Raw genomic sequence first — 144179 nt, 5'->3', positions numbered from 1 at the left:
ATATGTGCAGGAAAAAAAAAAACAATTGAATGACATGATGAGGCAAAGAGGAGCTCTGGGTGAATGGCTTCAGTTTTTCAGGAGAAAAATAAGACATGGTTCTCAGCATAGAAAAGGGAGAATGGTATACTTTGGGAGATCTGAGAAGGGATGAGAAGGTTAGAAAAGCCATTAGTGGTGAGTGGAAGAGTGCAACAGGGAGGTATAAAGGGGACAGTTGAGAATCTATGGTACATGAATATGTTCATATTGGATTAAGTCAAAAGAATTTTGTGATTCTTTTCTAGCTCCATTCAGTAGCATGGCAAGACAGAAGGAAGTGACAGTGGAAGCAATAACCAATGTTAGAATTTAGTATGGTATGATCAGTAAAAAAATTTTTTTTAATAACAAGAACAAAACAAATAAAATGTAATACTGCCAATTTATAACTTAACCCTAGCCCCAAAACATAAACTCTTTGCTGAAATGAGACAGTGGGTATGGAACACTATATATATGGTCAGACTTTTTAAATAAATTGGCTAATTTTACTTAACTTTTTTTTTTCCCTTAAAATTTTTTTATAAAGATAGCTTGAAAATTAAGACAACTCTGAAGTACTATTTCATACCTCTCAGACTGACTAAGATGACAAGAAAAAATAATGATTAATTTTGGACAGGATGTGGGAAAACAAACATTAATGCATTGTTGGTATAGAGTTGTGAACTGATCAACTATTTTGGAGAGCAATTTAAAATTATGCTCAAAAAGCTATCAAACTGTGCATACCTTTTGATCCAGCAGTGCCTCCATTGGATCTGTACCCCAAAGAGATCATAAAGGAGGGAAAGGGACTCACATGTGCAAAAACGTTTGTGGCAGCCCTTTTTGTAATGGCAAGGAACTGGAAATTGACTGGATGCCCATCAGTTGGGGAGTGGCTAAGTTATGGTATATGAATGTAATGGAAAATTATTGTTCTAAAAAATGATGAGCAGGCTGTTTTTAGAAAATCCTCAAAAAACTTGCATGAACTGATGCTAAATGAAGTGAGCATAACCAAGAGAACATTGTACACAGTAACAATAAGATTATGTGATAATCATCTGTGATTTGATTTGGCTTTTTTTTTTTTTTTAAACAATGAAGTGATTTAAGGCAATTCCAATAGATTTGTGATGGGTAGTCTTCCAAATCCAGAGAGAGAACTATAGAGACTATGGATCAAAGCATAGTATTTTCACTTTTGTTTGCTGTTTTTTGTAATGACCGCATATTTAAAATCAGCCAGAGTCAGGAATTCAGGTTAAGGGAAAAATCTTCAATCTTTATTGAAGTGAAGAAGTGAATAAGGATTATGATAGCAATATGGGCAGCTGCGACAGGAAGCAACAGAGGGGGATCTGAGCTGAAAAGCCGTCGCAATGGCAATGCAATCAGTCTCTCCTTCCCCTTCCTTTTCCACTCCCCTACCTCCACCCACCAAAATCGTCATTTCCTATACAACACATCAGTACTTGCACAAAGAGTGGGGGCCATTCTTTCTCCAAGCTTATATATTAATAGAGTATGGTCCAATTATTATTTAGCCTCATGTGCCTGGGACCTCAGTGCATCAACTCAAGCCTCAGCCCATTAGTTTTTTCCTGGTGATTTTTTTCTTTTACCTTTTGATCTCATTTTTCTTGGAATATGTAAATATATTTAGAGGAATTGCACATGTTTAACCTATACTGGATTGCTTACTGTCTTTGGGAGAGGGTGTAGCAAGAAAAATTGAAGGTTTTACCAAAAAGGTTTTACAAAAGTGAATTCAACTATCTTTGCATTTATTTGGAAAAATAAAAAGCTACTTTAAAAAAGATTATTTGGGGTAGGAAGGAAAAATAATATGTTGAGAAATGTGGATGATTAAAAAAATTCAATAAAATGTTTTTAAAAGAAAACTAGAAAGGCAACATTAAATTCTTTTTACTTTTCCTATTTCTAGAGTAAAAATTTTTTTATATTCAGTATTGAAAACGTATTTTACCTGCAAAAAATTACTCCTTTTAATGGTAATAAATTATATTACTCTATGCCATTCTATGACAAATACTATTAAAACAACTCCCTTCAATGGATTCTTATACTATATTACTCTATTCTATGACAAATACTGTTATATATGTATATATAGTATATTAGTTTTACTAACTAAAATGCTCAATTCTTCAAAAATAAAAATAGTACACTTTATTTCCTTCACACTCTTCTATCCTTACAACTAGCTAAGGATTTACTGAACATCTTCTATGCTTCCAACACTGCACTGCAGTTCTGTAGGAGATATAAAAATAAAATATTTGGTTGAATAAATTAAATAAGGAGATCTCAGAGAAATAATTAAAATAACTGTACAGCTCTGACCTGTAGGGAAGAAGGGAAATGCTTTAATTTTAAAATCATTCAATTTAATTCATTCAACAGAACACTATTCTATTAGAGATTCAAAATTCATAAAAGAATTTTTTTCTGTTACTGGTCAAGAGTGCCAGTAACAAGTGTGATTAGGAAAGGCCTTAGGAAGGCAACAGTATGAGCTTTGATAAAAGTTAAAGAATGAAGTGAAGATGAGGAAGATTATGTATTCCAGGTAGGAGAGAATAACCTACAAGAGTTAGAATGTCACATACAGAGAATAGCTAAGAGTATAGAAAAGGAAATAATATGAAATAAACCTGAAGAGATAGATGGATGCTAGTTGTAGAATTCTGTAAATGCCAAAGAGTATGTGTTTTATAGAGGCGATAGGGAACCATCAAAGATCTTTGAATAAGGGCTATGTGAAAAATGGATTAGAGAGAATATATCTGGAGGTACGGGTATTGATTAAGAAGCAATTAAGAGTCTATCAGAATATATAAGGTCTTGAACTAGGGCAGAACACAGTAAGGGAGTAAAGGAAATAGATGCAAGAAATGATATTAGTGTCTGGCCACAGGAAGCATTCAATGAATCCATTATTAATGATAGGGAGGAGATAGTGAAGAGAGAGAAGAGAATCAGCAAGACTTGACAAGTGATTTGATTCGTTCAGGGAAGTCAATTCATTTTTTCCAAAACTGAGAACCTAACTGACCATAAGGATGGATTTTGGTGGAAAGATAGTTGGATATGTTGATTTTGAGATGCCTACAGGACAACCAGGTGGAGAGGTCCAACAAGCAGTTAGCAAAGAGGACCAGAGTTCAGGAGACAATAAGGCTAGATATATAGATTTGAATCATCTGCTGAAAGATCATCATTAAGGAAATATGACTGAAAGATGATATATTTTCCTAATTAAGCAAAAATAAATTCTTACCTCTAGTTGAGCTAGTTTTTCCTGAACCTTACAAAACTGGTCGTCATCCACCTGAACAGCTTTCCTCATTACTTCTCCCATTTCACAGATTCTATCAATCTGACTTTCAATTTCCTGTTAAAATATTAAGTATATTAATTCTGTACTGTACTGAAGGAAGAATAACAAAACAAAAGTAAAGTGTGTAAGAATACTCAGGTAACATGATAGTAATCAATCAAAAAGCACTCTCCCTTACTCACACATATCTAATCAACTGCCAAACTTTCCCTTCTACATGTCCATCTCTCCTGTCTAACCTTATTTCCTGGTCTTGAATACTTCAAGAGTTTGTCTCTGTCTCGTACTATATTGTATTCCGTGACAAGTCTTAACAGTTCTACTGTATTAGCTTTGCCCAGCTAAAGGACAGATTTCTCAAGTAAATGAATAGAAACTGTATTTCTTTCACTCTCTCCTGCCCCCTCTATTAATTAAGGATTCACTGAATATCTTCCATATAGCCAAACATTGTATACTCTGCAGAAACTTAAAAAAAAAAAAAAAAAGCTTTTTGAATAACTAAACACTTGACATTATTCAGCATAAAGTAAATACACAGCTGTGACCTCCATAAATTGTCCACATATACTCAATATTGTTGCTATGGATTCTTCTCTTATATTCACTACTTTGTATTATAGTATCATAGCAAACAGAGACCTAAGATCAAAGCTATTATTAAAATATTAACAATACAGTGATAAACATGCAAAGAAAAAAAGTTAACTTTTCTTGAGGGAAAAAAAAATCTTACTATCTATTAATTCTTACCGTATATATCTCTCTTCTAAGCTAAACTCCTTAAGAAAGCTATCTAAAAAGAACAAGAAACTTATAAAATCATTTTCTAGATTCAATTCAACTTAACAAATATTGTGAAACTTCTTACTAAAGAATGAGACTGGTGTGCTTTCAAGACAGGTTCAGCATCCACTGCTTTTTTAGCAATCATTAATTGTAGCATCTGTTTCCTATACTTGCTCATGATGAGTTCCAAAGCATCCTGGTGTTCCTCCAAGGAAATCCACAATTCTATCAAAAAATAAATGAAATAAACTGGCAGTGATATCTAAGATAGTGTAGATCCCCCACCTCATCTGATACTCAAAACACCACCTGATAATATATTTACACTGACTAATGGTGCTTATAATTTTAGAAGCTGTGCTAGCCAATAGTCCATGCATTACAAATCAAAGCGTCGCAGATTGTTGTCCAACAAAAATTTATGATACTATATGGCATACGTATATTATATACATACATATTTAAGTTCAAGTAAATTTAAATAACCTTTTAAGATGTCACTAAAGACGGTTTGGAAGCCACTGCTTTAGAATATCAAACTGAACTCATCTTGAAAGTACTGTCCTTAGCAGAAACAGCTCATATCTGTTAATGTGATTGTATTAATTTACAATCATAGGTTAAAAACAAAACTCAACTGTACGTACTTAAATCCATTACCTAACAATATTTAAAAGGATCCTCTATTAATTAGTCCTAATTTCCCACGAAGATTTATTATTAGCAAGATACTTTCCTATTAAATTCAAGCCGAAGGAGCAGCATCCTAATCTAATTCACTCCTCGCACTGAGCACAAAGTAGCCTAAAGCGCAGATTTCGCAGAGCGGTGTTTTGGGGAGAAAAGGAGAGCGCGCCACGGCTGCGAACTGACCTCGGTTCTCCTGCTGCAGCTCCCGGATCTGCGTGTTCTCCTGGGACAGCAGGATGTGCGGCTTGTATTTGGACGCGTCTTTCAGTTCCGCCGCATCCTCCGGGTACTAATTCAACAGACACACCAACCGCCGCAAACGTGAGTCGACAGCCGAGTCCGGGCCCCAGGGAAAGAGAAGACCCCCACCCGGCCCCCAACTCCCGCCTCGCCCCGGGCCTAGGGCGCCCCGCACGGCCCCGCCTGACCTGGTCCGGCAGCGCGGCGCCCGCCTCCCTCATCGCGGCCACCCGCCGATGTAGGGCGGCCGACTGATCCACCAGAGACTCGGCGGCCGCGTCGTGCTCCCGTAGTCGCTCCAGAAGCGTCTTCGCGTCGGTCAAGATTTTCTCGATGGTGCAGCTCATAGCGGAGGCTCGGGCAGCGACGGTACTCACAGAATGCTACGCCGCCGGTTCCGGGTCTTCACCCACAGCGACTGACGTCACTTCCGTAAACGAAAAAACTAGCGCCACTTAGCTCCACAGACCGAGCGCATCAGTTTTGCGCCTGCGCATGGCGTTCTTGCCCGCGCGTTGACCAATGTTTCCTAGGAACCGACTTTCGCTTTCTAGGGAGGGGGCGGGGCTTGGAACATCGGTAGTGGGAGGAGAAAGGTTTTCTCTGTGTGACCCTGGGCCAGTCTTTTAACTTATTCTGCCTCAGGTTTTCATTGTAAAAGAGAAATCGTGCTTTCTACTGTGAATGTCAAAATCATTACTCGGAAACCTTACATTAAATGCAAATTTTTCTTAGTAGTATTACTATGACAACAGTATATTTATAGCCTATGCTACATTAGCCATATATGTATTGGGGGGGTGTGCACACTTTGGTTTTTTTTTACCGGCACTTGGGTTTAAGTGACTTGCCCGGGGTCACACAGCTAGGGAATGTTAGGTGTCTGGGGTCGCTTTTGAACTCAGATTCTCCTGACACCTGGCCTGTATTCTGTGCGCCGCGCCATCTTGCTGCCCTCCTATCTGTATTTTTGTGTGGCCACTTCTGTTGGCCTAAATTGCCTTTTATTTTGCTACACCACCCACTTCACAGGATAGTTATGGGAACCAAATGAGATAGCCTATGGAAAGCAATTTGCAAACCCTAAAGTTTTATGTAAAAGCAGGTTCCTGTTGTAGAATATTAATTCATAGTTTCTGGTCAGTAGAACCTGACTATGAATAGATTTTGAACTTGGATGGGAAAACAACCATACTTTAATTTCAACATAATTGGTTTTCTTTGTGATTATAAGTATGTTGTAAGGATGAGGTTCGGATCCCGGTTGGGGAATCAAATGATGAGGTTTGGCGCAGTGCAGAGAGTTGTGGGAACCCTTTCTGGTTGGCGCAAGTCCTTCATAAAAGAATTTATTTATGAACCTGAAAAGTGATACTGGCAAAAAGAAGTTGGCACTGAGAAGTCAGCCTTTGCTAGGAAGACTGACTTCCTCAGTAGTAAGGTCCTGACAGAGAGAGATAAAGTTTCTAGCAGAGAAATCTTGGCAGAGAGATAAACAAAGGGTGTAGAGAAATCCTGGCAGAGAGAAATCCATGCATTTGAAAACATTATTCAGAGAAAGAGGCTCTGACAAAGATGACAAAAGGGTTCCTGATACAAAATCGATTTAGAACTCCTGTTATAATTTTAGAAAATCTATTAGCCAATAGATCCATGTATTACAAATCAAAACATCTTAAATTCCTGGTTATTGAAAATTTATGATACTGATGTAAACTGTGTCCCCCTGATCTTTGGGGAGAGGGTGGACCCAAGTTGGAAAAACCCTAAAATCTCAACCTCTCCCGACCTTTAGAAGCAATTTCATCCTCCTATTCATAGGGGAATCTCCCATAATAATCTCCACCTACAATTCAATTGGAGATCTTGGTGTGGGGCATAATCACCACCCTTTAATGAACTGAAAATTAGCAAAATCACAATTAGTCCCAAACCATAGCAGGCTAATAAAGAATGACTGTACCCCAAACCTTTGCTAATTTCCTACCAGGATTGGCCCATAGGGAAATAGTTTCTCAGTGTAAACACATTTTTTGCCACAAACCTACTTTTGCTCATTCCTTTCTGGAACTAGCCCTCTGGAAGTTATGAGTTCCCTGAAAATGTGAGTTCCTTACATGCAATGATTGTCTTGCTTTTCTATTCGTATCTTCAGAGCTTAGGATAGAACTTTAAACATAGTAAGTGCTTTTTCATTTTATATAAATGCTTGTTTATTTGTTCATTCTGAAATTCATGGCTCAAAGGCTTTTCTCATTAGTGAAAATCAATTACTCTATGGTCTATGTCTGCATGAGGGGTGAAGTTCAAAAAGGAGAGATCCTGGTCTTGTGGCTTTCAGTTTTGTTCTAAATTCACTTCAGATCCTCAAAGGGAGGGAAAGACTCTGGGAAGCAGCCAACATAGAGAAGAGCTGGCAGTTTCTATCATTGTAATGCCGGAGAAACTGAGGCAAGATAGAGATCAGAGAATATTTAATAATTTATTTAAAAGGGAGAGATTTACTGGGACCAAATGGATCCATGGTTTGGTCCCAGGGCTGAATGAGACTATCTTTTCCAAGAATCCAGCAATTACAGTTCTCAATGACTTATATACACATGACTCAGACTCAGGAAATAGACTGATGCAGGGGCAGAATTGGGATACTGAGAGCAGGAACAGGACTCTGATAGGGTGGGGTGAGCCACCGGAGATGGGGAGAGGCAGCTTGGGATGGGGAGAGGCATTCTGTTATTCTAAAATATAAGATCTTTTATCTTTATCAAATATTCTGATAGAGAGGGGTGGTTTTGAAGAACAATTAGGAAAACTGAGTCAGGATAATTAGGGAAACTGAATCAAGACAATAAAAGAGAACTGTGGCATAATATCATGTTCCTATCCCTATATTAATACCCTAGAAATTCAAAGAATTTCCCTTGGGGTGAGACTTTAAATTGAGCTAAGATTTCTCTGTCCTCTTGAGAGAGCTCATTTACTCCATGAATTGTCTGGTACATTTATTTCTGTGCATACTTTTTCTGATTTCTCTTTTGTTAAAGATTTGGGTTAATGGGTTTATTTGCTCCCCTACAGTTCTCACTGTAGAACTGGTGTTTTTTGGGAAGGCTTTAGAGCTTAAGAGCACTCCTTCCCTATTAAGAGATAACAATTAGGACCTTGAACTTAATATATTTTTTCTCTAGACTAACAGTATTTAGTGAAGCAGATAGACAAAGTTTTTGCCCAGTATTCTCTCTCTCAAGAGACCAGAGTGGCCAGCCTCTGGGGCTAATCACCTCCTCCTCCTCCTGGCAGAATTCAGTCTTTCTTAGAGAAGAATGAGGGAGGGTGGGGTATGAGACATTAGAAACAGCTATTTTTGATTATCTATGAGGTACAGACTCCACTAGGCACATAATCTACATGTACAAAACAACAAACAAGGCATCACCCAAATTCTTATAAGTCACTTATTTATTCATTCAGTGTGAAGGGTGTGTTTGAGCCTTTTTATAACCCATCAAATTGGTCAGGAATTTCTTTGTACCTCCTAAAGGGGGAATTAAATGCAAACCCTTTTTTATATTTCTTTTGCAATCTGTGGATACAACTGCTGAGCTACCTTGTATAGCTGGAATTACCTCTTGGTGTTCTGTAAACCAGATTAAAATAAAACAAATAGCTTACTCTGCTCTAGAGTCTGTGGTGATTGATTGAAAGACCATGTTTTACTTTTGATTGTTGTAATGTAAGGAGAAACAAAGTTCCAAAAGGATGATAGAGAATAAAGGGAGAGAAGAAAAAGAGGGGGGAAAAGTAAATAGGTAAGATTAAAAAGAAAGTGGTTCTAGTACCTCTTTGAAATCCTTTCCTAGATGTTCCTCTATTCATGAAGCCTAACAGCACCCCCCTTCTCCCTCTCCTCCTCCCTCTCCTCCACCTTTAGTTATGAGCCTAAACTACAAAACTAAAGAGGATTGACTAATATGACTAATGAATGTTGATTAAAATTGTAAATTAGGGGCAGCTAGGTGGCCACAGTGGATAGAATATCAGCCCAGTAACCAAAAGGACCTGAGTTCAAATGTGACCTCAGAGACTTAACACCTCCCAGTTGTGTGATTCTGGTCAAGTCACTTAATCCCAATTGCCTTAGCAAAAAAAAAAAAAATTCGTAAGTTAAATCCTAGCCAAAAAATCATTTACCATAACACAATTGGCTTTATGCCAGGAATGCTAAAATGGTTCAAAATTAGGAAAAGATTATACATTAATTACATTAAAAACAGAGAGGCAGTATAATATAGTGGATAGAAAAGCAAGAAGACCTGGAATCAAGTCCTGCCTCTGACAGGTAGTAGACATACAAGCTGAGGCATGACACTTAATCTTTACTTCTCAGTAATCTAAGTTATAGACCAGGTAGTGATTTGAATTCAGAAGAGGACTTTCCTTATGGAGTCTTCCATATGCCAGTAAAATTGCACTTTTGATTGAAAATCTATCCCTATGAAAACTATATCATTAAATCCAATCTCAGACACTTACTAGCTATGTGACCCCAGCCAAATCACTTAACCACAGTTGCGTCAAAGAAAAACAATATTTTTAGAGCATTGGTCTTGAAGGGCCACTTTTTAATATGATTAAAAATAAGTATGTAAATCAGAAAACTAGCATTATTTGTCATGAGGAAACACTAGAAATTAACTTAGTAAATAAATATAGGACTCAAATGAACTTGTCTTCTATCCCTATCTGACATTCTAGAAAAGGCGAGAAAAGACAAAGTTAACTCTCTCTGCAGGTCAATCAATTAATCAATAAACATTTATGGGACTTGGAGTCAGGAAGACTCATCTTCCTAGATCAAATCTGGCCTCAGACACTTGTGTAACCTAAGCAAGTCACTTAACCCCTTTGCATCAGTTTCCTCATCTGTTGAATGAGCTGAAGAAAGAAATGGCAAACTACTCTAGTGTCTCTGCCAAGAAAATCCTGGATGGGGTCATGAAAAATTGGGCAGGATTGAAAAACAATTGAACAACAACTGTGTTAAGTGCAAATGTGTTAAGTCAAAAATGACACAATTGTTGCTTTCAAAGAATTTAAGTATCAAAAGTGAATTTTGGGGGAATTAACAGTGGTCTTTTGGGAACTGATATAACTAACTTCAATCTTTACCATTTTACTATATATTGTCTTGGCCCTTATTACAGATCAACTTCCTTGAAGGTCTCCCTTCTGCCTCTAATTTCTATAAAGGGTTTTTGTTTTGTTTGATAACCTTGTCTTTTCTGGCAGGTGAGGCGGGGTTCACTTTGATCTGGCTTGAGACTTTATGCTAAGGACACATTCCTTTTTTTTTTTTTCCCCAACCAGTGATTTTGTTACTACAAAATACATTTGTCTTTACAAATACATATTCCTTTTCTACACTCTGATCAACTTGTTCTGCGGTAAGCATGTCTCCTTTTTGCCTCACATATTACATGAATGATAGATTGGTATAAATATCTTTAGTTGAATTGCAACAAACACGTATCATTTATTAATGGAGAGAGTCTTACTTTGAGGGAATAAACTGAGTTTTTTCCTTGTCGTTGTCTTTGGTAGTGGCTAGTGAAAATCCTAAAAGAATTCATGCAACTGAAGAAAGAAGTACTTCTACAAGTATATATGATGGATATGAAATAGCACAAGGCAGTTTAGGGAGTGAGGCAATGACAGTTGGAAGGATCAGGAAAGATTTCACATAGAAGATAATACCTGAGTAAAGTTGTGAAGAAATAACAGATTCTATGAGATGAGAAACAATTCCAGACATGGGAATAAACAAGGAAACAGTGTCCTAGCTTGATATCCTTTTGTAAGGTACTTTTTTCAAAGGCCTGCCATTTTCTAAATGAAATCGAAGTCAAACTCAGGGAAGAGCTATGACCTCCCTGAAAATAGTTAGGGTGGTGAACAGACAAGGAAGGGCAACAGACAAGTTAAACCCCATTTAACTAACCCACTAACTAATAGAGCAGTCCTCCATTCCCCATATCCTTGTATAAAGAAATGACTCTTCTTTTGATAAGTCAGAGAAAGGCTATGTCATTTCTGAGCCCTTCCTCAACATGATGGTGGAATTTTGTCTTTGTTTCCAAATATAATGAAATATATGAAGACCTTACTAGGACAGAGAGAGGAGGCAACTCTTCCCTTTGAATCTTTTCCAAGCAGTATTATTTCTAAATATACACACATATGCATATAAGATATTATGTTATATATGTGTGTGTGTGTGTGTATCTGTTAGAAATAATATTCTGAACCCCCAAAAGGGTGTAGTGAATGAACAGACTTAGGATAAGTGAAACAGGTTAAGCTTTTTAATATGCTCCTATAAAAGTGGGTATGAAAACTCCCTAGGAGTTCACAGGTATCAGAGCCAACAATTGTGCCTTATAATCCCACCCAACTTCTCCTCTTCCTCCTCAGAATTTTCATTGAAGGAAACTCTTTAAAATTCTCCCACCTCATTTCTCTCCTACTACATACACTCTTTAATATGTCCTCTTTCCCTAATCATAGGTCCCATGTTCAAAGATGCAGCTAATCCCAACCTCGGGGTGTGTCAGTTAATATGCATGAGATTTATTAAGCATGCCTTTTTTGCTAAAAGCTTGTGTCCTGTTATTGACCCCAGACAGCTTTATCCAGTTTTAAGCCTGGGCCCCCTTATCAGAAATTCTATGATTTAGCTAGCTTCCTGACTCACAAGGTAACTGGTTGAAGATATCTTCACAGGATGTTTTTACCCTTTCCTTCATCCTGTTTTGACATCTGTGGAAACCTAACTTCTCACACTCCTCACATATCTATCCATCTGTTTATTAATATCAGATTTCTTCTATCTAATCAATTCTGAGTCTACTCATTGTCTATCTTTATTGTTTAACATAGATTTTTATATACATACATACACATATACATATTTACATACATACACATAATAAAAGTCAGATAAGTTGTTCTTTAGGATGTCCATTTAAATGCATAAACTGGTCAACAGACTTTCTTCATCTACTTGATCTTTTCTAGATCCCAAGTAGAAGCTCAGGATAAACGGCAGTCTTAAGAAGGCCATTTAGCAACCTGGTGAGATAGCTTTGGGAGAAATAAGGTGAATGCTCCAGTAGGGTGAATAAAAATTTGGGGCTTAGTGATTTAAGTGAAATTTAAAGCAAAGTTGACTTGTGATTTGCAGAGGGATTTAAGATTTTGTCAAATTTCCATTCATCAAAATGTAATATATTTTTAAAATGCCTACTACATTCCAGTTTGTTGTATGTATACCTCTACTGTCAGCATCCTTAATTTCATTTCCTTTTAGTTTAAATTAAATATTAGGATGAAATGAGGTACTCACAGGAAAATCTACTTTGTCCCAACACAGTAATAAGTTACAACAAGGATATAGTTAACACTTAGCATCTCTGGAGTTGGGGTTTCTCCTCCCTGTACCATCCTCCCCAGCCTTCATCTGGAAACATGATCTCTGGCACTGATAGATCCTTAGAAGCTCAGACTATATTTAGGTGAGAATTTTTTATGTGATCCCATCACGAAAAGGAGTTAGGAAAACTGGAGTCAATCAGGTATCACAAGAAAAAGAAACAATGTTAGGGAAACCATGTCTTCAACAAGGGAATTTCATTGAAAATCACTGCTCTAATCACAATGCTTCTGCATCTCAAAACAGAACTCCCAATACAACAAAGGGCAGACTCTTTCTAGTGGACACTAACTATATTGGTCTTTGAATCAGAACGTCCTGTATCAAAATTTTGCTTCTAGCACTTGTTAGCTTGGACACCATGGAAATATCACTTAAATTCTCTGACCTTCAGTTCTCTTTTCTAGACCTTCTGGACTCTAGCTTCTAAATGATCTGAACAGATACAACTCTTCTCTGTGCCTTCCTTTCAATTTTCTAAAAAAAAAAAAATGCTTTAAGTATGCAACAGGAGATATAATTTCGATGAAAAAATGATTGAAAGGAAAAAAATTCCCATCAAACTTCAACACTGAAAGTTAGTGGAATCCATCATAAATCAATGCTTAAAAAAAAAAAAAGCATTTCAAAGCTTTCTAATTTTAGAATAACAATGATAATGCCAATCTTCTATCCAAATGCTATTCATTTTGATAAATTTAAAGCAAAGCAGACATCCTTGACCTAAAGAGATTCTAGTTATCTATTCAAATAGTCCTTAAACAATCTGATAAATCCTGGTTTAGTAATCTGTTGATTCTTCATCTTATCAGTAATATTTCTATTTGTTCCCTTACACAGTAAACATCTCCTACTCAAGTTAGAGGAACAGAAGCTCAGTTATCCTGATCTAGTTCTTTGTTACACATTTGCCAAATGATATACTATTGTTGCCTTACCAAAAGAAAGAAAGAAAAAAGAACTCAACTCTAGCTTCTGAATATTAAATTTGTTAAAGAAGGATTTTTCAAAATAGTCAGGGTTTTTAAAGGAGCATTACTTCAAGGTTTTTGTTTGTTTTTCTCATTAAAGTATATTCTTTGGACTCTAAATAGTTGCCACTGGATAACATTAAAAATCAAACCTTGGGTGGCTTAAGAACAAGACTGTCTTTTTTTCTCTTACAGAGAGGCATTCTATTTTAAAAAAATAATAATAACTTTTAATTTTTCAAAAGAGGTACAAAAATAATTTTTAACATTCACACTTGCAAAACCTCATGTTCAAAATTTTTCTCCTTCCCTCTTCTCTACTCCCCTCCCCTCGAGGGCAAACAATGTAATATGGATTTAACATGGGCAATCTTTCTAAATATATTTCTACATTTGTCATGCTGTTTGAGAAAAATCAGATCAAAAGGGGAAAAAAATGAAAAAAAAGTGAACAATAATAACAACAACAAAGGTAAAAATACTATGCTTTTATTCACATTCATAGTTCTCTCTCTGCATTCAGATGGCTCTTTTCATCACAAGTCTATTGGAATTGCCTCGAATCACCTCATTGTTGAAAAGAATCAAATCAAATCAGTTGATCATCACAGAATCTTCTTATTGCTGTGTACAATGTTCTCTTGCTTCTGCTCACTTTACTTAGCTTAAATTCATGTAAGTCTTTCCAGGTTTTTCTGAAATCAGTCTGCTCATCATTTTATATGGAACAATAATATTCCATTACATTCATATGCCATAATTTATTTAGCCATTCCCCAGTTATTGAGCATCCACTCAGCTTCCAGTTCTTTGCCACTACAAAAAGAGCTCCTACAAACATGTAGGTCCTTTTCCCTTTTTTAATAATTTCTTTGGAATATAGATACACTCAAAATTGGGTATAGTTCCAAATTGCTCAGATAAGCATTCTAAAAACACAATAAATAAAACACAATAAAATAAAAATACATTTGAGACCAATGTTTGAAACACAATAGGAGTTTGGTATCTACATGCTGACAAATCTTGGATTGTCCAGGTAAAAAGAGAAAAAAGTTTGTTTCATTTTTGTCTGTATTTATCTTGGACAACTATATTCATTACAGTTTATGAGTCCTGAGGCTACTTTTTTAGACTCCAAACCACAATATTGCAGCTGTTAGATTTCCTTCTACTCTCTTTAAAGATGCAGCTTGATATGAACTGAATAGTCTTTATTAACCAAAATTTCAATTTCATTTATGTTTCCATTTATCTTGGATAACTATGCTCTTTACAATTGTCTTTACAATGACTCTTTTCTTGTTAAAGGATGTAATTGAGCTTATATGTTTCTGGCTCATCTTTGTGTGATCTCACTCCAACTAGCTTAGCAGTTTTCAAAGCCAGTGCTTCAAATGGACCTTTTTTTTTCCTTTTCTTTTCTTGACTTCCCATCTTTCCCCTGTTGAGCACGTATAACCCCAATACAAGGGCAGAAAGAGGCCCCAAGCAATATTTTTTACAAGCCTTTATTTAAATAAACAGTGTGATTAAAATATATGTTACAAAATTTAAGCAAAACAAATTCATACATTTGCCATGTCCAGAGCTGTATCTAATTTGGCACCTTGAATATAACCTCCTTCTTCCAGGAAGTGGACAGAATGCTTCCTATTCTGGAGTTGTAGTCTGTCACTGTATTGATCAGAATTCTTACAACTTTTTTTTCTTTACAATGTTGTCCCCATACATAGTTTTAGTTCTGCTCTGTTGGCTGTGTCAGTTCACATAAGTCTTCATTATCTTTCTCCAAAACTATTCATTTCCTTTTTTTCTTAAGATATAATACTATTCCATTATATTCATGTACTATAATTTGTTTTAAATTTTATTTTAAAAAATAAACAAGGTTTTTATTTTCTTCCCTTCTACTTGTTCTCACTCCCCCCCCTTTTTTTAATAAAAGGTTAAAACAAACTAGGTATAACAAATATGTGTAATAAAATTCAAACAAATTCCCACATTAACAATATGCAAGTATGTATATCTCATTATGTATATTGAGTCCATCAATTCAGGCAAGAAATTCCTCTAGAATAATGAGTGGTTATTGTATTGATTAGAGTTCTTAAATCTTTCAACAAGAATTGTCTTTATAATCTTGTTATTATATTGTTTTGTTTTCCTGGTTCTCCTTAATTCCCTCTATATCAAGTCTTCTCACATTTTTCTAACCCTTCACTCTTATTATTTATCAAGACAGTAATATTCCATAACATTAATATATCACATCCTGCTTAGCCTTTTGCCGGTTATTGTTGTTGCTCGGTCATTTCAATCATTTCTGCCTCTTTGTGACCCCATTTGGGATTTTCTTGACAAATTTTCAAGTCATTTGCCATTTCCTTCTCCAGCTCATTTTACAGAAGAAGAAAACAAGGTAAACAGGGTTAAGTGACTTGCCCAGGGTCACATAGTCAATATTCAAGGTCAGATTTGAATTCAATTCTTCCTGATTCCAGGTTGTGGTACTTTATCTGCTGTGCCACCTAGCTGCTCCTATTTAAACTGTTACCAGTTTACAGGTAACTATTTGGTTTCCAGTTCATAGCCACTTCAAAAAGAGCTGCTATAAATATTTTTGTACATATGGCTTTGGGGGTATAGACCTGGTAGTGGTATTGTGGTATATCAGACAAAATGCACAGTTTGAGTGATTTTCTGGACAAAGTTCCAAATCCTTTCCCAGAATTCACTCAGTTCATATATCTGCATTAATGTTGTTCTGTGGCCCAGATAGCATTTAATCATTTTCCTTTTGCTGACAACTCTGCCAATCTGATGTTTATGAGATGAATCCTTAGATCTGTTTTAATTTGCACTGGGTGCATTTTTTTTTATATGTCTCTTAATAGCATGAATGATATCAAGTAGATATTAACTTGATTAAATAGTCCTGGATAGATAACAGCCAATGATATTGGGACAGTCAATAATCATTGGCAATTGATTTTGGAGATAACATACTGGAATGCAGGCTCAAGATGATAATTTAGTAGCACCTGAAGAATATTCTTATTAGCAGGTCATTGCCTTATGGATTAGATACAATTTTGATTTTTTGGAGATCCTGATATTGTATGATTTACAAACATAGTATTTATCATTAGGAAAATATTGTTAAAAGATAAGATTTTTTTGGTATCAGATAATTGTATGACATTATTGAAATTTCTGTAATACTTAAGTGAGCCTCATGCCCTCTTCCTCTGCCTCTTTCCAATAATTTAATTTATGCTTGTATTGTACTTTATAAAGCATTTTATACAGTAAATAATAAAGATTATTGAAAGCTATTTATTATTTGTAAAGGATTGTTTTGTTTGTCCTCATAATAACCCTGTAAGGTGACTACTTCCAGGTATTATCTACATTTTACAATTGAAAAAACTGAAGCATACAGCATGATCTTGGTTACACAACTAGTAAATGAAATCCCAGTTCTAGTCTCACCTGGCTTCAGTTCTAGTTCAGTTCTTTCTCCTTTATCCTAATACTTATTTTATATTTATATATATGTGGGGTTGTATAAAAATTTCTTGGGTAAAAAGAGCTCATGAATGAAAAAAGTTTAAGAAGCCCTGATCTACAAGACCTCCATATATATATAAAATTTAAGACAATGTGTGATGCTTTGTTCTCTTAATATCTTGGCTTTTTTCATATCTATTCTTTTTAAACCGAAAAGAATAGGTAAGTGTTCTCACTCCAACATTTTAGTTCTTAACTTCAATTTTATTAAATACTCAAATACATGTATAAAGTGAAAAATGAGGTTGCTAAAGATTAATGCTTTAATGCTTTTAAATAACTACTATCTCTATAGCTGCATCTTATCAAAATATATATGATTCATTCTGGCAGGACTTGAGCAGGCTAGAACAGGGTGACCGCGCTTTTCTGAAAAGAAACAAAACATATGGAACTTTAGATAATTACGTTTTCAAAAAAGGGATGTGATTTTTAAAAAAACTGTTACAGGGAATTATCAATAAGACAAAAATGCTTTTTTAAAGGCCTTTTCAGTTTCCATGAACTTATACAAGCTCTTGACCTCTATGAGCCTCAGTTAATTTATCTATAAAGTAAGGATAATAATGCTTGCACTCCTTCCCTTTAAGGGATCTGCATGAATCAAATGAGGTAATAGATATGAAAGTAAAATTTAAATATGAAATAAATGTGAGCTATAAATATATCTCAACTGGAACTTAAGATGATGCATTTTAGAAAGGTCTGTCACTGTCCTTTATGCAATGATCATGACAATGCTCAGAAAAATCTACAAATGTCATCAGATATCATCAATAGGAGGCAAATATTCACTTCTTTTAGTCTCCTTAGCAATATACTTATAGTGTATAGCAACCATCAGCAAACTGAATTACACATCTTAATTCTAGATAGAAAATATTTGATTTATTTTAATAGCTCAAATATTTAGATGGATGATGGATCTACAAAAAATAGAGCCTCAAAAGCAAATCAGACTCTATGTATTTTGTTCTACTCAAAATATATATATTTTTTAATATTTCAAAAGATGTATGACTTCAACTATGAGAACACTCTTGTCCTCAATGCAGATAGCCATATCTCTGTTCCATAATAGAACATATCTATCTGTAAGAGCTATGGCCAAAAAACCTCCCAAAAACCAAATCAACCCTGGTGTCTCGTTTTCTGTTGATGAGCTTCTCTGCCTTTAGATAGCTGTTAAGCACACTATTCATTGCTGTTCACTTCACAAAACCTTTCTAGTTTGGGAGGATCTGCCAAATCTTGGGTTTACCTGGCAGAGCCTTTAAGAACTCCAGTTTACATCTCTGTTACAGTAAAGTGCTGGAGAAGAACTTTAATGGGAGTTTTAAATCTCTTATTGATTATATATAAAATTTTCTGAAGAGACCTGAATGATTATATTTATTTATTTTGCTGAAGCAATTGGGGTTAAGTGATTTGCCCAGGGTCATACAGCTTGGAAGTATCAAGTGTCTGAGGTTGGATTTGAACTCAGGTCCTCCTGACTTCCATTGTGCCATCTAGCTGCCCCTTCAATGATTATTTTCCAGGAATGTCTCATTATAGATAGTGGCGGGTCCACTTTTCCGCCTTATAGAACTATAGAAAATGATATTTAAAGGTTTTATTTTCACCATCTTTTGGGTACCAACCTCACAGCAGACTGATTTGAGAAGCAGATGCTGAATTTGCTACTCATGAAGATGCTTTGGCAGTTTTGGCAAAAGACAAAGCAAATATTCAGTCCATAGATACTTTTTTGAAAGTAGAAAATACTTTTATAAATTCAAGGGAATAAACCATATAGATTTTTTTCAGAAATTAGGAACAAGATAGTTATCTTTTTGTGTAAGTTTAATTTGAAATATGGTTAAACTCCACTTTGATATTTCATCATGGTGTGGAAGTAACCCTGAGTTCTTGCTGAACTAAGCCAGCAAAGCAGTCAAGGAGCACCTGTTAGGTGCCTAATCTGTGCCAGGTACCATGCTAGCCAAATTATAACAGAACCTCCAACAGAACCGATTTCCCTTCTCCTGAGGCAGGATGACTCTCATCATCACATCCTAGTAGGTTATACCAGTTTTAAAGTCCTGATCTTTCTTTACAGAATCTCTTTCTTCTCTCTTCGGAGCATTCATCAGCTATTGTATCTCCTCCCACCATGAAATGAGATTTCTCCCTTTCTTAATCCTTGCCTTTGTCTCCTCATGCATTCTCTTGGAAGCTCTTTTCTTACTAAGAGACCATAGGAGTTATTTTCTCTTCATTATTCGACTTTGACTTGTTTGGGTTACATCATATATTCCCCTCTATCTTTGTCCTTTCTTCTTTCCTTTTATGTGCTTTCATATTCTATAATTTAGCCCTGTAAAAAACCAAAACATTAATTCACCTGTAGGTGGTAGTAGTGTGAGATTTAGTCTATGATTCTTCAGATCTGTTTTTCTATCTTATATTTGACTTCTGTTTTATTTTTGCCTTTTTGTGTTCATTCAGAAAAAAAAATTCTTAATGGTATGTTATTTTGTTGTTGTTCTTGGTTGCTGCCTTTTGCTTTTTTTTACTTTTCTTTTTATATTTCTGTTATTTTGGGTGTTTGAGAAGAAAATAATTTCTTCAGATCTTTCTCTCTCTCTGTCTCTCTCTGTCTCTCTCTCTCTCTCTCTCTCTCTCTCTCTCTCTTTCTCTCTCTCTCTTATATGACCATTTATCTTTTTTTTTTTTTTAAATTAATGGTTAGACTCAGATTTACAGGAGAGATCATCTCAGGTTGCATCTTGATGTCTTTTTATTCTTTGGAATATATTATTCCATTCCCTTCTCTGGTTTCTGGTGGATGAAGAATTAGCTTGTTCAAATTTCCTTTCCTTTATATTTGAAGATCCTTTTTTTTTTTTTTGGAAGGTCCTTCTTATTGCTTGTGGAATTTGTCAGCAGAAAATTGTTAGATTTAACTACTATGTGATTTGGAGTTTGCCTCATCAATTTTTTTTTTTTTTCTGGAGTCAAACTGTGGAACCAAAGTTTCTGTATTCAGAGGTTCTTGGTATTTTCTTGTATTATTTCTTACATTGTGTTTTGTTTGGGGTTTTTCTTTTCTTTTCTTTCTTTTTTTTTTTTTTTGACTTGTGTTCTTCTGTGAGCCTTTTAATCCTTAGATTGACTGCACATACTCTGAGATCAATATATTTTGTTTGTATAGAGATCATGTTTTCTTTTCTTTCTTTTAAATGTTATTGCTTTTTGTTTCTTTTCTTCCACTTTGTCCTTTGTTTCCATGTATTTGCATCTCTAATCAATTATTCTTTCTTTTGCTTTTTTGATGAGACTCTCTACCATAGATTCAAGTTTTTTCATTCTGTTGATTGTTTCTCCTGTGCAGACGATGTCTATTTTTTTCTTGATCTTTTTTGTTTCTTGAATTTTTTAGAGACATTCATTCTACTGTTTTGTGTGTGTGTGTGTGTGTGTGTGGTGTGTGTGTGTGTGTGTGTGTGTGTTCTCTTGGGAATTTACCGGTCTTTTGCTGCAACAGATTTCATCATTCATTTTCCTTTGTCTTGAAATATTTGTTCATAAATCTTTGAACCCTTTTACCTTATCTGGAAGACATATTCCTTTATGTTATTAGAGGGAAAGGAAGAGAAGAGAAAGCAAAGGGAATAAGCTGTGCTAAGCAAATTTTTTTAAAAAACAAATATTATCTTTTCTATTGTTTTATCTGGTTTTTGCTCTAAGTCTTTAAGAGAATTTTCTTTCTTCTACCATGTTTGGTAATTTCAACCATTTTTCCTTATTGTCTACTTTCTGATCCGTCCCCTCTCCACCCCCACTCCCCTTTTTTTTGATGATGGTTTCCCTGGGGACTGGATCACAAAGCCACCTCAACCTCCTTATACCCTGGACAATCCATGGTTCACCAGCTTAGTCTTTGCTCCAAGTGACTTCTTGAGGAATAGAATTCGATGAAGCTGGATGCTAGACTTTCGCTCAGGATTAGTGGAGTGCTTCACAGCCATATATTTGTTCTTCCTGAATTCTCTGGCAGTTCTCTGTGGTGTCAGTGGCTGATGGATCTCTGGCTGCTATCACGGCTTGACCACACCTCTGCTATTTGAATCTCCTCAACAATGGGACAGGGTAGATTTGACATTTTTGTTGCAAGCTCATGAGTCAACTTGTGCATCATTGCTACCAGAGTGTGATGGGAGGAAGGAGAAAGGGGAAGCTGAGTGAATGAGTTAAAGAGTAGGACTTATTAGGCTTTTTTCTTGTCAGTTTACTAAGTTTTTGACCTCCTTTAGATTCCTGTTATCCTAATATATAGGGACATTTTAGTTGCTTTAACTCTTACACATATTGTGGAAGGTCATGAAAGCCCAGAGAAAATATCTAGTCCTCTACCTTATTCATTATGTGACTTGAAAGTCTGTACTTTTCTTTTAAAAATCTAAGTTGGGTTGTTGAGTCTCTTGTGTAGCCACATCGATCTCTTTAGAGAAATCACATTAAGATCTCTGCCATTTGAAATCTCAAGGATAAACTGAGTTTTATTATTGACTTTTTTTTTTTTTTTGCTCACATGTTCCATTAGTTGCCAAATATTGTCATTTCTACCTGTGGAACATCTTCTGTATCTGTCCTTTTCTCTCTACTCACACACTATGATGTGCTTGAGGTTCAGCATCAAATAATGAGATTGATGTAGGCACAAAATGATAATATTGAGGAGAGCAATTGGCACCAAATGTTGGGGTTCAGTCATGTGAAAAATTCACAATGGCTTTTCTCTTTGACACGAGGTAGTTTTATTTAGAAGAAGAGGTTACAGACAAAATGTTGAGATACAGTAGACATCAGGAATGATACATATAATTTTGGGAGAGCATATAAATAATAATGGAAAGAACAAATTCCCTAGTGGAACTCACAATTAACCCGAAGAAAGGAATGTGTCACACAGTAGGCCATTGACTGGCAGGCTAAATCCATAGAAAAAAGTCAGACATTTTATGCTGTGTTCCATAACAATGGTCCCCAAACTCCTGCAAAGAAGGGAAAGAAATGCCTAAGTGAAGGGGCAGGTCAATTCTCTGAGAACCTCCATAGCTGTGAATCATAGCACTTGGAGTTACAAAGCAGCCTTTGCTGATGCAGGTATTCCTTGTGGATTGGGAATGAAATAAATTGGAGGCAAGAGGGAAGAGGAGAGAGGTCAGACAATGCAACTGCCTCCCAGTTCCTTCCCCTTTCCCCCTTTCCCTCCCCCCCAGGAAGAGGTCTATTCTACAGGTCTGAGTTAGACCTCTAGCATCCACTGGCAGGAGGCTCCCAGATCACAACATGTAGCCATCATAATGTCATTGAATTTTTAGAAAATCCTTTGGTTCTTATTGTTCTTTCCATTTCCATTGTTGTAGGCATTGTGTATATTGGTTTCCTCATTCTGTTTACTTTCTTTAGCCTCATTACTTGTCTTCCCATACTCCTCCTTTTCATTATATTCATTCTTACAGCTCAGTACTCTGTCATTCCATCTGTGTTAGTTTAGCATTTCCTCAGTTGATGGGCATCTGCTTTGCCCATCTTTCATTTCGCTACTGCCACTCTTTTATTTTTTTCTAAGTATCCCCACCATTTAATACAATGCCTGGCACATTGTAAGTAAGCACTTACCAGATGCTTGTTGATTGAATGCCTTTTTTCTCCTAAAATCTTTCCGAGTTGCTTAAGTTTCTTAATGATTTGCTCAGAGTCATTCAGCAAGTAGACTTTAGTAATGAGTTGTGACCGCAGGTCTGATTCCAGCTCCATCACTCTGTTCTCTATGCTAAGCTGCCTAGGTGCCCTATGAACATTGATTCACAAGATAAACATTATTATTCCTCATATTTTTCTTTAACTTTCTACTCTTCTTTTTTGTCTCATTATTAATGCATTTAATATTATCTCTTCAGATCTACAAAACAGAACACTCATTACCTAAGAATTATGTGGTGAGAAGAAATATTATCTTATTAGACAGTTATATTAAATAATTATATACATTTCCTTTAAGCTTTTAGAATTTTATGGTAATATTGAACAGCTCATTTTATGAACTTAATTTATAAATTGTGAGATGACTTTTTTTCCTATTTACCAAAAAGTATGTTTAGATTTATTTATATGTACATATTTAACTCTGGCAGAAAGGAACAGTCTAAGGCAGTGGTTCTCAAAGTGTGGTCTAGAGAATCCTGGGGATCTCTGAAACCCTTTTAGAGGGTCTATAAATTCAAAAATAGTTTTTATTTCCAACATGGTAAATGTCTATAAATATAATCCAGATAAACAAAAGCTCTTTGGAGAGATCCTCAATAATTTTTAATAGGATGAAGATACTGAAAACAAAAGTTTGAGAACCACTGGTCTAGGGAAAGCCAAACAGAAACCAAGAGGGGAACTCCCTTCCTAGAGACAGACTTAACACCACATAAGTATGAATCCTGGCAAGGAGAGAGCTATAGAGAGAGTGCCAGTATCAGAATCAGGAAAACCTGAAGTCAAATTAAACTTCGGATACTTCTTGGCTGTTTGACCCTGGACAAGTCCCTTAACTTCTGCCAATTTCTTAAATTGTAAGATGAGAATACTTACCTTCCCAGGGTTGTTTTGAGTATTAAATGAGATAATATTTTAAAATATTAGTACAGTGCCTGGCATATAGTAATTATTTAATAAATGTGTTCCCTTCCCTTTTTCTCCAAAGCTAGATGTTTTATAAATTATTTTTCACAGTTTTACTTAAGTCAGCTGATAATATTGTAATTGAAATCATTTCCCATGCTGCTATCCCTTTCCCCCATTCAACAAAAATTTAAATAGAATGAACAATAATGTCTCTCAAGGTGGAATGAATACATGGCAGTCTGGTTTATATAATTTAGGAAGAAATAAGTATTTGGAAAAAACCAGCTTGTTACCTCAATAGCTTAGCATTACTGTACAAATATAATTATCATTGTATAAGAGGTTTCAAATAAGCACTTGAAGATTTATGCCAAGAACATTATTGTAAGTTTCTAGTTTTCTCTTTTAAAAAATTAAAAACAAGTAACCAAATTGACTCTTGTAATCCATTTCAGTAGCTTTTAAAAGGCTGTTAGTTTGCTGGGATTCTGTTCTTTGTTTAAATTTTGTTTGACAAGTGCTTTATAAATGATCGTAAGAGGTGGTTTATGTTTCATTAATGAGACTGATAATGGTTAATTACTAAAATGGAGTAAACAGTCCAATACCAGATCAAGCAGGATGGGTCAATTATGTAGAAAAGATCCAGCTGTGCTGAACATGATTTCCTTTAACCATTAGAAATTCCAAACATTTGAAAAAAAAAGAAATGCTTAATTGGTAGGAGGAAAGTGCTTCCACCTACCTCTTAGACATATTTCTCAGGTCTCTCTGCTTAAAGTATTATGTTTAGCTCCACTTTGCTCTGCCCCCTCCAAGGCGCAATAATACAGGTAAAAAAATTCTATTTGTCCTACACCAAATGCTAATATCTGTTCATCTTCCATTGTGCCAAACCCAGGCATTCCTAGCCCTTAACAAGGACTCCAGCTGCAGATACTTTTGGAAAAATACTTCAGAGTGAGAGAACGTTTTATTCTATTACAAAGTGTCATTTGAAGACCATTAGTTGTTTGTGAGGATATTTCAGGTAGACCATTTCTGCTCTCTGGCCTTAGTGTATAATATGGGACAATTTAGTTATGTAAATTCTCACTGGTATCTTATCAAAAGAAACGCCAATATTTTCAATGAGTCTGGTAAAGCTTTTGCTGTCATTTGTTATTGTTGTTTTGGCAAGGGGAGTGTGGAGATACTAGATGCTAGTAAACTGAAATATCCTCACAAACAACTAATGGTCTTCAAATGACACTTTGTAGTAGAAGAAAACATTCTCTCACTCTGAAGTATTTTTCCAAAAGTATCTGCAGCTGGAGTCCTTGTTAAGGGCTAGGAATGCCTGGGTTTGGCACAATGGAAGATGAACAGATATTAGCATTTGGTGTAGGACAAATAGAATTATTTTACCTGTATTATTGTGCCTTGGAGGGGGCAGAACAAGGTGGAGCTAAACATAATACTCTAAGCAGAGAGACCTGAGAAATATGTCTAAGAGGTAGGTGCTCCAAATCCAGTGCTTTTTCCACTGAACCTTATGACTTTAATGAGTTTCTGATTATTTTATCATTGCCTTTTGAAACTATGAATTCTTGATTCATAGCAAAAATATTCTAAACAGTTTTCTGCATTAAATATCATTATATGTCATAGGTTGCTGTGTGCCTGTAGAGATGAGAGTAACAAAAAATTTTTTAATCACATTCTATTTTTACTATTTAACAAAGTGACCTATTTTAGCTTTCTACAAATGTTTGTGTACCTCATGTTGGGTATGTAACTGAATCTCAAAGCATGTCCAAAGATTTATTAAAAATTAGGGAAGGGAAGGGAAGGGAAGTATGAAGACTATGTGCAAATGTAGAATGGATTTTGTTAAATTTGCTTTATAGTTCTGGATTAAATTTAATTTATAAAGTTAGGAAAGCTGACAGTACATTAGAATATTTTAGTAAAGGCTTGGTTAATATTATTGCTTCACAAAATAATTAAAAGAATAGGCTATATGTATAAAGATGTAAAGTGTCCTTAAGGGCCAAATTAAATTTTTTTAATAAAGTAAATAAAGAAATATTTAAATACAGTAATAAAAATAAGAGCTTTAAGGTTTCAAAGGTCTTGACAGGAAGTTTCTTGTTTTTTAAACCACTTTAATGTTTCATAAAAAGCTCAACATCGAACGTTGTTCAACTAATCAAACTTGGTTGTTTACTCTATTTAAATCAATCCATTTCAATTCATAAAGTATGAATAATTTTTTATTCATTCCAAGGTATCATAAGTTGGAATATAAGTAGGTGGAGAGAGGGGTTTTATTAGAAGGCTTTGGGTTTGGATAAAAATTTTGATTGCATCTTTAAGCATTGACATGCATTTTCTTGTTTGATTCTAACAACAAACTTCTGAATTAGAAGTTATAAAAATTCCATTTTGGAAATGAAGATGAAGAGATTGAGAGGCCAAAATAACTTAAATGACTTTAAAACTAATAAAGATCTGAGACTGGATTTGAAGCTACTTAGGTCTTCTCAACTCAAAGTCCAGTATTCTGTTTATAGAAGTCAAAATAAATCCCTTTTATGGGTCCTCATTTAGTACTCTTAGTCATGTGATAAAGCCTAATTAATTTAGTCTGATAGAGAAGGGAGGACAGTATGAATTCTTGAAAAGTTTGAATTATAGACTATTTAAAGAAATACATTTGCATACAGTAAAGAAATGGAAGTTGCTCCTGGCTTGCTTTAATAAATAGATATATCCAATTATGAACAACTAAGTATCTGAAATCCTCAATATCACTTAAATATGAGCCTTGAAGTCTTATTCATACTAATTTACTTAGTAAATACTTTCATCCTAGGTACTGTGAAGAATAGCAGAAATTCTGAATTCATAGAATCTGGATTAATGAGATTTTGCTGTGTATGTTGCCTATTAGTGAGTAGAGATACCAATGTTTTGCAACCAACATGGGAGAACGTCAAAGTCTATCAAGAAAACAAAATATTTATTAAGTAAATAATAGAGAACTCTGGGAAAGTGTGACGTGAAGGTCCCAAAGGCCTCTATCTCTGATGATCCAGTTATTATTTGATTTATGTCAGCTTGCCATTGCCCTTGTTTTGACCCTAAGGAGGACTGTGTGGGAAGTTTGTCTTTCAGATAGAGCAGAAACATTGCTCTGTAGAATGTCTGGAGCCTAAGTATATAAAAAAAAAAAAAAAGAAAGAAAGAAAAAGGAAGAAAAAAAAGAAACTCTAAACCCTGATAAATAAAGGAAAGGCCCCATTTGCTCCAGCTGGAAGTCAGGGAGTTGAAGTAATTGCTGAATCATAATATACTCTACTTACTCTGTGTGCAACAGGACACACAGTACTTTGGTCATCCTTCTGTGAGTATTTTATTTATCATTCAAAAGAACTATGGATTTATAATCCCAGGTTGTCTCAATTTAGATTGCACATTGTTTATCTATTTGCAATATAATGTATTTATTTGCTTTAAATTGTAAGTTAAGCTATAAAATCTACATGAAAAGCTAATACCTTTTTAGATTTGTAGTTTCCATTTTTATTAATTTAATTTTTGTTATAAAAACAAATGTTTTTAAATGTACTATTTGAAAGACTATATTTCTTCATAAAGATAAGAAATATTCTTAAACAAAGAAGATTATTAACAATTGTGTCCTCTGAGATTCCAAAATATTGTTGTTCTATGCTGGGATTTTAGATGACTTGAAATATGATAGAATTTTGGAATTAGAGGAGACAATGCAACATTCAAAATGCTAGTGAACTACTTAAAACAGTTTTTTACTGTCATGAGTGATTATGCAGAAATCCTTAATTAAAATCTTAACAAATTCCAAAAAGCCCATGGTTTTCTTTTTTTTTGAAGCAATTGCCAAAATCTTTATACATATAATCAAACATTTTGAAATATATTTTTTAAAAAAAGTTTTTAAGAGAATCAAGTCTGTTGTGAGATTATGAACCCAAATAAGATAGAAATAGAGGGGGAAATTTGCTTATAGTCTATTTCTATATATTTAACTTAAAGTAACTTATTTTTCATTTTAAAAATAATTTTCAAATTAGTTTTAACTTTATTTCTTTTAAGCCTTGAAAATTATTTGCTAATTAGAACTACCCTTTATATATTTTTAAAGTATTTGACAGGTATTTAAAAGCAGAAAACAATAGAAATCTTTTCATATAATTGAAGGTTGTAAAAATTAGATAGAATTAATTAAAAATTATTATTTCACATTCTCAAAAGAAATCCTTTTTAATTCTTATGAGTCTAATAAATTATTTTAAAAGGATTTGAGCTTTAAAAACTTTAGCACAGCAAAAGTAAAATTTAAAACTAAATTTTCATTCAGGATTGTCATTAGTTACAAGTAGCTAAAGTAAAAACAAATTGTTTTCTAGTGAAATGCTTTCATTTTGACAACTTTTTTGTTTTGTTGATTTTTTTAATAAGCTTCAGAAATATTAATTTGGGCATTCACGTTTTGCTTTATGATTTATAATAAAATTAATATATCAGTTAAAAACCCACTAATCATTATATAATGACTCCTCCTTTAAACAAATGATCTAGAAAACTTTAAGAAAACTGAATGTAGTGTTAGCCAAGCAAAATTCAGATATTTTTAAAATGTAACAATTGAAAATATACTCAAATTAAGAAGTACATATATATATATACATATCTCCAGTTTTAAAAAATTATCAAAGGAAAAATATAGACTTTGTCCATGCCAAATTGATCCTACTGATAAAAACACTCTTCTTAACTAAGTGACTTCTGTTTTAAGTAAATATTTACTGGGAAAGATAATAAAACAGTAGCATTCCAGGTCCATTGTAACTTTTCATTTTACATGCCAAGTTAGAAAGTTTTTAATTACATTGCTTTATCCACATTATTAATCATTTTCCAAAATATTTTCAAACTTTAACTTGGGGATGTAATCATTTATTCCTGTTTTTATGTGCTACAGTTAAATGTAAACATATATACATATAATATGATTAATCTCCTTATAATATACAATAAAGATTTGAAGAAAAAGTTGGAGTAAAAAATTTATCAAAAAACAATGCATGTGAACATTATTTTGAATACCAGTCACTCTAGTAGACCTGTCATATTAGTGAAGGATTTTGTATAACAAAGGTCTATTGTGGACATTGTCTAAGGATATTGAATTTTTGGAGGTACTAGAAATATCTTATTATAATGGCACCTGTTATAACCCCATGACTTACTTAATAGTTATTGAAAGATTCTTGTGTAAATTTGTATAAATATACATTATTTAAATTGCTAGTCAAGAAAAAGCAAGCTATCATTAATTCTTAATATTACTTCATGAGATTTCATTTGCAGTATTTCTAAAATAAATTCTCACTCAGGCAATGCTATTTATGCAGCATCATTCAGTAAATTTCAATATTATTTCAATGGCTGAAATTGTGTAGACACAATCTGGGTGAACACTAATGAAATTTTGTTTCCAAAAATACAAATAGATAATAGATATATAGTTTTAGATAATTTAAAAGTAAGACCCTTTTTGTTTTCATCTCTAATTTTAGTTGTTGAAATATTTTAATTTTTCACCCCATATCTGAAATCATATTAAGATTCAACTGATGGTAGCTAAAAAGCAGTCTAACAGTGTGATTGTCAAAAATCACACACATATATCCAAGTTCCTTTAATATAGGAATCTAAAAGCCTTGTTGAGATTAATGGGTGACTGAACAAAGTATATGGAGACTGATTCCGCTACTGACAATGACTGAGTTATTGGTTTCTGAGATTATCATCATATGAAAGGTATGGAGAAAAAAGTTGACATTTTGTTTAGGGCATCACTTTCAGGTTTTGTATTTTTGCCACATCTGAAGTATTCTATAAAAGCTGCTACTGTGTTTACATCCATTAAATCATAACTTACTCTAAGTAGGGTTGGGAGTTTCAACTGTTTTAACAAAGATTTAGGATTTGATGCATGATGACAGAACTGACAATCAGGATGCCTTATTACCTGAATAATCTTAATAAAAACATATTTTAATTTTTGTACATGCTGAATGAGTAACAACACAAAATAAATGATTATGCTGTAATCATTTCTTTATGGAAATTAATGTGTTTGTGGAAATTAATTTGTTAGAGTAACCTAATGACAGAATTTTAAAAAATAATTTCATTTTGTCCTGTACTTTATGCATGTAGATAAGTCATTATCTTTAAGTGTTGAAATTAATGAAATGTTTTTATAACTAACTTTAACAGTTGAAACATATATAACTTTGAATAAAGATGACTGACAATAGAAATGTGCTTTATTATTAAAAAATCCTACCACTCAACATGTTCATATAGGATATAAGATCTAAGGATTTTGAGGTGATCAGGACCTTCTGAATTATTTATTATTCATAATTATTTATCATTTATAGGCGGGAGCATGGAAACAATGAGGCAGTCATATTTGCTAGTATTGTATTCTTTCAAGGAACCCTAGAAATAGTTCCCAGAGATATCTTGGTTGGATTATAGTTTGAAATAAGTCTAAGGTACTACAATGTAATGGGTACTATACCTCTTATTTCTCAAATTTCATACCACTAAATCACATGATTATTCCAACTCTCAGTTACTTCTTGTCAGAATGTAATTTAAAGTTTTGTCTTGCTCTCATGATTGAATGTTCTGAAAGTTACTTCATTGTTCTTAGAATTCCCTTTTTGGTAATCAAGTGCTCTTAAGAGCATCCTTAATAACCCTCCTCCCACTGTGCCATTTTATTCATATTTTTGTCTTTATAAAGTCATTTCCCATCTCCAGACTGAAGTTCTCCTTATGACAAAAAACAACAACAACAAAAAAAAAAAACCCATGTGTTATAGTCTGACCATATATAACATTCTAATCTAGCAATTCCCTGCTTCTTTGTCAGGAGGGAGCCAGTATATTTCATTATCTCTTCTCTAGGACTTTTACTGGTTTGTCCAGTACTCAGAATTCAGCTTCCTTTTAATGATCTTTTCATTTACACTGTTGCTGTTATTGTACATTATCCTCTTGGTTCACTTCACTCAGCATCAATTCATATAAGTCTATCCAAGCCTTTCTGAAATTATCTTGCTGATCATTTCTTATAGAACAATAATATTCCATAACAGTCATATACCACAGTTTACTCAGCCATTCTCCAACTGATGGGCATCCATTCATTTTCCAGTTCCTTGCCACTGCAAACAAGGCTGCTACAAACATTTTTGAACATGTGGATCTTTTCCCTTTTTTATGATCTCTTTGGGATATAGATCCCATAGAGACACTGATGGATCAAAGGGCATGCACAGTTCGATAGCCCTTTGGGCATGGTTCCAAATTGCTCCTCCAGAATGATTGTATCAGTTCACAAGTTCATCAATACTGCATTAGTATCCCAGTTTTCCCACATCTCCAACATTTATCATTATCCTTTTCTGTCATCTTAAACCAATCTGATAGGTGAGAAGTAGTATTTCAGAGTTGTCTTAATCTGCATTTGTCTAATCAATAGTGATTTAGAGCATTTTTTCATACAACTAGAAATGGTTTTAATTTCTTTATCTGAAAATTGTTCCAATCCTTTGACCATTTCTCAGTTGGAGAATTGCTTGTATTTTTATAAATTTGAATCAACTATATATTTTAGAAATGAAGCCTTTATCAGAACCCTTGGATGTAAAAATTTTCTGCTTTCCTTCTAATCTTGGTTGCATTGATAATTGTTTGTACAAACCCTTTTAAATTTAATATAATCAAAATCATCCATTTTACATTTCATATTGCACTCCAGTTCTCCTTTGGCCATAAATTCCTTCCTTCTCCATAGATCCTAATTTGCTTATAGTTTCACTTTTATGTCTAAATCATGAACCCATTTTGATCTTATCTTGGTATAGGGTGTTTGGTCTTGGTCGGTACCTAGTTTCTACCACACTATTCCCAATTTTCCCAGCAATTTTTGTCAAATAATGAGTTCTTATCCCAGAATCTGAAGTCTTTGGGTTTATCAAACATTAGATTAGTATCATCATTGGCCATTGTGTCTTGCGAGCCTTATTTATTCCACTAATGAACTATTCCATTTCTTAGCCAGTACCAAATGGTTTTGATAACTACTGCTTTATAATATATTTTTAGGTCTAGTTCAAGTAGGGCACCTTTATTTCCATTTTTTTCATTAATTCTTTTGAAATTCTTGACCTTTTGTTCTTCCAAATAAATTTTGTTATTATTTATTATAGCTCTGTAGTTTGGCAGTTTGATTGGTATGGCACTGAACAAGTAAATTATTTTAGGTAGGATTGTCATTTTTATTATATTATCTCGGCTTACCCATGAGCACTTGATATTCTTCCAATTGTTTAGATCTAACTTTGTATGGAAAGTGTTTTATAATTGTGTGCATACAGTTCCTGGCTTTGTCTTGGCAGATAAGAATCTCCAATATTTTATATTATCTACAATTATTTTAAATGGAATTTCTCTTTATATCTCTTGCTGGTGGACTTTGTTGATAACAGTAATGCTGATGATTTATGTGGATTTATCTTGTAACCTGCAACTTGGCTAAAATTGTGAATTGTTTCTAGTAGTTTTTTAGTTGATTCTCTAAGTATATCATTATATGATCTGCATAGAGTGATAATTTTATTTTCCCATTACCTACTCTAATTAATTTAAGATATGAATTCTTAAGCTACAGCAAGTCATGAGATGTGGAAAGTTTGTAATAAGAAATTTTGGAGCTAAAAGGGAACTTAATGACCATGTGATCCAATAACCTTATTACATGTTTTATATATATATAATATATATGTGTGTGTGTGTGTGTGTGTGTGTGTGTATCTATATCTATTGGGAATTCACCACATCATCCCTGATAAAATCAGAGATATTTCAAAGCATTAAAATATAAATTATAAAACACTTGAAAATAAGGACTGCTGCCCAAAATTAATTTTTTCTAATTGTCTTCCCTGAATTATCTTTCTTTCTTTCTTTTTTGCTGAGACAATTGGGGTTAAGTGACTTGCCCAAGGTCACTCAGCTAGGACCTGTGAAGTATCCGAGTCAAATTTGAACTCAGGTCTTCCTGACTTCAGGGCTGGTGCTTTATCCATTTCATCACCTAGCTGCCCCTTAGCTGAATTCTCTTAAGTCAGAATTATATACTAAAACTATCAGAAAAGATCATCAATATCAATATTTATATAATTCAGTTCAAAGAGCAGAATGTTAAGAAACTGATAGAATTCATTTTCAACTGACTTGGTTTATGTAATTATTGATAAGACCTTTCTATCACAAATATATATAACTATTTCTTAAATGACTCAATATTATTTCCTCTTAAGCTAAATTCTTCAATCTCTTCTAAGGACTATCTTTCTTTTATAAATTATTACTGGATTTCAAAATCGTATTTTAAAATAACATACAAAGAATTTGTTTCCCTTAGGCCTTATTCTTAAAAGCCCATCATTTACTGAAGTGAATGAAGCAGTGGGAGTTGGACCAGAATATGGCAAATACTTACATGACAGTATCTGATGGGTACTGTCTTGCTGAACCTATACAGTATTATGGTATGTAACAAAAGCTCCCAAGAATAAAAATTAAATAAAACTTTTATCCCCTATAGAAAATTCACATAAACTTCTTTAGAAATTCACATATAAATCCAAAGCATCAAATTCTTGACTTATAAGTATGCCAAAATGATTAATCAAGTCTGATAAGGAAAATACATGATATTTAGACTGTATTGTAAATAAATATGAAGATGAGAATCATAAACCACAGCTCATGAAAATACAACTAATATAAGAAAAAGGAATATAGAGACTGAATTATTTCTTACTGTGACACAATTGTCACAATGGCCTATAATATTACCTATACATTCACCTGTCAAATCCTACCAGAAGAATACAGATAATTTTTTAGTCAGAATATCAAATCTGATTTACACAATCCCAAATCTAAATACTAATCTGACGTTTGTGTGAGGGCAACATAAGCTTCTAAAGGAAATAAAAAGTCAGACTTTTGTCATTCAAAAGGGTTTATCCTTATCACTTACATGGGGTATAGGTATCATCAGCTGAGCATCTTTTGCACATGTAGCACTTTACCAATTCTTTATCTTTCCCCATCCCCAACATTATCTTCTCCTAAACTTCCCTATTATACCATCCTTTCAGGCCCTAGGTTCTCAATCTTAGTTCATCTATGACTTCTCAGTCTCTCCCTCTCCCATCATATTCACTCAGTTGTTTCAAAGTCTCATCATTTCTATCTGGATAAGATTTCTTTCTTGTATCCTTTTCACTCACACAACTCTGTCCTGATACAAATCCTCATCATTTCACTTCTGAACTATTGCAATAGTTTCCTAGTTGGTTTCCTTGCCTTAATCCCAAGTGCCAAAGTGATCTACCTAAAACTCAAATCTGATCATGTCACTCTCTTTGACTTTCAATAAACACCACTAGTTCCCTATTAAATGCCTGCTTTTTATAAAGCATTGCAGTAGGCCCTGGGGCTATAAAGGCAGAAATAGGCTTGATATTAAAGAAGTTTATTTGTGTTCTACTGTGGGACAGTAAGTAATAGATAGATAAATAAAGATAATTTGAGGAGAGAGAGGGCACTAGCTGGGTGAAATCAAATTCAAAAATCTCACTTTGAAGTATCTAGGAAACTTAGACAAAAAGTGTTATTTAAAAGACAAATTACAATATTTTTGATTCTATTCTCCTGGCCATAGTGTACTAAAAAAACTTCAATGGACTATAAAAGGAAATGCCAAAGAGAGGAAAGGGGAAAATGTATTCTTGGTTTGGGGGCCAACTGAGTTGAATGAGAATTTACTCTAGAAATGGATAAAATATTTACAATAAACGATAACCTTTGTCAAACACTTTAGAATTTAAAAGCAGCTTGATTTTTAAAAATTCTTATACATAATTGTTCTTTTTCTTGTCGTTTTTATGAAACAGATGTATTGCCAGAACAGATTAATTATCAGCTGCAAGACCCTGATTACCAAGTGGCACCTTATTGTCAGTATTCAACTGTCCAGTTTTCTCCAGCCTTACAGTCTCCATCTTCTCACAGTCACTATAATACATACAGTCAGGATTCACAGTATAATGATGGGCAATATATACTCAGCACCAGTGAATTAAATAAGCCCACTTGTATGGTTACTCATGACACTGAGGACAGATATCCAATAATAAAAAGATCTAAACTAAATCATTCTTCTGTGAGAATTAAAGGACAAGAAGAACTTTGTGTAGTCTGCGGTGATAAAGCTTCAGGATATCATTACAATGCACTTACCTGTGAAGGTTGCAAAGGTAAGGAAAACTGAAATTTTATACATATAGACTAACATGACCATTTTCCTTTATAAGTGGGCATTAGTCATTAAAAGTGATGTTAATAGGTGACAGTTATAGGAAAACAGTGGTGATCAGAATCTAAGGCATGGAAAGAAATCAAATGTGAGGAAGAGAGATCCAATTACATTTTTTTTTGAATCAGAAATTTAACATTTAAATAAACTATTCAGTATTTAGATAGTACTTAATTGAATCTGAAGTTATATCATTTTTTTATGTAAACTTTTTTTATGTCATTTAACATTGGGTTTAGCTAGTATATCTCTTCATGTTGGATTGAATGATTCTTATATTTGGAGGAAGTTTGAGCTAACTGAATTGTACAATCCTTTCCAAAACGAAGTTTCTATGAAAACTAAGAGGTGGGAAAATAAATACAATAAATTGAAATAAGCATTTTGAAAGCATAAAAAAAATTACCTGGGTAAGATTTTTGAGATTGTAAAATCTCTCTTTATTGCTTTGTTTCTATTTTCAAATGAACAAAACCTAGAATTGATGCAGTAGGTACTAAATAAATATTTACCATCCTGGGAGGTGATGTGGTATTAATAGAGTGCTGCAGGGGGAATCAGGAAAAACTACATTCAGCCCTTGTCTCTGACCCAACCAGCCCTCTGTGAGTTCTGTCACTTAGGTGCTCCAACCCTCAGTACAATTGAGCTATAAAGGCCTTGATTTGATGCACTGACCATTCCTGGAAATGCCTTATGCAAAATGGATACTTTAAGGAACCTTATAAGAAAACAACAACATATCACAACACTTAATCAGCGTTGCTTAATCAATAAATTAATATTAATATGCTATCTCTTAAATATTAATATTAAATAAGATATTAATGGGTCATAAATACTCAGTGGTGAAATAAAAACAAGGCTCTTTTGAAATATCCTTTAGGTTTTTTTCGTCGCAGCATCACCAAAAATGCAGTATATAGATGCAAGAATGGTGGGCATTGTGAAATGGACATGTATATGCGTAGAAAATGTCAAGAGTGCCGTTTGAAAAAGTGTAAGGCAATGGGAATGTTAGCAGAATGTAAGTGGCCTATTTTCAGTTTCTGTTTTGGTCATTTCTCTTTGAATGTAACCTTTGTGGTTGTTATTGTCTTTCTCCTCCTCCTTCTCTTTCCCCTCTTCTTTTCCTCTTCCCTTCCTCTTCTTCCTTCTTCATAAATGACTTGCCCTGGGATACACATCTTAGTAAATGTCTAAGGCCAGACTTGAAATCAGTCCTCCTTATGCTAGGACAGGTGCTCTATCCTCCCTATCTTGACGTAATTTTCTATGATTTTTTTCCCCTTATATTGAGAACTAAATGCCATTGTCCAAGTTGTAATTTCTTTATTTTTGTGCTGGCAGAACTTTTTAGCAACTACTAAAATTAGTGTTATTTCCAAAATTTACAGAATTAATGCATTTTGCTGTCTATAATAACTGGCTTTTAAATAAATACCCTAAATCCATGTAGATTTTGTTTCTGATCTTAATTCTTTTTTTTTTTTATTCAATAATACCTGCACTGATTTCAGTTTCTATAATGTTAAATCAATCTTTCCAGAATTAGTGGTTTAAAGATAATAATAATTTTTTTTTTAGTTCTGTATGTATAGACCTTAAAAGGACAACTATATTTAAACATTTTGCTGATACATAAAACTTAGTGTATAAAAAACTAAACTAAACAACTTCCCTAGTATGATCATAGTCTTGGAGCATAATTTCCAACTCATGTCATTCTTTTGCCTCTTGTCACATCTTGTCAATTCATTTTAGGTAACATCTCCCATAACTGTCCATTCCTTTTTTTATTTCCACAATGGTCTGAACTCCCAGGATTCAACCTCCTCAATGTTCTTATTGCTTTCTTTTGCTTTTCTTTTAATTTGTGCAAGTTATAGCTGCTAAAAATATCTTCCACAGACTGTTTTCATCATGTCACTCTCCTATTCTGCTAAGGAAAGCATAATATGTCTCTGCTGCCCATTATGTGGAATTCTGACTTTCAAAGTTTCCTTTAAATTCTATTAGGCTTCCTGATTTACCAATCTAATTGCTCTCCACCACTTCCATACAATTTACTTACCCTTCCTTTTGATCTGACATATTTCCCTCATTTGTAAAGCTTTCAGTTTCTTCACTTGTAAACTTCATACTATTAAGAACCTGGTTCTAAACTCACTTTTTCCAACAAGCCTGCCCTGATTAACTTTACTTGACCAGAATGAGTCTCTCTGTATATTCTTTTAGAACTTATATACTCATTTGGAAAATGTTTCATTTTTTTCAATGTCAGGTCTTTTGATTCCAAATTCTGGGCCTTTTTCATTGTTGCACACTGTCTCCCCCAACACTCAAGAAGTCTTCAATTCCCCCACTAATAAAACCCTTATACAAATTTAATAGTTGTCACAGCTGAGAAATTAATGACTGTGTCCAATTTAGGGATGAAACTGTCTGCAAATAGTTAGACTGGTCTTCAAATAACTTTTAGTCTATCATCCAGCCATTATTCAAAGCTCTTCCAGCATGATGAGATCTGTCATACCTTGTTCTGAGTTCAGTCTTACAGAATTGAGGGCAACCCCTAGGCCATGATTAAGAACAAAAGGAGCTGAGTATACAGAATCACAAGATAGCACCTAGAAAATATCTCTCTATGTGATAAGTATATATAAAATGTTTTTGAATGACTTTATGCCTAAAAGTAAATATTAGCAACAGGATAATTCCTTTCCTTGTTTGTGTTAGATTAGTCCAGTTCAAGCAGATGTTCTATTTAGGTTTAAAAAAATTAAGCTTAACCAATGAAATATCAAAATTTCCTATTTAACAAAAGACTATTTGATGCCCTTTCCTGTTTGTAAAGTCAGGAAGAGACTTTGCTTATTTTCATCTTCATGAGACACCCTCATGATACTGTGATATAAAGCCAAGTTTCACCTTCACACATAGATAAGATTGTTTAACTGTTGTACACATTGTCTATCCTTAAAAATCAATTGGTAGTATGTCAGTACCAACCTACCATTAATCTGATAGTGTGTCTGAGAGTAGTTAGAATAGTTACAATTTCTAGTTTGCAGAAAAATTTTTTATGAGCCACTGGAATCAACATGATTAGATGAATCATGATAAAGGAGAGAAAGAACAGGAAAATAAACTCTAATGGATGTATATATTACTGATATATAAGAAAAAAATTTTTAAATGATGATTCATAGAAATGCCTGTGTGTGTGTATAGAGCTGTTGTATTATTGCTTGAATTTCTAGAAATAATTTTATATGTAATCTGCAGCCTCTATCTTAAGGTCTATGCCTATTTAGACAAAGTTCAATTTTGGGCTTTTTTACTCTTTTCTGCCTTCAACACACATACAGGGTTTTCCTTGGAAACATCAACATTTTGACATTTTTGATGTTTTTAGTTTTTGTTCAGGTATTTCTTTATTAGCATCAGGCTAACAACACATGGGACATAGAAAAGTTTTGTAATAGATGATCAAAAAAATTACAAAAAAGACTACTAACAAAAATCGCAAACCATGAAAGAAACTTTCCCCTTCAGTGAAACTTACTTCTCATAAGTGCCTATAAAGGTTCCTCTGGACCTTTGGTGTTAGAGACTCCCAAAAAGTAAAAGAATTTGTGTTTGTTCAATAGTCTGTCAACCCACCCTTTTGAAAGATTTCACATTTCTTTAGGATCTACACAATTTACATGATTCACATTTTCAGTAAAGGATAAGATTTTGGTGTATTTCTCTGCACTATGACTCTGTGTTTCATTGTTCCTTGTTCCTACTTTCTGTAGACATTGTATTGTAAGAATTTCTTTGCTATCCTGCTTCTGTAGTTTTACTCTATATTTGCATCTGTTGCAATTCCTTTCCTTTACACCTACTATTTTATTCCATTTGTATAGTTGCCAAATCTGTTTTCTAGTCATCACAGATAGTGTTTCTTCAAATAATTGTCAGCACACTTTTTTTTCTTTAGTAAATTTATTTATTTTTTTATACACATTGCTTTATGAATCATGTTGGGAGAGGAAAAAATCAAAGCAAAAGGGAAAAAACCACAGGAGAGATTAAAAAAAAAACAACAACAGAAAAAAGAAGTGAACAAAGCATGTGTTAATTTATATTCAGCCTCCTTAGTTCTTTTTCTGGATGCAGATGACATTTTCTGACCAAAGTCTATTTGGATTGTTTTGGATCACTGAACCACTGAGAAGAACCAAATTTTTCATAGCACATTCATTGTATATTTTTGCTATTATTGTGTACGATGTATTTCTGGCTCTGCTTATTTCGCTCAACATCAGTTCGTATAAATCTTCCCAGGCTTTTCTAAAATCAGCTTGTTCATCATTTTTAATAGAACCATAATATTCTATTATCTTCATATACTATAACTTGTTCAGCCATTCCCCAATAGATGGGCATCTACTCATTTCCCAATTCTTTGCTACCACAAAAAGAGCTGTTACAAACATTTTTGCACATGTGGGTTCTTTTTCCTCCTTTATGATTTGTCAGTACACTTTTTGAATAAGACCCCCCAAGCCAATCCATCTTGGGGTTGGTCAATCAATCAATTAAGGTTTAAATTATTAAATGCTAGTTTGTGCAAGACACTGTGCTGGTCAACACATTTGCTAATCTATTGTTGGTCAGCCTTTGTAGTCCTTATACTGTAAAAGGAAAGCTTTTTAGGCAGCTCTGAATACTTTCAGTTCTAAACTTATTTAAAAAAGTTATATAAAAAAAGTTATTTCTACAAAGTTAGGGAAACAAAACTTAAATTTCTGTTGACCCCTTTCATGCCTCTTGGAATAAGCTGTGTGCCATCCCTCTCCACCCTATCTCTTGTTGAGTTTTTAAAATTGCGTATAAACTCTTATGTTCCTTTCCATTTTTTTTTTTTTTTGAGTTCTTTCCCCTGCCTTTGCTGAGCACCAGGACAGGCAAATTGCCTTAACTCTCCAATAAATGTTAAAGAGGATGTTCGAAACAATGGAAGTTGGGGGGTGGGGGGCAAAACTGACATCCACTGCTGGCTTTCTTGATGCTTCAGCAAAAATCCATGTCTGTATTTTAAATATGAATTTTGAAATGTTGCAGGTTTGCTAACAGAAGTACAGTGTAAATCTAAACGACTTCGAAAGAACTTCAAGCAGAAGAATAACTTTTTTTGTAATATCAAAGTGGAAGAAGGAATAGACAATAAACATGTGTCATCTACAACTAGACCTAGAAAAGTGGTAAGCCCTCTACTCCTCACTAACTAATTTAATTGCCTCCTTCTTTAATTGTTTGTGGCATAAATTTGTATCCCTGATTTTTCCCCTTTCTATTTCCTTAAAGCTACAGGACAGAGTAGAATTAACTCCAGTTGAACATCAGCTTATTGATCATATCGTGGATGCTCATCAAAGATACACAATTCCCCTAGAGGAAGCAAAGAAATTAGTATGTGGATATTATTTATAAGCTATGATGAGTAATCAGCAATATCATTACAATAATAATAATATAAAATCTTGACAATCATTTTTTATAAAGCTAATTTTCATTAGTTCTTTTTCTCTGTATATTAGTTGCAGGAATATGCAAATCCTGAGGAAAGTTTCTTGCGGCTCTCAGAGACAGCAGTGCTTCATGTTCAGGTGTTGGTGGATTTTACAAAGAGACTTCCAGGTAGTTTTCCTTGAAGACTTTTTAAAAAGTCACTAAACTCAACAAATTAAGTTTATTCTCTCTTCTTAAGGAAAGTAGAGGAATTTAAATTGAAAGAAAGCCTTCAGTTCTTTCTAGTTGTGAAAGATTTCAAAGTTGAGGGGGAGAAGCATGATACCAAAGTTATTTGAAATTAATTAACATCCTTCCAAATTTCTTTCCATTCAAGATATTTCTACATTTATGTCACTATAATATCAACAACTCATTTTAAGGTCTGCAAAGTATCTCTCAACCATGTGAAGTAGGCATTGTTACTCCAGTTTTAGAACTGAAGGAAATGAAGCTCTGAGTTATAGGATAATAGATCATAGATTTAGAACTAGAATAGATTTTAGAAGCCACAGAGATTACCACCCACCCACCCCCTTTTAATAGATTGAGGAAACTAATTTCCCAACGAATGAAGTGACTTGCCCAATGTAATAGAGGTGATAAATGGCAAAAACACTATTCAGATTCATTTGACTACATATCCAGTATGCTTTTCATTGCAATACATTGACAAACTGAGGGTAAGTAATTTCACTCTGAACATAATTGGGTAGGAATTCAACCCAAATGGCCTGATACCAATTTCAGCACCTTTTCCACTGTACTAATTCTCTTACAAAATATTTAAACTGATTTAATTGAGCAAGGGAGCAAAAATGATTAGTCAAAATTGTTCTTTGAACGATTTGTTAAATTTGATAATCAAACTGGTCAAACAACTTATTTATCTTTTTACATGTGTGTTTGAGATTTTTGTAGATATAATCTGAAGTAAACAAAGGAAAAAAATCATACTAATAGAACAATCAGGCTACTAATTTAATGTATTAAAAAAAAAAAAACATCCAGACAACACATTGCAAAATGCATACTTTGCAGTTCATTCATACATATCATTTAACATTTGTCACAATAAAGTCTTATTAAACTAGGCAACATTAATAAAAAAAAGTTTTTTAAAAGCACAAATGGAATGAAAGTATTTTGTTCACCTTTGAAGTTATATTGTGTTTCTATTTGATGAGTTGAATTCAATCTGTAGATAAGTATTTTCTTTCAAAAATTATAGATATTTTTTCTTACAGGATTTGAAAGTTTGGCCAGTGAGGATCAGATCGCATTGCTAAAGGGGTCAACTGTTGAAGCAATGTTCCTACGTTCAGCTCAAATCTATAATCAGAAAGTTAATGAGTATCTTTCATCAACCAGTGAAAGTAAATATGATAGTTTTTTCTTGGGCTTCTTCCTTCTTCATTTCTGCTGTGTTTTACATTATTGACTACCTTTTTTTGGATTCTCTTCCCTTCTTGTGTTTTAGTGATTCTATATCCTCCTAATTCTTTTCATTTGTGTTTTTAATCTGTAAGTTCTTCACTTTTTCCCACACATTACTAAACTTTTTTCTCTATTTTGCTGGCCCATCATTCAGCTAACTGTGAGGGTTCCCCAAGGCTCTATTCTGAATCCTCTTCTCTTCCCTCTTTCACTTTCTTGGTAATCATTTAGATTAAGATCTAAAAGTTGTCATCTATCTATCTCCATCTATTTAGGTATGTATGTGTATATACATATATACATATATTTACATATATATCTATATATACATATATGCATGTATGTATTGTGGGCTTCAATCCTGTATCAACTGCTTATTGGACATTTTAAAGTAGATTCTAAGAGACATTTCAAACAACATATCCAAAATAGAACTTAGTATCTTACTTAGTATCTATTCCTCTTCCAAACTTCCCTGTTTCCACTAAAGTTATTTGACTTTGAGTTTAACTTTTAACTCTTTTCAACCTTAGTTTCCCTATCTATCAAATGGAGTTAATAATAACATCCTCAGGATTGTTGTGAGGAACAAATAAAATAATAAATGTAAATAAAGTGTTTTGTAAACCCTCAAAGTGTTATATAAATGTCAGATATCATTGCTATTAAAGATACTACCATTCTTCTGGTCTCCTAGTTCATTATCTAAGTATTTCTCCCAATTTCTTACTTTTCCTCACCCCTATTATAAATCAGTTGCCAAATTTTGCTATTACTTTCTCAACACCATCTTTCACATCTGACTTCTCTCTCTGATCACACAAGTACAACCTTAGTTATACCTTAAGAATCACTAATTATTGGAACAACCTAATCCTTTTTAGTTTCTCAGGTTTCTTCCCATTATTGTTCCACCAAAGAGATTTACCTTAAACAGGGATCTGACTCCTGTAATCCAGTAAATCCTAATAGCTCCAAATTCCTATGATTAGTTTTTAAAAATCTTGACAACCTGATCCCACTCTCCCTTTTCAATCTAATTATGCATTATTTCCCTTTTGTACTCTGAGAGCAACCTGTCCTTTTCCATTTTTTATTTTTGTACCCTTGATTTAGTCATTTCCCGTGCTTGAATGGACTCTCTCCTCATCTTTGTTTCAGAGAAGCCTTTCTTTCTTAAAGATGCAGCTCAATTACCACCTTTTACAATCTTTCTTGATTTTCCTAATTACTTTATAGTTGGTTATTTTGTATTTTTAAAAATATTTTTATTCACATATGGATATAAACATATTAATTCATAAATATACTTGTCCCCTCCTCCCTATTACTCTTCCAGAATAAGGATTGTTTTATTCATTTTCTTTTCTCCTTTTCTCTTCTCTCTTCTCCTCTTTTTAAAAACATTGTGTGTTCCTTGATTGCTATAAAATTGACAACAACTTTAATGTTGATAGATGCTGTTAAATTTAGCCACTGATTATGGCAACTAAGTATTTTTACTTATTGCAAATGTTTTTCTTTTACCATTGATTACCAGTAAAATGAGCAATCTAATCTATACCTATTGCTTAAAAACAATTTCCCAATATATTTGAAACTTAGTAATTTTAAATGACTTAGCTTTTAAGAATTCTGTATTTCAAACATTGTAGAGAACCTTTGAAAAATTGTTCTCTACTTTCTAGTTGAATAGAATTCATTAAGCATTGCTTATTCTTTATTCACACTTTAATAGTAGGTAAAAATAAAAAAAAATCAATCAACAAGTAATAATTAAGACCTGCTATGTTCTTGATTGTATGTTACATGCTGGAAAGATCATCTATCTCATAGATATGGCCATATCTAACACATATGCCATTTTGGTCATTTAGGTATGAACAGAATTATCTGAATAACAATTTAAAGAAATTATGCTTCATGTTTTCTTCTCTTGTCAGATGCTATAAGGTTTTCTGATCATTCACTAAATTACAGTCAGAATGCTGATCAAAGCATTATTTATTCTATGGAAACACTTCCTAATGAAGAGAGTCCAACTTCTACTACTACATCTGGTAAAATGAGCACTATAATCTTTACTGGCATTGGAAAAAATAGTTCTCACTTCTGCTTTTGTGTTTGATATTTTTATCATAGATTTGGGCAGAGATTTTGTGCTTATCACACAGGACTTAAAAGCTAAGAGGAATTGCTAATATGTTGTATTAAAAAGTCAGGATTTTGAATTAATAAATTGGGGTCAAATCTTAGATCCATCATTTTTTTTTTTTTTTAACCAGTATATCTTGGACAAACTAACTTGACCTTTCTGAAGCTCACTTTTTTTTTTTTTATTTAGAAGGTTGGATTAGATGATCTTTAAGGTACCTTCTAGCTTTAAATCCCTGATTTGTTTTCTTATGATCAAAAAATCTTGACAAGCTAGAATAGTGGACCAAACCTAGTAACAAAAAAATTTAATAGGGATACATTTTCTCTTACATGTAGCTATCAAAAAACCAAAGAAAAAACAGCATTCATTTAAGTATAAAATCAGAGGAGATTGGATGGAAGAGAGCTTATCTGAAAAAAAATTTTTTTTTTGGGGGGGGATTTCATGGTTTGCAAGCTCTTTATAAATCAGCAGTATGATATGGCAATCTAAAAACCTAATGCACAAAACCATAAAATACAAAATTTGGAAGGGACTTTTAAAGATCCTATACCCTAAACTTCACTTGAAAAAGAATTCTATGATGTACTATAAAAGGAGCATCTAGCCTTTGCTTATAGACTTCAGGTGAGGGAGAGCCCAGTGGAATGCAATCCTAGACGACATTAAGAAAATTGTAATATCCAGAACTAGGTATCTTGTCTTTTTCATATCTGGTGTATTTTGTTCAAGGATATGATTTGATATATTTTGATATAATTTGAAGAGGCTATTGATAAGCTGGCAAGTGTGTAGAAGAGGATAATTAGGTGATGAAGGGTCTTGAAAACATGTTGCATGAATATGGGTTTGAGAAACTCGGCATTCTTTAGCCTAGAAGAGAAACAACAGAAGGGGACATGACATCTTTCTTCAAAAACCTAAGTATTATTATAAAGAAACAGGATTAGGCTTGCTCTACTTGGCTATAGAGAGCAAAAAAAGGAATGATTAATAGAAGTAGCAAATAGGAGGATTTAGAATATAAGGAAAAAAACTTTCTTATGCTCGGAATTATTACTATAGTGCTTAGCATAGTGCCTGGAACATAGCAGGCACTGAAGAAAAATGTATTGATTATTAAAAAATAAAATAAGCATGCAAGTATATTCTAAAAGGGATTCTTATTCAAGAATGGGGCAAACTAGATGGTCACCGCAATTCCTTCTGATTCTAAGATTCTGTTATTCTCAAATTATTTTGAGAAATGTCAGATACAATGTCAGATTTAGTGCTGAATTTTTATTGTAACGTTTTTACTTTTACTTTTTTAAAGGCATCACTGAAGATTTTATTACTGCACTCTTTTACTTCTATAGAAGCATGGGAGAACTTAATGTTACTGAAACTGAATATGCTTTGCTTGCAGCAACAACTGTGTTTTTTTCAGGTAAAATCAATTATGAAAGAACAGTAAAGAATACTTTCCGAATACTTATTAGCTTGGAATTTGTGGAAGCAAAAGAAATTTGTGGATTACAGTTACATTAAAAGAGAGACAATGTGAAAATGAATAGAGGATTAGCGTTAGAATCAGGAAGACCTGGATTCATACTCAAATTCTGACATACAACTAATAAGTTATATAATCATAAATAGGCAAGACACAAACTGATATGCATCAGTAGAGGGAGATCTCTACAGAGATGAAATCCTAGGTTCAGATATTCTTTCCTCCATTTTCCAAAGATGTTTTGTTCACCTTGTGCTGTTTTTGTGTTTTGAGAATATACTTGCATACACAGTTATTGTGTGAGTTATTTCTTAGAAATCAAATTTCTTTTAGGGACTAGACTTTATTTATATTCTTTGTGTTTTAGCAGAAAACATTAAGATACTTATGGTTGTTTTTCAGATCGTCCACTACTTAGAAATAAGCAACATGTGGAAAAACTACAGGAACCACTTTTAGGAATTTTATATAAATACTCAAAAATATATCATCCAAAAGATCCTCAACATTTTGCTCGACTCATAGGAAGACTTACTGAGCTAAGAACACTGAATCACAACCATTCAGAAGTTTTGATCACCTGGAAATCCAAGGATCCCAAACTTAATAATTTACTCTGTGATATTTGGGATATACATTGAATATCAACTAATATTGCTGATATTTCATCATCACTTTGATTTTTCTTAAATTTCTTAAAACAGAAATTGTTTACTTTATTTTTAAGAAGTTTTATTTTGTGCCTTGTGTTTTTACAATACAGTCATTTCCCTTTAACCACTCCTTTCTTTCCCTTTTCCCCCCACCATGTATCCCACCTTGTTTAAAAAAAAAAACAAAAAAAAACAGCCATTGTCATTTTGGACTTTTATCTGTATTTCATGTTCATAATCCTCCTACTTCATTTCTTCCTTATTTCTACCTCTTAGCTTCCCTGGTTTCCTTTAAATCTCAGATAAAATTTTACTTTCTACAAGAAGCCTTTTTCCAACCCTTCTAATTTTAGTGTTTTTATTCTGAGATTATTTTTAATTTACCCTTTACATATCCTGTTTATATATAGCTGTTTTCATATTCTCTCCCCACTTTGCTCATTAAACTGAGTAAAAGACAAGGATGGTGTCTCCCAAACCCTTGGCAAAGTGCCTGGCTACTTAACTGGCTGCTAGAGGAAGGAGGAAGTATATTTTATCAGTTTTCTAAGAAGATAGATCATGACAATAATTGTTTTTTAGTTTTGTTATCATTTACATGAATCTAGTTACTACATATTTCTTGGTTCTGCTTTTTTCACATACTTCAACATTTAAAACAAATTTGATACTGAGGATGAATGAACATTAATAGGATTAGTATGCAAAAAATCCAATGTTTTAGCCAAATTAAAAAAAAAAAGCATCAGTGATATTATTTATTTGTTCTACTAAATAAAACAATCTGAGGAGGGACATCTAAGACCATTCTAGTTAGAAGCACAAAAGTCCCTTTTATATAATCCTGTTGCTTATTCTTATGGAACTAATAATCACCTGGGAGAAGATAAGGACTTCCCTGGCTTACAACAGTCATTTATCAAGCCTCTCAAACTTTCTATTTCCATTAAATTGACAAGTGTACATGTTCCCAAATCATTTTTGGAGCTGAAAACAATTTCTAGACAAACTGGTGGAAAAAACACTAGTTTGTATACATAGTGGTAATTAGAGAAAATCTCACATTTATGTAGTGTTTATCAACTTAAATGAAAAAACAGGCTTAGGGAGGTTTATTGATATTATATATTAACTTTAAGATATGCAAAGCACATTACATGTATGATCTCATGTTTATAATAATCCCATGAAGCAGATTCAACAAGTAATTATTATTCTTATTTTATAGATGAGGAAACTAGGGTTGATGGAGCTTAAATGGCTCATCATTTATAATATAATTAGTGAATGAGATGACCTTTTACCATATTTTTTATAATGTATTATCTCAGGGAGTTTGTGACAATAGTTTCAAAGCAAGATTAATATAGTTCAGCTTTTGATGACACATTGGATGGACAATTCAAAATGTATTCCTATAACAATACTTCGTAAGTGTTAAAAAGGAAATAGGTTGTAGGGTCATTCTACTTCTCCTTCCCTTTCTTTATTTGTTTAAATCTTACCTTTTCATTAAAGATATGTTTACTTTATTTTTTTTTCTTATTCTTCTTCTCCAAAACTTTTAAATAAAAAAATCCTAAATTATCCTTGTAATGCATTTTTTAGAATGTGCTATTTTTGACAAAGTGGCAAAACGTACTAGATTATGATCACACTTTTGTACTGTATTTGGACCTTTTTATTGTACTATATTATATATACTAACACAATTCATATCAGTAAAGGAAGTGATCTATTACAAATCCAATTATGAGAGTTTGTGAATAATGTAAAAACACTGAAACTATGATAAAAGCATCTCTTTGAAACTTTTAATATGTAGTGGTTGTGTGAGACAAAGACTACTAGGTCAGATAAAGCAAGGAGATTCGCGCAGAAGCAGAAAGGAATTTTATTATGATCTTCTCAAGAAAGGGTGTCTCCCAGCATGCAGTCAGACAAGGAGAGGCAAGTTAGAATAAACAATAATTATATAGGGGTCTGGGGTAACACTCCCTATAGGCTGGACCTTTGCTCTGATTAGTTAGGACAAATGACTTCCCATTCTAAGTAATAAATGAGAAAAAACTTCTAACCCAACCACATCTTTAGGATTACTAAATTATCTTATATGGGAGTTTTAATACCAAGGTGGTCCTAATTTAGTCCCATAAAGAAAAAAGTTTAAATAATCCTATTCTTTGTAAACCATGTGATTTCTGGAGAAAGAAACTTGGGTCTGGGGCATAGCCGACCTTCACTCCATTTTTAAAACACTTTCCATCTGGCTTTCACAGTTATTTCAGTCGGTGGGAAAATGTAGCCTAATTCTCTTTTTACGCATTATAGCCAATATTTTTGTATGCTTTTTTCATCTTTTGTAAAAGTAATGTTCTTAAAGCACAAAATATTTTCACAAATATGTTAAATTTTGAGAAAATTGTGAGGCCTGTGTCCTTGATTTCCACTAATACTACTTTCCAAGCCTGGGTAGAAATAAAAACAGAACACTGAAAATTAGTGGGGAAATAATCATCTTTCCCAGGAATAATATTTGGTGAAATTTACAATAAAGAGCCATTATAATGAGTACAATATATATTTTTCATAGAAATAAAATTTTTATATAACATAGATATAGTGTTTTTCAAACCATAAAGAGCTATGTAAGTGCTATTATTATTGTAATTATTATTACAATGTTACTTGGAAAGATAAGAAGGGGGGAGGGAAAGAACCAACACTCCCCGTGAGCACGTGGCCTTCAAGGATCTCGCGAGACTGGCTTCCCGGCGTCGTCTCCTCCCCCCAGCACTAGGTGGCGGTTGGAATCGCATAACGGTCGCCCGGCCTCGAGGCGTTCCCGCCTTTTTGAAGTGGCGGTTGAGGTGGCAGCGGCCTTTTGTCCTTTTCTCTCCCCACATCGCCCACGGGAGGCAACCCGACTCGCCAGTGGGTATCAAATTCATCCTTAACTCTCCAAACCTTTCCCACGTTCCTGCCACCCTCCCCCACTGTTCCCCTCCTCTTTGTCCCGTCCGCTTACCTTTCCTTTTCCCCTCCCCCTTTTCTTTCCCCTCCCTCTTTCCCTCCTCCTTCCCCTCCCCCTTCCTCCTTCATGCTTGCGAGTTCTTTTACCTCAAAGGAAGAGTAGGGAGTCGGATGCAGAGAATTTAATAGGAATATAGATTAAAAGGGAACGTATTTTAGGCCTAAACTGCACACTCCAATCCTTTCTCTTTTTACAAATGAAGAAACTGAGGTCCATGGCCATAAGTGATATGGCTTGGATTTGTACTACGGGATGGGATTTAAATCCGGGTCCTCCAATTTCCTTCCCTAGGCCATCTGAAGTGATAATTTAGGCCTCCCATTTTGGGCAAGTTCTGGCTCTAGTTCCTTTCCACCCAGGGCTTCAAAACAAACAAACAAACAAACAAAAAAAAAACCAAAAAAAACATTTATTAAGCCCCTACTGTGTTGCAGACATGGTGCCAAGGAGTCCAGGGCTGATTTAGGTGCTTCGGGAAGAAAACTTTGATACTTGAGAAATGTGACCACAGCTTTTTGGGTTTGTGATTTAACTCTTATGTAATGATTAAAACTAGAAAAGCTACTTTAAAAAATGTGTCAAGGGAGCTGATTTTTGGTAGAATGCCTATTTAATATTCTACAACTATTTTCCCTTACACTTGATTCCACTCAAAGCCAAGTCAAAGGCTTTACTTATATACTTATGATGAATTTATTTGAAAGTGAAATAAATTTGTTACTTTGTGGTTTCACATTATATCTTTGAAATTTGCAGGGGATCAGGAAGGCGTATGATTGAATTTGTCAGAATTTCATGCCATATAATCACATTTTCACTTAAAAAACTACAAACATCAGTAAATTTAAAAAATAAATTTGGATGGTTAAAAAACTAAATATATCAGAAAATTAGCTATTTCAAGGACTGGGATCTTGTGATTTTTGTTATATTTTTATTTGTCAGATAGTTGACAATTTAGTGTTTTGTAAATAGTCTACTCTTTTTACTTTACCAAGCAAATACTGGAACATTAATATTGTAATCCAGGTAATTCATTCCACAAGCATTTGTTACTTTTTTTTTTTTTTAAACCAAGAGTAATTTGTGTCCACATTGATAATAAGATTGTCAGAAACATTTGTTATTTTGTTAGGAGGAGTAATTTGTGTATTGTCAGAAACAATGTACAATATTTTCATCGTGACTGATGTTTTTTGATTAAAAGGAAATGGAAAAGGAAAAGCCTTTTAAATTGTTTGTACCACCAAGACTAAGCAGCAGTCAAGTATCAGCGGTTAAACCTCAGACCATAGGAGGAGACACTAATTTTTTCAAGGTAAATATGAATGTGATATATGTATTTGATATTCCTGCCTGTAGAATGAGATTTAATATGAGGTATTCTCAATAGTGACATTTACCCAAAAGTTTTTTTCCCCCCTCAAGAATGGAAGGCTTTGAATGTTATATTCTTGTAGGAGCAAAAGCATTTTGTGTACCAAACATGCATCTTCCTCAATATTTTTAGCACCTATTTCTATAGTATGCCCCATATACATCATGGTCATTTGGTTATTGTTGCTTTTAGACTGACTAGTAAATTTTATTTACTACTAAAATATATTTTACTTTTGAATGAATCAAATACAATCTTGCACCTTATGAAGCCCTAGAAATCTCAACACTGTTGAAATACCAGGTTAAACACACTACAAGAGATCTATTCACTACTTCAATTGAACTGGATCTTTTCCATAAATTCTATTTAGTATGGAAGCTTAGGTGATAGTCTGTTTTTGGTCTATAACTGTTGACATCCCTTTTTCTACATTACCTATTTCTTGAATGATAGTCTTTACAATTTTTTGTATGTAGAATTTATAGGCTTTGTTGTTGTGGAGTCATTTTTCAATCATGGCTGACTCTTCATAACTCCATTTGGGGTTTTCTTGACAAAAATACTGGAGAGGTTTGGCATTTCCTTCTTTGGCTCATTTTACAGATGCGAAAATTGAGGCAGAGTTAAATGACTTGCCCAGAGACCCACTGTTAGTATAAGTGTTTGAAGCCAGATTTGAACTCAAGAAGATGTCTTACTGACTACAGACCCAGCCCTCTCTATCCACTGTATCACCTTACTGTCCTAAAAAAAAAAAAAAAAAAAAAAAAAAAAAAAAACCCAAAAACTAGACTTACTGGTTTTAAAATGTAAAATTTTATTTAAATGTAAAAAGTAAAATTCTAGTTGTTATGTTAAGCTTGAGAGGCAGCACAGCAAGAATTAGTCAAAACATCAGCAAGACCCGAGACAAAATTTTAGTTCTAATGTATATTAGTTCTGTAACTCTGGGTAAGTTACTTAACCTTTTGGTACTCTGGGCAAACTCTTTAGGACCATAAGTTATAGAACAATTACAAATCTATACTGAGAGAAATTTTCCTTTGGGATTTCCTTATATTAGTAAAATTATAGGCTTAATCCCTTCCCATAATTATACTCATAATACATAGCTCTAGTTATAGACAATATGAATATTGTGACCAGCATAGATAAATTTGGAGAGACTTATCACCGGGTTTATAGAATGAATTTTTTTTTTAGCCACAGAAAGAACATTCACAAAATTATGATCTTCATCTGTGGACAGTATGCCAATCATAGACCTCTTGAAATAATAAAATAAATAAAATTAGATTTATAATGGAAGAATGTAAACATTTATTCTTTTTGTCAGATATACATTTTATGATCTTCACTGAAGTATATATCTTGTTGAGGACTAAAGGTGACACTGTATTTTCTAAAGTTATTTCAGTGGACCACAAATTCTGAGAAGTCATACCAAATTGGAAATACTTCAAATACAAAAAACATTTGTGTCTCATCAGAGAACTAAGCAAGACAATTCAAGTCAGTAAACATAACTGGTATGTGTTAGAAATCCAAAGTCAAAATAAAACATCCACTTCAAGAGGTTTACATTTTAATAACTAAGTTAAAAAAATTCATTGTCAGAAGATTGGACACTAGGTTATAAGTAGTTTTTGGCTATAGAAACTAGTGAAGATATGACTTTAACATAGATGAGTTATAATCTGTATCTTTCAATAAAATACCCTACATTGATAAATTGTTGAAATATTATTTTATGTGTAATGTATACAGAAACACCATACATGTATATGCACACACATATCTAGAGACACATATTTTTAAGGCTTTGTTGTGTACTTAAGATGTTTTGCTTATACTTTCAGGGTTTTAACAAAAGTGGTGAAGATGAATTTGGTTTGCCTTTTGGAATAACTAAACCATCTAAACGTAGTGAACACATTGATTCAGGTGGGAGAAATAAAGCTGATTTTAAGGATTAGAAAAATAAGACACAAGCATTTTTGAGCCTTCTTACTTTGATAGTTATTCATGTTATTTAATGCAATATAGATGTAAAATTTGGTCTTTAAATATCAATAATATTTTATCTTTCAGATCCAGTTTTGCAAAAAGTTAATTTTTTGCCCATGATTGGAGAGGTCAGTTAAATATATTGTGTTTCTATTTCCATATAGCATGATGACTGCATTACACTATATCATTGTTTAATCAATTATTTGCAAATAAGAAAATCAATTCCTGAGATACTGGGTTACTTTTAACTTAGTATTGTTACTCTTTGACACCTACTAGCAACTTATATCATCTTACAGAAGACATTTTATTCACTTTTCAGGTTGGTACTGAGCAGTCTGACTTCTTGGAAGAACTAAAGAACCCTCAGTTTGAGGTCAGGAATTCCTATATTAAATCAAAACTATTTATTATTTTAAAAATCTTCTCATAATGACATTGGTGATATTTACAATTGATTTCCTTAAGGTTTTAATATAAGATTTTTAAAAATGATTTTTTTCTCTCTTCGGATTGTTTTAAATACCTTAGTTTCCTTTCCTTTGGCACAAATGGATCTAATTCTTGTTTAGTGACTTTTTAGAGACAGTTTTGTTTTTATCTAGTTCAGTCACAAAGAACAGAAGAATATAGATGAAAGCGGTGTGTAGAAAGGAATAAGAATCATGCTTCTGAATGTTTTAAAAGAAAGTTAATTGGTTTGTGAATGATTATTGTATCTACTACTGTGGATCATTAAAGTTCTTTTGGAGTATATGTGATTTTAGAACAAATAATTATTTTTATTGATGATAATTAAATTTTGGACATCGGTGGTTCAACAAGAAATAATGGTTTATGGTATAGTAATTATAGAATAATTTAAGTGACAATACTTTATAATATGATATACAGAGTTAAAAGGAGTATTGTAAACCTTTTTGGATTCAATCACATAAACTTTTGGAAAGAAAAGATTGTTTAAAAAAAAGTGAAAAAATTCAAATAGAACTCCAGTCTTGATGAAGTTAGCATTTTATGATCACTTTTTTTTAAAATTATAATTTGCTTTAAATAGTCCCATTCCATTTTCTTCCCTCCAATTTTCAACTTTTATTGTTAACCTTTTTTAAAGTTTTTTTTTTTTAAGATTATGTATTGTGTTTAGTATCTAACTTATTTTAAATATTTAAATCAACCAAATTTTCTCAGTATTTAAGGATTTGAGTTAAGTAGTTTTTGGAGCTGCTGATAATAATTCATTCAGTCCAGCTAGGTACAATGCTAACATTGTACTAAAGATTATTGAAGTACAGTGGAAAAAAGTCATTAGTAGTTACAATTATGAGTTAAATGTTTAGAAATGTGATTTTATAAACAGAAATCAGTTTTATAAACAATAAATAAAACCACTAGCTTGAGAGAACTAATATGACTTAGGATGACTGAGGATAAATTAGATGAGATAATTGTCTCAAATATTAAGTATTGAAGAGACCATGTGGCACAGTAATGCTATGAACAAATCACTTAATCTCTCAATTCCCCAGGCAACTCTTTATCACTGTATTATGGATAATGATAATAATTAATATTGGTTTTGCAGCTAAATGGTGCAGTAGATAGCGCACTGGGCATGAAGTCAGGAAGGCATGGGTTCAAATTTGATCTCAGATATTTACTAGCAGTGTTGTGACCCTGAGCAAGTCAGTCTCCTTTTTGCTTCGGTTTCCTCATCTGTAAAATGAGTCAGAGAAGAAAATTGCAGATCTTCCCAGTCTCTTGCCTCAGAAGTGCTAAAAAGGGTTACAAAGAATCAGACACAACTGAAATGACTAAATAACAATAACACTATCGATATAATGCTTTATCATAATGACTTAATTATTTTATGCTCACAATTCTATGAGATAGGTGCTATATTATTATGTAGAGATAACTGAGTCCGAAAAAGGTGAGTGATTTGCTCAGGATCATCCAATTCTTAAGTATCTGAGGCAGGATTCAAGCTCTGGTCTTCCTGGCTCCAAGTTCAGTATTTTATTTACTACACTATCTGGCTGACTCAGCTAAACTGCCATTTGTATTTATGAAAGGAGTTTGCATTAAAATTAAATAATGCCATTTTTAGGAGTCTTTAATATTTTTTGTTTCAAAAATATTCAGCAGATGATATTTAACTTATGGAACTTTTCAATAATTTTTTTCAATAGACTTCAGAGCCAATAAGCAGAGTTTATTCAAAATTATATAAGGAGGCTGAAAAAATTAAGAAATGGAAAGTGAATATAGAATTTGAACTCAACCAGAAGGAGAAAAAGTTACAGGAAAATAGAAAGATTATTGAAGCACAGCGAAAAGCCATTCAGGAGTTGCAGGTATATTGGTAAACTTTTGCAAATATAATTTCCTAAAAGCAGAATCAGTTGGAAAAATAAGAATTAGTATGCTAAAATACTACCAGTCCAGTTGACATCAGAGTGGATTTCAGTTTAAAATTGGTCAGTATTATTCAAACTCTTTTTAAGTTGTAAATTTGCCCCATGGTGTGAATTTTGAAGAAAATGCTATTTCGAGCTTTCATGTATTTGATTATTAATATAATTTTATTTTTAGTAATAGAGTATAGGTGATAAAAGTATAAATTATTTTGAACAGATGATTGTTATTAAACATTTTAGAGGATTTTAAAGAAGTCTATTTATTTTAAAAATCCTTTTTTAGTGGCAAAGTATTTATTGGCAACACAAAAAGATGGTGATAAGACACAGAGCTGAACTTTCAAATATGATATTATTTAACCATATCTTTGTAAATGATCCCAAAATATTTATTCATATAAAGAGAAAAGAGAATTTTCAGAAATACAACTCAGATTAAAAGGCAGATTTTCTCCAGAATGTTTAGAAAAAATAAAGAGGATTTAAAATATTGAGGTGGAGGGAATACTCGTTTCATTATGCTATGTGTAGAAATGATTAAGAAGAGCTTATTTAAAATAAGTGAAATTTCTGTGCCTAAGTCAGGTCCAGAGAACATGTCAAAAAAAGAAAATCTGTCACAGAGGTTTATTTATTGTACAGCATCTTATAATATTACTAGAAAACTGATCTACTGATTATCTTTAAGAATATTTTCAATAAACAAAGTATGAGAGTTATTTAAATTTTTTGTTAACTAGTTTGAAAATGAGAAAGTAAGTTTGAAGTTAGAAGATGGAATCCAGGAAAATAAAGAATTACTAAAAGAGTAAGTAATAATTTCAATATTAACTTATAAATATTATACTATTGAGTACTATGGAAAAAGGAGAATTTTCCTTTTTCAACCTTTAGCATTTTTTATTCTTAGCAGTTTCTTTGAGCATAACAGTTTTCTGTTTTATTAGCATCACACAGATAAATGTTAGATCAGGAGTCATTGGTCAGTGAAGTCATAAACCCAACTCTTTCAACTTTCCTGTTTCTGTTAATAGGATTTCTCTTGTTGACTTAACTTTTTCTTTCATCCTCAATTATAATCAGTTATCAAATCTTGTTATTATTACTTTGAAACGTCTCTTGTATTTCATATTTTCTACTATTAACTACAGTTATGGTAATCCAGAGTTGTATCTTTTCTGCATGGGTTATTAAAATAATCTTCCCTTTCTAATTCATCTTGTCAAGCTAATTTTCCTTACATACTGTAATTTGATATTTTGTTGTAAATTCTCTTACAAGGATTTGAAAAATGGTCTCTTACAATGTTTAATCAAAATGTCTGTGTCCTTCAAAACCTATCTTAAGTCCTATTTTTTTCCATGAAATTTTTTTAGACTATTACAGTTCCTTCTAACATCTTTCCTTTGAACTCCTAAAATATTTATAGTTTGGATTATATTTAGTACTTAATTATATATAATTTTTGTTTTGAGCTATTATTTCTTATATTTTTGTCTTCTTTTTTTCCAGTTTGATGGTAAATACTTTGAGATAGGAAGAAGATTTTAGTCTTTTGTATCCTCCACAGCACTGAACACATAATAAGAATTTAATAAATACTTTTTGATCTATTGATATGATTAATTTTGCCTTTGGTTTTGCTGACAAATGACATCTTGTAGCTTGGGTAAACATGAGAACACATACTGCACTCAGCAGCATGGGAGGCAGTAATAAAATCATCTTTTTTTCATAGGTAAATGCAAGTTTCTCTTTATGCTTCTATCTGTGAAAGATGTGGTATGCTTCAAACATTCTACATGTTTAGAATTTTTTCATACAATTTTTAATGAAAATTGAAAAAATTTTTTCCAGAACACATTTTTACAAAGGACTGTTTTCCCTTTCTTAGGAACAACGCCACAAGACATATGTGCAACCTACTCAAAGAAACTTGTGCTTGGTCAGCAGAAAAGTCAAAGAAATGTAAATATCTTTCTTGTTTATTTAACCTTTGTCAACGTAATAGTTTCATTATCTTTATTAGGAAGCATTTTCCCCCCTTTTAGACTCCAATGTAATTTGAAAAAATAATATATTCCTGTGGCCATTTTATTATGTAAAAATTAATCATGTTCCATTTTACTCCATGGAATTTTCTTCAAAAAATATTTACATGGTATTTTTAATTACCTTCACCAAAATTGAAATCTAGCCTTCAAAATAACCTTCTATATTATCTTAAACAACTGGGAAGTCAAACCAAAAATGAAATATGCAGTGTATGTAAAAATGGACTAATAATGATGTATGCATATAATATGATAGTTGTAGAGAGAAAAGGCTTGTGAAAGAGAGCTAACCAGTTCACAGGTATGATGGAACCAGCTAATACTAACTAGCTCAATCAAATTGTTAAAATTTCAGTGTAAGCATTTACATCTTGGAACTAAGCAAATGTTACAAATCAGGACTCAAATTTTGTTGATTATTTAGACTTCAGAAGATAAAGGAAAAAATATAAGTAATGCAGATTAAATTTAAAAGTGTGTTCTACCTACATTTTTTTTTCCTTTAAAAAGCCAATTATTAGACATTTATCAGCATAATCCTGGCTAACCCCATAATTATGTACAAATAGGATCATGGGGTTTAGAGGTGGAAAGAATACATATCCTAGTCTAACTCCCTCATTTTACAGATGGGAAGACTGAGGTCCAGGCAGATAAAGTGACTTGCGTAAAGTTATACAGATGGTTAATAAATTACATGGACTTTATTATGCTGTCCCCAATGTTGTATTTAGTTAAATACTGTATTTCCTTTCTAAGTAGTGTGAAAATTATCTAGTTTTATACTACAGGCTTGTAAGTTATTAAAACATTTTAATAAGATTGTGGGAGAATGCATAGAGTGAGGAATACCATGGTATGAGATTTATTGTTAGAGACGTCTTTTTAGTATACTAGTTGATTTGTGATGTCTCCCATAGTTTAGATTGCAAACTGTCAACCTCTTCTTATTCTGTGCAGCTTTTGACAAGGGCTTTTCATAAATCCTTAACTCAACATACTGGTGCCTTTCTCTATGTGCTTTAACATTGTGTAATTAACAATGCAACATATGATTTTTCCATCTACTATTTTTTCTTTCACTATGTGAATGATCCATCTGTATTTCCATTCATACATTTGCTTGATGATGTTTTACATATTGCTTCTTTTATATAATTCATTATTATGGATTGTAGCTCATTTAACTCAACTTATGCATATCTCTATTGCCCTCTATATTTAAGTGATTGTAAGATTTTGTGACTAGTAATTGTATAACATACTGTAAGAGTGTTAGTACAAGATTTTTTTTTTTTTTTTGGTTTCAAGGGAAATTTGCAATATGTGAAAGTGTCACACATTTTCCTAAATATAATTCAGCCTATTCTTTTTTCCTATTCCATTATGGTTTTACATTATTGTCTATTTACAACATTCAAAATATAAATACTGATAAACAGTCTCAATAAGCTATTTATCCAACTGTTTATCATAGTCTACACTGTATTATTCTTCTCTAAAATATAATGTTCTCTAGGAGCAGGTTTCTTGGGGGGCTTCTGGAGGCAGCCTTAGTTTCAGTTCAGAGTAATCACCCCAAATGCAGCCAGGAGTTAAAGTCCAAATCCTTTATTTGGCCTCCTTCCTTGGGCCTGGTTAGCTTTCTTAGAGGCCTATCTCTCTCTTTGGCTCCAAGAGCTCCTGCTGCTAATCCTTTGCCTCTTTCAGCTTCTTATCTCCTTCACTTGGGGTTCAGCTAGTTTTCTGGAAGCCTTCTGGATCTTGGTTTCATTGTTCTCCACAGGACAACCTGCCACCACTTTCTCTGTCTTCCTTCGTTCTGCCTGACTGCTGCCTCTGGCTTGTGAATCTCCTCAACTCAATCCTGGCTTGTGAATCTCCCAGTCAATCCTGATTGAGGCTCCTAGCTTATATATGCTCTCTTAAAGGTGTGAATCTTGTGGAACTGTATTAAGTACGTCTAGAGAACTGTCTAGAACAACCATTGTCTCTATCAATTCCACTGACTTAGCCACCTTGTAAGAATTCTAACACACACAGTAAACATTATTCTTATAATTTTTTTTCCCTATATGGATTGCAAGACTAAACTATTTTAAGTAATAATCTCATTTAGGATGTTTTTCAGTTATTTTTTAAATTATTGAAAAATTTAAAACTATGAATTTTTACTATGATTTAAAATAAATGATGAAAATTCAAGGGTCCAAACAATGATCTTGAGTCTCCCTTTGATGATTATACATTACTTGATGGCATAAAAAGAAGAGTTTAAGAGTGGAAGTTCTAAAGTATGAATAGTAATACCTGATTTTTTTTCTTTGGTGACGTAAGGAAAGTTTCTTTAGTTAGTCTGAATTGTCTTATCAAAAAAAGCATAAAGAAATAAAATATCCCCTCCACCCTCCCAGGCAATAGTACTTTTTGTGGTTCTTTTTTTGTTTTCCTTTCCTACCTCATTTTCTCTATTTTTACACGAGTGTCTTATTTTACAAGTTTTTTGCACAAAACTATTTGAAATGATTTTTTAAAAACAATTGTTTAAATAAGCAAGAGAATGGCTATTAATTGTGGAAAGTTCCAGATTGTCAAAATTGCTATTGGACTTCTGCAAGGATTATGTTGGTCGGGACAAGCTTTGTTATAGAAAAAGAGAGCACTGGAGTAGAAATAATAGTGACACCCACAGCTGGGGCAAATCTAATCACCCAGCCTCCTTATTGTAAATGGAGTCAATGTAAAAGACAGCTTACCACATACCCACATGCCCCTCCCCGCCATATATTGTAATGCTGGAGAAACTGAGCAAGACAGAAATTAGAGACCAGTTTAATAGTCTATTAAATGGAGAGATTTTCTGGGACCAAATAATCCATGTTTGGTCCCAGGGCTGAACGAGACTATATCGTCTCAAAGAATCCAACACTAAGTATCAGACAGCAAGCTTTTTTATAGGATAACAAGAGCAATGACATAATTGGGGAGGTACCTGGATGGGGATAATCTAATGGAAGTAGGCACCTAGGATGACATAATGGGAAGTACTGGAGAGGCTCCTGGTATTCTAATGATGTCTAAAATGGATAAAGGACCTTTATCCCATTAAACATCAAGAGGCAATAAGTACAGCCCAAAGTCTAAGATATAAGACTTTTGTCTTATCAAACATTAAGAGGGAATGTTTATAACCTGAGGCAGAGTAACTAAATCAAACATTAAGAGGGAAAGGTTATTACTTGAGGCAGATAGGACAATGGGGAAACTAGGTCAGGACATCAAAAGAGAACTGTGGCACAACAATATTTATATACACAAATACATAGACTTAACTTTATACATACAGACAACATACACGCGCACACATATAATATTAATATGACTTACATATAAATGTATATTTTTCTCTTGAATGACTCTTAAGTTTGACTTTGAGATAATTACTACTCCTACTTTTTTTTTTTTTTTTGGACAAATTCTATTCCTGATCATTATTATTGTGTTTGTGTAATCTCTTATTTCCTATTCCTTCTACTCTTCTACTTTTGTTCTGCTCCTTAACTTGCCTTGTTATTACTTAATTTTCCTGTCCTATCCCACAAAATCCTCCCTGGAATCCTCCCTTATCTTCTTCCCCTTTTTCCTCCCTTTTCATCTCATTCTTATTCATCTACATACCTTATCCAAACTCTCCTTTATCTTTATACCCTTCTTTACCCTATCTTACCTGATTTCTTCCCCCTTGTCTCTTTATAGTTTCTTGAAGATACTATACTCTTCTACACACCCACACCCACACCCACACCCACACACCCCTCTGTATATGTATTGTTCCTTCTTTAACTTATTCCCCTGATGTAAGTAGATTTTCAGAACTACCAGCCATCTTCCCTCCATCCAATTCCTCTGCATTGGTTTTTACTCTCGTATTTCATTTATATATCATAATTACTATTTTTACCTTTTTCTAAATAGTTTTGCTTTTTAGAGAAACATCATACTCAGCTCCACCTCAATTTTTCTTTTGGGCTTTTAATTACTAGTGTCAATCTTATAGTTTACATTTCTATATATAAAATATAAACAGTTTGTCTTTCTTCAGTCCCTTGAAATTAGTCTTTGAGTTGACTCTTATGTATTAAATTTTCTATTGGGTTCAGGTTTGTTTGAGTCAAAATCTTGAAAATTTGAGAATTCATTGAATGTTCATTTTGTGGGGTTTAATATTTTACTTAATTTTGCTGGGTATAATATTTTCAGTCACAGCCCAAATCCTTTTGATTATCAACATTCACTATTCTAGGACCTGTAGTCTTTCATTGTAGATGTTGATAAATCTTGAAAAATTTTCATTGTAGCTCCAGCATATTTGAAAAAAAAAAAACTGTTTTTGCTTGTAAAACTTTCTCTTTAATCTGCAGATTTCAAAATTTAACAATGATGCTCTTATATGGTCTCCTTGTAGGATATCTTTAAGGTGATTATTGGTGGATTTTTTCTCATTTCTATTTTCCATTCTTGTATTATTACTTCAGGACAATTATCTTTAATTATTTCTTGTATTATTGTGTTAAGGTACTTTTTTTGATTCTAACTTTCATGTAATTCAATTCTTATATTTTCTTTTCTTGATTTATTCTCAATTTCTGTTGTTTTTCTTGTAAGATGTTTCATATTCTCTTCCCTGTTCATTTCTAGCCTTTAGTTTTATTATTTCTTCATCTCTGATAACTTCACTGCAATTCCCCTTGTGCTTCCCCTTGTGCAATTATAATTTTCAAAGAGTCATTTTATTCTTTAAGACTTCTTTTCTGGTTGCTTGGCTTTCTTTTTATAATCTTGTTTGTGTTGGATAGTTCTTATTTATTCATCCATCCATCCATCCATCCCCTCCTTTATTTATTTGTAGTTTTTCCTCTATCTTTTTCATTTGATTTCAAAGTATTTGGGGGAGTTCTTCTATAAATTTTTTTTCTGGGCAGATAACCATTTAACATTATTCCTTGGGTAGGAGAAACTTTTTTATGCTTCCATATCCTCCTCTGAAAATTAACCCCAGGTATTATAACTTTCTATGGTTGGGTTTTTCTCCTTTGCCTGCTCATTTTTTTAAGAATGAGAATTGATTAATGTAGTCACTTCTGGTCTTGGGGTTAGGAAGATGGTTCTTCTAGCTTCACTTTAGTTTTCCCTTCTGGCCTGGAACCCCAAACCAAGAGCTCCACCCTCCTGTAAGTGTCAACAGCTAGGGCCTCATTGCCCCACTGCTTCTATTCTCATCAGATGTGCTGGTTCCTTATCACCCAGGTCTGTTTCAGTAGTACAGCTGAGCCAGACATTCATTAGCAGATGTTCCTTCAATTTTCAGGATTCAGATCTCCAAAGCTTCACACAGTCTAGGAGGTAAAAGTTCCTGTGGTTGATGCTGAGGCTACTTCCAAATCCAGCTAGTCCTAAGGATCCCCACTAGCTATTTCAGTAGAGCTAGCCTGTAGCTGTTTATAACTTCACACCATTTAAACTTCAGTTTGGGGTTCTTGCTTCTGATTTTCTAGGATTGTCCCTGAAGGACCCCTGTTCTGCCCAAAGTAGTACTATTATTATCTTTTTATTGGTCTGCATTCACCCTAAGGTGCAATTTTGTTTTGTTTGTGGGTAAAATCTGTACTGCTTGGATTTTTTTTTTTAAACCTACTCCATTATTTTCTCACAATCCTATTTGTAGTTCTAGAAGCTGCTATGAAGGGCAGCTAGATAGATCAGTGGATAGAGTACCAGCCTGTAGTCAGGAAGACTCATCTTACTTAGTTCAAATCTGGTCTCAGACATTTATTGAGCTGTGTGACCCTGGGAAAGTCACTTAACTCTGCTTCAGTTCCTCATCTGCAAGATAAGCTAAAGGAAATGACAAACCATTCTAGATCTTTGCCAAACCCATCCCAAATGGGATTATGAAAAATGATGACTGAAATGACTGAACAACAAGAGCAACAAAAGCTGCCATGAAATCATTATTAATGCAAGTTTAGGCTGATTTTTCTTCAACTGTGTAGATAAGAGAGGCCAGAATAACCCATAATTCATATTTCCTTCTAAAATGTGAATTTAATAATTGATGATATTAATTTAAACACCATAAGAAAAATATGACCTGAAAGATGTAATAAAAAGTAAAATGAATAAGAAAATATAACAAGGGACAGTTTTTTCTCACTAAACCTGTCACAGATGAACTTTTTGACTCTTTCCTTTTTGCTTTGAGGAAGAGTCTGTTTCCCACATCCATTTTGGGTGTTATGGGACTTCAAAAGGAGATACAACTGAACCTACTCCTGCAAAGGGACCCTTTATCTTTTGAAGCAAGCATATTTTATTTTTGCATAGTTTTTATTATTAGGAGCCATTGGTAAGAATTGGGTAGTAGGTGGACACCAAAGATATACTGTCCTGAAAAGGGGTCATCAAGTCCTCACACCAGAAGTGCAGGTTTTCTTTGAATACCCATATACGTACATATATACAAAGCACTTTTGAGACCTTGAATCACCATATAAATGCAGATTTTTGCTGCTATGATTGTATCTGGAAAAATCTCCTTATCAAAGAATATATCTGATATCTGTGTCTACTCTTTAAATGTATATTTATTTTTACGATTTTCTGAATTTCCTTTTGTATTCTCCTTTACCCCCTTTTTCTAGAAACTGATCCTATATTAAAAAGGCTGTCTAGTCCTTCTCATAGTGACCTTATGTGCACATGAAAATCACTATTGAAAGTTAGTTCTAGATATCCTCCAGGCTCACAATATAAGGAAAAAGTCTTCATTGTTAAATGGTCAGGCCTGCTTTCCTAACTCATGCCATATAAGGATTGTGAACCACTGATCTCACTTCAACTCTTGAAATAATGGAAACGAAAATAAAGTTGTAAATTGACTCTAGCGATTACATAACTGTTGGTTTAAAAGCAAGTGAGCATTTTAAACATAATTTTAACTAAGGGAGTCAGAAGGTATCAAGTATCTTCAGAAATACTGCTTTCTGTTTCAAATCTTTTAAAGGTTTCCTGAGTTTCTAAAGGGCATCAGGAGATTACTTCCAAATGAAAAATTACTTAGATAAATGTGTCATATCCACAAATCTATGAAAGTCAAGTAACTGTGTCAATTTGAGGACCTCCTGATTTGGGAATTTTCTCCTCCAGTAGAGATTACAAAGAAGGAACAAATTAATAATGCATTGTTATGCATTAATTCTAGGAGATGCTTGAAACACATAAAGGTCAAGTGATTACTTTTGAAGGTATCCAATGGGCCTTTAACCTGTTGATGAATTGGAGAGGTATGTCTACTCCAAGCATGCGAAGACTTCCCCTGGCAGAATGTGTGGACTAGAATCAATTTTTTTTCCATTGGCCATGAAGGTTGCTCAGGCAGGCACTGTGGAGCTTGGACAGAAATCAGAAATACCAAGATTATCCACTGCATCCTAAAACATCACCAGTCATCCTGATTTTTGTTTTGTCACTGGACTTGGAAGAATTTAGAAAAGAATAAGGTTGATGACTGTACAATTCTGCTGCACTTAAATCCAATTCGCACATGAGTCAAGACATGAAAACTGAGGACAAACTACAATTTTTTTTTTTTTTTGCTGAGGTAATTGAGATTAAGCAGCATGCCCAGCGTCACATAGCTAGGAAGTGGTAAGTGTCTGAGGTTAAATTTGAACTCAGGTCTCTTGACTTCAGGGCTGGTGCTCTATCCTCTGCATCATCTAGCTAACCCAACAAATTACAGTTGTTAGAAGTTTTTCTTTGTGTGAAACTGAGACCTGTCTCTTTACAGCTGCTCTCGTTCAAATGGCTCCTAAACATTTCTAATTCCTTCATCTGATCTTCATGTAGCATAATTTTCATTTTTTCCCATGATAGTTACAATTCTCTGGATTTTATTTTATTTATCAAACCCTTCTCAAAATGTGGTACTTGGACATAAATACAGAAATCTAGATAATGTGTAACTAGGGTAGAGTACAATAGATTAGCTCTTTACTTATTCTGAGAACTTTTTTTTTTTTAATAAATGTAGTTTAGATCTCATTAATGTTTTTTTAATTGCCAGTTCCCATTGTTGACTCATATTGAGCTATATCCACTAACATCTCCAGATTTTTTCGACATGAACTGTTGTCTAGACATGCCTTCCCCATTCCATACTTGTATAGTTAACTTTTTGGAATTTAAATGAAGTATTCATTTGATTAGATTAGCTCTTCATTCTAACCTGTTAAGATCTTTTGGGATTCTGATTCTATCACTCAATATGATAACTTTCTTTTTTTTTTTTTTTTCATTTTTAATAGCTTTTTATTTACAAGTTATATGTATATTTACAAGTTACATATAAAATATATGTAAAAAAAATTTACAGCATTGACAATTGCCAAACCTTTTGTTCCAATTTTTCCCTTCCTTCCCCCCACCCCCTCCCCTAGATGGCAGGATGACCAGTCGATGTTAAATATATTAAAATATAAATTAGATACACAATAAGTATATATGACCAAACTGTTATTTTGCTGTACAAAAAGAATCGGACTCTGAAATATTGTACAATTAGCCTGTGAAGGAAATCCAAAATGCAGGCAGGTGAAAATATAGGGATTGGGAATTCAATGTAATGGTTCTTAGTCATCTCCCAGAGTTCTTTTGCTGGGCGTAGCTGATTCAGTTCATTACTGCTCCATTGGGATTGATTTGGTTCATCTCATTGCTGAAGCTGGCCAGGTCCATCAGAATTGGTCATCATATAGTATTGTTGTTGAAGTATATAATGATCTCCTGGTCCTGCTTGTTTCACTCAGTATCAGTTCGTGTAAGTCTCTCCAGGCCTTTCTGAAATCGTGCTGTTGGTCATTTCTTACTGAACAATAATATTCCATAATATTCATATACCACAATTTATTCAGCCATTCTCCAATTGATGGGCATCTACTCAGTTTCCAGTTTCTGGACACTAGAAAAAGGGCTGCCACAAACATTCGTGCACATACAGATCCCTTTCCCTTCTTTATGATCTCTTTGGGATATAAGCTCAGTAGTAACACTGCTGGATCAAAGGGTATGCACAGTTTGATAATTTTTTGAGCATAATTCCAGATTGCTCTCCAGAATGGCTGGATGTGTTCACAATTCCACCAACAATGTATTAGTGTCCCTGTTTTTCCACATCCCTTCTAACATTCCACATTATCTTTCCTTGTCATTCTAGCCAGTCTGATAGGTGTGTAGTGGTATCTCAGAGTTGTCTTAATTTGCATTTCTCTGAGTAATAATGACTTGGAGCATCTTTTCATATGGCTAGAAAGTTTCAATTTCTTTGTCTGAGAATTGTCTGTTCATATCCTTTGACCATTTATCAATTGGAGAATGGCTTGATTTCTTATAAATTAGAGTCAATTCTCTATATATTTTGGAAATGAGTCCTTTATCAGAACCTTTGACTATAAAAATATTTTCCCAGTTTATTGCTTCCCTTCTAATCTTGTCTGCATTAGTTTTTTTTTTTTTTACAAAAACTTTTCAGTTTGATATAATCAAAATTTTCTATTTTGTGATCAATAATGATCTCTAGTTCTTTTTTGGTCATAAATTCCTTCCTCTTCCACAGGTCTGAGAGGTAAACTATCCTGTGTTCCTCTAATTTTCAATATGATAACTTTCTCAGATTTATCCCAAACCTTGCTTCCTGTCTTATAAGATATTAATAATTTTAAAGATTTTTTAAATTTATAAATAACAATGCTGTTTCTTAAGGATTGCCTTGCTCCCTTTCCCTTTAGTTTGTTTTTCTTCTCTCCCTCATTTGAATATCCATTTGAAATATTTAGTAATTTAGCTAATGGTATTCCAATGGCATATCCATTTCATAGACAATTACTTTATCTTTATTTGAGAAGAATGAATAGAATATCAGCATTGAAAGAAACTTCTCCATTCACACAATATAAAGATCTAATCTACAATATACCTGAGAAAGGCTCATTCAAGTTTTTGTTTTAAAGAACTTTAATAAAAGGGAATTTATGACCTTCAGAAAGAACACATTTTATAGTGAGATATTTTTAATGGTTAGGAAATAGTTCCTTACATCAATCATTAATTTTAAATTTCCACTCATTGCTGTTTTCTGGGAGTAGACAGTAAGTTTTAATTCTATATGATAATCAGATACTTGAAGATGTTTATAATTTTCTATGCCTTTTACCTACTCTTCCCTTCTTTAGGGTGATGGTCCCTCTTTTCCCTCTCCTCTACTTTACTTGGTGATCTCATCAGTTCCCATGGTTTTAACTATCATTTCTGTGCTGACAATTTCAGCTCTTAACTATTCTGCTCCAGCCTCCAATGTTTCATCTCTATTTGCCTTTCAGACATCTCAAGTTTGATGTTTGATAGACATCTTGAATTGTTCAAAAGAGAACTCATTATCTTTTCCCCAAAATCTTTCTCTCTCTTACTCCTCCCTCCCACCCAGTATAGAGTGTAACAGCATCCTACCACTTTCATAGTTTTGCAACATAGGAGTTATTCTCAACTGCTCACTATTTCTCATCACTCTATATTCAGTCTGTTGCCAATGCCAATTTCATGTATACAACATCCTTTTTCTCCTTTGACACTGTCAATACTTTGGTGTAAGCCCTCATTATTTCTTGCACCTGGATTGTTACAGTAAGCCTGCTTGTAGATTTGCCTGAATCTTTCTCTGCTGCAATCCATCCCTCATTCAGCTACTAAAGTGATTTTCTTAAATCTCAGGTTCAATCATATCATTTCCTTATTGAACTCCAGTGGCTGTTAGTACTTCCTGGATAAAATACAAAATGCTCTGTTTGACATTCAAAGTTCTATGTAATCTAAACTCCTATCTTTCTAGTCTTCTTATTCTTAATATGTATTTTTTTTTAAAAAAATTTTATATATAACTTTTTATTGACAGAACCCATGCCAGGGTAATTTTTTTACAACATTATCCCTTGCACTCGCTTCTGTTCCGATTTTTCCCCTCCTTCCCTCCACCCCCTCCCCTAGATGGCAAGCAGTCCTATATATGTTAAATATGTTGCAGTATATTCTAGAAAGAATGTATGTTTGCAGAACCAAACAGTTCTTTTGTTGCACAGGGAGAATTGGATTCAGAAGGTAAAAATAACCCGGGAAGAAAAACAAAAATGCAAATAGTTTACATTCATTTCCCAGTGTTCTTTCTTTGGGTGTATCTGCTTCTGTCCATCCTTGATCAATTGAAACTGAATTAGCTCTCTTTATCAAAGAGATCCACTTCCATCAGAATACATCCTCATACAGTATCATTGTTGAGGTATATAATGATCTCCTGGTTCTGCTCATTTCACTTAGCATCAATTCATGTAAGTCTCTCCAGGCCTCACTGTATTCATCCTGCTGGTCATTTCTTACAGAACAATAATATTCCATAACGTTCATATACCAGAATTTACTCAACTATTCTCCAATTGATGGGCATCCATTCATTTTCCAGCTTCTAGCCACTACAAACAGGGCTGCCACAAACATTTTGGCACATACAGGTCCCTTTCCCTTCTTTAATATCTCTTTGGGGTATAAGCCCAGTAGAAACACTGCTGGATCAAAGGGTATGCACAGTTTGATAACTTTTGAGCATAGTTCCAAATTGCTCTCCAGAATAGCTGGATGTGTTCATAATTCCACCAACAATGTATCAGTGTCCCTGTTTTCCCACATCCCCTCCAACATTCCGCATTATCTTTCCCTGTCATTCTAGCCAATCTGACAGGTGTGTAGTGGTATCTCAGAGTTGTCTTAATTTGCATTTCTCTGATTAATAGTGATTTGGAGCATATAAAATGTCATATTTTAAAAGAAATCTCTCTTAATTTCCAGTGCCTTACCTTTGTTAAATATTGCCCATTTATCCTGTTTGTACTTTTCTTTATATATATTTGTTTACATGTTTTCTACCCCATTATATTGTAAATTCCTTAATAAAATCTTAAAAGCCTTTCTCTCTTCTTTTAATTAGCACCTACCTCGGTGCTAGCCATATAATAGATGCTGATAGATGACTGACTGATTAGTTTTTTCAGCTGATTCTAATATAGCATAATTGTGAAACCCTTGACCATTTTAGCTACTATTGTCTTCTGGCTGCTCTCCAGATTAATAATGTGTTTTCTAAAATGTGTCAGCTAGAAATGAGTAAAATATTTAAGATGTGATTTTAAAGAGTATACAGAGACTATGATATCTCCAGTCAATTAAATTAAACAAACATTTATTAAGCACTTCAGGTCTTTTGCTGGGTTTTAGGGATTCAGAAACAACAAATAAAAACAATTCCTCCCTTAAAGGAGCTTACATTTGATGATGGAAGAAAAGCAGAGAGTTAGCTCTTAATTCAACCAAAAATTAAAATAGCTTTTTGAGTATCATAACGCACTATTTTATATTGAGCTTTCATGAAAATGCCTCCCCTCTCCTTTTTTTTTTCATGTCTGAGAAACTTGATTATTGACTACTTATAGTTCCTTGAAGGGCACATATCTTTCTCTAAAAACTTCACACTCATGGGTTCAATTTTCTCAGTAAATTAGGAAGATTGGAGATAAGATAATCTGTTGAGAGGGAGTATTTGAAAATTTGGAAATAGAGAAGGTTTGGAGTAGCTACTATGAAAAGTATGATCGAGAGTAAATCAGAAATGAATTTAAAAAACTCTATAGTAGTGATGAACTAGTTGAGATTAGATAATGTGAATTTTAATAGGTTCAATCAGTATGGCTTATTGAATCTTATCATACTGACAGGGATTTAGGGCTAAAGGTCATGAGTTTCCAGTAAGGGAAATTTTTGTCATGTATTTTCATAAATAGCTTCTAGAAGACTTATCTCACATTTTAGAGATTTCTCTCTGGTTCTCCTAATAGTTCTTGAATACTGGTACAATACTAAGTGTTTATCCATTTTCAAGAACTTGTATTCCATAACTAATACAGTTTTCTTTCCAATAATATGTCTTTGATAGTATCTTTATGACAATTCAGATTTTTAAAATATTGTCTTGCATCTTACTTATACCTATCTTGTGACTTTACAATGTCATTTGCATCCTTCTCCTTTGGGTCACCTGTATTGGTTTTGAACTGTTCATATTGAGGCACCAGGGCAATGGATTTATAATAAGAGAACTAAAGCTCAAATCCTAAATAATTTCAGTGCTTTCCTTCTTTTAAGTATTTCCTATTTATCACATTTATAGCTTACTTTCTATATATTTGTTTACATGTTGTCTACCCCATTATATTGTAAATTCCTCAAGGGCAAGAACTGTCTTTTGCTTCTTTTGCACACCTAACACAATGCCACATAATAGATGCTTAATACAAGTTAATTAATTGATTAGTTTCTTCAACTGATTTTATATGGTACGATTGTGAAACCTTCCACCATTGTAATTGCTGTTCTCTAGATGTTCTCCAAGTATATTACATCTGTCACATCTGCCATCTACTATCCATATGAACTTAGGCAAGTCACATAATGTCTCTAGGCTTCAGCTTACACATCTGTAAAATTAGGAGGTTATATTAGATGGCCTCTGATGTTCTTTTCTGTTATAAACCTACAACCCTATGATTCTACTAACTACCCAAGGATAATGCCAGGAGAGTAAAGGAATGGAAGACATGGATTGATTCAAAGACAATTTGAACTACATTTGGATTTTTCCTCAGGCCTGGTAGGAACTGGTATGCTGTCTTCTAATGTTGAGTCTGGAGAGTGTATCAACTACTAAGGGACTGTGCTTAGCTTTCAGTTCCTCTCTGATGGTCATTTACAGCATGCCCCATCCCATCTATGCTAAAAGTTAACCCTGTGTTGAAAATAGAGTATGAATAATTGAGTGAATGAATGTGCTAGTTTTTCTTAAGAATCAATTATTCTTTGGTCTTTCCATCAGTTCTGTTCTTTGAGGTGTCCATCATGAGAGATAACATGGTATATAGTTGATAAAGCACTGCACCCAAGACCGGGATTCAAATTTTTCCTCAGGCATTTACCAATTCTGTGACTAGGCAGGTCATTTAGTTTCTCTGTACTTCAGTTTTCTTATCAGAAAGAGGAGAGACTACATGGCCTTTAAGTTCTTTCTAGTTTAAATCAACGATGTTATGTTTTTGTGTTTTGTTTATTTTTTTTTAGTATATATTACTTATGAGTTTATTGCTGAATTTTTATTCTTTTATCAAAACCCATTTCCTCATTTATAAAATAAAAGATTTAGATTCTACAATCCCACAGGTAATCCTACAATTTTAGGTTTCAATGACTCTAATGGTATGGTATGTTCATTTTTTTGGTAGGAATTTTTTTTTCTTTCATCTCTTTGAAAGTACTGAATGTGATTTTATTTGCACTTGCCTATGAGTTTAGTTGGTGTTAGAATTTTTGCCATTGGGATTATCTTTTTGTTCTTGCTAATCTGTGTTGCAATATTTGCCAATTTGACCCATTTTATAAATTTTAAGATTTTTCATTCATTTATAAATATTTCTTGCTGTTTGTTTCAATTTTTTTGTTTTGAATATTGTTATTGGGTTGTGTGTGTGTGTGTATTTATATGAGAGAGAGGGAGGCAAGTTGGGATTAACTATGAGGAAGCACATTATTTTGAATGTTTCTTATGAGGATAGAATACATTAAGGGATTCAGGCTGAAAAATGAGATAACAAGAAAGGATATGATTGAAGTTTTAAAAAAGCATGAAGAATGTGAGTTGATTGAACATGGATTTGTTTGCCAATTCCCCAGATTAGAAACTAAAAAAAGCTATCTTTTGAAGTTTGAAAAATATCGTTTTGAAATAAGAGATGTTATTTTATATATTGGATTCTAAATCTAAATACTGATTGTAATTGAATTGCAATCAGGATTTATGAATAATAATTATATATATATCAGATTATATATTAAAGGAACAAACACCTAGCACAGTGCCTATTATGTAGTAGCTAGTAGTAAATGTTGAATTTAATGTTTAAATAAAGGTAAGGATTGAAGAGTATTAGCCACAGCTGGAAGGAACTTTATATATCATCTAGTCAATTTTTTTTGTTTCTCAGTTGAGGAAACTTAAGGTCCCAAAGTAAAGTATTACACTAAAAGTCATGTTGTAAGTTAGAATTGTGACCATAATTTTGGTCATTTGGAATTTCTTAAAAATTTTTTAGGGCGACATCATGAAGAGTGAAGTTAGTTGCCTAAAAATGACCCTTTGTATTTCTCTCACAGATGGAATGCTAAACTACATAGTTCATTCACCTATTGATTTGATCCAGTTTGATATTTTAACATGTTCTATGTGTCTTTAGCCTCGTTACATTTGTATTCATTTTTTAAACTTAATTTTTTACATTAATAATAGATGAGTATGAAAGGGAAGAAACTAGACAACTATATTCAGATCTAAATAATAATTTGGAGGTAAGTGGTAAAGAAACTTAAGGATTTTAAGTTTAAAAGTGAATAGAGACTTTCCTAATAAAATGAGATTGGTTATCAGGAACATATGGACAATTATTCATTTAAAGCTTTAGTTTATTATACAAACAATTTTGTTAAATGACTTTTTTTTAATGTTATTCCTATCAAAATTGCCTTTTTTTTTAAAAGAAATATTTAAAGTATTTTATTTTGTTTTTATTTTTTGTGGAAGCAATTAGGATTAAGTAACTTGCCTAGGATCACACAACTAGGAAGCATTAAGTGTCTGAGATCAAATTTGAACTCAGATCCTCCTGACTTAAGGGCTGGTGCTCCACCTAGCTGCCCACCACAGACTTTTAAATATCAATTCATCAATCAACAAAATCAATAGCTATTAAGTGCCTCTTTTATGCTATGTATTAGGAATATAAAATAAAAAAAAAATAGAAATTAAGCTCAAGAACTTAAGAGTTTGGTGGGGGAGGCGATATAAGTACATATGGGACTGCTGAACGTTGCAATAGAGTACCAACCCTGAATTCAGGAGGACCTGAGTTTAAAGCTGACTTCCAACACTTAACGCTTCCTAGCTATATGTCACAAGGCAAGTCACTTACCCCCAATTGCTTTTTTAAAAAAGTACATACAGAATATATAAAATATGAAAACAAGTTGATTGAGGGTAAGAAAAAGTATGAATATTGGGGGGTGAATGCTGCTTTAGTGAATGAGAGGACATATAAGCATCTGAATATAAATATTTTTTTGAAACAGAGGATGATACCCAGTAGGGATAGTAATAAGATAAATCAGGTTTTTGTTTTTTGTTTTTGTTTTTGTTTTTGTTTTTGTTTTTGTTTTTTTTAGGAATGGGAAACATAGACATTTTCTTTATTTTGCTATTTATTTTGTAAAAGTACCTAGTGATACCAATAGTGGTCTAAATATATTTTTAAAATTATGTCTTTGTCATGTTCTAACATCTTATTTATATAATCAGTGTTTAAATAAGATTATGTTTACTTGAATTTCCTGTGTTTTCATATTTAAAATTTCATCATTATTCTGCAAGCTGTTATATTTCAAGATTCTAAATATAATCTTTAAAAGTTATATTTTGTATTGCAGAAAATGGTACAAGCTTTTGAAGAACTTCGAGTAGGAGCTCAAAGTTGCAGACAGGAAATGCATTTTAAGTGTAAGGATCCTGTTTAATACTTACAATTGTTCTTCTAACAGTTTTGCCATAAGAAAGGATATGAAATGGAATATATAATCTGGATATGATTTTAGAAGTTGCAAAAATTATCAATTGATGTTATCAATAATTTTTTTACTTTGAAGTTTTGAGTTTTTAATTGCCTTCCAGTGCAACATAGTTCTTACTAAATTAAATTTTTTTTGATTATTGTCAAATAATATTTGTTTATAATCAAAACATTCAAATTATTAACATATGTCCATTCAAATAAAGCATTCCAGTTTTATTCCAGAGATAATTATGCTGTCCTGCCTGATAAAGAGTTGAAAAGAATAAAAATTGTTTTTTGTTATTTTTCATTTCATTAAGCATTTATTTTAATATTTAATTACATTAAGTACCTGTTAGACTATTTATAGTATATAGCATAACTTGATATATGACTGGTTATTATAAGATATGCAAGCAAAGTTTAGTGTAAGGAGCAAGGTAGGGAAGGTTATTACTAGTAAAGAATTATAAATCCTACTGCATTATGTCACTGTGAACAACTGTCATTCAGGATGATGGTAGCAATTTCAGCTGAGTGTGAATTTCTAGTATTTAACATAAAACCAAAGTATGTAAGTATATAAAGCAGAAGTTTCTGAACTCTAAATATCAAAGCTAGAATGGGAAGTTATTCAAATATTTTAAGTCTTTGAAGCAATTTTAATTTTATAATTTGAGTAGATGTTATTTTATCTCTAAAGTGAAGGAAGCATGTGAAAACATTCAACAACTTGAAAAAGAGCAAACAAAAGAAATACATGATAAGGAAAAGAAGGTTTGTGAGTGTATGTTTTTAAACAATTCTGTATTCTCTGTGTATTTATGTTTGTAAATTTCTCAGTCCTCTGGGTAAAATGTGAAAATCCCTCACCCATTTTTCCCTATCCCAAATCACTTGGAATTTTATCTTCCAATTATTTAATTTAGTCTGAAGGAAAAACTGATAAACTGAAGATTTAAAACTTTTAAAGAAAAGTTTTATTCTAATTGATATTCCAACCCTTCCCCACAAATGTTCATCGATTCACAAAATTTCCATTAAGTTTGTTTACTCGTGCTTTAATCATCTGCCGGGGGTCATCTCTTATTTTCCTTCCTAATAGTAAGATACTAGGCCATGGTCTCACATACCTACATTTACATGAAAACTGAATTAAGAAATTGTTGGTTCATCTACATTTTTGAAAGATCAAACCAATTCATATAAGATATGGGACTATCTGCTCTATTTTTGGCAGAGAGCATACTCTACCAGTTGCCTTAGGTAACTGCACATCCATATCACTAATATATCATGCCTTCATGCTAGCATTATAATATATTTGGAAAGCCCCTCTCTCTTTCTTTTTGTCAAGATGATTTTGAAAAATCACTACTGCTTCTCACTCCATTCATTTTTAGCCAGTTTATATCATTAGTAGTGTTTTCTTGCAAACTCTCCTTTCTCTCTTTTTCTCCTTCCCTCTCTCTCTCTTCTTCTCTCCTTTCCTCCCTTTCTCCCTCCTATTTTCTCTTGTTCTTATTCTTGTTCTTTTTGTTCTTGTTCTGTTCCTCCTCCTCCCTCTCCTCTTCCTCCCTGTCTCTCTCCCTCTCTCCCTCTTCTCTCTCTCTTCCCCTCCTTTTTCCTTTCCTTTCTCTTATTGTCTATCATCTATTTATTCATACCACTATTTAAATGGTCCCATTACATTGTGAACCTATCATCACAAGCGCATTGAGGTGGATAGGATGCCTAATCTGGAATCAGGAAGAATCATGTTCCTGAGTTCAAATTTCTGGCTTCAGACACTCACTAGCTGTGTGACCCTGGGTGAGTTACTCCATCCTTTTTTGTATCAGTTTCCTCATTGTAAAATGAGTTGTAGGTGGAAATGACAAAACTTTCCTATACCTTTGCTAAGAAAACTTCACATGGCATCACAAAGAACTGGACATGACTGAAAATGATTGAACAAGAAAAATCACTGGCTATCCTGGGAACTCATTCTTGTTTATTAACAGAATCATAATTTATTAAAACTAGAAGATGCCTGAAACAAAGCCTATCATTTAATAGGTGAAGGAACTGATTTAAAATGGTAAAATAATTTGGTCAAGATCACACAGCTAATAAATAACATAACCAAGAAACTGAATCTAGCACTTTTAATTTTAAGTCTAATACTCTTTCTACTACATTATACTTGGAAGAGACTTCTCTTTGCTTCTTTAGCTAGACTATTATTGCCTAAAATAGAAAAGGGACACACAAGCTATATAGAATTTTTTCTTTTTTTCATTGAGCTGAGTTCAGTGTTGAAAGCTGAAAGTGTGTGTTTTTGGTAATCTAGGTCGAAGCTTCTTAAACTGTGGATTGTGATCTCATATGGGGTCTTGTAACTGAATGTAGTGGTCATGAAAAATTTTATAATGGTAAAAAGTATAATGAATCAGGGGGTTTCTGAAAGAACTTGCCCATGTTGCACCATGCCTTTCATTTTAGTTTTGGGTCTTGGCACACATGTAGACTTTGCATTGCAAATGTTATAAATGCTATCAGAAGCATCTGAGCTGAGATTCAAGATGGGGCCACGTAAAAATTTCTTGGACAAATTGAGGTTACAAGTAGAAAAAGTTTAAGAAGCCCTGCTCTAGGTTACTATAATAGATGATATATTAGAAATCCACTCCTTTTTTATCTTATCTTTTTTTTGGTGTGTGTTTAAACTCAGAAATATATCTATGTAGATAGATATAGTTATAGATATATACATAGTGACTTGTCTATAAAATTCATAATTATATAAAAATATTAAATATTTAATTTCATTAGTAATTGGCTCACCTCTATAATTTACTTTAATAAAAATTCAAAATGAACATAACTCCATCAAAATTTGAATTACCTAACTTTTATTTTAGCTCAACTTTAAAAGATTCTTTTAAATATTGCATGACTATATATAAGGGCTAATTTTAAGATTTGGGTATTAAATATTTTAAAATTTAAAAAATTTGTTAAAATATTGATACATAAAATTTATTTTTATTTCATTAGATATCATTATTATTGATGCAGAATGATGAGAAAGAAATGAAAATTAAAGATTTGAAATTGCTGCTTCAAGAATACAGTGACAAACTTAATCAATTTCAAGAAAAAATGAGTAAGAATATTAATATTGAAATTTTATAATATATATCCACTTTATAACCAGTATAAGGCTTTGAAATTTTTGAATCCAAGACAGGTCCAGGGATTATGAAATACCCTTCAATGCTAATTATGCCAAATCTACACAATCTGCTGTAATCTAAGAAATGTTACTACTTATGGTCCTGAAAATGGGTCGTTCAACCACATGGAGTATTAATGTATATCAAATTAGTTTATTATGAGAAGTTCTTAAATATTTTTGTTTATGTTAATTTAATTTGTTTTGATAAGAAATAATGAACAGTTTAATTCTAAATGAAATTAAATTTTAGTAAAATCATTAGGGAATTTATAGCATTCATTATAGAAAATTTTTCCATTGCAAATTTTTAGCTTAAGTATTTGCAGACATTACACATTACCTTTTCTGATATATTTAAATAATGTCCACAGAATAGTCAGTCAGTTGAAAAGCATTTATTAATACTTACTATGTTCCAGGCACTGTGCTAAGCACTGGAGATTCAAAGAAAGCAAAAAACATTGTCTTCTCAAGGAGAGGACATTCTCATGAGAGGAACAAAGACTAAAGGGGAATGATATTTGAATGGTGTGAGATGAAGAGGGGAAAAGAAAAGCTCTTGGTGAATGGTTTCATTTTTTTTTCCAGTAAATTATGAAGTGATGTTGCTATGTTGTCTATTACCAGGTTTTGTTTCTCTTTTATACTGATTACTTATCAGTTCTATAAATGATTATTGCACTTTTTTGGGGTATATTGTATTGGATTTTACTTTTCCTAGAATACTAACAGCATATTTCTTTAGCCCTTTAAGTTGTATAAGACATCTTCACAAAAATAATTCTTTGTGTTAGGTAGTGTAAGTTTTACTATCTGCACATTATAGGTTGGGAAATACTTGCAGTGAAATGACTTGCTTCCAGGTCCCACTGAACAAGTGTTAGAGAGTTGATGACTGAGTGCTTGGCAAGTTCAGTGCCTTTTCCTATGCATCTTGCTATCTTTCTAAGAAAATCACTTTTTACTTTTTCAGAGAAACACAAACTAATGGTAGTTTTCCTAACGAAAATGGTTTGTTGGTTGCTGTCCTTTGTTTTCAAAGAGGACCAAAATGACCTCACTATATTGGGGTCAAGGTATAATATATTTTACTATAGCTGATCATATGATTGGAAGACTTCGCCATAGAGCAGGTACATGTGAACATTTGGAGTGGAGATGTCATTAAATTTGTGCATGTCACATTTCTTCTGAACTATTGCAATTGTGTTTCCTTTGATGTGGGCATGCCATGCTGGACAGTCCTGCTGGTGTTTTTCATGTTTCACAATTGATTCTAAAATTCTTCAGAGAGACCTTGAGAATGTCCTTGTATTGCTTCTTCTACCTCCATGTGAGCTTTTGCCTTGTGTGACTTCTTATCTCCTATTGGTAAGCTTGAGGGGAGTTGGTATTAAGTAGATCAGGAACTGATAAACTTATGACATACATAGTAAATATGACATAGGGTGTGATTTAGAGTACCTCGTGTTGTAGAGAGGTCATTATGTCTGTTTTTGGAGTTAGCCTTCTCTTAGAGGCCACTTCATACTTAGCCTTGACTGGTTCTGGTTTCTGGGAGTTTGGATTTTCAGGGCATATTTTAGTAGTTTCTCTTGCAGACAAAGTAGTTTCTCTTCTTTGACAAAGCTGTAAACTACAAATAGGATGTTGACTATTTAAATAGCTAAGAAAAACTTCTTAAATCTCTAGTTTTATGCCAGATTTTTATAATTGTGGTCTGGGGAGATATTAAAATTTACTACATATAAAATGTTTTTAGTGATTATATTGTTAAAATTTATCATAACTTTGTTTTAAAAGAATTTTCATCCCCCCCTTTCTTTTTCTTTTCTTTTCTTTTCTTTTATTTAATAATAACTTTATATTGACAGAATCAATGCAAGGGTAATTTTTTTTACAACATTATCCCTTGCACTCACTTCTGTTCCGATTTTTCCCCTCCCTCCCTCCACCCCTCCCCTAGATGGCAAGCAGTCCTATATATGTTAGATATGTTGCAGTATATCCTAGATACAATATATGTTTGCAGAACCGAACAGTTCTCTTGATGTACAGGGAGAACTGGATTCAGAAGGTAAAAATAACCCGGGAAGAAAAACAAAAATGCAAATAGTTCATATTCGTTTCCCAGTGTTCTTTCTTTGGGTGTAACTGCTTCTGTCCATCATTTATCAATTGAAACTCAGGTCTCTTTGTCAAAGAAGTCCACTTCCACATCCCCCCCTTTCTTAAGAAGTTAATAGCTACAGCTACTAAATTATTTCTAAAAATGGTTTTGTTAAGGCTTACTTCTAGGAATATAGCTAGAGTTTAAAAAAAATTTTCATTGACTATGGGGATAATTACTACTTATCTTGAAAATGCTAATGCTTGAAAATAAAAATTATAATATTTAAGACATCACCTCCAAGCTATCTTTATGTGTTTTTTCCTCCCTTATATATTTCCTCTATTTCATGCAAAGGAGAAAAGGAAAAATGTTAACCTATATAATTTCCACTCTGTCTCTGTGCTTTCCCCCCCTATACCTTTAATTCTATCTTCTCATCAATTTTTTGATAGATTGTGCCACAGTTATTCACTTCTTTAAATTTCCAAATTCTCTTTTAAACGTATCTTTTTAAACGTTTTCCCATTAAAAAACTTCACAAGATCCTTGTCACCTAAGGATATTTTCCTACATTTCTCCTTCTTAGCCAAACTCTTTGTAAAACCTGACTACTCTTAATTGCCTTCACATTTTTCATTCATTCAAACTTCAAGTATAATTTCCAAAGTAACTATTTAACTGAAAGCAATCTCTCCAAAGTTGCCAATTATTTTTTTAATTTAAAATTTTGTTTCTTCAAATTAACATATAAAAACAATTTGACTATTTAAAAAAAAAATTATGAGTTCCAAATTTGCTTCCTTTCTCTTTCTCCTCAACTCTAGCAGATTGCTGCAGCCATGTAAACATTTCCATATTAGCCATGTTTGGGTGGAAAAACGGACCAACCACTCCCTCACACCAAAAAATAAAGTTTACAAAGTATGCTTCAATCTGAATTCAGACTTTCTCTAGCATTTTTCAGAAGTCCTTCAAAATTGTCTTGGATCATTGTATTGCGGAGAATAGCCATTGTACAATCACAATATTGTTATTTTAGACACAGTGTTCTTTTGGCTCCTCTGACTTCACTTTGCATTAGTTCATATAACTCTTTTCAAGACTTTCTTTCTTTCCTTCTTTCTTCCTAATTTTTTTGGGAGGACTGAGGCAATTGAATTTAAGTGACTTGCCCAGGGTCACACAGCTAGGAAGTATTCCATGTCTGAGGTCAGATTTGAACTCAGGTACTCCTGAATTCAGGGCTGGTGCTCTTATCTACTACGCCACCTAGCTGCCTCTCCAGGTTTTTCTGAAGCTATTTTGCTTGCCATTTGTTACAGTATGAGAGAATTCCGTCATGATTACATACCACAACTTGTTCAGCTGTTCCCAAATTGATGGGCATACCCTCTATTTAAGTCTTATAACAATAATAACTACTATTAATATTTTTGTACATATAGGCCTTTTTCTTTCTTTCTTTTTTTTTTTTAAACCTTTTTGGGATACAGATCCAGTAGTGGTATTGCTTATGTACCTCACTGATAAATTGTATGTGCATTCTTAATTGATCTATTGATCAGCCATTTCCCATCTCTCCCTTCTTCCCTTTCTCCCTCCTTCCTTCCTTCTTTCCCTCTCCCCCTTCTTCTCCTCTTCTTTTTCCTTCCTTATCTTTCTCCTCGTTCCCTTTTCCCCTCCCTCATCTCCTCCCCTCAAGAATATTGAAATTAGGTCAATTAGTAACCCTACAGTGGCCTCTTAAGTGTTCAAGAGAAACGATGTCAATCAATGTGTCAAAACTTCATTGTTTTATTTTAAGAAATTGCTACAGCCATCCCAGCTCTTAACAACCATCACTCTAATCAGCAGCTATCAATTTTGAGGTAAGACTGTCTAATAGGAAAAAAATTATGACTTATTTAAGGCTCAGATAATGATTAGCATTTTTTAGGAATAAATATTTTTTCATTAAGATATGTACATTGGGTTGGTTTTGTTTTTTTTTTTTTTTTTACATAATACTATTTATTACACACTTGTTTATAGTATGCAGTAGATAGCATATTGAACCTGGAGTCAGGAGTATTTGAGTTCATATCTGGCCTCAGATACTTGCTAACTATGTGACTCTTATCAAGTCACCTAACCCTTAATTTGCCTTACTCCTTCATCTATAAAATGGTCACATAATGGAGAAGGAAATGCAAAACTACTCTACTATTTTTGTCAGGAAAACACTATAGACAACATCCATGGTGTTATGTGTAGAGACAGATATGACTAAACAACTGAACAGCAAAAGATAATGTAAACAAAACTTATATATGCCCTGAGAAACCAAAAAATTAATGTGACTTGATTTTTTGTGATAGTTGATATATTGTGGGAGTTTTGAACTGAACTCACAATATCTCTAACATGTGTCTATATTGTGTATCTAATTTGTCCCACTAGTTCTCCATTTTATTTCTTAGTCAGTACCAGATTATTTCAATGATTACCACTTTGCAATGTAGTTTGAGATCTAGTACTGCTAGATACCTTCATATTTTTTTCCTACTGATTCTCTTTTTTCTTGCTTTTTTGTTCCCCCAGATGGATTTAATTATCATCTCTATGCAGATGATTTATAATTCTGTATTTCGAGCTCCCCAGTCTCTATTCTTTTATCCCATATTTTCAGTTATCAAATCCTATCCTTTGTACTTCTGAAATAGGATTCACATCTGCCCCCTCTCTCTGTCATAAAGCCATCACTTTAGTGTCCTATTACCTCTCAATTAGATCATTGCACTAAGTACTATTTGGTCTTCCTGTCTTGTCTTTTCCCCCCTCCAGTTCATTGTATACAATGCAATTAAAGTGATTTTCCTTAGGCACTAATTGGACTATATCATTTCCCTATTCAATAAACTCTTGTGACTTCAAATTGCCTATAGGATTAAATACAAACATCTCTAGCTTTTACCTTGAAAGTATACCTTTTCAACTCCATCTCTTAAGTTCTCGCTTTTTCTCCAAGACTCAACTCCAATACTGCCTATTATGTGAAGTCTTTCCTGTTTCACCCTACCAACTGCTTGTGCTTCCCCTTTCAGATTACCTTTAATTTAACTATCTTGCATTTATTCCTTTGATATTTATTCTGTATTTACTTATCTAAGTTGTTTCTTCCTCTATTAGAATATAAACTCCTTGGGAAAAGAGATTTTCATTATTTTTTTGTAATTGTATCCTTAGGGGCTAGAGCAGTTACTGATAATGTTCTAGGATGAGTTTAATAAATACTTGATTGATCATAATGGATATTATCTGCCATATAAGAATGTTATTTTTTACTTGTTTTTTTGTAGTGATGATGGGTTTTTGCTGAACTAGCTACACGTTCTTGCATGTAACCAGTGGCATACATTTGTAATAAGGTAGATCAAGGCAACAAAGTAGTCTACCAAGTGATTTGACTGCTCTAGACAAAACTTATTTCTAGGTCCCTTCAGTTACTGATCTTTTTCTTTAAGTGGTGCTCTTTACAGACATAAGTAGATAATAATTTCAGTGAAACTCATCACTAGATCAGCTATATCAACTCTTTAAAATGTCTCATAGAGGGGTAGAGAGAATTTCATTCATTTTACTTCAGTAGAAAAAATACCAACTCTAAAGAGCCTTAAAGTATTAAAGAAATAAGGTGATTGTATTCTTTTAGTATATCTTTTCTACTAATATCTAATATTTCTTTATGTAAAAACTGTTCTTTTAGAATGGCAAAATGAAAATTTAAAAGAATCAAAAGACCAACAGGATCACTTGATGTCAGAATTAGAAGAAGTTAAACTGTCTTTGCAAAAAAGTGAGGTATGCTATTTTGTCACTTTAAATATTCTTTATAATGAATAAAACCTAATGCACAGACATTTTTGAATACTACTTTGTTCATTAAATGTAGAAAACTAAGGAGATATATATATGACTTAAAATTTGACCTTAAAGAGTTCATAATATAGATCATAAGACAAGATAGACATATAAATAGATAATCATCAATAAAGAGTCATCAAGCATTTATTCACTCTTGTCTCTCAGGTACTATATTAGGAATTAGGGAGACAAAGATAAAAGTGATAGTTGTACATCATGTGCCAAATAATATAAGCCACAAGTGGATTTTTTTTTATTATTTATGTATCATGTAATACTATAATTTCTGGATTATGTATCATATCTTTTCTCCTAGTTAGACTGTAAATTCAGTGAATTCAAGGAACATGTTTCATTTAATCCTTGTGTCTCCCACATTGCTCTGAATAGAATCCTAAATATAGTCAGGCCTTAATAAATGTTGGCTTAAGTAAAAATTCTGTATGAATTTAGAGAAAGAAGCATGTGATCATTGTGGCTTGGAATAATTTAGGGAAGTTGTCCATCAGAAAAAGGACTTTAACTAGCTTTAGAGGAAAGATACAATGAAGAGTTCAACATTTATTATATTCCTAATATATCACTAAGTGAATGTAGTATAGTAGAGAGGGATTAGGATTAATACCAATAGTTATCAATTTTTTCCTCCCACCTTCTCTTTGCTTTTGAAATCTAATCAACTGCATCTGGTATAAAAAATGAGTTCATTTTTTTTTTTAGTCTAAGGGCAGTATAATAATTCCATAACTCCAAGGGACCTGCTCTATTACTTTATTGATTTTACATTAAAATTTATGATCACAATCACAATTGCTCAGAATCTTTAGTTGGGAAAATTCCTAAAATTTAGAGGCTTGACTTTTTGCCTTAATTTAAATTTATTTTTATCTTTTAATACTCTGGTCCTTTTATAATTGAGTCAAAATCCAGATTCCTAAAAAAATTTGGATAAAGAAATGAGCAAAGTATTTTATAGTGTCTGTTTATGGAAGGGGGAACCTGGGGAAAGAGCAGACATCTTCTTAGACTTCTTTGGTCCATGAAGTAAGTAAAACTAGTTATATCAGCCCTAGTCTTTTACCCTGTTATTTGTAAGGCCAATGGATTTCTTTGATTTCTCCCTTTTTGCCACAACTTGGTTCAACTTCTTGTTTTTTTTTTTTTTTTCCTCTGTGATACTTTTGTGGCTAATTCTGTCTCAAGGCTGGGGGCTTGACCTTATTGCTGCTACTGTTTATCTTCTGAAGTCTCCACTATTTTTCTTCTCAGGAGGAATCTTACAGATTATGTAAATTCAGAATGTGGCCCAATTTTGCCTTCTGACTTAAATATCAAAATAAAGCCAAACTAATTTAAGGTGGAAAATTCTATATTGAGAAGTGTAATGCTCTGATTCTGTGAACGACAAATCCAAACATGCTAGTCATCTTTTAAACTCTTAATTACAGTTAAGATAAAAGGAATATCACATGTAATATAGAGGCAAATGATAGATATGGGAACATACATTTATCTATTTAAGATGAAAATTTTTCTGTGCATGCCTATAGGCCAAGGCTGTAGATTCCTTGAGTTTAAGATTTCTAAGATGTAGTAGGGCTAAAGCTTATTAGGTCTCTATATTATATCTCTCACTAGTATGGTGAGATCCCAGGAGTGGAGGCCACGAGCATATCTAAGGAGGAACAAAGCTTCTCAGACTTAAAATGGAGCAGGTCAAAGCTTCCACATGTATCATCGTAGGATTGGACTTCTGAGTAGCTTTTGCACTTCTAGCATAAGGGAGACATTGTCTCAAAAACAAATAAAAACCCCAAACTTTTCTTTTTATGAGATATTTTGAAAATGGATTTTTGTTTTATATTTTATTCATTTTAGAGTGCTCAAAAGATATTAGAAGAAGAATTACAGACTGCAAGCAAAACAGTAATGCAGCTTACCAGACTAAAAGAAACTCAGATGGAAGAAATTAATGAAGCTAAAGTTATACATTCATCAGTTGTTGCTAAATTTGAAACTACTATTTCCAGTTTGAAAGAACTGTTGACAACAGAACAGCACAGGTAAAACAATAACAAAATACAGCTTTAGATAGAACTTAATAAAAATTCATGTACTTTTGTTACAAATTGAGTATTTTCTAATTGTCATATGAACTTATTTCTATTGCAATTATAACTCATTTCCTTTGTGTATGGTTCAGTTGAACAGAATATTAGTGTTTTATTGGGATAGTCCTTATTTTTAAAGACTTCTCTTAGGTATTTTAGGGAAAATTAGGAAAAGAGGTATAGTCTCTGCTTAAGGCTCAGAGGATTTTGAATATAGTCATTGGACAAACTTGATAGTATTTGTAGATTGCTTTGTGACTGACTATCTAGTAATGAACTAAATAGAAGAAAATTTGTAAAATATTACAAAGTATCATTTTCTTATGTTTGTGTCAGTACCTTATGTAAGAGCTAATTCCTCTTCTTCAAAGGGTCATAGGACATGAATAGGCTGATTTTAAATAGAAGAAAAGCCAATTATTATATGAAAGGGTACTTCAAATCACTAATAATAAAAGAAATATAATTAAAACTACTGTAGCATATCTCACACCACTGATATTTATTATCAAAGATGACAAAGAACAAAGGTAAATGTTGGGCTGTTGGGACACAAGTACCATAGTTCATTTGGTCCAATCATTCAGGAAATACTTGAAATTATATTAGAAAAGTTGCTAAACTATATATATATCCTTTGACCTAATAATATTAATATATTAGGTATATACCTCAATGATTTTGAATATATAGGGAAAGGTCTTTGTATATAAACAAAACTATTAATATCAGCATTGTTGTATAACAACAAAGAACTAAAAGGAAAATGAGTGCCCATCAATGGGGAATGAATGGTTGAACAAATTGTAGCATATGAAATGTAACAGAATATTATTGAATCTTAAGAAACAGTTAATATGAAGAATTCAGAAAAAATGTAGAAAGACTTGAATGAATTGATACAGTATGAAATAAACAGAAACAGGAGAACAATTTACACATTATCCATAATAATGTAGTCATTATATATATTTTTCTCATTCTGCTTTCTTTACATCATTTGCATCATTTCATACAAATGTTCCTATGTTTTTCTGTTTCTCATATTCTTTGTTCCTTATGGTACAATAATATTCCATTAATAAACCAAAATTTGTTAAGCTATCTCCTGATTTAATGAGCATCTAATTTGTTTTCTATTTTTAACTATTATAAAAATGGCTGCTATAAATATTTTTTGTAAATATATATATACTTTCTGTATTTCCTCTAGCAGTAGTGTAGCACTAGGTCAGCAATTTAGTGACCCTTCTATCTTGGGACATCTTTTTGTCATATATTCTACTGCTATTCCTTCCCTTTCCCAACCTCCTCATCCTACAATTGTTCTTGAAAATGTTCCCTGGATAACTTACTTGATGCAACTTTGGAACTAATGCCTTGGTTCTATGCTATTCTGATGAGTGAGTTAGCTTACATATTCATTACCTACCCATATGTAGTAGATCTCAGACCATGCTTCACATCTTATCCAGCCATTCACCCTGATCTTCCTCTTTGCCATATGATTTAACCCTGCTCTCTGTGGACCACCTAACCTCTTGAAATCATGCTTTACTTTAAACAATCAGCATTTATTAAGCAATTATATGTGCCAGACAGCCAAGTGGTATAGTGTAGAGTGGTAGACCTGATGTTAGGAAAACCAGAGATCATATCTGACTTCAGACACATACTACCTACAGTAGTAAGCTGGAGCTGGCTTCAATCTGTGATCTGTTTTAATGGTTGGTCCCTTTTTTTTTGAGCGGGGGGGGGAGGAGCACCAGTTGATAATGCATGCAATATTTGCTTCATTTTCTTATTTGTAGAGCTGCATTAACAATTGCACCTATCTTCCAGAATTGTGAGGATAAAACGAGATAGTTTGTAAAGCATTTTGCAGACTTTAATATTCTATATTAATGCTGCTGCTACAACGTGATAAAAAACCAAAAAAGTAAAACATTCTCTGCTACCAAGGAGTTTATACTCTGTGGAGGTAATGAAGGTTAAGGTTATGAAGTAGAGAACTATCCCTTTTTGGGATAGCTAGTATACAGACATGGTAATGAAAGATGGTGCATGTAAGGAACAGAGAGAAGGCCAGTTTGAATGGACTATAGAGACCTGGAAGGGACAAAAGATAAGAGTCTTGAGAGATAGGTTGGGGCCATGGCTATAAGGACCTCCAAAACCCAAAGAAGAGTTTATATAAGTCGGTAGTAACAGTGTAGCCAACTTTTAATGACTGTCCAGGGGCCATGTTGTCCATATTATCCAGCACAGATAAACTTAGCCTACTGTTTATAATGGATCCTAGATCTGAGACCATGCTTCCCTTCCATTCAATTGTCTACTTTAGCTATGACATCTTTCCTTTCCCTTTCCTTTTCACTTCTGACTTTGGGTAGAGTAATCAACTCAGTGCTATCATTGAGTGTTTCAGTTGATTCCCCTATTAATTCACTTAGAAATCTTATGGCTTTCCAAACTAAAATATCCTTAAAACATTATATAAATTTTAGCTAATAACAACAAAAATTTGTTTTTATGATATCTAGCCACTACTCTTTTATACATTATGTGTCAGGATGGCATTCTCCTTTTATCACATTTATAATAAAAGAATTTGATTCTAAGTATAAAAACAAAATGTTTCATACCCTGGAATCATTTTATGAGATATAAATATTTTGATCAGATCAAAGAAGAAAACAATGTGATTGCCTGAGAAGATCACTCATGCACATACATAAAATCTCATTTGGGCCATTACAGGGCTGAGTCTAGAAATATATAGGCCAGCAATGGAAGATTTGAGTTCTAGAGTTAAAGATTCAAATTTAAGCCAAGTCCAAGTTAGGTAAAAGAGAAAGCTTCTCATTTTCTTTTGTTCCTTCCTTCCCTTGACTATTTCATTAGAAAGGGAAGAGGTTAAGTGAATTGTCCAAGTCATAAAGCTAGTTTTAAAATCTTTCTTCTTTTTAGTGGTCGCATTGAATATCAAAGTACATCCTATATATGATTCTTGAGTCATAGTTCTTTGTATTTCTTTTTGAGTGCTTAGTTTGAAGTAAAAATTTAAGAAATAAGATTATAGGCATATGAGTTATATTTTTAAATAAAGGCAACACAAGATAGGATTCTGGAATTTATTTTTAATGATAAAATATCTTATTTTCAAAATAAATATTTATAAGAATGGATAATGAATTAAATGTAAAATTCCCTTTTGATTTCAAAGGGATGTTTGTACTCAAATGTAGTAGGCAAATAAATATAGTACTTACATTTTGACCATTTTTTATATAATCTGACCTTAGATAATGGAATTGCTTGCTTAAATATTATTTGTAGTTAACATTTGACATTTTAAAATATATTTTGAAAGATTAAAGCAAAATGAAGAACAGTTGAAAATTCTTACCTTGGAGCTACAGAAGAAATCAGATGAACTGGGTAAGGTTTAAAGAACAACAAATATGCTTTTAAAATAATTAATTTAAAATTAAAATTTTATTTGATCATTTTGTCTAGCTTTAAGGAAATGGGAAAGTCTTAAAATCAAATCTTAAAAGGTTACTATGTTTTCCAGTTTATGAATTCCTTTAATTGTAAGGAACCTGAAGGGACCTGGGAGACTTAGATTTTTCATTTCAGGATTCTTAGAAGTTTTTATTGTTAGAAATATTGGATATGTTTTGCAAGTCATATATGCATGCTGCATACTTTAGCCATTTTGAAGAATTAACTATATGTAGGAAAAATGAAAGTTTATTTTAAATATGTGTCATATATAATTTTATATGTAATTAACAATTGTGCTATCAAGCTTTAACTGGGCCCTCACTGCTTTTAAAAATTAATTCCTTTCTACATTTTTCACAGCTCTCTTGCAAATATTAGTCTTTTCTCAAACCTAGTTTCAGTCTTAGTACTTTTTCAGCTTATTGTGTCTTCTGCTTGTTGAGAAAATTGAGGCTAAATGACACAGTTCATGCTTTATCTTCTTGATATCTCAGAATCTATGCCTTGCGCATGCTTTCCTCCTTTTCTTTGTTTTCAAATTGCTATTTGAAATTGAAATTGCTATTCTTCTTGCCCAAATTAACTCTTAAATTTGTGCTCTATTCAATCTCATTCAAGGTCCTCTAGGATCTTGCCCTCTTAACTCTGAATTTTAAATCATTTTCTTTCAATGCATATGTACTGTACATGTATGCATATGTATATATGTCCATATCACAATATATACATACATACACACACATATACATGTGTGCATGTGTTTTGAGTAGGGAAGAGAGGCCATTATCTGCTTCATTTTTTACCTTGCCTTTCACTGCTTGGGTATTGCTTTAGTCAAAATGAGACCTATTAAAGACTTTAGCTTAAAAAGACCAAGGTCTCCTGCTCATTCAAGGCTATCTCCAGCCATCCTGATCTATATCAAGAAAGTATAGGAGGAGAAGAGGCTAAAAGAAAAGGCAGGGATTGGGGGGAAAGAGGGAGGATAGAGTAAAGGAAAAAGTGGTTAGAAACAAAACATTCTTGTAGCAAGAACAATGTAAAAAAGAAAAGGATAACTATAATAGGATGGAAAGAAACATACAATTAGCAATCATAATTGTGAATGTGAATGGAATGGACTCAATCCTAAAATGGAAGGGAATAGCAAAATAGATTAGAAGAGAGAAACCAATAAAATGTTTACAAGGATATAGTGAAAAACAGAAAGATACATAGAGTTAAAATAAAGGACTGGCACATGATCTATGCTCCCTCTTTCCCTCCAGCCCCTGCCTTTTCTCTTAGCCCCTTTCCCTTCTGCTTGTCAAGTAAAATGAGTTTTTGTACCCAACTGTGTATATATGTGTGTATATGTAAATATGTATGTATTGTATGTGTGGGTGTATTGTGTGTATGTATATTCTTCCTTCCTTGAACCAGTCCAGATTATAGCAATGTGTTGTCTGCTCCCTCCCCTCCATATTCCTGTCCATTATATAAACTCTTCTTAGCTTGCCTTTATCTTATTATCTAAGATAATTTTCCCCATTTCCCTTCTCCCAGTGCATTCCTTTCCCCTCTCTCTTCTTTTCTTCTTTTGAGATCATCCTAATTTAGTCCACTCCCACTTGTGTCTTCTGTGTAAGTACATTCTTTCTGATTATCCCAATACTGATACAGTTCTCAGGTATTACATATTTCATCTTCCTTATAGAATTGTAGACATTTTAATGGTGTTTGGTCCCTTAGGATTTTCCACTCATGTTTACTTTTTAAGCTTCCCCAAAAGGTTTCCATGAGTTTCTCCAGAAAGTGTTTTATCTTCTTGATTCTTATGTTTTTGAGCGTCAGATTTTCTATTCAGCTCTGGTCTTTTCTGTGGTTTTTGAATTATTTCTTTCTAGCTGCTTGAAGTATCTTTTCCTTGACTCTAGGAGCTCTGGATTTTATCTATAATATTTCTAGGATTTTTCATTTTGTATTTCTTTCAGGAGATGACTGGTAGATTCTTTTAATTTCATTTTGCCTTTTTTTTCTAAGATGTTAGGTAGCTTTCTTTTATAGTTTCTTAAACAATGATTTAAAAACTATTTTCTAGTTCATGACTTTCAGATAGACTAATAATTCTTAAATTTATCTATCCTCAGTATACTTTCCAGGTCAGTGTTTTTCATGGGATATTTAAAAAATTTTTTTTCTGTTTTATTTTTTCTTGATTCTAATTCTTAAGGATTTGTTTTCTTCAATTATGTTTTGTACCTTTTTTTTTTTCTTTTTTCTTTCTTTCTTTCTTTTTTTTTTTTTTAACCATTTGGCCAATTCTGATTTTTTTTTTTTTTTTGCTGAGGCAATTGGGGTTAAGTGACTTGCCTAGGTCACATAGCTAGGGAGTATTCCGTGTCTGAGGTCAAATTTAAACTCAGGTTCTCCTGACTTCAGGGCTGGAGCTCTATACACTGCGCCACCTAGCTGCCCCATTCTGATTTTTTAAATAATAGCTTTTTATTTTCAAAATACATGCAAAGATAGTTTTCAATATTCACCCTTGCAAAACCTTGTGTTCCAATTTTTTTTTCCTTCTCCCCTACCCCATCCTCTGGATAGCAAGTAATCCAATAAATGTTAAACATATGGTTAGTCTTCTATACATACTTCCACATTTATCATGCTGCACAAGAAAAATCCAATTCTGATTTTTAATGTAATTTTCTTCAGCATTTTCAGTGCCTCTTTTATTTAGACTGTTTCTCTTCCTAATTTTTTCCCCATACCTCTCATTTCTTTGGACTTCCCAAAAAGAAAATATACTTGGATTGTAAAATAAGATACTCTTGAACTTAACAGTATTTTTCACTTCAAAAGCCTACATAGAATCTTGAACTTTATGGACTTTGGAATTGCTAGAGGAAATCCCTTTCCTTTTGAGGTGGGGGAAGGAGAGGGAATAAACATTTATATGGCTCCTACTATATGCTAGGCACTGTGCTAAGTTTTTTTTTTTCCCCAAATATTATTTCATTTGATCCTCATCAGCAATTCTGGGAAATAGGTGCTATTATTTATCCCCATTTTCAGTCTACAAAGTAATTTTTGGGTAGTTTGATGGTATAACACTGAATATGTAAATTAATTTAGGTAGTACTGTCATTGTTATCTGTACTAGTTTAGCCTATGCACAAACAATATTTCTCCAATTATTTAGCTCTGTATTTTCATGAAGACTGTTTTGTGATTGTGTTCATATAGTTCCATTTTGGGTCTTTTATGTCATCCATGGTTAAAAATTGTGGAGAGAAAGTATATTTGAGAGGGTCATAAAACACAGTTTAGGAAGTTGGGTCTTATGCATTTATGCTATCTGTCCACATTTGTTACCCAGTTATCAATTTTTTTTTTCAGCGTCCCTTATCTTTGCTTAGTGGTTCCCTTTTCAAAATGCTTTTTCTTATTTCTTGCCAAACTGAACATTTTGTTGTTCTTACACAACATAATATCTCTCATCTCTGTACCTTTGATCAGGCTATCCTCTATGTTTCTCTCTATCTCTATCTCTTGGAATCTTTAGTTCCCTTGAAAGCCTAGTTCAAGTGCTAACCTTTACATGAAGTCTTTCCCAATCACCCTAGCTTCTAGTATTTTCCCTACCAAAAAATTCCTTGGATTTACTTTATATTTATTTTGCTTCAAAATTATATCAACTTTTTGAATGTAGGGAATGTTTTCCCTTAAGTTATGGTGTCTTCAGTGTCTAATACAATGACCACATACATATTATGTGTTAACAAATTTATACACACACACAAACACACACACATACAGAGATTGATTTCTTCTATTTTTTATTTTTTCAGTCACTTCACACATAATTTTTAATCTTTAAACCTCAATAATACATTTAGTTCTTTTAACATTTATCTTTTCATTTTAGAAGACATGAAACTATGTAAAAAGGACAAAGAAATGCAACTTGAAGAATTAAAAGGCATCTTGGTAAATATGTATCATTGTTTCTCTTAATAATGTAATACAGTGTGACAACTGTTAGTAGGCTTATTTTGTCCAGGATGTTATAATGACTTCTAAAATTTAATAATACTTATTTTAGGTCCCACCTTTTCAAAAACATATTTTACAATGGATTTTTATTAAACAGTGCTTTGCTTTTTCAAAGATGCCCCTTCCATTTCTCTTTCCTATAGCCATCTCGAAAAATTAATGAAAACAAATCAGGTTTGAGTGTGTATTTCATGATTTTTTATTTTTTATTTTCCCATATTTCCCATTTATACAAAGAAAGAAGTATTTATTTTCTCTTTTCTTTAGGACTGGGCTTGATGAATATAATTACACAATGTTTCGTTTTAGGGGATCTTTGTTGTTGTTGTTTCACTCATATTGTACAATTGTGTATATTGCTTTCTTGCTTTCATTTATTTTGCTTTGTGTCAGTTTATATAAGTCTTTTCATGTTTATCTATAGTATTTTAATTCATTAGTTCTTAATGGATATAATATTTCATTATGTTTATATATTATAATTTCTTTGCATATCTTTATTTGTTGAAGGAAAAAAAATCACACATTGCTAATCTAATTATCATGTGTCCTATCAACAATTTTACTGTAGTACAATAGAAAGAATACTGTCCATGGAATCAGAGTAACTAAATTTAAGTTTATTCTTGTCTTGGGCAAATGCTCTAATATTGTTTGACCTCAATTTCTCCATCTGTTACATGAGGGAATGGAAGCAGATACCCTTTACAGCTTCTTCTACTCCTAAAACTATAATCTTATATTAAAATAAATGTGACACTTTATGGTTGTAAATAAGACTCCTTTGAAAGTTGTGTTCATTCTTTTAGTAATATGAGTATTTACTAAGGAAATTCATTTATATTTCATATATAGGTTTAGTTTGCAAGCACAATCCAATTTTAATGAACTTTTAAAGATATGATATCTGATTGTGGATTTTAATTTTCAGGGTACATATAAGGTGATATTATTTGTGTGTTCAGATAATTGATTTTTAAATTATTTTCACTCTGAGAACAATCAGATCTTTAATAGTCTGTTTACTATTGCCCTCACTGAATAGCACATCTACATTCTTTTTTGAAACCTGTTACTGGCATAAAAATACATATTACAAAAAGGTAAATGGCAAAGTAACATTTTTATTACAGAGATGGATTCCTATATAAACAAGAATTGGTATAGATATGAGTTAAAATTTTTTTCTGAACTTGATTAATCAAAATATACTTATGAATATGAATATGAATCTTTTCAGAATTAGAAATTAAGATGATTTTGTTAAAATGAGATTTTCTATATTATGTGGTTTTCTCCTTTCCTTTCATATATATGACCATGTAACACATGAACCTAATACTTACAAACTGATTTTCATTTTACTTGCCCTTATAATTGACAGGTTTTCAAAGAATCAGATCTATCAAAAAATATAAAGGAGCTTAGAAATAATCTCCTCAATGAATCATAAAGTTTTTGATCTAGAAGGAATCTTTAAAAATTTTTTGTTCAACTACTTATTTTGCATGTAAGAAAATTAAGTTCTGAAAAGAATTTAATAATTTCCTTATGTCCACAAAGCTAGCTAATAATATAGTTACATCTAAAACTTAGGTTCTTTTGACTTTATCTACAAGGTGCTTTTAATTATATCACAGTTCCTTTGTATTTATTTCTTCATTTGTTGAATAAAAATGCATTTGTAGTTCCAGACAAAGAGAAAAATTTTATTGAAATGATTCTGTTCACAACTTTTATTTGCAGATTTCATTATTTTGAATATTTGTACTTTGGAATTCATGATTCCTTTATATTCTTTATTAGGAGGAAAATCAAAGACTTTTAAATGAAAAGAAACATTTAGAGATGATTATTGAAAAACTGCAGGCAACAGAAATAGAACTAAATGGGATTCTTCAAATCAGACAGGTTTGTGTAACTGTTTATTTTGTTTCTATTTTTGTTACTATGGATGTTTCTTAAAATGATCTTAATATTTATAGACATTTAAAATTGTTATCCCTTTTGCTACATAACTAGTCCATCTGTATTTCTAGTCATATAGCTCTCTAATGACATCCTTTATTTTACTTATCCTAAGCATCCCTACCTATCCAATTGGTAACACATTATAATCCAGTCATATTCGCTATATTCCTTTTTGTTGTCATTTGGGTGACATCATTTTAATTTTTTAGAGACTGTGGTATCCTATGATCCATTGTCACATAGTATCACTGAAAGACTATTGATATAAAAGAAATGCGTCTTTATTTTAAGGAGAGACTTTGGATCACTAAAAAGCACTACATGATTTCCCAATTGCAATCTAGTCTCCTCTCTTCCTTCTGTTCAACTGTGGGCCCAGTACATTGTTCATCCTTAGTGCCTGTCCAAGATTACATATTTTGTTGGATATAGTTTGTCCACTTAACCTGGTTTCAACAATAGGTTTTTTTATTTTTTTTTTTCCAATTGGATAGTTAGGTCAAAGTGTTTTGAATTATTCTGAATCTTATTAAGAAAATTTTACAGTATTCCAGGAATGGATACAATCAGGACACTGTCACTCGCAAACAAGCATAACAATCTGTAGGGAATGTCTCTTCTACTTGAAACTTTGTGCAGAGCATACTCACCACAGTGACATAGAAATTTGGCAAGCATATCTCCCTGTTTTATGCTTCATTTGATATTAACAGTAAATTTTTATCTGTTTTTACACGTCAAGACAACCTGCATGACTTTAATATATTTATGAAAGCTTTTTTTTTTTGCATGAAGAAAATCTTTTAAATCATTTTTACTATGCAAAATAAAATTTTATCTGATTACTACAGCAAACAGTAAGTGTAATGAATTCTTATTATGTTCTGCATTGTTGGACTAGGATTCCAACACTGCCTCATTTAGTCAATTGTGTTGTTATGAGATTCAACTAACCCTAATCCTCTGAGGAATATTTGGAGATGAAAGGAGAAAGAGGACAAATTCAAAGCATAATAAAACAAATATTTTTATAGTGATCTGTTGAGAGTGAGATGGGTAATGCTAATGGAGCCACCACATTTGGACATTACATCAATACTTGGTGTACTTTATAGGGAAATGATAATGCCATTTAAAAAAGTTGAAATTAGGGTAAATAGACTATTCCTGACTAAATATATGTAGAAGAAAATCTATACTAGAGACAGAATAAATTTAAAATAGATAGAGATAGCCTAAAAAGAAAAAGAAGACAGGAAATTCTAAAGGAATAGGAAATATTACAGGTGATATTTTTACTTTTTAAAAAAGTGGCTAAAAAAATATCAGCAGTGATTGGCCCATGAACCTATTTATTCTCTATGAAAATCTTTATGAAAATATACAGGAAGAATGAGATTGCAATTTTATTAGTGGGTTACTTTTTTTATTATAGCTTTTAATTTACAAGATATATGCATGGATAATTTTTCAGCATTGCCCCTTGCAAAACTTACTGTTCCAACTTTTCCCTTCCTTCCCCCCACCCCCTTCCCCAAATGGCAGATAGACCAATACATGTTAAATATGTTAAAGTATATGTTAAATACAATATATGTATACATGTCCATACAGTTATTTTGCTGTACAAGAAGAATTGGACTTTGAAATAATGTAAAATTAACCTGAGATGGAAATCAAAAATGCATGCAGACAAAAACAGAGGGATTGGAAATGTTATGTAGTGGTTCACACTCATTTCCCAGAGTTCTTTAGCTAGGTATAGCTAGTTCTATTCATTATTGAAGAAATGGAACTGATTTGGTTCATCTCATTGTTGAAGAGAGCCACATAGGGGACTACTTTTAATGAAAACATCTCAGTTCAATGAAAGTACTATTCCATAAATATAATCTTCAAAGCTTATTATTTAAAAATTCCAATATTTTATCTGTATGAATTTCAAAGTAGCTATAAAATCTCATATAACATTTGTACAATATACATAATCTATTCTGATACTATTTTGTGGAATAGAGTTTCTGTATAATGTGTATTTTTGTATATTGTGCTAGTTGCACAAATTCTGGGAGATAGTGGAAAGCTGGAAGGTATTTGAGCATAGCTTAGTGCTGAATCGTGTGTATATGTGTAGTGAAGATCAGCCTAAATTGAAAGACAAAACATTTATTAAATTTTTATTATATACCAGGCACCTTATTAAGTACTAACAATACAAAAATAGACATAAGAAAAAAGTCCCTACCCTCAAGGAATTTAAAGGGAAAAATGACACATAAAGGGAGCTGAAAATTTGGGATGAGAATGTGGGAAGAGTCCGTATAAAAGTCCAGAGTCAGGAGAGAAATGAGCATGGCTATCATGGGCACACCCTTAAATATAGCCCAAATCATTTTTAGAAAAGCTCATTAAAAGACTGGCTGAAAGTCAATTTAATTTTTCTGTTACAACTTATAATATACCATGTGCTAAAGCATGGAAATGTTGTGATGTGCATCATTGGAGGGAAATAACCACTCTGAAGATATAGATCTTTTAAGAACTGAAATTAACTAATCAGATGAGTTGCATTGTATTGCTACTTTTGTAATCATTTTTTAATAATGAAAACATTTTTAAACCAGGTTTCATATGTTTACATATTTTTTCTTTTTTAGAAAGAAGTACATGACTTGGAAATAAAATTAAATGAAACTGCTACAAATGAACAAAATTACTTACAACAGGTTGAAGAACTTAAAACTGAACTTGAACAAGAGAGGTATGTTTTATATATATAGATAAATCACATGCATTTTCTCCTAAAGTTTTGTTTTAAACCATCTTGGAAAGATTGGATCTGTGATTTTTGTTCATTAGGAATTTTGGGTAAAGATACTATATGAATGCAGATAAGTACTTGCTCTTACCATATTAACATACCACATATCGTCTTAATCTGGGGCACTGAGAGGGTAAAATGACTTGTCTAGGGCCAGTTAGCCAGAATGGGTTCTACACATGCCTTGAATGAAGGTGTTTCTGATTCTAAGGCCATATTTCTACTATTCCCTAATATTTCTCATAATTATCTCATAGATAAACTTACATGAATAATTAGATGAATATCTATTTATTTATATTGCTTCTTAAATAATGGAATAACCCAGACACACATGACTGTTGTGTAATGTTACAAGGATAGTATTCTTAAAGATAATTGCTACAAGTATAGGAGATAGATGACCTTAAATTCACAACTAATCTACCACATGTAAACCAGGCTGCTTCTCCTAACACTAATAAACTTTTTATGTTTAGCTTCACAGTCTTGATGTAAGAACAACTGAAAAGATGTGAATGGCAGTTTTCAATTCAGTTTAAATTAGTGCTATTGAGAAAAAAGCAATGTATTTAGCTCCTAATATGTATAGGATATTGTGCTAAGTACTGAGAATACAAAGAAGAAATCTTACTTAATCCTTTGTTCTATAAAGTTTACAAGCTAGAATGGGAATATGTGCACACCAAATATCTAAATATAAATTAGTAAATAATACCAAAAGAGAGGTCTCTGTAAATGTACAATATGAGGACGGAGATATCACTTATAACCAAGAAGACTATGGGAGAAGTTCATGGACAAGGTGGCCCTTGACTTAAAAGAAAGGAAGAATTTTAGCAGATGAATATTAGAGCTGAGAAAGGGGAGAGAATACATTCTAGACACTAGGAGAAATAATATGAACAAAGGCACAGAAGTAAAAAAGGACAGGTTGAAAAGGGGAAAAAGTGAGCAATCCAATGCTTTTAATAGCAAAAGTTCTAAAGGGAATAGTGTTTGATAGTTTAAGAGAAAGGTTGTGGCTGAGTTGTGTATGATGAAGGATTCTAAAAAACAAAATTGGATAGGAAGAAGTAAAAAAGAGCAATTATAAAAATCAGACATAAAAAGAACAACAGAGGAAGTAGGTGGTGTAGAGGGATGATAACTGTATCTTACACTCATTTGGGTTGTAGAAGGAACAACATGTTCATCCAGAAAGGTGTAGAAGTCTTCTGAAATTATAAAGAGGTGATAAAAACTGGGGGATGAGGATGAGGTTGTCGAATGGACTTTTTAGAAGGGTGTATAGATTTCAAGATTAGGGAGAAAATAAAGGAGGGCTGGGTAAAATAAGGAATAGGAGGGTAAGGAGAAAAGATAAGCTATCCGAGACAGGGTAAAAAGGGGCTGAGAAGGAAAATAGTAAGAATAAGATAAAGGGAAATTCACAAATAGCAATTATAAATTTGAATGTGAATGGGAAGAACTTGTATGTGACAAGTATAAAGATTTAAGCTTTTGGAATTATTTAAGAATTAATTATTTGGTAAAAAATTGTTGGGAAACTGGAAAGCAGTATGGCAGAAAATGGGCATAGACCACTACTTTACATAATTTACCAAGATAAGGTCAAAATGAATACATGACTTAGATATGTATAGAAAGAGTACAAAAAAATTATAAGAACATGGAACTTATTGTTAGTTTTTAGACTTATGTGATAAGCTAACAATTTATGAATAAGCAAGAGATAAACAAAAATAAGTATAAAATGAATAATTTTGATTATTTTTTTATTAAAATTAAAAATTAAATTTTTTTATTGAAATAAAACAAATGTAACCAAGATTAGAAGGAAAGCAGAACACTGAGGAAAAATTTTACAGTTTCTTAGATAATGATCTCATGTCTCAAATATATAAAGAACTTTGTCAAATCTATAAAAATATGGGTCATTTCCCAATTAATGGCCAAAATATGCTATCAGAATGAATGATTAGAATAGTTTTAAGAGTGGGATTTGTATTCCCATACCAATTAATGTAATCATAGAAATTTCAGACAACTCAATTGAAAGAAAAAGTATAAATTAGTTCCAAACAAATTCTTAATAAGTTACAAACAAATTCTTAAACCAGTGTTAAGAGAAATAGTGTTTGATCACTGGATAAAGTCACACAAGAAATATTTTTGATTTGCTAAAAAGAAACTATTGCTAAAAAGAAATGGACCTATGTATAAAACAGAAAGGTATTACATATTCTAGGAGCATGCCAGTGTTGTAGAGAAGGAATTTGTAGTCAAGACCTTGAGAGGAAATTGAGAAGGAGAGAATGACTATGTAAGCTCGGTAATTCATCAGATCTATAAGAGATCCCAAGAGTTATTGGAAGAGATAATGATGGCCAATAGAGCCAACACTGTGACTGATAACAGAGGAAGTGCCTGTAGTCAGATGTGGAAAGACAGTCGATAAGGACAGTAATAACTTCAGTGAGTGAAACCCCTCATGGTGAAAAGAAGTATCTTAGCTATGGACTTTAGAAAAGCATCAGTCCTTTGAGTCCAGTAGAGAATTATTACTAAGTAGAACTTCATGAGGACTTCACAAAAGGAAAAAAAAATTCTAGTAATCGAGAGTTGTGAGTTTGTGTGTTTTCTCCATGTGTGCTTCATTATTGTTGCATTCTAAACCTGAGCTCACTTTAACCCAGGGATCTTACATATGTAGGAGGAAGCGTGTCCCTGTTTTGGGAGTAATGGTTTTTAAGAAGACCTGTTCATGTTATACTTTTTTTTTTTTGAAGAGGCAATTGAGGTTAAATTGGGGTTAAATGACTCATCCAGGGTAACACAGCTAGGAAGTGTTGTGTCTATGGTCAGATTTTAACTCAGGTCCTCTTGACTTCAGGGCTGGTGCTCTAGCCACTTTACCACTTCCATGCCTCTGTGTTATACTTTTTCAGTAAATACCCTTTCCAAAAGATTATTGAAGTATTGATTCCCCCTCGTTAAAATATATGATTCTTGAAGATAGAAACTATTTCCTATTTGTTTTTGTTATTTTGATATTCCTAGTGTTTACCACATATGTAGCAAATATTTAACATTGAGTGAGTGATTGAGTTGAGTGACTGTTAATGCAGTCTTACTCATGAAGGCTCATAAGTAACAGTATTAGAAAATCTAACCATTATAGGATATCCCTAGAATATTGAAGAAAAACACTTATCTGCGTGTAGGAACCTGACCCACTAACTAATGTAAGTAGTACTTGGAGGAATATCCCCAGAATGAATACTGTACTGTGGACTCAATTGGAATAGTATATGGTCCCTTTCCATTTGCAAGGATCCACTGGAGACTTTTTTTTTTTTTTCAAATCTGGTACTCTTGGTCTTGGAGAACCTTGTTTGCAACCATCCACAAAAGAAAAATTAATATTGTTCTCTTTTGTTTAAAAGTACAATTATATTTATAGCAGCTCTTTTTGTGATGATTAAGAATTGAAAGTCAAAGGAATGACCATCAATTGGGGGTTGTATATGTGATTGTGTTGAAGTGTTACTGGATTTGCTATTTTTGCAAATATAAGAAATAAGCAAGCAGGATGAACCTGGAAAGAATTACATGAATTTATGCAAACTGAAGTAAACAGAACCAGAGAATATTGTACGCTGTAACAGCAATATTGTTCAATGAATTGTGCATGACTTAGCTATTCTCAGCAATAACAGTGTTCCAAGACAAAGAACAAAAGAACAAAATCTGCTTCCAAAGAAAGAACTGGTATTATCAGAATCCTATTTTTTTTACTTTTCTCTCCTCCCTTCCTTTCTTCCCTCCATTCTTCCCTCCCTCCCTTCCTTTTTCCTTCCTTCCTTCCCTAAAATTTTACTAGAATATTCTTGTATGAAATGATTAATATGGGAATATTTCACATGATTCCACCTGATTGCATATATATAATCTATATCTGATTGCTTGCTATCTCGGGGAGAGATGGGAATAAAGTAGAGAGAGATAGAATTTAGAACTCAAAACTTAAAGAAAATGTATGTAATTGAGGGAAAAATATTTAAAAAATAAGATACAATTGTATGATCTATTTACAAGAGTTTTTCCTTATAGGATAAGCAAGTTTTTTTTTTTTTTTTAAAGCTTTTTATTTACAAAACATATGTATAGGGACAGCTAGGTGGCACAGTGGATAGAGCACCAGTCTTGAAGTCAGGAGGACTCGAGTTCAAGTCTGTATTAGACACTTAACACTTCCTATCTGTGTAATTCTGGGCAAGTCACAACCCCAATTGCTTCAGAAAATATATATATGCACATGGATAATTTTTTTTTATTAAAGCTTTTTATTTTCAAAATATATGCATGGATAATTTTCAACATTCACCCTTTTAAAATCTTGTGTTCCAGATTTTTTCCCTCTCTCCTCCCCACCACCTCCCCTAGATGGCAAATAATTCAATATATGTTAAACATGTGCACTTCTTCTATACATATTTCCACAATTATTGTGCTGCACAAGAAAAATCAGGCCAAAAAGGAAAAAAAAAAAGTGAGAAAGAAAACAAAATGTAAACAACATAAAGAGTTAAAATACTATGTTGTGATCCACACTCACTGCCTACAGTCTTCTCTCTGGGTGTAGATGGCTCTCTTCATCACAACACCATTGGAACTGCCCTGAATCATTTCACTGTTGAAGAGAGCCATGTCCATGAGAATTGATCATTATATAATCTTGTTGCCATGTACAATGATTTCCTGGTTCTGCTCACTTCACTTAGCATCAGTCCATGTAAGTCTCTCTGAAATCATCTTGCTGATCATTTCTTAATAAAACAGTCATATTCCATACAAGTTTTAAAATAACTTTTGCTTGTTTGAACAAGCAAACACTGGTATTAGAATATAGAGCTCCTTCATTTAAGATTTATTTAGGAGCAATTACTTAAGACAGAGAGAAATTAAGTGACTTGGTTAGAGTTACAGTTATTCAATGTCTGAGGCTATATTTGAACTCAGGTCTTCCTAACTACAGGCCAACACTTTATTCATTGTACCACCCTTCTACATGGAGTATTAGACTTAATTCATGAAGTCCTGATACTTACTAGCTGTTTTACTTGGACAAGTCACTTAACTCTCTTTGTCTTATTTGTACAATGGGGATAACAAGAAGCACTTATATCCCTGGGTTTCTTTGAGGATCAAATGAAATAATTGTAAAGTGATTAGCAAATTACTCAATAATAAGCATTATATAAATGTTATCTATTATTTGTTATGGGCCAGAACTCTGAACTTGAAACAAAGGATTCGTACAAGGTACTAAGTCAGTAGAATTGATAGAGACAATAGTTATCTGATTTAGCATGGTTCAGTATGATTGATTTAATCCTACAAGGAGATGTTATGGTCCAGAACTTGAAACAAGGTATTAAGTGGAATTGAGGAAACAATGGTTAAATCTAGTTTAGCATTGATTTAATCCTACAACAAATAATGGTTTCCTAGTGATATAATGATTGATGTATGCTCAGCGTGGGGCACATGAGCAAGAAACTCTCAGGGCCAGAAAGACAAGTGCACTAGAAGCTCTTGGAGCTTCAGCCAGGATCCGGTTGGGGAGATTCAGAAGCCAGAGAAGGCCCGTGGGAGCTCAAGCTCTTGGACCCAAGGAGAGAGATAGGTCTCCAGAAAAACTAGCCGAACCCCAAGTGAAGGAGACAAGACTTTGAAGGACGCAGTAAGGGATTTGAACTTTAACACCTGGCTACACTTGGGATGATTACTGAATTAAAGCGAAGGCTGCCTCCAGAGACCCCAAGAAAACCTCAACAGAGAAGATTACATTTTAGAGAGACTATTACAGTTATTATTTTACAGATGAGAGAGATTTTGAGTCTGAAGTTAAATGACTTGACCAGAGTCAGATAGATGGGAGAACTGGGATTCATGAATATTCAGATCCTATAACTCCAAGTTCAGTGTTTTGTTTTGGGTTGTTTTCCCCATTGCACCATGGTGGGAGACTTGGAAAGGGAAGAAGAGAAAAGAAAGGCAACTGGTATTTGCTTGTGGAAATCCAGAACATTTAAGAGAAGCTATGAGCACAGAATTGAATTTAGAGACAAAAGTTAAAAAAAAGAGAGATTGTCAGAGCTGTGGAATAAGTAGGAATGAAGAGGAATCTAGGCAGAATTCTAATGGTTCTAGAGCTAAACCCATATAATAAAAACGGCATTACTACCTAAATTGATTGACTTAACCAGTGTCATATCAACCAAGCCACCAAAATTTTTATTTTAAAGAGCTATAAGAAATAATAAAATGTATTTGGAGGGAAAAAAGATCAAGAATATCAAGAGAATAAATGAAAAAAAAAGTGAAAGTACCCAGCAGTATGAGATCTCAGATTGGGTTATAGAATAGTAATCAGTAAAACAATCTGGTAATTGCTAAGAAATGAGTGATGGATCAGTGAAATAACTTAGGTACACAAAACAGAGTAATAAATAATCAAAGTATTTAGTTTTTGAGAAACCCAAAGATCCAATCTTTTTAAATAATAAATCATTATTTGACAAAAAACTCTGGGAAAATTGGAAATCAGTTTGATGGAAACTAGAGATGGATCAACTTCTCACACTATATATCAATATGAGGTCAAAATTACTACATGATCTAGACATAAAAAGTAATATAAGCAAATTATGGTAACATGGAATATTTTACCTATTAGATATATGGATAAGAGAAGAATTTATGGTCAAATAAGAGACAAAGAGCATAATAGCATTGTGTGAAATTTAAGAAACAAAAATAAAATCAGTGCAGCCAAGATTAGAAGGAAAAGTAGGAAACTGGAAAAAAATTTTTTACAGAGTTTCTGTGATAAAGGTATTTCAAATATATAGCTAAGTCAAATTTGTAAGAATAAGACTCATTCCCCAATTGATAAATGTCAAAGGATATGAACAGGTAGTTTCCAGAAGAAATCAAAGCAAGCCATAGTCATGTGAAAAAGTGCTTTAAATCATTATTAATTAGAGATATCACCTCTTACCTATCAGACTGACTAATATGACAGGAAAGGAAAATTATAAATGTTGGAAAGCAGGTGGAAAAATAGGGACACTAATGTACCATTGATGGAGTTATGAACCGATCCAACTTTTCTGGAAAACAAATTAGAACTGTGCCCAAAGAGCTATAAAACTGTGCAAACCCTTTGAATCCAGAAATGTCCTACTAAGTATGTACCACAAAGAGTTCAAAGGAAAATGAAAAGGATCTGTAATGTTCTTTGTTCAGTTTCCTGGTGATCTCTGGGGTAACCTTCTTTTCAGTAGAGTAATCACCACAAAAGTAGCCAGTGGTTAAAGTCCAAATCCTTTATTACCTTTTTCAAAGTCCTATCTCCTTGCCTAGAGCTTCAGCTAGCTTTCTTAGAGGCCTTCTGGTTTCAGTGGAGAAAATGAAGAAGGAGGGCCTGCCACCAAGGTGGGTGTGAGATGGGATGAATGAATCTTGAGTCCAAGGGCTTGTGCTTCAGCCTCCAGTCTGCTTGTCTTCCCTTGCTCTCTCTGAATAAACCTGGGTAAGGCTCCTAGCTTATATGCTGTACACTGAATATAAACCAATCATTATATCACTAGGAAACTATTATTTGTTGTAAGATTAAATCAATCATACTGAACTTAGAGAACTATTAAGCACCATGCTAAATTAGATAATCATTGCCTCATCAATTCCACTGAATAAGAACCTTGTAAGAAAACTTGTTTTAAGTTCAGAGTTCTGGCCCATAACAAGAACCTATATGTACAAAAACATTTACAGTGTCCTTTTCGTGGTACCAAATAATTAGAAATTGAGGAGATGCCCATCATCAGGGGAATGACTGAATAAATTTGTGTTATATCATTGTGATAGAATACTATTGTGTTATAAGAAATGATGAGAGGAGGTTGTTTTCAGAAAATCCTGAAAATGGGGTAGCTTCCAGCCCTGAAGTCAGGAGGACCCGAGTTCAAATCTTGTCTCAGACACAACACTTATTATTAGCTGTGTGACTGTTGTGGGCAAGTCACTTAACTCCAATTGCCTCAGCAAAAGAAAAGAAAAAAAGAAGGAAAAAAAAAAGAAAAGAAAAAAGAAAATCCTGAAAAGAAATCTGATGCAAAGTGAAGCAAGCAGAACCAGGACAACATTGTACACCTTAACAGCAATATTGTATGTTGATCAACTATGATTCTCATAGCTATTCTCAGCAATACAATGATCTAAGACAGTTCTTAGGGACTTAAAGTGAAAAATGCTATTTCCCTCCAAAAAAACCAAAACCAAAAACAACTGATGGAGTCTGAATGTAGATTGAAACATAATTTTTCTTTCTTTCTTCTTTCTTTCTTTCTTTCTTTCTTTCTTTCTTTCTTTCTTTCTTCTTTCTTTCTTTCTTTCTATTAAAGCTTTTTATTTTTCAAAACACATGCATGGACAATTCTTCAACATTAGCTCTTGCAAAACCCTGTGTTCCAATTTTCTCCCCCTTCCCCCACACCCTCCCCTAGATGGCAAGTAGTCCAGTATATGTTAAACATGGTAGAAATATATGTTGAATCCATTATATGTATAGGTATTTATACAATTATTGTGCTGCACAAGAAAAAAAGAAAAGCAACACCAAATGCAAGCAAACAAGAAGAGTAAAAATGCTATGTTGTGAACCGCACTCAGTTCCCATAATCCTTTCTCTTGGGTGTAAATGGCTCTTCATCATTGAATCATCTCATTGTTGAAAAGAGCCATGTCCATCAGAATTGATCATTATATAATCTTGTTGTTGCCATGTATAATGATCTCCTGGTTCTGTTCATTTCACTTAGCATTAGTTCATGTAAGTCTCTCCAGGATTCTCTGAAATCATCCTGTTGGTTGTGAAACATAACTTTTCAGACTTTATTATTCTTATTTTTCATCTATGTTTCTTTTGCAGCATGGCTATTATGGAAATGTTTTGTATGACTGCAATGTATTATCTAGCTAAATATCTATCTCTAAGACATATTTAGATAAAGTAGAGAATTTGGAAATAAAAATTTTTAAAAACAAACATTAATGCATGTAATGGAGAAAAAAATTAAATGTAAAGTAGGCTATGGAGTGAAAAATTACACAGAGTGAAAACTTGCTTTTGTTTGGTTTTTTTAATTGGGTAAAGGAAGGCATGAAATTGTGGGAAAATAAAATAATGTAATACATTTAATTCATTTTATGTTTTAATAGGCTAAAAAGTATTGAATTAACTGAGAATTTAAAAAAGCTTTCAGTAGAAAACAAACAAATGGCACAAGAAAAAATGACTACAGCCCTAGAGTCTAAGAAACTGCAAGAAGATATTAATGTAAGTTTATAAATATTAGTACCTTTTTCTAATTTGAAAAATGGAATTGTTGCTTATCTCTGAGATCTCACCTACCTCTAAAATTCTTTTATTCTTTTTAGATTGGCAATAATAATGGGCAAAAAGTTTGGGTGAAGTTTATAGATATCAATCAATCTAATTTTACATCAGTACATTAAAGATCTATGGTTTCATTAGCATGACAAACCCTGAAACAGAGTTAAACTCATCTGTAACTTAATAAAAAGTCTTAGAGAGTTACCTGAGGTGCCCAGAATCTCACAGCTAATTAAATGTTAGAGGCAAGAATTAATCTCATTACTTGCTGAGTCCAAGCTCCTTACTCACTCCATTATGCCCTGCTACGTTTCTGATCTAATTGTCAAAGTCAGTCACTCACCATTTACTAAATGTCTATTATGTGAAAGACACTAAATGTTAAGAATATAAAAAAAGATAAAAGACAATCCCTTTTCTTAAAGAGATCAGACTACAATGGGAAAGACATGCAAAACTATGTACAAATAAGGGATATATAGGATAAGTTGGAAATAATCAGCAGAGAGAAAACATTATTGAACTTAAAAATGATTGGAAAAGGCTTTCTGTAGAAGGTAAGATTTTACTGGGACTTGAAGAAGTCAGGCAAGCTAGGAAATAAAGATGAAACAGGAGAGTATTCTGAGTCTTGTACTCATGATTCACATTTCCAAATGCCTATAGAACCGTCCTAACACATTTCAAAGTCAATATATATAAAATCAAGCTTACTTTCTCCTTAAAACTTTTCTTTAAACTTGACTCCATCTTTTTATGGCACCACTACTCATTCTTGTTTCCCCTGTTCGTAACTTTAAAGTTACTTTTGGCTCTTTTCTCTTCTTTATCTCACATTTTGCTACCACAAAGAATGCATTTGAAGATATTAAAAACCCTTCATGATCTGACTCTAGCCTGTGTTTCCATACTTATTACATATTGTGATGTTCTCTTTTGTATAATGTGATAGTTCTCTGAGAGCAGGTTTCTTGGGGAGGTTTTCTGAAGGCAACCTTAATTTCAGTTCAGAGTAATAATCACCTCAAATACAGCCAGATGATAAAATCCAAATATTTATTTATTATCTCTTTCCTTGGGCCTGGTTAGCTTTCTTAGAGGCCTATCTCTTTGCTTGGTTCCAAGAGCTCCTGCCGCTAATCTTTTGCCTCTGCCAGCTTCTTCTTCTCTTCTTCCAAATATCTCCAGCCAGCACCAAGATGAAAGTTGGAATGAATCTGACTCCATCTTCGAGAGGGGGCTTGTGGGCTTCCTCCCAGAGTGCTCTGTGTCTGTCCCAGAGTGCTTCTTGGCTCTGAAAGCTTCTTGCTTATATGAGCTCTCTAAAGGTGTGAACACAGCATTGTTTCTATCAGTTCCACTTAGTACCTTGTTTTAAATTTTGGCCCATAATATCTTCTGTAAGATCAGATCAATCATACTGAACCATGCTAAATTATATAAGTATTGTCTCTATCAACTCTAATGAGTTAACACTTTGTAAGGATTCCAACAACATATTACTTTTCTTCATATCCTATAAGGTCTAGAGATACTGACCTGTTTAATGTTTGCAGTGAGTAACAATTCTATGTCCTATTTCTGAGGCATTGTATGAACTGCCTATCAGGTGTGCAATGCTTTCTCTCCTCACTTTCAACTTATAAAATTTCTAGCTTCCTTCATGTCTCAGCTCAAATGCCACCTCCTATATAAGACTTACCTATTCTCTTTATCTCTATTTTTTAGTGCCCTGTGCTATGGAAATCATTAAAAAATATTATTTTATATTTACTTACCTGTGTACATGTTGTTTCCCCTAAAAAAAAAAAAAAGTAAACTTTGAGGGCAGAGACCTTTTTTTGATACTCTAGAATAGACAACACATTTATATTTTTGGTGTATTAGCATAATGTCTGATACCTAATAGACACTTGATGAATGCTTATTGAATTAATATTTAATTATTGAGTCATGCTATTTCACTTCCAGATTATCTCTTATATTCCTACCTATCTGATCATTTCTATTATAACAGTTCTAGTTGAAGCCCTCATTATCAACCACTGGTATTGTTGCAATTGCCTTTCAACAGGTTTTCATGTTTCTAGTTTCTCCTTCAAACTATCCTTCAAATCATTATGACAGTCATTTTTCTTATATGTAAATGGAATCATTCTATGCCTCTGCTCAAAGCCTTTAGGAAGTCTATAGAATAAGGTTTAGTTTTGTTCTTGGGTGTTGAGGATTTTTTAAAGTATGGGGCCAGCCATCCTTTCCAGCCTTGTATCATTTTCTTGACTATTCTACTTTCCAGGCAAATTGGTGTGGATTAGCATTTGAACTGGATTTTGAGGGTTGGACAAGATTTCAAAAGATGGGTACAATTTCAATGGAGGGAATTAGCAGGGTTGTGGAGGAAATATGAACAAGTTAAAAAGGGAAATTGATACTTTGAATTTTATTCAAATAAGAGTGATTTTAATGTTTTTAAAATTTGTTTTTAAAATATATGTGAAATAATTTGTCTAACATCAACTATTTATTTATTTAGGATAGCAAAAAGCAAGAAGAAAAGATGATGAAGCAAATTGAAAATCTAGAAGAAACAAAAAACTTATTGAGGCAAGGAAAATAAGTGGCTAAATATTCTGGGGCTTATAATATTATTATTATCTTTTAATTTAGCACGTTAACAACATTTCTGTTAGCATATTATAGTTCATATTGATTTTATGTGAGATACACTTCAACACTTTAAAGAAATTATTCTTTCATTAGTGTTAGTTCTTTCCCTATCTATGCAGACTATCCATGCCTTAATATAGATAATTTTGTGATTTGCTGTGGTTCAAAAAAATCATTACTCAGTAACCAAGTTCTGGTGATGAATCTCCCTTAGCTAGGTTAGTTCTTAGATTAAAATCTATTACTAATTCTTTACTTGAAGACTTTCCAGATAGGAGAATCTACTTGTCAGACCTCATGCTTTTCTATTAGTTAAGAACCTGGACTGCAAGGATGCATTGAGTTGTTTGTCCTTTGTGCTTAAAGAGGATCATGACATCAGGGAGTTAATGCTATGACATGCAAGTGAATTGGATTTAAGTGAAGGAAGGCTGTGCAAAGCCATTATCCTCACTTTCTGCTCCAAAGTCATTGGTGTCCAGTGGCAAGATATAGATTAAGATAGTCTACAAAAGATGACCCTGGATGCAATGAGTGACTTTGTGTTGGAGTAAGACATTAAGGGAAATGAGGTATGGTTTAATGGAACCTCCCAGAAATGAGAAGTAAAATTATTTTTCATAGAAAGTTGTCCTCAAAGTAAAATGTTTCTTGTTTATTTTTATTTTTTTTGTATAAAGGATTATGGCCTTAAATACATAACTATGTAGATTGTAAAATCATCTGAGTCCTAATCCTTTTCAAAATGAAAATTATGGAAATTGGGAATGACTATTATTCTAAAAAAAAAAGTACATTTTAAGCATTGTTTACTGATAAATATACATAATTTGGACTATTTGAAATTATAGAATAATGGCTAACTTTCAGTTTTATTTCTTTTAGAAAAAAGGATATTTAAAATTAAAGAAAAAACCTGTCATTCATTTATAGCAATTGTATTTTGCTTCCCAACTTAGAATAATTCAAATTATGTTTCCCAATTCTTTTATGCTTGTCTGCATAATGTTGGGCAAAATAAGTAGTTTCATATACATATTTTTATGAACTAGAAACATCCATATTTTCAGTTATGCAAAACATGAATATTCATTTGGTTAAAAGACAGCACCATTGATGCTTTAGGCAACAAGTTTAACCACCATATTGGCCAGTTGTCTTTGTATAAAGGATAACTCACCTATTTAGAATTTTATCATATTAACCATTGTAAGAAATAAAAAAAAAAACCCATTGAGACAAGGACAATCAGTGGCTAAATGTTTTGGCTAAAAAGAAAATTAGGTACATGGGAAAGGATGGGATCCACTACATTCTGTCATGATTTTGAAACCATAGTTTTGAATGTACATCTTTATGTCAATAACATTATCTTTAATTTCAAGAGACAGTGCTTTATTGAAAGTCATTAGTAACTAATCCTAATAATTCCTATGAAATGATGAACTTGTAATAATGTTTTTAAAACAATAAATTATGAATGAAAATGAGAAAAAGGCTCTTATCTCTTTGGCTAGAGATTTTTTCCTGGGAAAATGTTTTTTTTTTTGGTTTGTTTGTTTGAAAAAGTTTCAATTTGAGGTTTAGGAAAAGAAAAAAAATGTAATCTAATTTTAAATGTAAGTAAACTTTTTTTTTTAAATCATGCCTGATTTTCAATTAAAGCCAAACTCAACCAAAACAAAACAACCTAGTGAAGGACAGTATTCATATAATAACATGAAAAAAAAATCCTAATTGCAGTTTTACCTTTTTTCATTTCTATAGGAATGAATTGGATGCTGTAAAAGTAGAGTTAAAAGAAAAAAATGAAGAAGTTGAAAGCAAATTGAACAAGAGTGAAGAAAATGTATGTTATATTTGTAGTATATGTGTCAGTTGGTTAGCCCATGACATGACAAAATTGGACTTACTTTGAGTACTCTTTTCAGTAATAATATCTGTAACTTATGCCTCCCAACTAGAGTTTCCACTAAGAACGTTAGGATCTTGTCTCAGGGATTTTTAGGTCCCTTGCAAACATTCAAGCTAAAAATTTATGAGACAGAAGACAGAAAGACTTTCATCAGAACCCTTTGATAGCCAGTTTCTCTTGTACTTTCCAAGAGAATCAAGCAACATACTCTTTAAATAGCTATAAATCATGGAATGCTACAGACTTGGGAGAATCAAAATTATGAGTGACTCAAAAGACAATGAAGAGAAATGTGTTGAGAGTATATAAGTTTATTGCATATTACCATTGATGACTTGTGCATAAGAAATTGTATAAAAAAAATCAAAATTGGAAGAGTTTTTCATAAGAACAAATCTCCAAATCTTAAATAGTTTTAGAAAGAAATTTATTAGGTCATTTGCAAGAGGTAGAGAGAGAAAGAAGGAGAGAAGGGAGAGAGGAGAGTGAGCCAGAAATCAGGGGTGTCTTCTCTCTCAGATTCTAGATGATTTCCATTATATAAAATTTTGACAAAAGTTTCTGTATGTTACACAAGAATCAACTTTAAGGAATCCCAAACACAAACTTTAATTAACTCAAAGCAAGTCCTAAATAGGGACCCCAAAAAGGAATGCTTTAGGTGGATTCAGGACATGGGGAGAACCCATTCCTTGTAACCATATCTCTCATAACCATTCTTCATTCCTGGGGAGTTACTGAAGTTAGGCAACATTCTGGATACAAGCAATTTCTAATCACATAAAGTTGGATTTATACATTTATAATATTTTTTCCAAACAATAAATTAAAGTATTCTTTCCACAGGAAGTAGGTCAGTAATGCAACAAGAGAGAGCCATATTAGTCAATAATCCAAGTATTACATTGGTAAGCACAAAATAGAAGAGCTAGAGGAAAGCCTCCAAAAATTACAGTAAATAGATCCTCAGTGGAGTGAAGAGGAGTTTCTCCATTCAACTTGTTATTACAGTGCAGTGGACCTTTGTTTCTGAAAGTACCTCTTGCTATAGAATATGACTATGTCCATTGGCACTTTATTATAAAGATTATAAAAGAAAATACAGGCTTATTTTTGAGTCTGGAGATGCTTCAGAAGGAATTAGTTGGTTTGGAACCACTTCTGGGTGTCTTCTTGGGGATCTGTTTCAGTGACTGCGACTGCTTACAACATATTTTGTGTTGTTTTGTACACTTAGAAGGATGAACTCTTGTGGGCAGAGTCATCTCTTTGTACTATAAAGTGATCAACACTTTAAAAAAAACCTTTCCCCTTCTTTTGCCTTCTCCGGAGAGACTAAGAAGAGAGGTGATCAGAGAATAATAGACTGAAGGGGGGAGGGTCCCCTCTCTCTTTCCAGGAGCCATTAATGGTTATATTAAGATAAAAACATATGTAAAATGAAGGGGTTGAACTACATGATCTCTGAGATGCCTTGTAGCTCTAACTGTATCCTATGATAAGGATCCTATGATCTTTACAGAATTTGTTTTCAGAGGAAAAAATCAAGTGAATAAAGAATTTCTATTGTTTAGATTGTTAGACAACATTTAGATAGTTTTTATATACACACACACAGTCATAATAGTAATAGTACATATCCATATATGTATAGATACCATACATAAATGAATGGCCCAAAATTAAATAGGGAAAAAATAGACTGAATTGTCAAAGGGAAAGTGTAAAGTTTCTTTAATATCTCCAAAATTCTACCTGATGAAGGCCTTTTTTTTTTTTTTAAATACATATATTCTACCCATGTTGTTGTATGGTAGATTTCTTTCTTTTTTTTTTTTTTAATAACTTTTTATTGATAGAACGCATGCCAGGGTAATTTTTTACAGTGTTATCCCTTGCATTCACTTCTGTTCCGATTTTTCCCCTCCCTCCCTCCACCCCTTCTCCCAGATGGCAAGAGTCCTTTACATGTTGAATGGGTTGCAGTATATCCTAGATACAATATATGTGTGCAGAACCGAACAGTTTTCTTGTTGCACAGAGAGAATTGAATTCAGAAGGTAGAAATAACCCGGGAAGAAAAACAAAAATGCAAGCAGTTTATATTCATTTCCCAGTGTTCTTTCTCTGGGTGTAGCTGCTTCTGTCCATCTTTGATCAATTAAGGCTCTCTTTATCGAAGAGATCCACTTCCATCAGAATACATCCTCAAACAGTATCGTTGTTGAGGTATATAATGATCTCCTGGTTCTGCTCATTTCACTCAACATCAGTTCATGTAAGTCTCACCAGTCCTCTCTGTATTCATCCTGCTGGTCATTCCTTACAGAACAATAATATTTCATAACATTCATATACCACAATTTACTCAACCATTCTCCAATTGATGGACATCCTTTCATTTTCCAGCTTCTAGCCACTACAAACAGGGCTGCCGCAAACATTTTGGCACATACAGGTCCCTTTCCTTTCTTTAGTATCTCTTTGGGGTATAAGCCCAGTAGAAACACTGCTGGATCAAAGGGTATGCACAGTTTGATAACTTTTTGAGCATAGTTCCAAATTGCTCTCCAGAATGGCTGGATGTGTTCACAATTCCACCAACAATGTATCAGTGTCCCTGTTTTCCCACATCCCCTCCAACATTCCCCATTATCTTTCCCTGTCATTCTAGCCAATCTGGCAGGTGTGTAGTGGTATCTCGGAGTTGTCTTAATTTGCATTTCTCTGATTAATAATGATTTGGAGCATATTTTCCTATGTCTATAAATAGTTTCAATTTCTTTGTCAGAGAATTGTCTGTTCCTATCCTTTGACCATTTATCAATTGGAGAATGGTTTGATTTCTTATAGATTAGAGTCAATTCTCTATATATTTTAGAAATGAGGCCTTTATCAGAACCTTTGATTGTAAAAATGTTTTCCCAGTTTATTGTTTCCCTTCTAATCTTGTTTGCATTTGTTTTGTTTGTACAAAAACTTTTCAATTTGATATAATCAAAATTTTCTATGTTGTGGTCAATCGTGATTTCTAGTTCTTCTTTGGTCATAAATTCCTCCCTCTTCCACAGGTCTGAGAGGTAAACTATCCTATGCTCTTCCAATTTATTTATCATCTCATTCTTTATGCCTAGATCATGAACCCATTTTGATCTTATCTTGGTGTACGGTGTTAAGTGTGGGTCAATGCCTAGTTTCTGCCATACTGATTTCCAATTTTCCCAGCAATTTTTGTCAAATAATGCATTCTTATCCCAGAAACTGGTGTCTTTGGGTTTGTCAAACACTATATTATTAAAGTTATTGGCTGTTTTGTCCTTTGAACCTAACCTATTCCATTGATCAACTAGTCTATTTCTTAGCCAATATGTATGGTAGATTTCTAAAGAATTAAAATTGACTATCATTTAGAGGTTAATGGAGAGGCATGTGGTAGTTATGAGCAGGTTGTAAAACATAACAAAGAAGGAAGCATAAAGGAGAACCAAAGTAAAGGATATTATCAAAGAAATGTATGATTAAAAAAAGATGTGGTGAGAGGGATACTCAATGGATGGGTAGTATACTTCATTGGTAATCTTGGAGATAATAAGAGAAATTAAGTAAGTCCTCTTCCCCTGAAAATTGGGTAGACCCCTTGTGCTTGATTTACGGGAGGATATGGATAAGAGATGCTCAGGATGGGCAAGGCATGTATGGGTTATTAGCATTATTGGGAGGAACAATATCAATGAGATATGACATCTTTATGATCAAAGGGCATGGAATCATAAATTTGAAGCAGAAAATGATCTTCAAGGCTATCTAGTCTAAACCTCTCGTTTTACAGATGAGAAAACTGAGATCCATTGATGTTATATGATTTGCCTAAGGTTACACAGCTAGTGACAGGCAGGATATAATTCTAAAATTTAACAGTTATAATCCTTGGACACATGTGGTTAGGATTTTCCCCTTTCTGTGGTCCAGAAAATTCTTCTTAATTTCCTGGAATTCAGTGACTACCATCTCCTCTCTCTCCTACCTTCTGAAATTCTGATTAATATAAGGTTTGAATTTGTCCTCCTATCTTCTGGATTCATCTGTAATATGGTGAAAATAATAGCATGTACTTTGCAATTGGAAATATTAAATGAGACATTGTTTATAAAACAATTTGCAAATCTTAAAGTGTATAAACATGTCAGTCATTAGCAGTTATGATTATTAGTATTAGAATTGAGTTAAGGTTATTAGAATTTTCAACTTCTGTTTAAAAATTTTTTATTTTACTTTATAGCATTTATTTTTTTCCTGATTATATGTAAAAAATAGTTTTCAACATTTATCTCTGTAAGAGTTTGAGTTTAAAATTTTTTTCTCTTAATTCACTTCTCTCTCCCCTTCCCAAGACAGCAAGCAATCTGATATAGGTTACACATATGCAATCATGTTAAACATATTTCCACATTAGTTAGACATGTTGTAAAAGAAGACTCAGAACAAAAGGGAAAAAAGAATAGAAAAAAAAAGTGAAAATAGTATGCTTTGATCTAAATTCAGATTCTACAATTCTTTCTCTGGATGTGGTCATTTTCCGTCACAAATCCCTTGGAATTGGTTTGAATTACTGCATTGCTGAGAAGAGCAAAGTTAAGCTCCTAGATCCTGTTTTGTTTCCCGATGTGGGGTATATATTTAAGAAAGGCACATTCTTGTCCTTGTGGAGTTTTTTTTTTCCCCCTGGGCTTCAAGATATCTAAAACTAACTTTGAAGTTACCCCCTTCATCCTCTCACCAGTTCCTGGTGCTTTTGGTCTTGGAAAGCTTATCGTAACTTTGATGTGATTTTTCTCTCTATGCTTGTTCTCTAAATAAGTTCTAAACTTGTCACTAGTTAGGTTATTAGGATTGTTACTTTACTAAAGAAACATGAAAGAACTTGGGCAGTTTTTTTCAGGGGAGGGAAGGATATAGAAATAAAATAGGAAAGTTGATAAAATAAAATTGAATAGTGAACTGAGATTATATAAACTGGAAGATAGAGGCTACAAATAGGAAAAAAACCTTTTATTAAAATGTGTGTTCTCTGGCGAGACTTACATGAACTGATGCTAAGTGAAATGAGCAGAACCAGGAGATCATTATACACTTCGACAATGATATTGTATGAGGATGTATTCTGATGGAAGTGGATTTCTTTGACAAAGAGACCTAACTGAATTTCAATTGATAAATGATGGACAGAAGCAGCTACACCCAAAGAAAGAACACTGGGAAACGAATGTGAGCTATCTGCATTTTTGTTTTTCTTCCTGGGTTATTTTTACCCTCTGAATCCAATTCTTCCTGTGCAACAAGAGAACTATTCAGTTCTGCAAACATATATTGTATCTAGGATATATTGTAACATATCTAACATATATAGGACTACTTGCCATCTAGGGGAGGGAGTGGAGGGAGGGAGGGGAAAAATTGGAACAGAAATGAGTGCAAGGGATAATGTTGTAAAAAAATTACCCTGGCATGGATTCTGTTAATATAAAGTTATTATTTAAAAAAAAATGTGTGTTCTCACATTACACTTTAAACATTTTTTTCCAGGCCAGAAGCATTGAAAGTGAAATTTTGAAAAGAGATAAGCTTGTAAAGATATTAGAAAACAAGGTATGATTAAAATTACACATTTTAGAGAATAAAGTCTGTTATCATTTTAAGGTTTTAAATTTTACAAGAATTTCTAACTATTCCATTAAATATTTGGGAATGATAATTGTTTTGTGGGATAATTAATTTTAGGATTACAGTTTTGCATGGGACAAAAGACAATATTTCTAATTTGTGTGTAGGTCAGGAGAAACAGTGCCTTGTGGCAAGTGAAGATAGTTCATCTCTTCTAACCATTTCCCCCGAGGCTGAACTAAATGATGAAGCAGAGAGCTTATGTCCCCCATGGTCCCAGATCTTTTCTGCTGAAATGAAGGGACTAAGACTTAGAGTATTTTCTTTTTCTCAAGAGTATTCTGTATTAAAAGAAAATTCATCCCAGTTCTTTGAAAGACTGAACTGTAAGATAACAACACAATTCTGTGAATTATTATATTTTAAAAATGGGCATAGGATAACTCATACAACCTAGTCAGACTCCCTAGATCACACAATTGGGTATTAAAAGAAGAAAAATGTCAAATTAAGTCTCTTTGCCATAGATCTACTCTTAGATGATTTGTAGCCTGTGAGAAATTTGAATTGTACTTCTGGATCTCTCTGTTCTGATTGGTGAACCTTTTGCCATGTCTTGTGAGGATTTGTAGCTTCCTTGAAACTTTCTACAGTCTTCTCAACATGTCTCTGTACAAATACCTTCTCTTTCTCCCTACTTTTATGCACCTCTTTATGTGTAGTCTTCCCTTATTTGAATGTAAGCTCTTTATTATTCATGTGTGTATTTTTATCCCCAGTGCCTTCTACAAAGTAATTTTGAATTAAAAATCCCCAAATTTCCCAATTTTTAAGGTAATCACTTTTCTTTTCCTGTACATATATTTTTAATCTTTACATAGTTATATTTCTCAATAGCATTTTATTTTTCCAAGTAATTGTAAAGATAGTTTTCAACATTCATTTTTGTAAGATTTTGTGTTCCAAATATCCCTCCCTTATAACTTCTAAGACAGCAATTTGATATAGGTTAAACATGTACAATCCTTTTAAACATATTTCCATATTTTTCATGTTGTGTAAGAAAAATCAGACCAAAAGGGAAAAAATGAGAAGAAAAAACAAACATACAAATAAAAGGTGAAAATACTATGCTTCAATCCACAGTCAGTTTCCATGCTTTCATTTGTGGATATGGATGGCATTTTTTATCCCTGGACTATTAGTATTGCCTTAAATTACCACACTGTTGAGTAGAGCCAAGTCCATGAAAGTCCATCACAGTTGATCTTCACATAATCTTGTTACCATATATAATTTTCTCCATGTCTTTCCAAGCTATAACATTAACACTCCATTACATTCATATGCCATAACTTATTCAGCCATTCTCCAACTGACATCCATTCAATTTCCAGTTCCCTGCCACAAAAAGAGCTGCTAAAAACATTTTTGCATTAATAAGTTCTTTCCCCTCTTTTATGATGTCTTTGTGATATAGACCCAGTAGTGAAATTGCTGGATCAGAGTATGCACAATTTTATAGCCATTTGGGCATAATTCCAAATTGCTCTCCAGAATGGATCATTTCACAACTCCACCAATAATGCATTAGTGTTCTACTTCTCCCACATCCCCTCCAACATTTATCATTATATTTACATTTCATCTTAGCCAATCTGAGAAGTGTGAAATGGTATCTCAGAGTTGTCTTAATTTGCATTTTTCTAATCAATGAGGTAGCCAATTTTAAAGACATTTGAAAATACATTATTGTTATTATTTTGGCAAGGCAATTGGTGTTAATTGACTTGCTCACAATTACGTGTAAGTGTTAAGTATCTGAAGCTGGATTTGAACTCAGGTCCTCCTGTTTCCTTATCCACTATGCTATCTAACTGTCCCCAAATCTATTCATTTGAAGATTCCAAACAATAGAAAGTATCATGTGACTTTCATTTTTAAAAAAAGGTGACGCATTTGTATTAGAAAAATTATATATTAGAAAAAACATGCTTTACACATACTGTAGCAGCAAGGCAGCTACACTTAGTACTTAGCATGCATGTATACATATATTTATATGCACACACATGCACATATATATGTGATATATGCATATGGAAAAGGAAATAGTAAACCACTCTTTGCCAAGAAAACCCCAAATGGGGTCACAAATAGTTGGACAACTATTGACCCATATATTACTTTTTCATCCTATAGACTCAATAGTCTTGGTGTCCTTTGAAGGTATCCTTTGTGGAAAAACAAAGACTTGAATAGGCTAGCTTTTGCAGGTGATCTTCTGTAGCAGTCCCATATTGTCATAGTCACAAATTAAGCTCAGTTTTAGAGAATATAGGATAACACTGTTGATATATTTAAAAATGTTTTCCTAGGTAAAACAAAATACAATCTTGAAAGCTATCTTCAAACAATGTGTGTTTCTTAGACAAACATTAAAATCTTTTTTAAAATTTATTTTTAATTAAAGTTCTTTATTTTCAAAATATATGCATGGATAATTTTCAACATTCACTCTTTTTTTTAAATTTTGTTTTATTTAATAATAACTTTATATTGACAGAATCCATGCCAGGGTAATTTTTTACAACATTATCCCTTGCACTCGCTTCTGTTTCGATTTTTCCCCTCCCTCCTTCCACCCCCTCCCCTAGATGGCAAGCAGTCCTATATATTCAACATTCACTCTTGCAAAACCTTGTGTTCCAAATTTTTTCCTTCTTTTCCCTTCCCCCCAGATGGCAAGTAATCCATTATATGTTAAACATGTGCAATTCTTCTATACATATTCCACAAATATCAAGCATTAAAATCTTAAATTAAATCTTACATGACTATTCTCACCTTGTGATTGGTTGTCAACAAAAGGTGAAGTATAAAACAAGGAGATATATGCTTACCTAAGATATTTTCCAATGTGATGTTTTATGTAACTTCAAAAGATGCTTTTTGAATTTTTTGCTGAGGCAATTGGTATTATGTGACTTGCTCAGGATCACATAGCTAGGAAGTATTAAATGTCTGTGACCAGTTTTGAACTTCGATCCTCCTGACTTCAGGGCTGGTGCTGTATCCACTGTACCACCTAGCTACCCTTACAAAAATGCTTTTTGAAGGAAATGTTGTAATGATTGCATGAAAGCTCAGAATACTACAAAACCTCCTTAGAGAAACTCAAGTAATTAAAAGGCATTGATCTAAACATTCATGTTAGAAAAATCACGTGAATGGAAAAACATATATTACACATACTGTAGCAGCAAGGTAGCTACACTTAGTATTTAGTGTGCATGTAAAATACACATGTGCAAATACATATGTAATATACACAGATACATATAAGAAAAAAATGGTAAATCATTCTTTGCAATGAAAATCCCAAATAGGGTCATAAGGAATTGGATACAACTGAAACGGTTGAATAACAATGATATTATTAGGTATATATATGTTATTTATATATCCCTAATCTTGTAAATTTGACATTTGAAATTCATTTTTCATGTTATCTAGTGAGATTCTTTAAGATATACTTTTTAAGCAAAGTATTGTAGAGAATGACCAAAATAGAGTAATTGTCTAGAATTACTATCAAGATAGAAAATAACTATAAAATGTCTTTTTGTTTGTAGTTTAACAATTTAAAAAAACAAATGGAAAATAAAATCAAATCCTTTGAAGAACTACAGCAAGAGGTATGCTAAATTCATAGAAAGCTTAGAAATTTAAAATGTTATTACAACAGTAATTTAAAAAACAATATTTTATTTACAACAATTCTTAGATCAGTGTAAAACGATATCAATAAAAATCCTTTTTATCATTTTACAGAATAAAGCCTTAAAAAAAAAAAGTGTGGCAGAGAACAAACAGTTGAGCATCTATGAGATAAAGGTATTTAATTTCATCTTGTAATTTAAAAAAATTTTCTTGTAAAATAATAAACATTTTGTACTTATTTGTTGTTCTGTATAGACAATTGATCTTAGAGTCAGAGAAATCTAGATTCAGATCCTGCCTTTCTAACTTTATGCAAGTCACTTCAGCCTCTCAATAGTACTCTAGGCCATTATATAAGACTTTTGGTTGCAGGGAAGTTTGGATCTGTATCAGTGAAGAGAATATTCACACTGGGGGTTCACTGTATCAGTGAAATCACATATCTGCCCATTATTTTATATTGTTGCTCTATATCTATTTTTTTTTGAGATATTTGTAATTTTATGTTTTTATTTTTAAATAACTTTTTATTGACAGAACCCATGCCAGGGTAATTTTTTACAGCATTATCCCTTGCACTCACTTTTGTTCCGATTTTTCCCCTCCCTTCCTCTACCCCCTCTCCCAGATGGCAAGCAGTCCTTTACATGTTAAATAGGTTATAGTATATCCTAGATACAATATATGTGTGCAGAACCGAACAGTTCTCTTGTTGCACAGGGAGAATTGGATTCAGAAGGTATAAATAACCTGGGAAGAAAAACAAAAATGCAAGCAGTTTATATTCATTTCCCAGTGTTCTTTCTTTGGGTGTAGCTGCTTCTGTCCATCCTTGATCAATTGAAACTGAGTTAGATCTCTTCATTGAAGAGATCCACTTCCATCAGAATACATCCTCATACAGTATCGTTGTTAATGATCTCCTGGTTCTGCTCATTTCACTTAGCATCAGTTCATGTAAGTCTCTCCAGGCCTCTCTGTATTCATCCTGCTGGTCATTTCTTACAGAACAATAATATTCCATAACATTCATATACCACAATTTACTCAACCATTTTCCAACTGATGGGCATCTATTCATTTTCCAGCTTCTAGCCACTACAAACAGGGCTGCCACAAACATTTTGGTACATATAGGTCTCTTTCCCTTCTTTAGTATCTCTTTGGGATATAAGCCCAGTAGAAACACTGCTGGATCAAAGGATATGCACAGTTTGATAACTCTCTGTGTTGCTCTATATCTATCAAAAAGAATTATATTTTGGAACTAAAGAAACATTTTAATCATAATATATCATATTAAACTTTTTAATCATAATGTACACATTTTCCAGAAAACAAAATATTATTCTATTAAGAGCACACCTAGATTGCTGATGTTATTTGAGAAAATATGGGAATGCGACATAAATTAATGAGAAAAATACTGAACTTGTATTTTGGTTCAACCTTGCCAATTTTTGTTGCTGTTATTGTCAAAGGCAAATCTTTAAGATTCTGAGGCTGTCTTTGAACTAGATTCTTTTTGACTCCAGAATTGGTGCTCTGTCACTGCATTATCTAGCCCCCAAACCTTCACCATTTTTTGAGGATAATTTTACTACTCTCTAAAATAAGTATTTGCAATTCTGGTGGACCTGGCAATTGCTTATTATTAAATTAAAAAAAAATTATAAAACCAAAAAGTAAATGTGAACTCTTATCAAAGAAGGCATAGCATTTATCAATGGGAATATTTTTTTTCTTTGTTATAAGGTGAATAAATTAGAATCAGAGCTAAATGACTCTAACAAAAAATTTGAAGAAATGACTGATAACTACCAAAAAGAAATTGCTAACAAAAAGATATCAGAAGACAATCTTTTGGAAGAGGTAGGAAAAACTAAATGTTTGAAAAAAGTTATATTTTAAAATAATGTAATTTCTTCTGGTTCTCAAAAGGAAAGGATTTAATTTAATACTCTTTAGAAATTTGAAAAATTGGAGAATTAATTTATACATTTGGTATTAAATTTATATAAAGTTGTTCCTTGGGGCTGTTAAATGGTAGTTTTATAGTAACTCAAAATAGAGCTATCATTTATGCCAAGTTTTTTGTGTAGGAATTAAATTGTACTAAAGTTAATTTACATCTTTTTCAAAGGGATGTACTCATGGTATCTTATTATTGACCCAGGCAAATGAAATCTTTTTTTAAAAGAATAATGCTTAATTAGTAGGTTGGTTTATTATAACAACTTACTTTTTCTCAAAACCCAAATATTGTAAATTAAAAATATTATAAACATAAGAAAAAATTAAACTTAAAGATGTATATATAGTATATTTATATGTTATATTTATGTAATATAACATATTTAATGACTGGTATGTTATCAAAGCTATTGTGTACCCTGAATATTGTGTATTAATAAACCCTGAAGGCCCATTAATAAATTCATGAAATAGGTTCTATTTATAATTCATTTATGAAGCATTGGTACAGACAATATATCTTAATGTTATATAGAAAATATTGGTTGACCTTTGAATCTTCTTGTTCATTGAGAACAATCAAATGCATAATTATTTACTTATACAATAATAAATAATGAAAGTAAAAAGTAGCTGGAGCAAATAATTAAATTTTATAATAATTTATAATAATAAATAGAATAATAATAGAATAAACTAGTGAATTTTCTAATCTTAATTTCCTTGACTTTATATTTGAGGTGTAGATGATAGAACATATATATTATTGTGTGGTTTTGTTTAAATAAAATTAATCTCTTGCTTATACATTTTATTTTTATATTTTTTAATTGATAGGTTGAAAAAACAAAGGCAATAGCAGATGAAGCTGTAAAACAACAAAAAGAAATTGATCTAAGATGTCAGCATAAAATTGCTGAAATGGTAGCACTTATGGAAAAACATAAAGTAATTAAAGCTTTTGTTTAGATTTTAAATTGTTTTTGATATATTTAAAAAGTTAATTTAGTCATATATTAAGGTTTTCTTTAGGTTTACCTTGACCATTCATAGTTAGGAGCAATATTGCGCTGCAGCAGTATAATTCTGATTCTAAAATCACATCTTTTAATTGTTGAAGTTCAATGTTATATGTTATATATAAAAAAGATTTGTTCTTACCTTTTTTGTTCAATTTCAGTATGATGTGGCCATTTAAGACATTTTGGATTGACTATATGGAAATTATATAAACTGTAAATCTGTGAATTAGTTAATTTAAAGACAATCATATATATTTATGAAACTATTAAAATAACATGTTCTACAAATGTTAGATTTCATTCGTTGCATAAGACCTATTAAGTAAAATGTATTAGATTTTGATAATTTTTTTTCATAACATAGATTACTTTCCTGTTTTATATAGGATCAATATGATAAAATAGTTGAAGAAAGAGATGCGGAATTGGGATTATATAAAAGCAAAGAGCAAGAGCAGTCATTGAAGAAAATATCTTTGGTAAGCTCTATAACAAATAGGATAAAAACTGTGTATGATGATGCTAACATAGATGCTTGAAAGAGAAATAATTCAGTAAAGCTATTCAGTTAAATTTTTTTTTTTTTTTTTTTTTTTTAGTTTACATGATTCTCTGATCATGGTTTTTTTTTTTGTTTTTTTTTGTTTTTTTTGTATTTTGTGGCCATGCACTCCTATAAAACTTTTTTTTCTTTGCTGCTGCTTCTTTGTCTTTATTTATTTTTACTGAATTGACTAAAGTTTTATTGAGTTAAGTGGGATATTTTAGGGTTGTAAAGATACCGAGTAATAGAAATGTATTATGAAATATTGGATAGACAGATGTCCTCAAAGTCAGGAAGATATGGCTTCTAGTCTTGCCTCTGACACATACTAGACAATTTAAATTTCAAATCAATTTAAAATCTGAATTGATAATAATTGCTTCTTCAGTGGAAGTTGTCCATAATGATAAAATATGTAGAAAAAAAATTCCATATAACTTTTAAAGGAATGGAAATGGATTTTTATAAGTTCTATTCTCCCATCAATTTTTTGACAGGAAATTAAAATGTATGCTAATTTAGTCTTTTATAAAATATATACTCAACTAGGCCAGTCTCCATGGCTGTCAGTATTATTTTCATTTATATTACATGGGATCCCTCTAGAATTTCCCCAACAACTTTTGTAAACCTTGTCCACTGTGCACACATGTCATCGTACTTCAGTTGATAGATAACCTCATAGTTCTTACTTTATCAGAAAGATTAGGGACATCTGATGTTAGATTCTTCAACTGTATTTTTTGCATACTTCAAGAATTTCTGATAGTATCTCTCTTTCATCTTAGATCCTCTCTTTCTGCTTCCTCTAGCAGGGGTCCTCAAACTTTTTAAATAGGGGGCCAGTTCACTATCCCTCTGATTGTTGGAGGACCAGATTATAGTAAAAACAAAAACTTTGTTTTGTGGGCTTTTAAATAAAGAAACTTCATAGCCGTGGGTGAGGGGATAAACATCCTCAATTGCTGCATCTGGTCCGCGGGCCATAGTTTGAGGACCCCTGCTCTAGAGTTTACTTATTGCTCTGTATTGGCTCTTTTCTATATGCGCAGAAATTTTCTTTTCTTTCCGGTCCTATAATCCTTCACATTCCCATCCCTTTATCCATTACCATAATTTTTCTCCATTTATCTTTACTGCCATACACCTAATAAGCATAGTTTGTACTCTGCCTCTACTTCTTCAATACTGAGTCATTAACTCCTTAAAATCTGTTAAGTAACTACTATGTGCTACTTGTTGTGCTAGGCTGGAATGTACAAAAACAATAAACAGTCCTTCAAATTATAACAGCAAAAGTTTTTGTCACTCACTTTTTTTAGAAAAAATTCAGAGGGATTCCCAAAGAGAACAGAGACAAAATATAGAAAATAAAATGATTGGAATAGGATGATAGAAAAATAACACTTGAGACATTTGTATATACTCATATTAGAAAAGATGAATAAGAGAAATAAAAGTTCACTAATCATATTAAAATGAAAAAGAGTAGAAGTATTTGGTCTGGATCATGAGATTAACAAATAGTTGGGTGGCAAATTAAAGAGGGTAAGCAAGAAAACTGGGGAAGCAATAAAAAATATAAATAGCATAGAGTAGTAGTGGAAAAAAGCAAAGCAAAGCAAATAATGTCAGGAGAAGATTTCTCTCCTGAAGAAAGCATAGGGAATTATCTCTAATAGTTTGAATTATGGTAAATTAGGAAGCCAATCATGTAGAAGAATTTGAAGTTTATGTTTTATAGATGATTTGTTTCATGTTGTGAAATGGAAATTACATGGTTGTGCTTATATTGAAACTTTAACATTGTGTTGATGCATTAACTATCTTTTCCTGTATTTTTTTCAGGAAATTGAGATATCTAATCTCAAGAGCAAACTTTCATCTGTTGAGACTCAACTTAAAGTAGAAACTGAGGAAAAGGTAAGTTTATGTTATTATGCAGGAAGAATTCTCAGATTAATCTTAAAATGTTTGTATTTTAAGGTAACTTATTTTTAACTCTTTGTTCTTATCTAATTCTTTAATACAAAATACCATGATTGTCAAGGGCAAATGGGTCAGAGGATGTAGGATATCAGCCACAGGATTATTTACATATGAAAGGGAGACTCTAAGCTATTTGATATGTTAAATGTACATGCACATGTACATTTACATGCTTCTAGTTGTGGATATGTTTCAGAAATAATGTCCAGAATAATGTCTATGTAATAGAATGGAAATAAACTAAACTACTCATTTTAATACAATGGAGTGGATGACCCTTGTGGATCTATATTCTGGATCTTTTACTTCTCCCAAAGTCCCCAGAGGTAAACAAGAATTGAGATATGATTTATAGAAAAGACAATGCAACCTAAGTGAGAAAAGATTGTGTAAATCATAACTAGGTACAGTAATATTATCTGATCACGGTTCTGATGAATTAAAGTATAAATGGATGGCTATCTTAATATGATGTTAGAAAATTCAGCTAATCAAATGAGATTACATTAGGCATTACATATTGTAAAATCTTTCGGTTTGTGATCAGCAGTATACCAAATATTTGGTAAATATTTTAACAAATCTCTTTCTAGGGGAAAAATTATGCTAGATAAGTCTAGACAATCTAACAAAACAATAAATCAAGCTCTGGCTTAAGGTATAAATGTTCACACTGAAAATATGTATCAGGGGCAGCTAGATGGTGCAGTGGATAGAGTGACAGCCCTGAAGTCAGGAGGACCTGAGTTCAAATTTGGCCTCAGACACTTAACACTTCCTAGCTGTGTGACCCTAGGCAAGTCACTTAACCCCAATTGCCTCAGCAAAATAATAATAACAATAATAATAAAATAAATATATATAATATCAGGTTTTCTCATGTGACTTCAGTACATTCCTGGATTTGTCATTGTTGCTCTCTAGTGTTGGAAGAAGAGTATGGGAATGGCTCTCTATGCCTTCTAAGATTTGTTCCTGAGAGAGAATGGTGCTTCTAACCTAAAGATAATATTGTATTAACTATGTACTTTTGATAACAAAAACAAATAATAATGATTTTATTTTGTATGTTGGTGAAATATTCCATGGCTGAAGTTAGGACCATAACTATTATTAGGGCAATTTGGCAAAGCTGTGCTTTTCCTTGATCTGACTTTTAATGTAAAAAAATTAATAGTTCTATTGAGATAAGCAACTTTTTGAAAATAACTGTTGAAACTGTTGAAATAACTGTTGAGACTCAGTGCTGTGTGGGTTTTTTAATTTTTTTATTTGGGTAGAAAGAAACAAATCAAACAGTTTTTGCCTTCATTGTGTTACACAATCTTCTAGAAGTTACAAATAACTTTTCTCATGTAATGTGGACATGAGGGTGTTTGATAAATGCCATTTGGTTTTGATAATAGTAATTATAATAATAGAACTATTTAAACTGAAAAGTTGTAAATAGAATTCTAATTATGGATATTTTTAATAGGAAAAACTTTTAAGAGAGGCAAAAGAAGATATGGCCATGCTCAAAGAGAAGAAGGATAAGGTAAAATACTATTTTTCATACTTTTTTTCATAACAAGTCTATCTTCTGAGGGCTACTTTTGGACAAAAACCTTTAAGTTTAGATAATATGAACTATTTTTTTCAAAATCATGTTTATTTATTTAAAAAATTTTGAATTCCAAATTATCTCTGTCACTTATGTATCTTCCATCCATTGAGAAAGCAAGCAATATGATGCTCATTATACATGTGGAATCATATAAAACTCTTTATTCCTTTTTAAATTTTGAATTTCATTTTTCAGTTAAAAATTATATTTTCTTTCTCATCTCTCCCTATCCCTATTCGAAAAAAAGAGAAAAAAACCACATAAACTAACAAAAATGCATAGTCAAACAAAATTCATTCTTACATTGGACATGTCCAAAAATATGTGTCATTTGACACCTTGAGTCTATCCAGTATCTTTTGTGGCCCATTACAGTCTGTGATCCCGATCCTCTTTATCCCTAATCTTGTCATGAATCGACTATCTACCTATAGGTCAGAAAGTATGTTCTACATTGAACTCCAATTTGTTAAGGATGTCACTCTTTATGTCTTTAGTAATATATCTATTTGCAACTTAACTTATCTTGTCATATAGTGTAAGATGTTGTATAAATAATTTTTGCTACACTACTTTCTAGTTTTCCTCGTGGATTTTATCAAATAATGAGTTTTTCTCCAAGTAGGTAATGTCTTTTAATTTAGCAAACATTAGACTAACAAACTTATTTTTAAGTGGTGGTACAGGGATATATATGGGAGGGTGTGGAAGGAAGGAAATTTGAATATTCTAATTCAACTTCATTTCCTAAAAGCTTTCTCTTCATTGATATTTAAAAATCATTTTCTCTTGGGACCTAGATAAATGAGAAATTTTATGTCTTATCAATCATTTTTAAGGAAAATACTTAGATTGAATATATACACGTTGTTTTCAAATGCATAAAGTTATTTTCTCACCTTTAATTTTCTAAAGTTTGTCACAATGGTTTTCAGCACAATCCTAGAACTAGGTTCCTAATTGTTTTACCTTCATTTACAAAAATAATATTCTTAAAGTACAGGCCTGAACCATGTTAATTTTCTGCTCAATAAATTCTAATAGCTCTTTTGTTAATGTGCCTTTAGTATTGAATATAAATAATTTGAAATTTAAGGTTTTTTTTTTATCACTTGGCTCCAACCTACCTTTCCAGCCTTATTTTATATTATTCTTCTGCACACACCCTTTGTTGGTCCAGCCAAACTTTCAACTCATTTTCTCTTCACAAACAACATATATTTTACTATATATGGCCTTTGCATATAGGCTGTTCTTTATGCCTCAATACAACTTTAAAAGTTTGGCTTAAATATGTCTCCTATATATGAGCTTTCCTGATCCCTCTAGCTCTCTTCAACAACAACAACAACAAAAAATATCTCTTGTACATATTTTATATATACTTTGTGTATGCTTATTATATGTAGGTATAATGTTCACGTTAATAAAATACTCCTTGAGAGTAGAGACTTTTATTTTTGTCTTTGTAACCCTAGTGCTTAGCACAATGTCTGGGTTATAGTAGGCATTTAATAAATGTTGTTGATTGATTGATATAGATTGTGTCTAACAAACTTGGTAAGAAAAATGTTAAGAGTTGAGACGGTAATTTTTGGTAGAATTGATTAGTTGTATCAAGACAAAATCTTAACTATTGATGACTCAGAAGCCCTGGTTGTCCTGATAGCACTACCATGTATGACCAAGATTAATACTTTCAACTAAAATTTTCAATCAGAATAATTTGAAAAAAGTTTTTGAAAATAAAAAGCTCAATTTTCTGAAATTTGAATAAAAATAATTGTTGACATAATTTCACTGGAAGATGGAGCTAGTTGTGGGTTTATAAAAGTAGACTTAGGTATGAAAAGTAGCTTGTTCATCATTAGGAATTTGTCAGTTGTTAAAATATTTCTTTAGAAAGATAAGCTATATGCAGGTTATATCACAATGTTTGTCATTGAGGTTATGATAATATACACTAAAAATGACATAATATTTTTGTTATTTTTTTGCCCTTATTTTAAAGTGTTCATGTTAATTTTGAATAAAATTAACATTTCAATATTTTGTGTAATAGTAGAAATGTTGCAAATAGTAAGGAAGTGTAAATTAGAAGAAATAGGTTCTGGACCTGTGGTTTCATAGGTATAGAGAACTCCCAAATGAGGAAATGCCTTTGACTAATGGACAAGTCAGCAGTTTCTCTGAAGCTTATTGGCTTTTTAAGAACCATTCCCTAATAGATAAATAGTTAAAAGATTAAGTTAGCAAGTGGTTTTCAAAGGAATATTCATAGTGGCTAACACTGTGCCTTGCACATAGAAGGTGCTTAATTACCAAATCAAAATATAACTTTCTGATTTTTATACACTATTATTTGCAATCATTTCTTCCTACTGTCTTTTTTGATGCCCAATTATCTACAGTATTCAAATTATCAGAGTTATTGCTTTGCTCTGTTGGCTGGCCATGCAATTTATCTTGGTTTGTGAGCAAAAGGAAAATTTTCCTTTCCAGTGTTCTTACTCTTTGTTTTCCCCTTCAAGGTTGAATGTTATTTATTCATTATCTAAAAACCAATAATAGAATACAAGTTAGAACGCAGGCCTCCTGAGTATCAGCTAAATATTCTGTCTAGTAATTACCTCTTTTTAATTAAGTAAATGCATCTTTAATATAATTTTATTGATGATTTTAAGTGGTTTTGTTAATCCAATGTAGAAAATACAAACGTCTGTCTTGGCAACTCCTGAAACCAGCAAGTGGAAATGTGATTCTAATATAGATACTTCAGAAAATGCATCATTAAATTTCACATCAGTTGATCGCATCCAATCAAAAAACAAAGAATTTCTTTGGACACCTGTCAAAAAATCCTTATCTACACCATCAATAAAGGTTAGTTGCATAATTTTTCAAAAGGATAACAGCATTATAGATGTTTGATACTCAAAAAACCCTGTGGTATTCATAAGCTTAATATCTATGCAGCTGTTGTTTTTGAGAAAGATTTAAAAATTTGAATTTTGGTTCCTAGTTTCTGTTATTGATGCCAACATATTAGACAAATTATTTAATGTTTACATCCCTTTACATTTAATATTATATAATTCATTGAACTTATGAAAATTAGTAAACTACATTGCTTCAAGAGTCTCAGATTTGGGGCAGCTATGTGGTGCAGTGGATAGAATACCGGTGCTGAAGTCAAGAGGACCTGAGTTCAAATGTGGCCTCAGACACTTTAACACTTCCTAGCAGTGTGACCCTAGCCAATTACTTTGGGGGGAAAGGGGAGAGTCTTATTTGCATTGTCCTGAATATGAGATAACCCTGATTATTTGGGTAACAATATATTTCAAGACTATTTTTCAAATTACAAATATATATTCTGTCACATGAAATATTAGGTATTTTTGATTACTATGACTTACATCAACACAGAGAAAAATCTACTTATTTACAAACTATGTGACCTGGAATTAATGCAATGGTTATTCAGTTCCTTGTTTCCTTCTTCATTTAAACCAGAGATACTTAGAATTAGCTTTCTAAATAATGACAATGGTTTACCTTTATAGAACCCCAAATACTTTACATGCAATAATATCTCACATGGAACTCATCTACTATTCTTAATAGTGTCTAAATAATATTTTTTTCATCTTGCAACAAACTGAAACAAACTGAATGATTTATTTAATGTCACACCTCTAGTAATGATTAGAATTGATATTTGAATCTGAATCTTAGAACTTGAAATCCATTCAAATGTTCTTTCTTCCGCCCCTCTCCCCCATCCCCCTGGTTTAAAGGATCACAAGCTTTGAAGCCGCTTTGTCTCTTGGATAGTTATCTTTCAGCATTTATTTATATTTATCCTTAATTTATCCCTACTCAGGGTTGGTTGTGTTGTCTTCTTGTGGCCTATTCTCTCCAGTGATATAGTTAGTAGAAGAGAGAGTGAAATCTTTCACTTCTGGGAGGAACCCCTCTGAATTGAGTTTACTGATGGTCTATTTTATAAGTAGATTCAGCATATTGATATTGATATTGATCCTCTTAACTAGTCACACCACTTTCTTTTTTGACTTAAGAGATCTCAGGAAACAAACCAGCTGATTACACAATTGACTATCAAGTTGATTGATGGGATTAAAGGAGAAATGCCAGTTTTATAAAATGATAAACCGGTACCTAAATCTTTTCTTGAGAATAATTCAAGTTTTTATACTTTTCAGATCACTAGGGAAATCTTTAGTAATGTATTATTCTCTACCTATTTTCCTGGGTATTTTTAATTATTAGTATCAAAGTTTAGTAAAAACTACATATGTGAAAGTTATGTTTATCGTATCATAAGTTGTATATGTATTTTACCATTGTATTTTTATCTTTTCTCATGTAAAGGCATACACTGTAAAGACACCAACAAAAATGAAAATACTGCAGAGTGAAAAGAAGGATCCGTACAAGGAAGGAACAAATAGAAAAAGAAAAATGCTATTTGATTTTGATACAAATTCAGATAGTTCAGATCAAAATGACCTTTTGGTAAATATATTACCAGGATGTGAAATTTCTTATACTACTTTTTTCCCTAAATTATTTGCATGTATAGCATTATTAATGAAGTGTTATATCTTAGAATAATGTGCCTTTTTATTATGCAGATTTGGATATACCATATCTAGATCCAAAATGATGATATGCCATATCCATGCTATACTTATACAGATTAAGATATATTATGTACCTTGAAATATAATTGAATTCAAAAAAAGTTTGTTATAAAGTGATCAGTCTAAATACCATTATTCTCCCATAAAAGGTTATTAATAGTAAGAGCAATCAAAAAATGAAATAGGTTTCTTATAATTTCTCCCTTATTGAAGATTTTTAGGTGAAGACTTTATATCACTTATGGATGCAATAGAAAAGACTCATTTACAAGTATAGTTTCACTAGATCTCTGACTAAGATTCTATGACTCTGAAATAGTATTGTTGACTGGATTGTCATTTAAAGAGAAAATTTTCATATGTTCACAACTTCTTTTGGCACCTTAAATATAATATTTAATATGCTACAGGATTAATGAATTTGTTACATATCTACTACACACATATTTGTAAATTATTTTTAGTATAAATAATAGTAGCAGAATTTTGGTACATACTGAAGATGAGACATTGATTGATGAGATGAAAATCTTACTCTTCTCTCTTAAATATTACATAAGTGAAACTCATTTTCCATATATTCACTTAGTATAAATTTGTTTTTACATATTCAGTCAACTGGAACAATAAACTGCATAAACATATAATTTTACTTTCCTACCTGTCCTTTAAGCCAAAGTAAAACTTCATGTAAATTGCAGAATCAATCAATCATACTCATTAAGTTCTTATTATGTGCTAGATAGTCTCCTATGTGCCAAATACTCTCCTAGGTTCCAGGAATTCTAATGCAAAGCATGTATCCTATTAGAAGCAAAAACAGGTTGGGTCAGATTAATTTCCTTTTTTTTTTTTTTTTTTTTTTGGAAAAGTTTCCAGGCCAGTAGATCAGAGGAATTCTAGAAACTAATTTAAAGACATTTCAACAAGTATTTGATGAATTCTCCCACAATATCCTAATAGGAAAGATGAAGATGTGGGTTAGATGAAATAATAGTTATATTTAGACCTGAGTTGATGACTGAAACTAGAGAATGGGTTTTAATGAGTTGATATTAACTAGAAAGAGGTCCCTAATGGAGTGCCCTAGGGAAATGTCCTTGGTTCCGTATTTTTAAGTATTCTTATTTATAATTTTGATGAACTTTATAAGCATTGGTAGCATGCTTATAAATATATAGAAACCCAAAGCAATCATATGTTGGATGGCAGAATCTGTAACTGAAAACACTTTGAAAAGGTAGACTTAAAAATAATATTTCACAGATGTAAATTTTTACATTTATTAAAAGATTTTATATGTATGAATGTATATATGCATATATATGTGTGTATATATGTATATATATATAACTATGGAGGAAAAAAAGATTTGGAAGTTTTACTAGTCCATAAGTTTAATATGCAACTTAAAAACTTAAAAAAATGCAACATGGCAACTAAAATAACGAATATAAATTTAAGCTGCATCAATTGATATATAGTGTTCAGAACAAGAGAGGTAACACATTTTTGGAAATGTCTTCCTGGTCAGGTAATATCTAGAGAAATATAATTCTGATAGTTACATTTTGAGAAGGACAAGTGATAAATATTTAGTAGAACAAAAAACTAGATTAACAGCTCTCTTTTGAACATTTCTCCCATGCATGTGTCAGAATTATATAAGGTTCCTTGAAAGACATGACAAAAGTAACCTTATTCATTTACCTTCTATCACATTATTCTATCTATATCTAAGACATAAAAAAATACAAAAGTATTTGTCACTTTTGTACACTGTCCAAAATGAAGAGAGATTCCCTGTAGATAGGAAAGTCCTTGACATGCATCCTTGTGGGTGTCATGGCATTGTTTGACTCAAGCACCTAGCATATTACATATCCTTTTTAATGAAAACCATAATTCATTAAAAGAATTTGATTTAATTATCTATAGAAAGATACCAAATATATAAACCATATTTATTTTCTAAACAACAATGCAGTTGGATGGACAATATATAAAGCTTGTACATAATTACACATAAAATATGCATACACACAAATATGTGTACATCCATATAAATTTTAGACAGTAATTAAAAATTAAGTTAGTTCCAGTATTAAACAGGAAGAGGAAAAACTGTTTAGATGGTTTTTAAAAATTACAATTTTTAATGACCCAAACTTCTTTCTGAAACAAAAGTCCATATTTTAATAACAGCATTCTAACAGTGATGCTATATGGCTGTGAATTATGGAAAACTAAAGAAGTGAAGAATTACCAAAGGTCAATGAAACACATGCATGGTGGGTATAAACAAGCTTTTAGACATTACAAATAGGTAGAAATGGTGTAAAAAATGTCATAGAAATATAAGATGTGGTGAGATTAAGAAGTAGTTGATGGTTCAAGTACTCTATTTGTAACCTTGCAATGTCTTGAGAAATTGAGGAAGGCACCCCCAGGTTGGGGGTACTTTCTGCAATTTATGAGAAGTCATATACAAGAGTCACATAGGAAGGACAACATGTATGGATTGCAATTGACATTGTTGTAAGATTTATCTCCATTGACAAGATCATGGCTAGTCTGGAATATTACTAAGATAAAGACCTTTAAAAAGATAGGGCCATCACGGTAATAAAGGGTATTGAAAGCATGATAGATCAAAAATACTGAAGTTATTCATTCTGCAGAAACAGCTTTGGAGAGAGAGAGAACTGTTTTGAAAATAGGGAAGGAAAATAAGACTTTTTTCTCCTGCTTAACACTAAACTACTAGGAACAGTGAATATATTTTGCAGTTATATGGGAGAAATTTCTTAACCATTAGATCTATCCTGGAATGGAATACACTATATTGAAAGGTAGTAGATTGCCTTGCACTAAGAGTCTTTAAACAGAGACTTTGGAGGATGCTGTAGAGGGTGTTTTTGGTGTGTGTGACTTGGATTACAGGACTTTTGAGATTCCTTCTAAATCTGAGAATCTGATTCAATTACCTAATTGATATTAAATTAATGTGGTGATTAATTATATTTTATAGCCTCATATTATTTACAAGCCTCCTGTCTTAAGACATGGAAGTGACTTTGAGTTCTCAAAGGTTATGTAGTAAAACTAATCCATTTATATACAGTTGTAAAAAATTTAAGTATGATTTGGCAAACACATTATTTTCTTAAGAAGTGAGCATGCTAAATATAGGGAGGCTCATGTATTGAGGTTATTTGATGAAAATGAGAAAAAACAATTAGGATTTTGCTAATTCAATTAAACTCAAATATTTATCAAGTGGCTACCATGTACATGTGCCACTAGTCTCTAAGGATATAAAGTAAAACTAAAACAGTCCCTATTCTCAAATAGCCTACATTCTATGAAGAGATGACAGATGGGGAGAGAGAGGATAAAATGTATACAGTAGAAATACAAATTATTTTGAGAATTAGGATGTCACAAACAACTGGGAAAAGTGGCAGGGATCAAGGAATACTTTACAAAAGTTGTGGCACCTGAACTGAATCTTGAAGGAGGATTAGGATTTTAAGAAGTGGAAATTGAGGAATTGCTTGCGTAATTGCATGACGGAAGGAGACAAGCTAATGAATTATAGAGTTACTAGTAGTCCAATTTCATTGGAATTTGAAGTATATGAAAATGAGTAGGTGGAAACCAGAAAGTGGAACAGCTTATTTGCCATTCATGAGGAGTTTATATATCCCAGTGGTAACAAGGAGCCTTTGAAAATTTTGTGGCAGTAAAATGGTATTATCAGATTTGTCTCTTACATGATTATTTTGGCAGCTGTGTAGAGAATGTGTGGAAGGCAGAACTTTGGAACTTGAAACAAGTATACTTGAAACAAGATGTTAACTCAATGGAATTGATGAAATAATGGTTCTCTAGTTCACATATATGCTTAGTACTTAACATGGTGATGTAATGGTTCTCTAAATTCACACATAATCTGTATGCTTTAATGATTACAGTAAGGTATATAAGGGATAAGAAGGACTGGAAGATATTCTATCTGTGACCAGCCTTGTGGTGGCTCTCATGCCTCCTGCACTAAGATCAAAACTGGGCCAGAATAAAGAATCCAGACTCTATTCTTGACCATTCTCATGGTATCTGTTCTGCTGAGACCAAGGCCCATCCGAAGGATCTAGCCCGAACATTACAAGAATGTGAGGGAAGAATTGACAGCAGAAAGAAGAATTAGCAGTCTATAATAGTAATCCATTTAAGGAAAGATTGGGTCCTGAATTAAGATGGATAGTAAGGAAATAGATACATTTTGAATGTAACTTGATTCTCAATCAATATGTGTTAGGGAAAAGCATCCCTATGTTCCTATAGCCTACAGAACGTGATTCCAGATTGAGAATATGGATATAACCTTGTGTCATTGCATAAAAGGCAAAGTTGGCCCAAAAGTTTTGGAAAGGAGAAACAAATATTATCTTGCTAGAAGAGAGAAAATGTGTGGTTCTGGACTCTTATTGGGAACCAATGCTCAATGTGACTCAGGGATTGAACTAAAAAATATAAAAATAATATACTATGTGATCCAATTTGGAGAATATTCCCTGAATATTCTCAAGATTTTCAAAGCAGCATTATTCATTTTTTAAAAATAGAACTTCAGAGTAATCCAGGAAAAGTAAATGAGCAATGATTTATCTGATAGAGACAGGGAAATGGAATAATTGTATCTCACCTATTGAATTTTATTTGTTTATTAAGAATTATTTTAATAAAAAACAAACAGATAAGTAAACGTGGCTCATGGAGAGGCATGGATAGAGCTCTCTGGAATGTTGGCCACTACTTTCCCCAAGAAACTGATTGTTAATCTGCCTTGAGATGAATGGAAGGGACTAGCTACTCTATTTTTCCTAAAAGAGAGAGAGGACCCCTAGAATTATGTCTATATGTTCTCCTCAGTGTCCACACACATATTTCTGATTTAAGTACATGGGGTTTTTTAGGTTCAAAAAGCCACTTTCCTAGCTACTCTCTCCTAAAGGGAAGAAGATGCCCCAACCTTAAACACTCACTGGTTTGGCCTCTTCCCACCAAATACAAGTTATACATTAGTCTATCACAAACAAGAACTATTAAGAAAATACAATTATCCTAGCAAAAATCAGAGGTTGGAGAAATTATACATATTAAAATATACCAGACAAGTCACATGAGTTAATGAGGTCTTTAGATGAGAGTGAGCAAGCCTTCAGAGTTCACTTAACAGAAAGGAACTAATCTCACCCAAGAGGAATTTGCCTGAATGCTCTGAGAAAGAAAAGTGGAAATGATAACAATAACAACATAACAACAATAACAGTATTCATATAATGCTTTAAAGTTTGCAAAGCACTTTATAAATATTATCTCATTTCATCCTCTCAAAAATCCCAGGAGGGAGGTGCTATTATTATCCCAAGATTTTGGGTGAAGAAACTGAGGTAGTTTAAAGTCCCTGGCCCAAGGCTGTACTATTGTCACATTTGACTTTAAGTCCAGTGCTCTCATTATTTATACCACCAAAGTACCAATAAGGGCTATATTGAGGAGCTGATTTTATATTTCCAAAAATCTTTTTTTCTTTCTTTTTTTCTCTTTTTTTTCTCAAATTGGTCCTCAAAAGAGTCTAGAGCTATGCATGCCCTCTCTCAAAGCAAGAATGAATTTTCTCCAAAACTTCTGAACCAATTCTATCCCTCATGCATTCACAAAGGATTGTGTCCATAGTCTTTTCACTAAGCCAGAATCATGATCTTCAGGCAGCATGCAACACAAGGCTGCCGTTTCTCAACATAGTTTGGTTAATAGAAGAGTCATAGATAACATTTTTTCCCTTAAGATTAGCAATGCCTATATTAGATTTAACATATATTTTTACCATGTTTAACGTATTTTGGGTTATTTGCCATTTAGGGGAGGAGGTGAGAGGGGGGGAAATTGGAACACAAGACTTTGCAAGGGTCAATGTTGAATCCATGCCTATGTTTTGAAAATAAAAAGCTCTAATAAAAAATTTTTTAAAAAAGATTAGCAATGAAGGGGGAAACATGAAATAACTGGCTAAAGGAAGGTTTTTTAAAAAGTGGAAAGACTTTCATCACATTCATGAACAGATGAGAAAAAGTCACTGGTGAGAGATTGAAAATGCATGAGATTAAAATATTAGATAAATATTGCTTATGAATAGATCCAGTCAATATGATAAAAATGACATTTCTATCTAAATATACTTAATGACATACAAATTGAATATCAATTTTTTTATGGGAAAAATAACAATTCATCTGGAAAAACAAAAGATCAAGAATATCAAGAGGATCAATGAAAAAAAATATTTTCAAGGCAGCCTTACAGAAATGGATTTCAGACTATATTACAAAGGAGTAATCACCAAGACAATTCAGTTTTGGCTAAAATGCAAATTGGTGGATCCAGTGAAATAAATTAGGTATACAATATAAAGTAGTAAATGACTGTAGTAATCTAACGTTAGATAAACCCAAAGATCCAAGCTTTGGGGCAAGAATTCACTATTTGACAAAAATTTCTGGGAAATTAGAAAGCACTGTAGAAGAAACCCTAGGAAAGACCAACATCCCACACTAAAAATACCAAAATTGCTACATGAGCTGAACATAAAAAATACTATCATAAGCAAATTAGGAGAACATAAAAAAATTTACCTGTGAGATGTATGCATAAAAGAACTAGAGAACTCAGTGTAGATTGAAGCATGTTTTTACACTTTATTTCCCCCCCCCCCCCATCATTGCTAGTATGTTTTGTACAATTTCACATTTGTAATTGATATCATTTACTTGCCTTTTCCATGACTGGGGAAGAGATTGAAGAGAGGGAGAGAATCTGAAACTTGGAATTTAGTTATTTTTTTAAATAGTGTTTTATTTTTCCAAATACATGTAAACATAGTTTTCCACACATATTTTTGTAAAACTTTGTGTCCTAAAATTTTCTCCCTTCTGTCCACTCCTCTCCCCAAGACAGCAAGTTATTTGATATGTGTTAAATGTGTGCAATTCTTTTAAATGTATTTCAATATTTGTCATGTTGTGTAAGAAAAGTTAGTCCAAAAAGAAAAAAGAAACGAGAGGAAAAAACCAAGCAAACAAAAAGATGAAAATACTATGTTTTGATCCACATTCAGTCTCCATTGGATGGGATTGGCATTTTCCATTCCAAGTCTATTGGAATTGCTTTGTCACTGCATTGTTGAGAAGCACCTAATCATCTTGTTGTTACTATCTGTACAATGTTCTCCTGGTTCTAATCATTTCATTCAGCATCAGTTCATGTAGGTATTTCCAGGATTTTCTGAATCAACCTCATCATTTCTTAAAGAGCAATAATATTCCATTACCTTAATATACCATAAGTTATTCAGCCATTCCCCAGCTGATAGGCATCCTCTCAATTTCCAGTTCCTTGGTACTACAAAAAGACCTTCTACAAACACTTTTGTACAAATAGGTTCTTTCCCATATTTTATGATATTTTGGGGATACAGAACCAATAGCGACACTGCTAGATCAAAGGATACACACAGTATAATAGTCCTTTGGGCATAGTTCCAAATTACTCTCCAGAATTGTTGAATCATTTCACAACTCCACCAAGAATGCATTAGTATTAAGTTTAAATTTTTTTTAAATGAGTGCTAAAGTTTGTTAAAAATTAAAACTGTATATTATTGAGAAACATTTAACAAAATAAGTAAAATACAACAAAATATATAAAAAAGAAAATATGAGAAAATGAGAATGAACAAGGCCTTTGGAGATGTTGGAGGAAATTAAATTGAGTGCTAATTGAATTTTTGGGCTTAGCAAATGTGGAATTTTGTTTGGCTTGATGTCATATGTATATTTGTATAAGAGTTTTCTTTTTCTTTCAATGTGAATGAGAAAGTAGAATAAAGGAACTGATAAGAAAATTGCTGAAAAATGTCAGAGAACGAAGAAAGCAAGCAAGGAAGGAAAGGTGAAAGAAAGTCATTAAAACATTTTTTAATGCATAGAAGAAAACAGAAGGAAACACAAGCTTTAAAAAGTTTGAATTTACTATACTGTTGTTCAGCCATTCAGTTATGTTTGACTCTGTATGACCCCATGGACTTTTGTCCCTGGAGTTTTCTTGGCAAAGATACTGAAATGACCATTTCCTTCTCCAGCATGTCTCCATTTATAGATAAGTAACTGAGGCAAATATTTAGAGATTGTAATTTGCCTAGAATCCTATAACTAGTAAATATCTGAAGCCAGATCTCCTAACTCAGATCTTCCAAGCCCAATGCTCTGTCCACTGGACCCACCTAGATGTATATAAGGAAAAACAAACTGTAGGTAATAGAGATTCCTATTTTCATGTGAAATCCTTTTTCAACATTCTGTTCTGCAAATGAAAATGCTAGTTTTATTCAGTGTTTGTTAAATTATAAACAATTTTAAAAGTGCTTTGTAAATCTTAAAATGCTGTCAGAGAAAAGAAAAAATAGGAAAGATTGAAAGATTAGCCTTAATTAGTAAAAAATAACTCTTCTCCTGGAAAGATTTAAATGAATTGATGTTGAATGAAGGAAATAGAACCAGAACATTGTATACAGTAATAAGATTATGTGATAATTAACTATGTTGTACTTGGCTCTTTTCAATGATGTGGTAATTCAAGATAATTCCAATAGATTTGGGATGGAAAGTGTCTTCCACATTCTATTGAGAGAAATATAGAGACTTAAAATGGATCAAAGCATTATATTTTCACTTTTTTCTTTCTCATGGTTTTTTCCCCTTTGTTCTGATTTTTATTGAACATCATGACAAATATGGAAATATATTTAAAAGAGTTGGACATATTTAACCTATATCAGATTTCTTGCTGTTTTGGGGAAGAGGATAGGAAAAAATATGGGAATGCAAAGTCTTACAAAAATGAATGTTGAAAACTATTTTTACATGTATTTGGAAAATAAAATACTATGAAAAAAAATTTTTTTAAAGATATAACTCTTCTTCTGTGACCCAAGGGAAAAAGGAGGGATTTGCTGTTATGTAGAAATTTTGACTAATGCAAGAAAGTAGCTTAGACACTTCATTTTGATGGCTTTAGCCTCATGTTATAATTTATTTCAATTTTAGAGGGACTACATCTCTAGAATTCAAATGTAAATAAATGGACAAATATTATACATACTTCAGTTTTATTTATGTTTTATAACCTTTCTAGAATATATTGAATAAAGTTCAGACTCTAAATATTGAAAAATATGAGATTAATTATTTGAGGATATTTAAACTAGATGATCTCCGAGGCAAATATATAATATGAATATATAATAGAGTTGTAATAACATAACAATATTATAGCACAAAAAAGAAAATATTTTTTAAAATTTGATTTTTTTTATTATCTTAAAGAGCATGGTTTCAGATGAAGACAAATTTCAAAAACTATACAAGAGTTATCCTCAAGCTTCTCATCAAAGTGTCACAACACCAAAGAAGGTAAAATTAAGAGTTTTAATTCAGAATTAAAATTTAAAAATTACACTTATTCATCAAACAGTAACATATTTGTGTTTCTATTTTTGTTGTAGAATCAGAGACCTTTATCTTTAACAACTCCAGGATCAGCACTGAAATTTGCAGCTATGAGAAAAATGAGAGAAGACGGTTGGGCTGCAGTTTCTAAAGTGGACAGGAAAAAAAAAATAAAGGAAGCAGAAAAGCTATTTACTTAAAATTTAGTTAAAAGGTAGAACTAGCTGGTTTAATAACATAAAATTTGTTACAGTAGATTTTGTTTTTTCTTTGGTAGTTCATGATTTTTTATTTAGGATGTCCTAAGTTTTGTAGAAATAGACAAAGCTTTAAATTGCTTTTGCATTTGTGTAAAAGACTTATTTAATTTTCCTCTGCCATATTTTAGGTTTAAATATAAATAATTGTATATTACTTGAAAAGTTATAACTGTATTCAATTCATTAAATACAGTTTTGCTATTGCTATTATTTTGATTCAGGTTGTTGTTGCCCAATTTTTTTTTTTTAGAAGACTATTGACTGAAATTTTCTGTTGATTTTTGTTTCAAACAGTATTTATTTTTAATTCTACTGTGAGAACGTTTTAACATAAATAGTTCTTATAGGCCCAGTGTAGTCAGTCAAGGCACATTACTACAAAGTTAGTTACTGAAATATTATTTTGTCATACAAAGAAATCTTTTACATAAATTACTTTACATGGATTTTTTAGGATTTCTATATGTTTATACAAAAAATTCATATAAATACTATTACATATGTATATAAAAATGATTCCTTCACAAAAATATCTCATGTAAATTTTATTTTTACATTTTTCTGAGAGAATTTTGTATGTATGCAAGGATTCTAAATTCTCTTCTTTCTATATACTATTTCACTTGATGATCTCATCAGTTCCCATGAATTCAATTATCATCTCTATGTTAAATGGTTTTCAAATCTTATCAAATTTCTATCCTGATCTCCAGCTCCTGTCTCCAACTGCTTATTAGATATCTAAAACAGGATATTTTTAAACACCAAAACTGAATTCATTATCTTTTTGAGGATACCTCTTACTATTTAGGGTACCATCATCATGCCAATACCCCAGACTCACAAAGTCATTATTAACTCCTTATTCTCACTCACCTCCCATATCCAATCTATTACTAAGACCCATCAGTTTTATTTTCATAATATCTTTCACATGTGCCCCCTTCCCTCCTTTCACACCGCACTTTGTTGTAGACTCTCAGTACCTAAAATTTGTATACTACAACAGTCTGTTGATTGGTTTCCCTACTTCCCTATCTTTCCCCACTCTAGCCCATTTTCCATTTAAGTATCAAAGATCTTCCTAAAAGGACATGTCTGACTATGTTGCCTT

At 32.6% G+C, this 144179-nt stretch overlaps 3 protein-coding genes across 3 annotated transcripts in view; 2 read left to right on the top strand and 1 right to left on the bottom strand.

The window, feature by feature from the left end:
- The window catches only part of SIKE1 (suppressor of IKBKE 1), a 23301-nt gene extending 14390 nt beyond the window's left edge, over positions 1 to 8911 (bottom strand). The window contains exons 1-4 of the mRNA XM_051992951.1: positions 5299 to 8911; positions 5054 to 5159; positions 4263 to 4405; positions 3332 to 3445 (exon numbers count right to left, since the gene is read on the bottom strand). Of these exons, the coding sequence (XP_051848911.1) occupies positions 3332 to 3445; positions 4263 to 4405; positions 5054 to 5159; positions 5299 to 5457 (522 nt within the window). The 5' untranslated portion in view covers positions 5458 to 8911. The remainder of the gene's footprint in view (positions 1 to 3331; positions 3446 to 4262; positions 4406 to 5053; positions 5160 to 5298) is intronic.
- A 17153-nt stretch (positions 8912 to 26064) lies between these two features.
- On the top strand, positions 26065 to 48201 carry LOC127559276 (bile acid receptor-like). The gene is made up of 11 exons (XM_051992946.1): positions 26065 to 27197; positions 33348 to 33474; positions 34891 to 35253; positions 36199 to 36339; positions 40428 to 40567; positions 40671 to 40775; positions 40904 to 41003; positions 42122 to 42250; positions 44255 to 44371; positions 45785 to 45898; positions 46364 to 48201. Exons 2-11 carry the CDS (start codon positions 33384 to 33386, stop codon positions 46600 to 46602), a joined length of 1539 nt encoding a protein of 512 aa, XP_051848906.1. The 5' UTR covers positions 26065 to 27197; positions 33348 to 33383; the 3' UTR covers positions 46603 to 48201.
- A 1087-nt stretch (positions 48202 to 49288) lies between these two features.
- On the top strand, positions 49289 to 143454 carry SYCP1 (synaptonemal complex protein 1). Its single transcript, XM_051996542.1, has 32 exons — positions 49289 to 50966; positions 52889 to 52973; positions 53121 to 53164; positions 53362 to 53415; positions 55232 to 55396; positions 56200 to 56267; positions 57354 to 57427; positions 73004 to 73062; positions 74194 to 74263; positions 75019 to 75092; positions 77355 to 77463; positions 83394 to 83488; positions 85430 to 85614; positions 89036 to 89103; positions 93083 to 93144; positions 95017 to 95121; positions 97839 to 97942; positions 107294 to 107411; positions 110002 to 110072; positions 111903 to 111984; positions 117634 to 117696; positions 121347 to 121409; positions 121546 to 121608; positions 123190 to 123306; positions 124246 to 124356; positions 124817 to 124909; positions 126823 to 126897; positions 128441 to 128500; positions 131276 to 131452; positions 132965 to 133108; positions 142683 to 142769; positions 142862 to 143454. Exons 1-32 carry the CDS (start codon positions 50859 to 50861, stop codon positions 143003 to 143005), a joined length of 2997 nt encoding a protein of 998 aa, XP_051852502.1. The 5' UTR covers positions 49289 to 50858; the 3' UTR covers positions 143006 to 143454.
- Positions 143455 to 144179: the final 725 nt, after the last annotated feature.

Source organism: Antechinus flavipes, chromosome 4 (assembly GCF_016432865.1).
Source record: "Antechinus flavipes isolate AdamAnt ecotype Samford, QLD, Australia chromosome 4, AdamAnt_v2, whole genome shotgun sequence".
NCBI lineage: Eukaryota > Metazoa > Chordata > Mammalia > Dasyuromorphia > Dasyuridae > Antechinus > Antechinus flavipes.
Note: the sequence above shows the minus strand (reverse complement) of the source record. Positions and strands in the feature narration are given on the sequence as shown.

Bases quoted from the DNA above. Each gene is read 5' to 3' on its own strand.
- LOC127559276 (XM_051992946.1), top strand. From the start codon at position 33,384: ATGAAGCAGTGGGAGTTGGACCAGAATATGGCAAATACTTACATGACA. The intron at 33,475-34,890 runs GTATGTAACAAA...TTTATGAAACAG, and splicing joins TGAACCTATACAGTATTATG to ATGTATTGCCAGAACAGATT. The intron at 42,251-44,254 runs GTAAATATGATA...TTCTCTTGTCAG, and splicing joins TCTTTCATCAACCAGTGAAA to ATGCTATAAGGTTTTCTGAT.
- SYCP1 (XM_051996542.1), top strand. From the start codon at position 50,859: ATGGAAAAGGAAAAGCCTTTTAAATTGTTTGTACCACCAAGACTAAGC. The intron at 95,122-97,838 runs GTTTGTGTAACT...TTTCTTTTTTAG, and splicing joins GGATTCTTCAAATCAGACAG to AAAGAAGTACATGACTTGGA. The intron at 131,453-132,964 runs GTTAGTTGCATA...TCTCATGTAAAG, and splicing joins TATCTACACCATCAATAAAG to GCATACACTGTAAAGACACC.